We start from the raw sequence: 131,025 nt of genomic DNA on the forward strand, positions 1-131,025 counted from the left end.
CCCTCTGTTTTTTGGTGGGTTACAAGACGAATGATCATTTTTAAAATTGTGTAATTCTAATAAAAACAATGTAAGAATTTAGCAATTTTGCCAGATCTCTATCTGGTGTGAATTAGCATAGTTTTGCTGATTTCAATAGTGCAGTCACAGACTTCAATAAAACTAAGCTGATTCGCTTTAATAAGGGATATTGCCCATGGTGTGTACTTTCAAAGTATAGGGAGAATTTAATAGCATGGGCCCAAAGCTCCAAACTGAGAAACTACATAGTCCCGGCAAAGCAGAGGGAATAAGAGAGAGAGAGAGAAGGCATTACAAATATTATTTATTATTTTTGTATTCAAATAGTACTTAGAAGCTCTGAGGAAGATTGGGACCACATTGTGCAAGGCACTGTACATATGCATAGTAAGAGCCAATTCTTGCCCAAAGAGCTCACTATCTAAACAGACAAAAGTGGGGGAAAGGGAGGTATTATTATTTCCATTTTATAGAGGGAGCACTGAATGAAAGAGAAATTACAGTACATCTGCACTGCAATCAAGCATGATTTGCCCACGGTCACATGGGAAGTCTGTAGCCAAGCACAGAACTGAACCCACATCAGAGTCCCAGTCTAATATCGCATCCTCAGCTTCTTTTTAGTCTGAAATCACTGCAGTGAAGAAAGGAAAGCTGTGCTTCCCCTAGACCAGCAACCTTTGGTAGTTACAGGAATCTTGCAATTTTTTACCTTATCTTGAAAACAGAGTTACTATAAAAATCAACAGATTTTTAAAATATAGAATGTAAATGTCAAGAGAGACTGGAGTGGTCTTATGGCTCTGAATATCTGACAATGTGACAGAAAAGAAGACAAATCAGACAATGAAAAGCAAAATGGTTCATACCAATCATATGAACCCATTTATATTAAATAGGATTTACATGCGTGGTAGAAGAGACTAAAGCTAGGCCAAGGTATACTGTTTAATCTCGAATATAATGCACACTTTTTTTCTAAGTTTTTGGGTCAAAGTCAGGGTGCGCATTATATATAGGAGTTATTGTTTAAAGTTTTATTTTGGCAGTTCCGTGTCAGAAGACGACAAACCTCCGCTATGCTGGCGCCACGCTAAGACGGCAGTAAACATGAAATCAACATCAACTGAAATGGCAGAGATTCCTAGAATGCTTTAAAATATTTAAAAACAATAAATAATATGAAATGTACGTCTTACTTCTTGTATGAAATACTTTATAGTCAATTAATTGCTGACATTTATGAAAATAAGTCATAAACATTACTAAAATTAACCGAATTTAAAGGTAATAGAGCGTCAAAATGCCACGTATTCTATAGTCGTACGTGCAATCAACCGGCAATACAAAAAGGCAGGAAATACAACGTGCCGGCATACCATAGACTTATAATTGAATAGACTATATTTAATGATGCCTTCGTATCTATGATGACAGGTATCATAAAATACATGTACAATAGGCAAAGTCGGAGTAAGCATTATATATAGGAGTATAGATTTTTTCATTATGATAAAATTCAAAAGTCAAAGTGCACATTATACATCGGTGCGCATTATATTCGAGATTTTATGATAGAATCTTTGTGGACAAGTCCTGGCTAATGAGATCATGATGTCATAAAAGTTGTGAAGATCTTTAGAAAGAAAAGATGCCAATTTCACAATTCAGTTCACAGTTCAATTTTGTGTAAAAAAAGTCTCACTTAATTCGTTACTGTTTCTGTAATGTTAAGTGTTACATTCATTACATTATTATACTGCAGTAACTTGACTACAATAATATACATAGCACGGCTAGTGTTTAAATTCATCATATTGGAGGAGTTCCAGTACAGTTTGACATATCAATGGGTCATGCAATAGCTATGATATGTGGATCACAGAACTGAAAAGATTGGGAGCCTTAGTCTATCAGGTTTGTAATCAAAGTGTTAATTAGGATACATTTCATCCCCCACCCTTCTTCAAATCCTTCACAAACCATTAGATTTTCTCCCACCCTTTTGCCATATAACTATTTGTTCCCAGATACCTTGAAACTTACCTAACACTCCTTGAACTTGGTTTTCAGTAAGGCAAAACAATCTAAGTAGATGGATGTTTATTAGAAGTAAGCAGCGTGCTCTTCTAATTAAGTCTATGACTGGACCAAGAATTCTGCCTTAATTCGGGACTGCTGCTAATATAACAGCTGTGATGCCACCCAGATTTTTCCTAGTTATAGCTAAATACAAACACTGAATAAAGTTGAAGGTAGAAAGGACAAATGTTACAGCTTATGGACTTCCATAATTAAGGGTAGAATCAACCTCATTTCTTTTGAAGCTGTTTAAAAAGAAGACTGTGTTCGTTGTTCTACATTTACATCATTATATACTGTGATTGTTTTAAAGCATTAATAACAAAATATTAAACAATGGATTGTTCATCTTTGTCTGAAGACAGCTGACAACCAATAGTATATTACATTTAGACATGTCTGCCATCTTCTTGGGGACTGTCATTCGTGTCCCCAGTGACACTGCCATAGGATGGAGGGAAAGATGTCGAGGACACAGTTTCAAACGTGTCTAGAGTCCTCCCATAATTTTCATGCATCATGAATGCAATAAGTCCTTCCTTCTGTGAAACATCTTCAAGGCTATCACCATCACTAGTTCTATGATGGTATAAGAGAGAGGCCTGCTTCATGGACCGTTGAATCAAATAACTTCTATAAGCCCTCTGGATAATAATGGCAGAAACTTCCTCTTGTTTGTGTCTGAGAGTGGTTGTGATTGGTTCATGAAAAAACTTGGATAGATTGGCAGCCAAAAACTTTTCTTCTGTTTGTTCTTTCAGTTTGTCCATCTCCCCAGATTCTCCTAATACTCGTTTGGTAAAAGCAAATAAAATATCAAAACAGTGAATCCTGTCTCCACTGGCCAAAGGAAGGTCCATAGCAATGAGCTCAATTTTATTTGGTTTTGCTATGCGTAAAGGCTCTGCCAGAGCATCTGCAAAGTCTGAAAGTGCAGAATACTTAATAAACTGAGTTGCCTCTGGATCAAATTTCTCCCAGACTTTATAAAACATATCAAAGTCATCCTCACCTACAGGATCTGTACTTTCTTCCGTGGCAACATTGAAGTTCTCTAAAATAACAGCTATATACATGTTTACAACAATAAGAAAAGATATAATGACATAACTTACAAAGAATATAATACCCTCAGTAGGCTTGCCACATTCCCCCACAGTACCATGTATGTTTGGATCACAGTGTGGTGGTCCAGTGTTTAAAATAGGATTGAGAAAACCATCCCAGCCAGCCGAAGTTGTGATTTGAAAGAGACAGAGCATGCTGTTAGCAAAAGTTTGGAAGTTGAACATGTCATCAATCCCACTCTCCCACTTAATATAAGCAAACCTAGCCATGCCAAAAATGGCATAAATAAACATGATCAGAAAAAGTAAGAGGCCAATGTTGAACAAAGCAGGAAGAGACATCAATAAAGCAAAAAGAAGTGTTCTAATTCCTTTGGCAGCTCGGACAAGTCTTAGTATTCGTCCAATCTGAGCCAAGCGAATGACTCTGAAGAGTGTAGGTGAGAAGTAATTTTCAAATGCATTAACAATGTCAGAAAGCACAGTACCTAAAAAAAGGAATAATCAGTTAGAATTTCTAATTTTTCTGAATTATTAACTGAAAGAATTATATTTTTCATAAAACTGATGTATGCCTGACATTAATGTGTTGATGATCTAGCACTGGCAGCTTTGATGGGAAAATTTACACATTTAAAAAAAAATTAATTACTTATCTCTAAAAGTTTAAAAAAAAAAAACTTTACTGAAATGTATGTTGTGCCCACAAGAGCTGTACAGTTGCTTCACATGGAAAACATGTAAGTGTAACAAGCACGTGATGTTATATGGGAAATTTTGCACAGTCGCTGAGGGTATGTCTACACTGTCACCCTAGTTTGAACTAGAGTGGCTAACGTAGGCATTTGAACTTGCAAATGAAGCCTGGGATTTAAATATCCCGGGCTTCATTTGCATGTTCCTAGGCGGGTGCCATTTTTAAATGCCCGTAGTTCGAACTACCTGCTCGCGGCTACACGTGGCACGGAGTAGGTAGTTCGAATTAAAGCTCCTAATTCAAACTACCGTTATTTCCCCTGCAAGGAGGTTTAATGGTAGTTCGAATTAGGAGCTTTAAATCCTGGGCTTAATTTGCAAGTTCGAATGCCTTCATTAGCCACCCTAGTTCGAACTAGGGTGGCAGTGTAGACATACCCTATGTGTGTTGCTCAAAAAAGCAACAAAAATGATTAAAGGTCTAGAAAACATGAGCTCTGAGGGAACACTTATGGAACTGGGCTTGTTTAGTTTGGAAAAGAGAAGACTGAGAGGGGACATGATAGCGGTTTTCTGGTATCTAAAGAGGTGTCACAGGAAGGAGGGGGGAGAATTGTTCTTGGCTTCTGATGATAAGACAAGAAACAATGGGCTTGAACTGCAGCAAAGGAGGCTTAGGTTGGACATTAGGAAAAAGTTCCTAACTGTCAGAGTGCTTAAACACTGGAATAAATTGCTAGGGAGATTGTGGCATATCCATCACTGGAGATATTTAAGAGCAGGTTAGATAGACATCTATCAAGAATGGTCTAGACCGTGCTTGGTCCTGCCGTGAGGGCAGGGGACTGGACTTGATGATTTCTTGAGGTCCCTTCCAGTTCTAGTGTTCTATGATTCTATGGGGAGAAGGGGCAGGGAGGAAATGACATCAAGGAGTCATGGAAACATATGAAAAAAATATAGAGGGCTATTACTGAGCTTGTTTGTACATTTTTACCTACCAACAATGGACATGATGACCACACTTAAATCAAATATGTTCCAGCCATTGGTAAAGTAGTAGCGTCTTAGGGCCAACAATTTCACAATGCACTCTGTAGTAAAGATGGCAACAAAGAACATGTTGATTTTGTTAAGAATGTTAGTCTTCCGAGTACTTTGATCATCAGTTTCCACCATCATAGTGATCATGTTAAGGCAGATGAGAACCATGATGATAACATCAAAGACTTGGCTTGTTACAATGTCAAAAAAAAAACCTTGATAGTTGTTCTGTAGGAGAAAAAGGGAGTATTTATTAGTTATGAAAATGTGGCCCTGTTTTGGCAAGTGTATATATTTACTTTCAGTTTTTATATATTTCAATGTTATTTAATTCCATTCTAGACAGATATATTAGAGCAAGGAAGAGTGTAAAAAATAATAATATAGCGCCTTCCCATTCTGAAAGATAATCACTTCCAGGGTAAATATGTAATTGTATATCTGTGAATGACTTCATGCATATTTATTCTTTATAATTCTTCAGTGGCAATTTCATGGTCTAGAAATAAATCTATGAACATTCTCTAAACATCACTGGAAACAAATGCATTGCATATAATGCATATATTACATATAATTAATACATTTTGGCTGATTATGTTAATTTTGCTATATTTTTTCACTGTTTAGAAATATTTTAGTTGGAAGAACTTTAGTGGCCTCACCAATGGCCTTGGTATAGGTTTTTGAGGTTTCTTGGATCCCAGCTTTTTCATTGCATTATAATATTTTCTCTGTTCTTCTGTCATAAAGATGTCTTGTCTACCTAAGTATATGGAGATAATGATATTATTATGGACGAGAAAGAGTCAAAAATATTGGAAGCCAACATTTCTTTTTCTGCCTTTTTAGCTTTTACCTACTTGTCCTAATTAGGCCCATATGCATTTTAAAAAGTTCTATGGGGGCACTCCTTTGGCTCAGAAAGCAGAAAAATTACTAGGTTACTAAAAATTCAGGCACACGAGGAAATGATTAAGTCACTCCCTGTCCTTTGATCTCCAACTTTTGGTGCTCTCTACCAGCCTTGGCCCACTGCCCAATCACAGAACTGCTCCTCAGAGCCTGTCCTAGAGTGGTCAGCTCCAGGGAGGGAAGTAACATTCCAGGGATGGTACAGCTGACTTCACATCTTCTCGAATAAGTGCTGCCCCTGGAACCAAGGGTTATATGAATGGAAAACATGGGAAAGGAATGGCAATGCACTTCATTTGTAGTGCTGCTTCAATTACATTCAATACAGATGCTGTTCCATGTAATAAACATGAATACATATAAACAAAGTTTTAGATCTTCAGTGTACTCTGAAGACATCATGCAAGGGATATATTAGGGGTCTTGAAACAAAGCCAATATACTTATCTTTTTCTTTTGTTGGTTAAAATTGTCAATAATGACACCGACAAAGAGATTCAGTGTGAAGAAAGATCCAAAGATGATGAAAAACACAAAATAGAGATAAATGTATGGATTGCGTTCCCTCTGTGGCTGCTGTTCTTTCTGCAAAAATGATAACAAAGACAAAAAACGACTGAAAATAATATGGCTCTGATCCTAGAATTAGGTCCCTATAAGTTCATTGATATCCTCCCCCCTCCCAGGCAGTTTATTGCTGGGTATCAAATTTACCACATCACTACAAATGCTGAAAAAAGTTGTTTAGTTAAAAACTGTCCATAGTGCACAGCAATAAATCTTGCTTTTAGTGAGTATACATGAGGAGGGGAGAGAAAATCTACAGTATGACTTTTGGACAAAATTAAATCAAAGGACACCATAGCAGATGCGGATGACAATTTATCTGAAAACAATGTTTCTCTTAGCATTTGATTATCCTTCTTGGTAACTTGAAAATATCTTCTAAAAATAAATATGCCAGATTTCCTGTGGTCAGATTTCCAATGGAGTAAGTGGGCAGAGAATTTGGCCCAATATAGTTTACTGGTATTATTGCAACTGTCTGTTGTTTTGTTTTCTTTGAAATTGTGAAGGTCTACCTTGTCCATGTATGGAAGTGATCACTGTAAATCTGGGGTGGGCAAAAGCCTCTCAGCGGGCCAAATCGGGCCTCCCTAGGGTTTTGGTCCAGCCCGTGAGGCAGTTCCAGGCCCCGCCCGCTAATGGACGTGCCCAACCTGTGACATGCCTGCCATGAGGGAAGGGGGCTAGCCCTGGACCATGTGGCTGCAGCAGCGGCTCCTCCAGGGTCTGCCCCAAGCTGTGTGGCCATGGCAGTGGCACCTCTGGAGCTGGCCCTGGGCTATGGTGCCTCCAGGGCAACCTGTGGCCACGGTGGCGGCACCTCTGGGGCCAGCTCCGGACTGCAGCAGCAGTGTCTCCTGCCTCTAGGGCTGGCCCGGGGCCACGTGGCCATGGTAGCAGCATGTCCAGCTTCTGAGGCTGGCCCAGAGCCGTGTAGCTGCTGCTGCAGCTTATGCAGACTCTAGGGCTGGCCCAGGGCTGCATGGCCATGGCAGCAGTGCCTCCAGCCCTGAGCTGCATAACTGTGGCAGCAGTGCCTCCAGCCTCTGGTGCTGACCCACAGCCACATGTCTGTGGCAGAGGTGCCTCCGGCCCTGGACTGTGCAGCCACAGTGGCTGCAAGGCCTCCCACCGAGGCAGCTAGGACAGCATGGCTGCAGCTGTTGCTGTAAGGTGGCACGAAACCAGGTAAGGTTCCCCATCATACCCAGACACCCTCCCACCTCAATTCCCTCACTTCCCTTCCTCCTAGATCTGGGACCCCCAACTTGCTCCAACATCCTCCCTTGTTCTTGCACTCTCTCTCCTGGCCACTCACTGCACCCCCCCTTGTTCCTGCTCCCTCCACCTGGCCGGACACCCTATTCCCAACCTGCTTCTGCACACCAGTTCCCTCCCAGATCCTGCACCCTATTGCTATCCTTGCTAGCAGCCCTGTCTCACACACTGTACCTCTCATTTTTGTCCCTACCCCGGAGCCTAAGGAAGTCCATAAAATCCACTAAATCCAGAATCCCAGAAAAGTAAATCTGGTCTATGGGAAGCCCCTGAACCCTGCCATAAATAAAGAAAACACTGAAACCTTTTGTGCTGAACTAATATTTTACTTTATTTAAAATGAAGTTTGATAAACTAACAAGAGAAAGTTAAAATGCTTAATCTGTTTCATAATTTAAATTAAACTGTTCTTACTAGCTGCAGCTGGTTCAGAAAACAAGGTCACCCTAGCCAGCAGGGTAGTTCTCAACCCCGTCCCCTCCGCCTGAGGCCTCTTCCCTTCCGCACAAGGCCCCGCCACTTCTAGATCAGCCAGTGGCCACTTCCAAAATTTATATAGTGCCCCCCCATCCAAAATGATTGCCCACCCCTACTGTAAATTATATTGATGTTGCTTATACTTATGCTAAGGAAGTTGTAGGACATTCCACAAACACTGCTGACAAAGAAAAAAAATGACTGAAGGAAGAATTATTTTAAGGAGAGCAAAAGGAGTTACAATTCTGTCTTCATGCAGGAACACATAAGAAAATATTTCTCTTTTTTAATCATCTGTTTAAAATATTATCCATCATGACTAAATATATGCCCAGTTCATTGAAGTCCACTGAAGTTGACCAGAGTCTTTAATGACTTCCATGAGATTTGAATCAAACCTTAGTGGAATGATTTTCAAAGACATAAAGTAGCCAAGAGCTTTGATCAAGGTCAGTGGGAACTGTTGATTGTTCAACATTAGAAAATTATATCACTTATTTAGGAGCGTAACTTTAAGCTTTTTCTTTTGAGAAGCTTGGTCTAAATGTTTCTTCCATTTTAACCCCTTGATTAAAGTGATATTCCATTACTTTTGGACAAAAGCAACTAAGTTTTGAATAAGCCTGAGAAAATAATTTTCTAACGTGGTTATGTCTGAGCTCATTCCTTTCCTCAGAAGACATGCTGGCAGGAGTTAAAGTAATTTTTTTCTTTGTATGGGGGGGTGGGGGAGGGAGAAATACTAGCGAAGAGGGGTGACCTGACTTCCCCATGTAACTCATCCCTTTCCTTAGCCCAGGGTCCCCATGCTCTTCCCCTGTCCCTCATCTCCCCATTCTAGACAGGGGGCTAAGAGTGGTATGGCAGTCAGAAGAGCTGTCAGCAGTTCTGCTGCTTTTCCCACTCTTCCTCTGCCACCATGGAAAGGAACAGAAGCCCCAGGCCTACTCTCTATCTTTCCACAGAGCTGTTTCCTCTACTCCATCTGAACAGCAGCAGCCCTGCTGAAGGACGTGGCTGAGGGATGCTGGGGGGATCTACTCCTTACCCTGCTGGGAGAGGCAGGGAAGAAAGGAACAGAACACCTCCAGCAGATGCTATAGTGCTCCCAGTCTCCTCACCCCACCCCTGTTCTCCTGAGGAGATGTTGCTGTACACATGGAAATGGAAGACAGGCAGCTCTGTGGAGGGGCTGGGGGCACTACAGTGTCTTCCCAATATGTTGTACCAGCTCTCAATAGCTAGCATGGCATACTGGATCTTGCCAGCCTCTTTCTTGCCAATATGGTATACTGGGCTGTCCTGGCTTACTTTCACCTCTGCATGCTGGTTATCTTGTTCAATGTAAGTCCTAGGGATGAGGGACTGTATCTTACTCTGCATTTGTTAAGCACCTAATGCACTGGAGCCTTGATCCTGGTTGGATGCTGGGTGGAATAATAATAATAATAACAACAACAATAATAATACACCACTTATTTTGAATGGATGGTCATCCATTTTAATTCAGTGAGTAGATAGCACCTACAAAACAATGAACAGATTTGACCTATACATTGTATTGATTAACACTAATAAATCTGTAAATTACAAAACACAAGTAAAAATTGGAGAGATTGTTATAAGGGCTAACATTTTAATATTCATGACCTACCCCTTTTGAATCTACGGCTGCATACATAATGTCTGTCCAACCTTTAAATGTTGCCTAGAATAACAAAAAAAATATTAAAATCATATTTAGCTTTTAGGGAGAGATTTTTTAAATTTGTTTACAATATGCTTGTGCTTCTTGGATGGTGCAAAGGAATGGCTGACTGCCCACAAGTGCTCAGCACAGAACTCCCTTGCTGTGTAGGGGCTCTCCCTGCTGACATGTTTGTGATAGAGCTGGGCCCCTCTCACCTCTACCACTGTAGGAAACATGCCAGGGGCCAGAAGGATGCGTGTTGCAACAACAGTCCACTACACCAGTATTCTTCATGCAAGGCAAGGACTTTATGTTGTTTGTGGTTCATTTACTATCTGCAGTGGGAGTCGATTGCCAGAATCAGGGAATTGGAACCAGCCTACTGGTGCTCGTTCCCCAACTTCCTATTTCTGCATTGAGCTTTACTCAGTGCAGGAGAGAATTTTGCCTTTAGTTTAATGAAATTATAACACATGTACCGTCTTCACAGGATAAAGCTGCAAATCAGAGGAGCAGATTTTCAAATGGTCACCTAATCAATTTGTAGAGTACCATTAGACATTATATATGTGTACATTGGAATAAGTGACTGTGCATGGGTGAACTATGTTGCCACTCTGAACTAAGGATGTGAACGAGTAGCCGAGTAGTTGACTACTCAACAAGCAGCAGCTTATCGGATAGCCCTATCAACTACTTGATCAATCTCTCTATTCCCTCTGCTGCTCTGCACTATTAAAGGGACAGGGGAGCTGGTGGTGGGTAGACCTGCGGGACCAGCTCCCCTGTCCCTTTAATAATGCAGAGCAGCAGCAGCAGATTGTGCTGAGACCTGGCACGAGCCACTGAAACTGCCCTTCCTTATTGACTAATCAAGTAGTTGATGGAAATTGCATCGACTACTCGATTAGCCAATTAACTGCTACTTAACATGTCTACTCTGAACATGGTATGGGAATGGGACAGCAGACTCTGCAAAGATACAGCTTCCCGCTCCTTGCAGATGTGGATAAACAACAGGAAAAACTTTGACTTCACTCCACCTCACTGCATGCCAGAAAGGCAAAATAGAGCTTACCACCTGAAGAAGAGCCAGATAACCAGAGCCAACATTATCAAAGTTGACGTTAGGATTTATCCAGTATAATTGTTGTGTGTCATTTTTGTTTTCGCAGTCCTTTTTATCCTTAATAGTTTTAGTGAATCCAGGGTTTTCTTTGGTAACGCATTTTCCAAATTTCCCTGCAAACAGGCTCACTCCCATGATACTAAAAATGAGCCAAAAAATGAGGCAGACGAGCAGAACGTTCATAATGGAAGGAATGGCACCTATTAGGGCATTTACAACCACCTTAGGAAAAAATGTTTAAAAATGCAGTTACTATAGGTATTCGCATGAATAAGGCCTTAAACCACTTTTTGCAACATTAAATTGTTTTGAAAAACTAAGCAATACTTTTTCAGCAAAAAGTTACACACATGAGTAATGTTACTCCCATAAATGCTTACAGTGAAGCGACAACTATTTTGATTATATTAAGAACATAAGAACAACCATACTGGGTAGACCCATGGTCCATCCAGCCCAGTATCTTGCCTGCCAACAGTGAACAATACTAGATGCCCCAGGGGGAGGGGACACAACAAGTAATCCTCATGGGATCCCTCCCCTGTCACCCACCTCCAGAGAAACAGAGGCGAGGAACACCATTTCTACCCATCCTGGCTAATAGCCATTGATGAACCTAACCTCCATGAATTGATCAAGCTCTTTTTTGAACCCTGTTAAAGTCCTAGCTTCACCACATCCTCTGGCAAGGAGTTCCAGAGGCTGACTGTGTGCTGAGTGAAGAAAAACTTCCTTCCGTTTGTTTTAAACCTGCTGCCTATTAACTTCATTTAGTGACCCCTAGTTTTTATATTGTGTGAATAAATAAATAACTTTTCCTTATTCACTTTTTCCACACCAATTATGATTTTATAGACCTATCATATCCCACCTTAGATTCTTACATTTATAGTGTTTGTGAGATCAGGCCCTTCGATTGTCAGTTATTTTGGACAAGGAACCTGTTCTGTGTTTTCTGTGAAACAGGGAGCACTGTTAAATAACAATAAAGTATCTGAAAGTCATGGTTGAATATTCCTTTTTGGTGCGTAAGGTTTTTGTTTGTTGGTTGGTTGGTTAGTTGGTTGGTTGGTTTGTTTTTTTAGACAAGATTCTAAGTAGACAGTATTCCATCATGAGGATTAGTATAAAGGTCTGTTTTTATGCATGTCAACGTGACATTTATTCAAGTTGTGTGGAAAATTACTTATTAGAAGATCAATAATGAATCTCAGGTTGATATGTAAAGAATGCTGCAGATAATGCGGAGTCTTTTCACAATTCAAGAGTAACCTGGAAAGTGCAGGAATAGCATGTAAATGGAGTGGGAAAATCCAGAGCTGAGTATAAGTTTAGCAGAACACTTGACCTATATTCAAATGAATACATTTCAGATTCATAACAAATCCCAAACCCAGGCAAGTTTTTCTTATTTTTGTTTCTTACAAGTTTCACTCCATTTTCAAAATAGGAGAGAAGGAAAGAAAAGACTGGTTACTTACCTGTAACTGTTGTTCTTCGAGATGTGTTGCTCATGTCTATTCGAAGTAGGTGTGCGCACCGCGTCTTCCAGAGCATTTTCCCTAGCGGTACCCGTAGCGCCGGCAGGGCGCCCCCTGGAATGGCGCCGCCATGGCGGGGCATAAGTACCCTTGCCGGCGCTGCCCCACCTCAGTTCCTTCTTGCCGGACACTCCGACAAAGGGGAGGTAGGGTGGGAGTTGAATGGACATGAGCAACACATCTCGAAGAACAACAGTTACAGGTAAGTAACCGTTCTTTTCTTCTTTGAGTGGTTGCTCATGTCCATTCGAAGTAGGTGACTACCAAGCTAACCCCACGGAGGAGGGGTCGGAGCAGTCATACCACCAGAGTCATGAAGGAAGGTGAACAATAAATGGATTTATTTGAACAATCCAACACTGATAAGGCACATATTAAGAACAAAGACAACCGGATATATATATTTACATATTTACATCACAGATTCGAGGACTGCAGAGCCCACCCTTGCATCCTCCCTGGCCTGCTGAGGTAGCGCATAGTGTGTTGCAAACGTGTGAAGGGAAGACCAAGTGGATGCCCTGCAAATTTCTGTGATTGGTACCTGGGCACCAAAGGCCACCGAGGACGCCTGCGCCCTGGTAGAGTGTGCCTTCACCCTGGGTGGGGTTTTACCAGCCAGTCGATAACATTCTATGATGCATTGCACCACCCATCTTGATAGCCTTTGTGTCGAAATAGGCGACCCTTTCACTCTGTCCCCAAATGCAATAAACAATTGTTGTGATTTACAGAACGGCTTGGTCCTATCAATGTAGAATGCCAGCGCCCGCTTGGCGTCCAGGGAGTGCAGCACCCGCTCCTTAGAGGAGGTGTGAGGTTTGGGGGAAAAAAACGGGAGAGAAATCTCCTGGGACAGGTGGAATGGTGATACCACCTTCGGGAGGAAGGCTGGATGAGGCTGTAGCCTTACACTGTTATGAGAAAAAACAAGGTAGGGCGGGTCTACAGTTAGCGCCCTTAGTTCCGACACCCTTCGAGCCGATGTAATGGCCACGATGAAAGCAACCTTCAATGAAAGGTGCAGCAGGGAACACGTGGCCAGCAGTTCAAAGGGAGGTAGCATAAGCCTGTGGAGGACCACGTTAAGGTCCCAGGCGGGAAGCGAGGCCCTCACCGAGGGGTACAGCTTTTCCAGGCCAGTAAGAAACCTTTTAACCACCGGGTTGGAAAAAAGGGAGACTCCTGCCATACCAATGTGGAAGGCGGAGAGAGATGCCACATGGACTTTGATAGAATAAAAAGATAGGCCACTAGACCGAAGCTGGAAAAGGTAGTCAAGAATAGTTGGAATAGGAGCCGAGGATGGGTGTACTCCTCTCCGGGAACCCTACTGCGTACCACAGTTTCCTGGGTCCACCATAGGAGGGAGTCCAGAATTTCTGTGGGCACCGTAATTATCGAGTCCCAAAGACCCCTGGATTGGCTGAAGGCCCTCGCCAACCACGCCTGCAGGGGTCTCATCCTCAATCTGGCAAGGCGGACTGTGTACGTACACGCCGCCATATGGCCCAGGAGCCTGGAGCAGACCCGAGGAGTCGTGATAGGGGACCAAGTTAACCCCGAGATCAGCTCCACTATGGAGAGGAACCTGCTCTTGGGCAGGAACACCCTTGCCACCCTCGAATCGAGGAGGGCTCCCACGATTTCTATCTGTTGGGAGGGAGTCCGGGATGACTTCTCGACATTTATCATGAGTCCTAACCTTAGGAAAAGGGCTCTTGTGAGTGCCATGTGAGCTTCTACCTGTCCGTACGAGCGACTCGGATCAGCCAATTGTCGAGGTACGAGAACACGTGCACCCCTTGTTTGCAGAGATATGCGGCAACCACCGCCATGCATTTCGTGAATACCCTCGGTGCCGTACATAAAACAAAAGGGAGCACCATAAACTGAAAATGGTATTGGCCCACCATAAACCTGAGGAACCTCCCGTGGCTGGGTCTGATCGCCACGTGGAAGTATGTGTCCTTGAGGTCGAGAGTCACATACCAGTCTCTTAATTGTAGCACTGGGATGACCGATGCCAAGGTCACCATTCTGAACCTGTGTTTTATGACCCTTCGGCTTGGGGACAACAAAATAACGGGAGTAAAAACCCCTTCCTTGCAGATGCAGAGGAATCTCCTCTATTGCTCCTTTTTCAAGGAGCACAGACACCTCCTGACACAGGATGTCTTCGTGAGGGGTGTCCCTTACTAAGGCCGGTTAGGGGGGTATTGAGGGCGGTGGGCCTAGGAAAGGGATAGAATAGCCTCCATTTACTATGTTCAGAACCCAGGCATCCGATGTTATTAGGGCCCATGCATGGGCAAAAAGGGATAGCCTGGCCCCAAACGAGGGGACAGGGTGGGAGATTGGTACGGGACTCTCGAACAGGGTATCAAAATTGGGGCTTCCCCTGATGGGAAGGACCGTGAGGACCTCCCCACTGGGTATCAGTCCTGGGGCGATGACGTCGACCCCTACCCCCCCCAGGGGGCGCGGCTGCCCCGGAACCTCCACCAGAGGCCTGGGAGCGGCGCCTCCAGTAATCCCCACGGGGGACCTGGGGCTGTGCCCTCCCCTGCTGCCGATAAGGCAGCTGCCGCCGCTGCGGAGCCGGTGTGTGGATGCCCAAGGACTTCAAGGTGGACCTTGTGTCCTTTAGGGTATGGAGCCTAGAGTCGGTGTGCTCCGAGAACAGAGCTTTGCCCTCAAAAGGCAAGTCCTGTATCGTATGCTGCACATCCGGGGGAATTCCCGAGACGTGGAGCCATGCCCCCTGACGCATAACGACACCAGTCGCCATCGTGCGGGCTGCTGAATCCACAGTGTCCAGAGCCACCTGGAGAGCGGTTCGCGCGATGACTTTACCCTCCAAGGCAATAGCCGCGAACTCCTGACGATCCTACACAGGGAGTCTGTCTCGGAACTTTTTGGCGGCCTGGTAGGTGTTAAAGGCATACCTACTTAGCATCGCCTGATGGTTCGCGATGCGGAGTTGTAGCGCCCCTGTGGCGTACACCTTACGGCCCAACAGGTCCAGCCGCTTAGGCTCCCTCGCCTTTGGAGAAGGACCAGGCTGAGGGAGTCTTTCCTTTTGGGCCGCGGCCTGCACGAACAAGGAACCGGGGATGGGTAATCATGCCCCGAGTGCGGGACGTAATAACGCCTCTCGACCCCTTTTAAGGTAGGGGTCAAGGTTGCCGGCGTTTGCCACAGGGCATTAGTAATCTTTGACACCGTTTTGTTAAGCGGTAAGGCCAATCGCGTAGGCGCATCTTCCGTGAGGATGTCCACCATTGGATCCGTGTCCTCGATGACAGGTTCCACCGGAACGGCCAGGTTGGAAGCCATGCGGCGGAGGAGATCCTGGTGCGTGCGGGCATCCATTGACGGCAAACTCGATGCAGGGTCTGCTAGTGCCTCGTCCGGAGACGACGACGATGAGGACTCCTGAACTGGCACAGGAACGGTTGTCGCCAACTGCGGTGCCATCTGGGCAACTTGCGCTCCCAATGGGTCCACCTCCGGAGCAGGAGATTGCGGTGCCGCTGGATCAGGTTGCGGCGCCCGAAGAGGGGAGGGGGGGGCCCGGGACAGGCATGCCGATGGTTGGGAGCGGTGCCCTGAAGTCCCCAACTCCAGAGAAGGAGGCAGCTGACCTTGCCACTGATGGTAGGCCCAGGGGGTCCAGAAAGGCCACTGCGGGTGCGGAGGCCACGTTTGTTGAGTGTGGTCCCTCCTATGTCTGGACCTGGACCTGCGGGCCGAGGATGCTCCCGAAGAGCCCGATCGGACGGAGACAGCATCCGAGTCCGAGGAATAATCGGACTCCGGCCAGGGTGGAGCCGAGGAAGAATGCGGTGCAAACCTTGCCATGGACTCGGGCTTACCAGCATGAGTACGTCGGGGCCGCACTATCTGTGGGACCGGGGGAACCATGCCCGGTGCCGGGAGGCTTGCTGATGGTTGCAGCACCGGGGGACCCAGACCCAGTGCCGAGGATTCTATGGCACCCAGTTGCAGCACCAGGGTGCTCAGGCTCGGTCCGATTGCGACGTCGCCAGTTGTAGCACAGGGGTGTCCAGGCCTGGTGCCGGTTGAGTCGCCAGCAGCTGCGGCACCGGGTTGCCCAGGCCCGGTGCCGGTTGAGTCGCTAGCAGCTGCGGCACCGGGGTGCCTAGGCCCGGTACCGGTTGAGTCACCAGCAGCTGCGGTACCGAGGTGCTCAGTCTCGGTGCCAGTTGAGATGCCGCCGATGGCTGTGGTACCGGGGTGCTCAAGCCCAGTGCCAGTTGAGTTGTGGCCGGCGTTTGCGGCACCCAGGCCCAGTGGCTGGTGAGACCACTGCGTCGATGCCGGTGCAGATGAAGGCACGGAGACGGACGCCGGCTCCTGGGTGACCTCCATGGAGGAGAGAGATGTCTGAGTGGATGCCACATGGCTACTTATATACGGCACCGGTACCGCCAGGCGGGGAGCTGGCAAGGAGCTCATCTGCAACGAAGTTCGCGCATGGCTGGAAACTCCCTGAGAATGACGGTTCGGCGTCGAGAAGGGTGCCAACCTGGGCCATGCTGAGGCGAAGCCGTAGCCAGCCGAGCCTCCGACGATGGTGACCTCGACCCTTCCGAGTCATCCAAGGATGGAGGGGAGGTTGTGAGGCTAATAAGATCCTGCGCCGCCTCGAACATATTCAGCGTGGACGGGCGGTGTGGAGGCAGGTGACCAGGACTATCGAGGCCTCCCCGGCGCTGACAGTGCGGCGGGGACAATACTCGCACCGGTGAGCCCTCAGCGCGGTGCCCAGCCGAAGTTGCCTTCTTCGAAGGGGACCTTCCCCGGGATTTCTTCACTCTCTTAGGGTATGTCTACAGTACAGCGCTAATTCGAACTAACTTAGTTCGAATTAGTTAATTTGAACTAAGCTAATTCGAACTAACGGATCCAGACTAAAAAACTAGTTCGAATTAGCGTTTTGCTAATTCGAACTAGCATGTCCACATTAAGTGGACCCTGAACCGGGGTTAAGGATGGCCGGAAGCAGTGCTGGCAGGGCATCAGATGAGGACTTAGCGCGTGGAGCTGCTGCCTCAGGCTAGCCGAGGGCTGTGCTTAAAGGGACCCGACCCCCACCCCGGACAGACAGTTCTCAGGGGTGCCCCACTTGCAAAGCAGTCCTGGCTTGGAGTGCCCTGAGTGCCCACACTGGGCACATCATAGCACTCGGCCATCAGCCCGGCTGCTCTTGCCGCAGGCTGCCATCTGGGGAGAGGGGGAAATTGGGGGGCTGCAGGAGAGCTTCCACACCCAGAAGCCCGCAGAGCCAGCCCAGTCCTCCCCATCGGGGGCTCGTACCCCATTCCTCCCTCACCTCCTTCCACTTACCCTTCTCTAGCCCCTCTTCCTGATGTACAAAATAAAGAAAACGTGTGTTCAAAAATAGAATCTCTCTTTATTGAACAAAACTTGGGGAGACTGGGAAAAGGAGGTGGGACAGGGGAAGAGAGAGGGTGGGAGAGGGGAGGGCAACTAAAATGATCAGAGGTTTGGAACAGGTCCCATATGAAGAGAGGCTAAAGAGATTGGGACTTTTCAGTTTAGAAAAGAGGAGACTGAGGGGGGATAGGATAGAGGTCTATAAAAGCATGAGTGGGGTGGAGAGGGTGCATCAAGAAAAGTTCTTCATTAGTTCCCATAATAGAAGGACTATAGGACACCAAAGGAAAGGAATGGGTAGCAGGCTTCAAAAAGTTCTTCTTCACAAAGCAAAGAGTCAACCTGTGGAACTCCTTGCTGCAGGAGGCTGTGAAGGCTACAACTAGAACAGAGTTTAAAGAGAAGTGAGATAAAGTGATGGAGGTTGGGTCCATGGAGTGCTATTAGCCAGGGGGTAGGAGTGGTGTCCCTACCCAAAGTTTGTGGAAGGCTGGAGAGGGATGGCACGAGACAAATGGCTTGGTCACTGTCTTCGGTCCATCCCCTCCAGGGCCCCTAAGGTTGGCCGCTGTTGGCAGACAGGCTACTGGGCTAGATGGACTTTTGGTCTGACCCAGTACAGCCATTGTAAGATCAGGGCTCAGGGTCGGGGGTCTCAGTGGACCACCTTGATTTTCATGCACACCTGCTCCTGGGTGGCCAGGCTGGCAGCTCTCCTGCCCTAGCGGGCCACTTTCCTGTGCCTAGTGCGGAGGTCGTGGACGAGGTCCACAATGTCTGCACTAAACCAGGCGGGTGCCCGCCTCTTGCGGTCCCGGGCAAGTTCCCGGGAGCTGCCAGCCTGGTCCCGGGAAGAGGGGGAGGGCTGGGGGGCATCGGGTGGCTGGCTCGAGCCGTGCCAGGTGTAGGGTCTGCTAGCTGGGTGCTGGCAGGCTTGCACCTAGCACGGGCACCGTAGCCAGGCATGTTTAAGGGTTCCGGGGCCGGGAGGGGGGCAATAGAGTTTCCCTGGTGTTGGCCAGAGTGGCCACCAGTGAAAGCTGGGGAGGGCTAGCCTCCCACTAGTTCGAATTAAGGGGCTACACACCCCTTAATTCGAACTAGTAAGTTAGAACTAGGCTTAGTCCTCGTACAATGAGGTTTACCTAGTTCGAACTAAGCGCTCCGCTAGTTCGAATTAAGTTCGAACTAGCAGAGCGCTAGTGTAGCGCCTATCAAAGTTAATTCGAACTAATGTCCGTTAGTTCGAATTAACTTTGTAGTGTAGACATACCCTTAGTCAGAGGAGAGTGAGACCGGTGCCGAGACCTCGACGTCTCGTGGAACGAGGTGTACAGCTAGTTCGGATTAGGAAGCCTAATCCGAACTAGCTAGTCCGTGCCGCGTGTAGCCGCATAGCACGGAGTCCGAACTAGCCAGCATTTAAAAATGGCGCCGGCTGGCTTCATGCAAATGAAGCCCGGGAAATTGAAATCTTGGGCTTCATTTGCAATGACTACATTACCCCCCCTAGTTCAAATTAGGGGGGTAGTGTAGACATACCCTTACAGGCAATAGCGAGATGAGCCTCACCCAAGCACTTAAGACAACTGTCGTGTGGGTCACCCCTGGGCATAAACTTCCCGCAGTCAGCGCACGTCTTGAAGCCTTGCGGCCCTGGCATTCCTTACCCCCAAGGGGGAAGGAACAAAACAAAGAACCTAACTATCTAACTGCAAGAACTATTTACAAACCAATGTGAGAACGGGAACCATTAACTAGCTAATAGACTAAGAGAGATAGAGACGCTCCAATGACCGTCACTGCGGTAAGAAGGAACTAAGGTGGGGCAGCGCCGGCAGGGGTACTTATGCCCCGCCATGGCGGCGCCACTCCAGGGGGCGTCCTGCCGGCGCTAGGGGTACTGCTAAGGAAAACGCTCCAGAAGATGCGGTGCACACGGTGCACACACCTACTTCGAATGGACATGAGCAACCACTCGAAGAAGAAACATAAAATATTATGCTAGTCAAGTTTATACTTTTTGGGCTTGACATGGCCAGAAAAGCCTTCAAGGTCTATATAGTTTGTACAGAAACTAAGGACATCCCCAGAAAAAAACTTTAAGATAATTTTAAGGTTATAAATAAATGTATTTATTGAGAACAACATTTTTAGAGTGCTGGGATTATACAAATGAGGAACAAATCTCTAGATAAGATTGTACAAACTGTCTTAACTCTGCTCCAATATCCTCATGTTGCCTTTATTGATACACCAAAACCCCTCATCTCTATGTGTCCTGTTTAATATAATATCCAGTCTGGATTAAAAATCATCATGAACCACCGATTGCAAATGGCCTATACACAAATGTATATCATTTCAGTTCAATTCCCTCATATAAATAAGAAATATAGACAGCTGATATGGCTGACAATCCCTCATATCACCTTTTTTCTGTGGCCCACAGACAACAAAGATATCACATCAGACTTGTAAATATACAGCTAGTACAACTTGCCATAGGCAGAGATATAGAATGCTACTCGTACAACATCATTTCCTTGTCCCAGGAAAGGCTCTCCAATTGATGCTGTGGGGCCAGAGAACTGGGAGGAGGAGCAGCAGCTGTGCCTACAGGCACAGGACCCTCACATGGACAGGCGTCACTGTCACTGGTTCTACCAGAATGTGGAAGTTGCCCCATTTCTTCTATAGGAAGAGCAGCGGCAAATTCTTTATGTAAGATTCTCCCACATATAGGTGATGATTTGAGGACAGAACGAAGAAAAGCAGTAGATATGTTAGTTACACAACTGCCTTCAGCTGTACGTGTGCAACTGCTGTGGAATTCTATAGGGGTTGCTCAATTTTAACTGTGGACAGATTTGAAACACTTATGCAGGATTCAGTCTGCCTGCCATGGAAAATAAGCTGTGATGAGGATGAGAGGGAATGTCTTCTCATGGATTGATAACTGGTTAAAATGGTCAACTTTCAGAATGGAGTGAGGTAAATAACGGTCCCCCCTCAAGGGTCTGTCTAGACTACATCCCTCTGCCGACTGAAGGATGTAGTCTAGACGTAGCCCAAGAGTCTGTATTAGGACCTGTCCTGTTCAACATATTCATAAATGATCTGGAAAAAAATGGATGAACAGTGAGGTGACAAAATGTGCAGATGATACAAAATTACTCAAGCTGGTTAAGTCCAACTACAAAAAAAAAACCTCATAAAACTGGGTGACTAGGCAACAGAAAGGCAGATGAAACTCAATGTTAAATGCAATGTAATGCAAATTGTGAAACCATAATCCCAAATATGCATATCAAATTATACAGTCTCAATTATCTGTTACCAGGTTACCAAATGAAATTAACAGGCAGCAGGCTTAAAACAAATGAAAGGAAATATTAGCAGTCAACCTGGGGAACTCTTTGCCAGAGGATTTTGTGAAAACCAGAACTATAACAGGGTTCATGGATGATAGGTCCATCAATGGCTATTAGCTAGGATGGGCAGGAATGGTGTCCCTAGCCTCTCTTTGCCAGAAACTGGTAATGAGCAACAGGGAATGGATCACTTGATGATTACCTGTTCTTTTCATTCCCTCTGGGGTACCTTGCATTGGTCATTGTCCAAAGACAGGAGAGTGAGCTAGATTGAGTTTAATTCTGACCCACTATGACCATTCTTATTTAGGAAATACAAAAATAGCAAAACCAGGTGCTAATGGCTAGATCCTGGTCCAATTAAAGTCAATGAGATTTTTGCCATTGGTTCAAAGGCATCTTGATTTATCCTTTTGTGTTCTTGCTAAGATCACCAAGCAAAACCAAAGAGATAAGCAAACTCCTAGAGAATTATTCATTTGTCAAAAAAATGCAAAAGTGATCAAGAAAATGTTCAGACAAACAATGAACACATGTCACATGGTTATAAGGTAAACCTGGCATTCCAGATTAAAACTGAAGTATATCAAGATTTTTTAGGGGTAAATTTACTTATTAGTTTTCTAGATTTATAAGTATAAGGTTAATTTTTTTCATTTTTAAAAAATCCTCAAATGCTTTGTGATTGTTTCTCTGTCTGAATTCAAATGGAAGAAAAGTGAGGGAATCCAGTGAAAATTGGCCAAAAAGGGATGATTTTTGAAGTCTTATTTTTGTGTGTATTTTTCATTTTTCATCAAACCACCAGGAAAATACAAACATATAAACTTTGAACATGATTTAACTTTGTTTTGCCATTTCAGTGAGATTCTTTACAAAATAATTCTTTACAAAAGTTTTAGAAACACCTCTTAAAATTGAATTCAAATCATAGACTCATAGACTATTAGGGTTGGACATTATCTAGTCCAGTGTTTCTTAAACTATGTTCCACTGAACATTGGTGTTCTGTGAACAACTCACAGGTATACTACGACCTCTTCTTTGTTTTTACTTTTTTGTTTTTGTCTTTTTTTGCCTGTCAACAAGGTTTTTTTTAAGAACATTTTCATAGGTTTTCCACATACAAAAATATTGTTTGGTGTTCCGTGGCCTCAAAAAGTTTAAGAAACACTGATGTAGTCCAACCCATTTCTCAAAGCAGGACCAACCGCAACTAAATGTAACTGTAACTACTGTGCAGAACCGTAATGAAAGCAAAACCATATGAAAAAGGATCCTTTTACATACTTGATGTTCACACAGAGGGGTTTCAATGGTTGCTTTATTTATTCTTACCCTCATCCCTTCAAACTGTGACAATGCCCTTAATGGTCTCAAGGCTCTCAAGGTTTTAAGGGATTTCATGAGACTTATTTCGGCGTATCCAAGAGAGTTAGCTATGAGGCTTGTTAAGGAGATCTGAATGGAGACACACAAAAAATATTAGCATAATCCTACCTTCTGGTGTTCTTTTTTTCCATTTTTAAAAATCATGCTTACAAAATCCTATCCATGAAAAGTGTGAAATGTCACAGTACAAGCAGAAATACATTTTAAAAGGGATACTAACAGGTATAAAGTAGCAAGTGTAAATCTGGCCCCAATTGAAATTAATAATAACACACACAGTGATTGCAGGGATGCCAAGATTTCACACCCATTCTATTTTAACAAAACAAACGTATCTGACCTGTGTTACTAATGCTACCTTACATTATTAAAGCTATTGAAATTTTTAGACCAAAATTTTTAACAAAATGACTACTTTTATTAACCAAATTTCAAAATCTTGGGTGGGTGGTCACTATTTTTAAAAAATCAGTTCCCCATCAAATGAAGGTGCCTCAATTTTGGACTGTATTTAGTAATCCAGTTCGCAGAACTGATCAAATGCAATACTTACACCTACAATTAGGAAGTCAAGCCAACACCAGGCACTGGTGAAATACTTCTTGAAGCCATAAGCCAGCCATTTCAGAAGCATCTCCAGGACAAAGATGTAAGTGAACATTTTATCAAGAAATTCCAACATAATTTTAATGTTTTTTCTTTTTTCAAGATAAATATCTTCAAATGCCTGAAATAATAATGCTTAGATATAAACCCGCTCAACAGAATTTCAGTGAAACACTGCAATGTTGTATTGAGATTAGAGACCTGCAGACCCTTAATTATGAAACCCCAAATCACATGAAACCTGGACCCTCATCCTGCAAACAGTTACATGGGAGTTTAACTTTACACATAAGTAGGTACTTTGAAGGTAATCATCATGAAATGGACCTTATACAATATGGAGAGGCTACAAAATATTACCGTACATGAAGAAAAATGTGAATCCTTGCTCCACTCTATATTTGAACTTCTTTTTAATGTATTTTGTGTCACAACAATATTTTTGGCAGAAAAGTGGGTGACAACAGTGAAACAGAGAAAGAGAAGATACAAAATCAGTGAAAATGAACAGTGAAAAGGCCAAATCTGATACATCTTTTGCTTTTCCACATGTGATATCACATCTATGAATCTTCCAAGTATCAAAGGTGAAAGGACATTGTGTGTAGTCATTTTTTTAATGACGAAGAAATCATACATATTTGCTTATTTCAACAAGCAAAGAGCAGCAGGTTCTTGAACAAAACTGTGCATACATTTCTGCTCTAGCTAGATTCCTGGAGAGTTGATATGTTTCTTCAAATAGAGAAGACCCTTTCCCCTACCTGAGAAATCAGGAATTTAGGTCTTGTCTACACTGTCACTTTTAAGTTGATGTAACTTATTTCACTCATGGTTTTGAAAAGCCATCCACCTGCGCAATGAAGTTGCCTTAAAGCAGCATCTTCCACCATTCAGTGAGGTGTAATTATGTCAACAGAAAAGCACTCTTCTGTGGACGCCACAAATCTTCACCAGACATGCTACATCAGTGCAGCTGCATTGACACAACTGTACCGACAAAGAGCGGTAGTGAAAGGAAGCCCTTAGGAGAATTTAGAGAGAGAGCAGCAACAGATGTGATGTCCCTCAGAACCTGTTTGTTACATGTGGAAGTTTGTGAGTTGCATCACCTGTCTCTATGAGGACCCTAAGATAAATGTAAATAGGTGCCCTGGTTTCAAGCATAGACTCATTAAAAAAAAAAGACCTGAACAACTACCACAAAGTATTATATAGGTTTCCTGGATGCAATGTATGAAACAAACAGCAAAATTAAGAGGCAAGCTTTGTTATATTTGGATTTAGCAGAAAAGGGATGAATAGGGGGAAGCTGACATATGTCACTGTCTTCTGCAGTGGCTTCATTTTCTGATAGCAAAATAGAAAATAAAATAAAAGTGAGACTCTGCAGCTGAGTGCAGAGAGACCAAACTATTTAAAGGCGCAGAACATCTCATATCTCCACCCTATACAGAATGGGAAGCAACTGTCTAGGAAGGAGTACGGCAGAAAGGGATCTAGGGGTTATAGTGGACCACAAGCTGAATATGAGTCAGCAATGTGATGCTGTTGCAAACAAAGCAAACATGATTCTGGGATGAATTAACAGGTGTGTTGTGAGCAAGACACGAGAAGTCATTCTTCTGCCCTACTCGGTGCTGGTTAGGGCTCAGTTGGAGTATTGTGTCCAGTTCTGGGCACTGCATTTCAAGAAAGATGTGGAGAAATTGGAGAGGGTCCAGAGAAGAGGAACAAGAATGATTAAAGGTCTAGAGAACATGACCTATGAAGGAAGGATGAAAGAATTGGGTTTGTTAGATTAGAAAAGAGAAGACTGAGAGGGGACATGATAGCAGTTTTCAGATATCTAAAAGGATGTCATAAGGAGAAGGGAGAAAACTTGTTCATCTTGGCCTCTGAGGATAGAACAAGAAGCAATGGGCTTAAACTGCAGCAAGGGAGGTTTAGGTTGGACATTAGGAAAAAGTTCCTAACTGTCAGAGTAGTCAAAACACTGGAATAAATTGCCCAGGAAGGTTGTGGAATCTCCATCTCTGGAGATATTTAAGAGCAGTTTAGATAAATGTCTATCAGGGATGGTCTAGTCAGTAGTCGGTCCTGCCAGGAGGGCAGGGGACTAGACTCGATGACCCCTCGAGGTCCCTTCCAGTCCTAATATTCTATGATTCTATATTAAAATACTTTCCAGGCACATGCACATTGTCATTTACATGGATAACAAAACCCTTTATAGCTTAAGTAAAATTGTGGATGCATTACTGCAGACTCTTAAATTGCTAGGAATTATTCTACTCCAGAATAGCAATTCTAGCAAAACAATGTATCAGTTCAGAAACAAGCATTGTTTTTTGCACTTCTTTGGAACAACACAGCACTTCATCTTCCACTCTGGCTACATCTATACTGCAGGCTTCTTGCACAAGTAGCTCCGCAAAAACTCCGCAAGAGCGCGTCCACACTGCAAAAACACATTGGAAAAGCAATGTGCTTTTGCTCAAGAGAGCATTCAGACTGCATGGACACTCTCTCGCAAGAAAGCTCTGATTGCCAATAACAGAATGACCACCAGGGCACCTGTGCTTCTTTCGATGGGCTGTTTTTGCGCAAAAAACCTGTTTCCCATCCACACACACCTTTTTGTACAAGAGCTCTTGCACAAAAAGGCTTATTCCTCATAGAAAGAGGAATATCTACACCGCAAAACCCCCTCTGTTCTGTTGATTCACTGTAAATTTTCTTGCGCAAAAACGCGCTTGAGTGGACGCTCCATGAGTTTTGCGCAAAAACTCTGCTGTGTAGACATAGTCTTAATGTCTTCATCTATCCCTAGCCACCAGACAGAATTCCAGGCTATAACCTTCATCCATACAGTGTCAGAATGATTATGCTACAGAGCTTCTGACATGAGACTGAATTGATTTTGGAAAGATAACTCATATTTCCTAGAACAAGGATTTTGTCCAAGTAGCACTTAATTCCATTCAAGATCACATCTATGGCTTCCTGGAACAGGGCAGATGCCAATGTGACACCAAAAGGCAATCTGCAGCAAAATAAACTCCCCCCGCCCATGTTGATTGTGAAATATTTTGAGATGGCAGATCAACCTACATTTAGCATTTATCAGGTGGGTGAATGGTTACTTTGTAGCACTGGAGGTTGAACTGCACAACAGGTAACTTAAGTGTGTCCGTGAACTGGTTTGCCCTGTAACCCTTTTCAGCACGTGTAGTTTGTGCACAATGGCCACACAGAAATGCCTCATGTTTTCATGGTTGTCTCTCTCATGGTTGTTCTCATGGTTGTGTCTCTCACCCACACAGGAGACATACTTCCCGGTTCACACTAAATTCCAGAGAATTTTCTCTGTCATTTAAATGACAATAGCCATCTCCAGGGCCTTCTTGAATGCAGCACTCATACATTAAGTAAGAATGTCTGGATCTACGCATTTTGTAATCCAGAGGAAAAATGGCTGCCAAGGTATCATTTAATGTTTGTCCAAACTGACTGTGCTCTGAATACTGTCCTTGGAGCAGCAACAAACCATGTCACTGACTCTCCTCTGCCGTGATGCCTTGCATGCTACCATTCTGCTGTTATCGACGGGGCAGGAGAGAAAATTTCCTGCATTGCTTCAGTAACTATAGTATATATGGATATAATACAGTGATGGGGAACCTGCAGACCATTGGCCACATGTGGCCTCTCTGGGTTTACTGTGTGACCCATGACGCATTCTGTTCACCATTGCCCATGTGCACTGTTACCAGATTCTGCAGGTTTCCATCTGTGTAATTTTCTTCCTACCCAATATCACTAAAGTGATATGCACATAAAGCAAGGGCACAGAAGGAGAGGTGTATTCTGATTGCACATAACATTGACAGTAAGAGCCATGCACTCCTTCTGCATCCAAAGTGCTGCTACAGTTCAATTCGCACACACCACAAATTCTATGTGTGCAAGGGCAGTTAGAAAAACTAACCCATCCCAGGAAATCTTCTTGATTACAATAATCTTGTGGTCCTCTGAGAAGGAGGGCCACTCATTCAACCCACTCACTTGCCTGGGTTTCCCATCTCTGATACAGTAGAGCATGCCACAGTCTGTATGCCTGTGGACCAATCCCTGTCAGCATGGCAAAAACTCATTATTCATCTGAAATGGAATTGCAGGTCACAAATTGCCCAAAATATTTGAGGTACACAACTCATGAGTCACAATTTTCTTCAAATTCACTATCACTGCCCGGAAGAGTTACCATTTCATAGAATCATAGAGATGGAAGAGACCTCAGGAGGTCTCAAGTCCAGCCCCCTGCCCAAGGCAGGACCAATCCCAACTAAATCAACCCAGCCAGGGCTTTGTCAAGCCGAGACTTAAACACCTCTAGGGATGGAGATTCCACCACCTCCCTAGTGAACCCATTCCAGTGCTTCACCATCCTCCTAGGGAAATAGTTTTTCCTAATATCCAACCTAGATCTCTCCCACTATAACTTGAGACCATTGCTCCTTGTTCTGCCATCCGTCACTACTGAGAAAAGCCTCTCTCCATCCTCTTTGGAACCTCTCTTCAGGAAGTTGAAGGCTTCTATCAAATCCCCCCTCACTCTTCTCTTCTGCAGACTAAACAAACCCAAATCCTTCAGTCTCTCCTCATAGGTCATGCGCTCCAGCCTCCTAATCATTTTGGTCGCCCTCCGCTGGACCTTCTCCAATGCGTCCACATCCTTTCTATAGTGGGGGGGGGGGAGGCAGAACTGAACACAATATTCTAGATGTGGCCTCACCAAAGCTGAATAAAGGGGAATAATCAATTTTCTGGATCTGCTGGAAATATTCCTCCTAATTCACTCCAATATGCCATTAGCCTTCTTGGCTACAAGGGCACACTGTTGATTCATATCCAGCTTCTCATCCACTGTAATCACCAGGTCCTTTTCTGCAGCACTGCTACTTAGACATTCAGTCCCCAACCTGTAACAATGCTTGGGATTCTTCTGTCTCAAGTGCAGGATTCTACACTTGTCCTTGTTGAACCTCATCAGATTTCTTTTGGCCCAATCCTCTAATCTGTCCAGGTCATTCTGGACCCTATACCTTCCCTGCAGAGTATCTACATCTCCCCCTAGCTTAGTGTCATCTGCAAACTTGCTGAGGTTGCAATCCATTCCCTCATCCAGGTCATTAATAAAGATGCTGAACAAAACCAGTCCAAGAACAGATCCTTGGGGCACTTCACTAGAAGCCGACCGCCAACCTGACATCGAGCCGTTGATCACTACCTATTGGGCCCGACAGTCTAGCCAGCTTTCTATCCATCTTACAGTCCATTTATCCAATTCATATTCTGTTAGCTTGCTGGCAAGAATATTGTGGGTGTAGGAAGGTGATATGGAAGAAAATGCTAAAAAAAGGGATAATTAACAACTTTAAATGTTTATTTAATATGAAATCAGAAAGAAAATTAATACTCCACTGTAGCCCAGAAAGGCACTATCCAGTGAATCACAGCTAGAAGACCAAATAGCTCCAGTTAGATATGCAGGTTTCTCTCTTTGCCAACTCCCCAAAATAAAGAATACAATTCATATAGCATTTATAGTAGTATTAATGTCAACCCAGGCAACCCGCGCAGCCCTTCCCAAGAGTGGCTGGGAAGCCACCATGCAGTCCTGACCTCAGCTCCTCTGCATCAGACTTGCTTTGTCTCTCTTTTGCATTGCCAGACATATAGCTCCTCAGCAGATATTAATCACATTAGTTCCACTGATTTCAGCTTCTACCAGTGGGAATCTGACTCTTAATTCTAGCTCTGGCCACTAACCAAAGTATTAAACCACCTTATGCATAAGGCCTCTCTCTCTCACTAACTATATTGACTTAGAGGAAGTTCACAACCGTCTATTGTGGTATGACATATAGCTGCTGTTGAAATGATTACGATACAAACACTAAACCAGATTCAGTATATTAGGGTATGTCTACACTAGCCCCCTAGTTCAAACTAAGGAGGCTAATGTAGGCATTCGAAGTTGCAAATCAAGCCCAGGATTTAACAGATTGACAGACATTATTTTCAGGATTGCAATACTTTTTTTTTAGGACAAGCAATTGTTAGAACTGAGATGTATGCTTTATTGTTGACATTTGATTTCAGAAAAATATTTAATCATGTACTTAAAATTAAAGCTGATGTTTCCAGCCCTATGCAGCCAAACACCCAAGTACATGATTAGCATTAAACACATGATTAAATTGCATTGACTTCAAAGGAATTTAAGAATACAATTAAGTGTATCTCTGAATCAGGGTCTTAATTTTAACATTTAAATTCTTAGTTTAAATGTGTACTTTTCAAAAGAACTCTTTCTTATTTTCTTTACACTGTAATTAAACTCAAAGGTGTACTACTCATTCAGGTTAAACAATGCCCCATTCTTTTTGTAACAAATACAACTGTAAAAGAGAGCAAGATAGGAAAAGGAGGATCTAATTCACAATTCTGCACTTAAGACCTCCAGTAAAGTTACATTAATTATCTACTGATTTTCCTAATGATCTAGGAAAATAAACAAGAAGTTTAACTGAACCCTTTGAATATTTAATCTATGAAACTGATATGTATATTATAAAAACAAATTAATCCTAGCTCTATGCTACAGATTCATGCTAACTTTGCATGTAACTGACTGAATACATTTGTTTAATGTCATAGACATTTGTAATGGGCTAAAAACCTCACACTGAGTATGACAGAAGAGGGAGGAGATCCTTACCTATTTACAAGCAATCATTAGCACATGCCCTGGCTCCAATGCTAGCACACGCAACCCACAGCAGGGACAGCCTCTCTGCAGTCAGAGTACACCAGGGCAGCAGCCTGCCAGCCGGGCCATATGGCTGCCACTGGAGCTAGAACCGGGGCTGTGGTGAAGCTGCCCCAGCTGCCCGCCAAAGTTGTAGAGTGCTGCCCCATTAGCCAACCTATGAAGTGTCCACCAAGCAGGAACGTGAGTGGTGAGTGCTACTGCGCGGCTCTTCAAAGGAGGTGGGCAGGCTTAGAATCTTCTGTGGGTGGCTGCACAGGCACACACCTTAAAGGGAACTATGCTGGACACCCATGAAATGGATGCTCCTTGTCACCAATGTTATGTTTGGACTCAGCAGACAGGAAGATAGACATAGGGACTGCTGATTTAAATATCACCATTTATGAAATTTACAAGTCTGGACTAACTGCTCGTGTCTACATGCAGCAGGGACCCGGTAGTTCAAAATAAAGCCCTAGTTCGAACTACCTGTTATTCCTCCTGGAATGCGGTTTAACAGGTTGTTCGATTTCCACTATTGTTCTGGATGCAAAACAGAAACTAACACAAAAGTGAGGCTCTGCAATTGAGTACAGAGTGACCAAACCTAAGACTGCAGGGCACCACAAGTCTAAGGAAGTGTATGTCAAGAGGGAGACAAAGTTAATTATATCTTCTGGCTGTCAATGTATAAGTTATACAAACTTATGCTGCCTTTAGACTCTTTAGATTCACGTTAATTTACCAACTTGTAAATTTTACGCGGATATACTCCACTTCTATCCCAAGGAATTTTATTTTTAATAGCTTTTAGGGGAGTATTTTTTCATATGGATACAAACATTTAGTTCAGAAGTAGTTTCAGCTTCATGTTCCAAGAGAATGAGCACCTGGAAAGATTATAATGATGAACATATAAAACCAATAGTCTATGTGTGTTAAATAGCTATCAGACAAAGCTTCAGAAAAATCCAATAAACAACCAGAATGGAAATCATCACTAGTTGTTAGAGTTGATCATTCTGTCTTTTGACTTACAGTGTTTTCCAGTTAAAAATAAGTTAGTCCTTTACCAGGACAGTCTTCTTCCCCTCCCCCACACCAGCTTTGAAAATACACCCTCTTTCCTGTGCTAAAAGTTTATTTAAAATTCAGACAGATATCAGATTAAGTTAAATTTACCAGGGATCCACTGCTTAGCAGAATCATGAAAATGATAAAGCTTTCAAACCAGTTGTGTTCAACAATTTTGTAGCATGTTTTCCTCAGGTTCCACCATGTTTTGCCTGGAAATTTTGTGGCATTCACTAAACAGCAAGGGAAACGTCGAACACAGCCTGAAAGAGGGATACATGATTATTAACTGTACATGAACATACAGGGGTACTATGGAAATGTCTGGGTTCAGGGGAAGCACCTTGATCACCTTAAACCTGCCTCTCTGCGGTTTCTCTCTCTGTGGGTCCATTTTCATTTTCCCTTGAAAATAAACTACAACAATATTTTTAATCAATGAGGAAGATCTCGCACACTTTAGTGAGCTACTTTCCAGACCAACAAATATTGTTGAGAGTATTGGCAACACCCTCAGGGCATGTCTATGCTACATGGCAGATTGATGCTGCTGTGGTTGATCTTCCAGGATTCAATTCTGCTGGTGTAGCGTAGACCTGCTACATCAAACTCAAAGGGTGCCCCCATCAGCACTGGTGCTCCTACTCCTCGCAAGGAGTAAGGGAAGCCAACAGGAGCCTTTCCTCCTATCAAACTCCTGCTGTGTGGAAGGGGATTTAAGATATGTTGACTCCAGCTATGTAAATTACATAGCTGGAGTTGCATATCTTAATTTGACCTTCCCATTTAATGTATACCAGGCCTCACAGAGATGATGATAAGATTCACATAACATAGACAACATAACAGAATGAATCTCATGGCTTTGGTAGATGTTTATCAGCTTTTTCAACAGCAGTTAGCACAGAAAGGTGGAAGGATAAAGTAACAGGAAGGAGTCATCGCATCATAGAAATTAGTGATAAAAAAGAGTTGTAGGGTCATCTAGTCTACCCCCTTAACAGTGAAATACTGTTCCCTACATTCTAACTTCTAGTCATTTAATCATTCTAGATCCAAATGTACAAAGCAACTGAATTTCCACCATGCACCTTGAAAGAAGATATGGAGGTTACTTAACTGTAACTGGAAGTTTTTTGTGATGTGTGATCCCTATCTTCATTCCACATATGGGTACAGGTGAGCACAATGTATCAGAGACAGTGAAATCTTCTGAGCCGAGTCTATTGGTCCATTTTTGCATTCTGGAGATCCTTGTGCTCAGTACTCAAAATATAAGGGGAGGTGCAGACTGACCACTTCTCCAGCTTTTTCTCTTCTACAAATCCAGTCACAATCCAAACCAGAGTGGAATGATAGCAGGTAGTGGAATACATATAGGAATCACACATCTCAATGAACCTCCAGTTACAGGTAAGTAGCTTCAATTTCTTCTTTGTGTCCTGGTTTCTACATGTATTCCATATATAGGCGAGGAATAAGCAGTAGTCAAGAAGGAAGGAAGAGGGCATAGATTTTTTAATATTGCTGTTCCAAAGACTAAGTCAGCAGAAGAGACTGGGACTAAAGCTTAATGTTTGTGAAGGTGTGGATGCAACTCCAGGTTGCTCTCTTATAAAATGTTCAGCATAGACACATGTCAAAGACAAGCTTCTGAAGTAATTCATGCTCCAGCGGAATGGGCCCTCATCCCATTCAAGGCAGGGAGCCATGCTACCTGATAGCAAGGAGAAAACAGCCAGAAATCCATGTGAGAGAATCTCTGAGCAAATGTTGCTTGACCCAGTGTTCATTCCACTCTAGCAACAAACAATCTAAGTGGTCTTCCTAAATGGTTTAATTTTTTGCTGATAAAATGCAAAGCTCATCTGACCGATCACATTCAGGGAAGCATGTGCTGCTTTACATACTGAAAGGTTTTGGAAAGAAAACAATGAAGTAAATTGATTAATTCATGAGAAACGTGGAAATTAATTTAGGAATAAATTTCAGGTAGAGATGAAGAGATCCCTGCTCTTTTTTTAAAGTATTATAAGGAGTGTGGGCTATGAGTGACCCCTACTTACCTTCTGAGTGACATGAAAACAACAAGGAGGTGACCTTCATAGACAGGTAGGCCTACTAAGTAAAGTAACCATGGTCTACTAACTAAAGTACAAGTTTAAGGCCCCATTACAGTGTTGGTGGGATAGCCCTAATGAGACATTCGGGAACCTAGTTATTATCAGTTGAGTAAAAACAGAGTAGATCTATCCCCAATGGTGGAAGGTACTGGGTGGATCTGCAGCAAGCTAACAGAAAGGCCTGACGTCTTGAGAGTGAGGAGGTAGTCGAGAATTGTAGGAATACCTGCAATTTATGGGGACAACTAGTTTTGTTGCACTCAGCTAGAGAATGCCACCATTTAATTAGAAATTTTTTTTTTGTTAAAGTTTGTCTCCTGTGATTGAAAATCATTTTAACAGCCTTGGGTAATGAAAGTTCATCCAAATACAAGTCTATGAGGTGAGGAGAATCCTGGTTGGAATGTCTGATTCCATTGTTCTGAGTTAGCAGATCCAGGAAGGATCAGATGCTAATGGGAGGGGTGGTTGACATTCATGGTGGGGCAAGTCTGGAAACCAGAATTGCATGGGTCAGTTGGGTGCACTGAGAACAACACATGCTTTGTTGTGGCAAAATTTCTGCAAAACCAGGGTAGTCATAAAATGGGTGGAAAAACGTACCGCGGGGGTCTACCTCATGCTAGTAGAAGTACACTAGCCCTGAAATCCTGACCTATATATGCTGAATTTCTTGTTCTATTTTAAGGTAAAAAGGCCCCAAGATGGTGTTCCCCAAGGAGTGAAGATTTTGTTGAGCACAGAATTGTATACCACTTACTCATAGTTGGTGAATAAGTACCCACTAAAATTATCTGCCAGCAAGTTCTGTGCACCTGGGAATGGTTCTAGATATATCATGAATGTAGCACTTCTTTTCCTCTGTTTATGTAGAAGACAGTCATAATGTCCAACATTATCTGGACACAGAGAGGCGGTATAGGTGGGAGGAATGCATTGCAGCCTGTCTGGTTGCTCTTGGTTCCAGGAAATTGATATACATACTGGCTGCTCAAGGTGTCTATGTACCTTGTGTTGTATGGAAACACACGTAGGCTCTCCAGCCTATGAGGTATACATCTATTATTGTAATCATGTTGGGTGTGGGAGAGAGGTATGACAAAGGAAGCTATGACATTGGCTGACACTGCTATTTTGGAATTCATGCTATATCTGTCTGGTAAATAGAGACCAAAACCAGGCTTGTAGAAAACAGAGGTGAAACTACTGTTATGTAAGTACAAGGAACATGCATCCTAGCAGAGAATGACAGATCTTGCCTGTAGTTCCAGGTCTGTGAGTGACTTGTCTCATCGGGCTTTTCATAACCTGGAAACTGTCTTGGAAATTGAGGTTGAGTTTAGGATCATACCTATAAAGTCTAAGAAATGTGTTAGAGTCAGGATGGATCTCTCTATATCTAGGCAGATTCTCAAAAATGCCAGAAGATGGAACAAGTATAAGATTGCCACCTGAAATTCCCAACTGGATCTGCCTGTTAGGAGCTAGTCATCTAGATAAGAGAAAATGGTGGAGCAGTGTCATCTCATCTCTACTGTCACCACTGAAAAGACAACCGGGGGTTCTGTTGCCAGCCCAAATGAGAGAACTCTGACAGTGTTTCTTTCCTACCTTACATTTGCAGAAACTCCTATAGTATGGGTGAAAGTTCACATGAAAGTAGAGCATCTTTCATGTCAAAAACTGAAAGTCCTGTATCTTTTTTCCAGGGAGGGAATTATGAATGCCAGTGTAAGCAAAACAACTTTAAATTTGAAAATAAATTAATGTATAGTTGACAAAAGTAGAGAATGTCTATCCATCTTCCCCTTTTCTTGAGAAATGAGAAATATTTGGAGTAGGTTCATTTACCACAATATTGAGGTAGCACTCACTATAGCCCCTTGTGGAAAGAAAGTCCATCTCCCGATGGAGGATTTCCTTGTGAGAGTGGTCTCTGAAGAGGGCTTGGGAAAGAAACTAGATGTAGCCAAAGAACATGATATCTAGAACCCATTTTTCCATTGTTATGTCCCTCCAGTTGTGGGTGAAGTATGCTAGACCACCACAAAAGGTTAAGAAAGCAGCATGGGGTGGTGTCTGTGAGGTTTGTAACTCTTCAATGTCCCAACATAAGTAACCCTTTGTTGGAGCATGAGATTGGGTGACTGTTATCAAAGTGGATGAGGCTACAGATTTTGTTCCTTGGATCTTCTGGCACTTGCAATGCAGTCTGTATGGAGAAGGTGGTAGAAAGATAGTGGGAGAGGAATTGGCTTGTACAAATGTTTACGTTATTTCCTCTTACAGGCTGGAATAGAATGCAATTGCAGTGGAAGATTGTCCTAGAGTCCTTTTACGAGTGTAAAGCCTCACCTGTGTCCTCAATAAAAAGATCAGATTTGAAGAGAAGATCTGTATTTTGAACCTCCCTTGAGAGTCCCAAACAATGAAGCCATAAGTCACACCACATAACTTTTACAGTTGCTATAGCTTTAGCCGTGGTATTAGCAATGACTACTGTGTCTTTGCTACCAGTTTACCTTCTTCATCAATGAGGGTTTGAAATTGGACCCTGCCTCACTGAGGGAGTTTGTCCTTAAGCTTCAGGAATTTGGAATACTTTGTGAAATATACTTTGCTAACAGGGCCTATAGTGAGCAGTTCTATACTGGTGTCTGGATGCTGAGAATACCTTCTTCCTTAGAAGGTCAACACATTAAACTTCCTTATCTGCAGGGATAGTCTTGAGATGTTGCTGTCTGAATGCTAACCTCATCAGGTAAGATTGATTATATGCTTGTTGGTATTGCTGTGATTCCAGCTCAGTGTCCTCCTCTTCTGCATACTCTGGTGGAGCTATTTGCAGTTGTCTAAGAGAACAGTCACTGAAACTCTTGCATGGGTCAAGATAACTCCTCATATGAAGCTCTTTGTCCCTCTCGGGCGTGGGGAGGGAAGGAACAGCAAGTGCTACAGTTGGTGGCGATATGAGTTTCCGCCAGGCAGAAAAGGCTATGCCCATGGTCTCCAACGAGAAGAAGCAGGGCAGGAAACATGATTTTTAAACCCTAGCTCTCTAGACATGGCTCTTCTCCTAAGGGGAGACAACAGGGAAGGTTCTTTAGGTGGAGGAAAAGTATGTGAGGACTGAGGAATGGCCAGTCAGGCCTACGGGCTGGAATCAGGAGCCAGAGCCTGGGAATGGAACTAGAGAAGGTGAGAAATCAAGGCAAAGGTCAAAGCCAGAGATAGTTACAGTTATCAGTGTTTTACCCCAGATGACATACTTGTAGGACAGATGTCAGTTTACATACTCTAGCTGTTGGAAGAACATTTGCCTTTTACTTGAAAAAACAAAATCTTTTAGACCCTTTCCTAGACTTTTTAATCACATTGCAGCTAGAATTAGGGGAACTTAATCTCCACCCTAAGACTCCCAAAGAGATTCTTAGATCTTTTAAGCTTATTGGTAAAGTTTTAATCTTCAGCGCCTTTCAGTTGTTATGGCTCATTCCACTAAGTACCAATCAGCTTCTTGTTGAAAAATATTCCTATTGTGGATGCATGCCAAATTACCACTTGGCTGTGTCTACACTGGCATGAATTTCTGGAACTGCTTAAAACGGAATACTATTCCGTTTTCAGTTTTTCCGGAAAAGGAGCATCTACATTGGCAGGCTGCTTTTCCGGAAAAGCCCTTTTTCCGGAAAAGCATCTGTGGCCAATGTAGACGTGCTTTTCCGGAAAAGACTACTGGGCTGTCTACACTGGCCCTTTTCCGGAACAGTGTTCCGGAATAAGGACTTATGCCCAAGCGGGAGCAGAATAGTTTTTCCGGAATAGCGGCTGATTTTGTATAGTAAAGCGTCGTTGCTTTTCCGGAAATTCAAGGGCCAGTGTAGACAGCTCGCAGCTTATTCCGGAAAAGCGGCTGATTTTCCGGAATAAGTGGCCCAGTGTAGACACAGCCCTTGGGTATCTGTTCGTGCCATTTCTAAGCACTATGTACTAGCGCACACTACTAGGGCAGATGTTGCTTTCAGGAGTGTTGTTCTGAACCAGATTGACTTCCAGAGTACCCACCACCACAGAAGGGATAGTACATGGGAGTCACACAGACCAAATCTCCCTTAAGGAAATTTACTCAAAGGAGGAGGAGAAATTATTTACTTTGTACAGTAGCTGGATATTTTGTCTTCAAGATGTTTTGTCCCTGTGGGTGCTTCACTGCCTGACCTCCTTTGGCAATGTTAGCATGGTTGGATTTTGCAGTAAGAAAGTAACTGGAATTGCATTTGATCCAGAACTGCTTTGTGTACCCTTAGCATAGGGTGCAAGATAGTTACGGTGCATGTGTGGACTGAACAGACTGTTACCAAAAATCTCTTGATATGAGACACATGCACATCTATAGTAGAACACCCAGAGGGAAAAAACATCTTGAAAAACTCCAGATACTGTACACAATAAATAACCTATCCTTATTTCCCACCCAACTACTTCAGACTCCCCATCTCTTCAATTCTGCAATTTTGAACAAAAATCCAGAATGATAGTATCTCCTTCAACTAAAATAATGGTGTTTTCTAACAATAGATTCGTACCATCAAAACAAATAAAGTTGACAGTACTGCTAAATTAGACTGCTTAAAGGAGATGACTTATGTGCCACAGACAGAAAATAGGAGGCACCAAGGCACACTAATGCCTAAGACCCCTGCAGTGGCAGGGAAATGAGTGAGATATGTTAATGCTGGCAAATTACCAACACCCCACACTACATAGGAAGGTGAAACACCCTCGCCCCCAAAATCACTCCCAATGTGATCTGGAGGCAAATTCCTTCCCAGTTCTACATATGACAATCAATTAGACCCTGGCCAAGTCAGCAAGAACCCACCAAGCAAACAAATACCTGAGAGAAAGAATGCTCAGTACAGCCTCAAAATCTTGATCTTCCCTTTCCACTGTCCCATCTTCAGCCATGGCCATCCCTGATGCTTCAAAGGGAGGAGATCAACTAACATACCAAGGAGAAATTCTTTCCTAACCCCTGCAGGTAGAGAGGTTTGTCCATGTTCTCACTAAGCAGTTTTGTCTCATCACATTTTGGCTAGAAGCTGGGAGTGAGCAACTGAGAATGGATCATTTCACGATAACCGTTCATTTCATCTGGGGCACCTGGTATTGGCTACTGTCGGAAGACAGGATCCTGGGCTATGTGGACCTTTGGTGTGTCCCAGTATGGTCACTCTTGTGTTACATGAGATATCCTACACAGTATTCTGGACCTCTTTTAGGATTCCAGAATATTGTCCTAAAATGGGACATCATCACTGTCACATCCAATTAAGCTTAAACTGATACTTTGATAATAAACTAGATAGATTCATGGAGGTTAGGTCCATCAATGGCTATCAGCCAGGGCGGGTAGGACTGGTGTCCCCAGCCTTTGACTGTCAGAGGCTGGAAATGGATGACAGGAGAGGATCCCGTGGTGATTCCCTATTCTGTTCACTCCCTCTGGGGCATCTGGCATTGGCTATATAGCAATTTAAAGTGGGTTTCCATGTTCACCATCCTAGAGAAATTCAACCGAATACCAACAAGTTCTCTCTGCCTATTTCACATATGTTTTCACTGTTATTGAGATCTGTGGATGAAAAGTACTATCCAAGTACTAGGAATTAAGTATTATTGATTATTATTATCATTAAAGTATTTTTATCATTAAATACTCAGCAAATAGAGTGGCTTGGTGTTGAGAATCTGAGTGTTTCAGCATTAGCTAGGAGAAGAGGCTACTGTGAGCTGTTCTCTCTTCTTAGTCATAGGGAAATCAGCAGATTCTTACCTTTTGGAAAACAGTTATCAGGTTCCTTTAAGTATTCAGCAAGCTCAGGGATCTGTTTCAGAAGCTCCTCAGGATTTGTCAGATCCGCTGTGCTGCCTTCAGAACAGCTGATGTAATCCAGTTGCTGCACAAGAAAGACAATACATCAATTTTCCCTTAATGAAATCATAATGCTTTAAAATAAACTGAATAAGTTCATTGGTAAGCAGTTATAATTAAGGGAGATATTAAAAAAATAAAACTGTATTTGGGTACTGTGCTTATTAATAATATGGCAGTCCTGGAATGGGTCTCCCCTCCAGCTTTACAGTGTACGGTATATGATCCCTGAAATATTTGCACATCAATTCAAACAGAAGGCTACAATATATTTAAAGGAACCAAATTAATCATTCTAGTAAATCTCACAAATGATAATGATTTCCATTTTTTAAAATTTAGGTACATGTGATTTTCAAACATAGATAGGCTTTAAAACATTCTACTAACTGGGGCTAAAAACAATTAAAACAGAGCACAACACATGAAAAAATAGAGAAAGCAAAATGTGGAAATATAATTTCATCAAAGGACTACTTTTGTAGAGTTCTAAAATTTCTGTTGAGAATGAAACTATGAAATGCCCATGGCAGTTTACTTGAAATGGCACATATAATTATACAATGTATTCTTCATTGGCATAGACTTCCCTCCTATTCCAACATATTTAGGATGCCACACTGCTCGGGATGTATGAATAATGCATAACTAATAATTTAATCAATTATATTTTCTGTTTCCAAATTGCATATATTCATTATTCAAAATCACTTTCTAAAACATTTCTGAGAATAATAATTCAACTGTAGTTTATTTGTGAGCAATTCATTTAAAATATTCTGTGTTTGAAATTTGTACTGTCTTGGTTTGTCTCACAGGCCAGATGGTATGTTTCCTTTTTCTGACTGGGGGAGCAAATTTCAAAGCTGAATATTCATGTTTATTTAACGGTCTTTCAACTCATACATAAAGAGCACACTGGACACACCAGAATTTTCTGGGACAATCTTTTTGCACCTCTTTTCTCAGCAATTCAGATTTCAAGAAAAATAAAAGCAGACAATGGTAATTTTACAATACTTTTCAATAAAATTATTTCACAGTGTTTCAGTAACTCAGGATTACAGGTTGAAACTAAAAAATCTGGTACTGGCAACATCTGTGATCCGGCAGGGCCATGGATATTGCTGGGCCAGAGAGCCTGGCTAGATGTAGGGTATGTCTACACTACAGTGTTATTTTGAAATAGCTTATTTTGAAATAACATGTCTACACACAAAATGCATTTCAAAATAGCATTTTACTATTTTGAAATAGCCTGTCCACACTGAGTGGACTCTGAATTGCATTTAAGGCTGGCCGGAATCAGTTCCGGCAGGGCACCAGGTCAGGACGTACTGTGTGGGGCTGCTGTCTGAGGCTATCTGAGGTCTGTGCTTAAAGGGAACTCCTGGACAGACAGTTCTCAGGTTTCCCTGCTTGCTTATCTACCTCGATGAGGCACAGCAAAGCATTTTGTCTCTGCATGCTCTGGTTGCCTTCACTCAGGATACCACAGGACTCTGCAACGTGGAGCCAGAGCTGCCCCTGAGCACTCTGATGCTTCTTGTGGACACGTTGCTGCGAGCCGGGCTGCACTTTCTGCAGGCTATCATCTGGGAGGTCCATCGGGGGGCTGTCAGTATCCAGGAGGCCCTGTGGGAGAGCTTCCACCCTGAGGAGCACTAAGAGCCTCCCTGGTCTGCCCCACTGGGGGCTTGTGCCTCGTTCTTCCCTCATGTCCTTCCACTTACCCCTCCTGATGTAAAATAAAATACACGTATTTTCATGAACACAAACTCTCTTTATTTAACAAAACTGAGGGGAGGGAATAAAACTCTGGTGAGACTGGGGAAAGGAGGCAGGAGAGGGGAGAAGAGAGAGCAGGAGAGGGGAGGGGGAAACCTGGGAGGAGGGAGCTGGAAGGGGGAAGCAAGGGGAAGAAAGGGGAGGGGAAACTCAAGGCTCAGGGGTGGGGGTATTGCTGGACCAACTTGATTTTCATGTGAACCTGCTCCTGGGTTCGCATGTGGCCTTTGGTGGCCAGGCTGGCAGCTATCCTGCCATAGATGGCTGTTTTCCTCCATATAGTACAGAGATCATGGATGTTGGGAGCATCCCCCCCAAACCTGAATAAGGTCCATGATCTCCACCTGGGACCAGGAAGGCGCCTGTCTTCTCCAGGCCCTGGCAGGCTCCTGGAAGCTGGCAGACTGCTCCTGGGGAGTGGCTGCCAGTGGTTTGCTGGCTTATGTTTTGGGGCCACTGGGTCGGGGCAGTGGTCTGGCAGGCTTGAAGCTGGCACAGGCACTGTGGCCAGAGTCTACCCCTTTAAGGGCTCCAGGGGAGAGGGGGAGGGAGTGGAGTGTTCTTGGTTGAGACTAGAGTGGCCATCAGGGCTACCTGCGAAGACTACACAGCACTTATTTCGAAATAGCTATTTCGAATTTGGCATTATTCCTCATGGAATGAGGTTTATCAAATTTGAAATAAGCACTCCACTATTTCAAATTTATGTTGAAATAGCAGTTTGGCTGTGTAGATTCTAGGAAATTTATTTTGAAATAAGGGCTGTTATTTCGAAATAACTTTGCTGTGCAGACATACCCATAGGGAGTGGCCAGGGTTGGAAGCACAGCCCCAACTGGTGGCAGCAGGGCCAGCGGCTGGAAGCAGAGCCCAGGACAGCAGAAAAGAGCATGGCCCCAGCCAGGGCTTCCAGCCGCGGAGTCAGCATGTCTGGGAGCTCAGTCCTGTCCAGGGATGGCAGCAGCGGGGCTGGCACGGCTGAAAGCACAGTCCCAGTTGTGGCCAGGAACACAGCCCAGGCTGGGGCTGGTGGCAGGGGCTGGGAGTGCCAAGGTCAGAAATGGAGCCCCGTGGCCTGGGCTGGCCCCTGGGGACAGGTCTGATGGCTGGGAGGGGAGCCTTGACTTCCCCATTCCAGTGGGACCACAGATGTTCCTAGGGCACAGGACCAGGAAGCTCCAACTTGCATTAACGTTTTTTATCAGTATTAGAAACACAGTATGGTGCTATTATCATTCACTGAAATCCACTTATTCTCCCCTTCACTAATAAAACAGAATAGTGAAGCTAAATACACCTAATCCAGTGAATTTTATCAGGAATGATATGATGCAATTGTGAACACTTGTTTAGCTAAGATGGACTCCCATAGCATTAGCAAATTATGAAGTTCTTGGTCATTAACACAAAACAGAGTAATAAATACAAATTTTAAAGTACAAAATTGTTTCTTGATTAACAATCTTGATAAGATTCCAAACAAATTAATGAGATACATAAGAACTCAGCCAATTTTGGTGATTCCATGTTAGATACAAACACACTTACCTCTTTTGGAAGTAGAGATGATGACTCAACCTTCCATTGTTTTCCTATGTTAAACTCAGTTAAGTCCTCAGAGAAAATCTCAGATCCTTTACACCAAGCTCCTGGTTTTTTACATTGTTCTCCCCTCAGTCTAAGGTGGTTTTCCTGCTGAAGATAATTTCAGTTGTGTTTATTGGATTTTGTCTTTTTGTTTTGGTGGCAGAAACATGGCACATAATTTAAAAGCAGAACTCTCCAAATGGAATACAAAGAACCTTGACCTGCTCATTTTCAAATATTATTTTTACAGAAACAAAGGGAGGAAAGTTTCCATTGGTGACCTAAAATAAATTAAGGAACCCACAGTGGAGTGAAGCCTGATCCAAAGCCTACTGATATCAATGAGAATATTTACATCTGGATTTAATGAGGATCTTGCATGTTCTCAAAATAAAAAAGGAGTCATATAAAAAATGGAAACTAGGACAAATAACAAAGGATGAATATAGGCAAGCAACACGGGAATGCAGGGGCAAGATTAGAAAGGCAAAGGCACAAAATGAGATCAAACTAGCTACAGGCATAAAGGGAAATAAGAAGACCTTTTATAAATACATTAAAAGGAAGAGGAAGACCAAGGACAGGGTAGGCCCACTGCTCAGTGAGGAGGGAGAAGCAGTAACAGGAAACATGGAAAAGGCAGAGATGCTCAATGACTTCTTTGTTTTGGTCTTCACTGAGAAGTCTGGAGGTGTGCCTAAAATAGTGAATACAAGCAGAGAGAGGGTGGCTGTGTCTACATTGCCCCCTATTCCGTAATAGGGATGCAAATGTAGCACTTTGGAATAGGCAGATCCGTGGGGGATTTAAATATCCCCCGCGGGATTTGCATTTTCATGGCTGCCGCTTTTTTCCGGCTTGTAGATAAGCCGGAGAAAAGGGCCAGTCTGGACGCGATCCTCCGGAAAATAAGCTCTTTTCCGGAGGATCTCTTATTCCTACTTTCAGAGCTTATTTTCAGGAGGATCGCGTCCAGACTGGCGCCTTTCTCCGGCTTATCTACAAGCCGGAAAAAAGCGGCAGCCATGAAAATGCAAATCCCGCGGGGGATATTTAAATCCCCCACGGATCTGCCTATTCCAAAGTGCTACATTTGCATCCCTATTACGGAATAGGGGCCAATGTAGACGTAGCCGGTAAGTTTAGAAGATAGGATACACAAAGAACAAGTTAAAAATCACCTAGGAAAGTTAGATGTCAGCAAGTCACCAGGTCCTGATGAAATGCATCCCAGGATACTCAAGGAGCTGATAGAGGAAGTATCTGAGCCTTTAGCTATGATCTTTGAAAAATCATGGAAGACAGGGGAGATTCCAGAAGACTGGAAAAGGGCAAATATTGTGCCCATCTATAAAAAAGGGAATAAGAACAACCCAGGAAACTACAGACCGGTCAGTTTAACGTCTGTCCCAGGGAAGATAATGGAGCAGGTAATTAAGGAATCATATGCAAACACTTGGAAGGTAATAAAGTGATAGGGAATAGCCAGCATGCGTTTGTGAAGAACAAGTCATGCCAAACTAATCTGATAGCTTTCTTTGATAGGATAACGAGCCTTGTGGATAAGGGAGAAGTGGTGGATGTCATATACCTAGACTTTAGTAAGGCAATTGATACCGTCTCACATGATAGGGATAACAAGTGGAGTTCCGCAAGGGTCTGTTTTGGGACCCGTACTGTTCAATATCTTCATCAATGATGTAGATATTGGGATAGAGAGTACGCTTATTAAGTTTGCAGATGATACCAAACTGGGTGGGGTTGCAACTTCTTTGGAGGATAGGGACATAATTCAAAATGACCTTAGCAAGTTAGAGAAATGGTCAGAGGTAAACAGGATGAAGTTTAATAAAGAGAAATGCAAAGTGCTCCACTTAGGAAGGAACAATCAGTTCCATACATACAAGATGGGAAGCGACTGTCTAGGAAGGAGTATGGCGGAAAGGGATCTAGGGGTCATAGTGGACCACAAGTTGAATATGAGTCAACAGTGTGATGCTGTTGCAAAAAAAGCAAATATGATTCTAGGTTGTATCAACAGGTGTGTTGTAAGCAAAACTTGTGAAGTCATTCTTCCGGTCTACTCTGCACTAGTTAGGCCTCAGCTGGAGTACTGTGTCCAATTCTGGGCACCGCATTTCAAGAAAGATGTGGAGAAATTGGAAAGGGTACAGAGAAGAGTGACAAGAATGATTAAAGGTCTAGAGAACATGACCTATCAAGCCAGGCTTCATGAACTGGGCTTGTTTAGTTTGGAAAAAAGAAGATTAAGGGGGGACATGATAGCGGTTTTCAAATATCTAAAAGGGTGCCACAAGGAGGAAGGAGAAAATTTGTTCCTCTTGGTTTCTGAGGACAGGACAAAAAGTAATGGGCTTAAAGTGCAGCAAGGGAGGTTTAGATTGGACATTAGGAAAAAATTCCTAACTGTCAGGGTGGTCAAATATTGGAATAAATTGCCAAGGGAGGTGGTGGAATCTCCCTCTCTGGAGATATTTAAGAACAGATTAGATAGACATCTGTCAGGGATGGTGTAGACGGAGCTTGGTCCTGCCTTGAGGACGGGGGGCTGGACTCGATGACCTCTCGAGGTCCCTTCCAGTCCTATGATTCTATGATTCTATAACTATCTAGCAGCCTTTAGGTGAAGAAGAACATTTTAGAGTCTAGTCAGTCATAACTTCATAGTTTAAAAGGAAATGCAAAAATTCAGGCAAATGTAAAAAAATGTGATTCTATGAACTATAATATAATAAAATTAAAATCTGATAGAGCCATGTCATTCTTAATACTTCCATCTAGTTCTAAGGATTATTTTCTGGGACATGCTGATAGGATAAAAAAGGTGAGGCCTTGTTAAAAATTCACTGTTTAAGCCCTTAACATTATGTACTTTTTCCATCAAATACATTTCCTCTTTCAGGTTAATGTTGTTGAACATGGATTCACAGATTTCCAAATCGGCGGGGCCACTATGAGTAGCTAGTATAATTCCTACCCAATTCAGATCTTAGAATTTCACCTAGTAATTCCTGTATTCAGCAAAATAACACATCTGCCTCGATAGAAATACTTCGTGATACAAAAAAAATTACCAAACCTCTTGGTAAGTTCTTCCACTGGATAATTACCCTGACTTTTAAAAAAAATGCACCTTTAGTTATTGCACCTTTAGTTTTCTTTTGCATTTCTCTAAATTCAACTTCCTGCAGATAGATCATACTATGCCTTTGCCAGCTCCATTAAAGAGCCTGTAGTTTCAAAAACCAATGAGTATTCCTGTGACACCTTGAAGACTAACATTTATTTAGGCATAAGCTTTCGTGGGCAAAGACCCACTTTATCTTTTTGCCCATGAAAGCTTATGCCCAAATAAATCTCATTGTTTTTGCAGATACAAACAAACATGGCCACTCCTCTGGTACTTGTAGTCTCAACAATATTCTCCCTGCATAGGCTTCTTACCTGTTTATTGTAATCCATTTCTGTGAATATGCTCGACTTATTATCATTTTCTTCATAGTCCTCAATATCAGACTCTGGCTCAGCAATAGGGACGCAGACAAACACATTTGGATTGGTAATAAAATCTTCAAGGATGCTAACTGAGCACTTGTCCCCCTTTTTCTTAGTCACATCGTTACTGTAATTTTCTTTACACTTCTTTCTTTCTTTCCCACTCTCCACATTTGTGTTCTTAGTGGCTAATTTCATTTTCAGTTTGGTAGCTTTATTTGGATTCCTGAGCTTTCCACAACAGTAATCCCATGTTGCATGTTTCAGCAAGTAAAGTCCTTTGTGGATCCGACCAATTGCAATCTCAAGGTTGTTCATCTCTCTATCCTCTTCCGGTGCTTGAAGATTGTCAGCACTGAAGGAGTTTAGCAGCAGTGCAATGAACAGGTTGAGAACCTGAAAACAATTGAAGGGAAAAGAAAATAATGGCAGTATAATTTTGAAATTTAAATAGGAGACTTTAAAATTAGAGTAAATTTCTAAACAATTTGTTCTTAATGCACCAACCTTAACAGGACAAAATGAAAATATTATTGTTTAACAAATTATTTTTCATGCAGAATATTTAGATATCATAAGGGTATGTTTTCATGATCCTCCAAAAAATAAAAACCAAAAAACAAGTTTTGTGGCATGAAACAATGACCTTATCTCCAATACAGGACTGTAAATGAAAATCACACAATTTTACTGAAACATATTTTAAAATGATAACACCAGTAATGGTAAATTAATAATCAATTGTGGAAATGACTACGGTTGAGTGGAGTTTTGCTCCTCAAACAAGAATTTAATCTTTTTGTTACTTCTGAAGAATATTCTACATCCTCCCTATAATTACAGCCTTTATTGTTTGAGCATTGAATGAATTGTCTGACCATTTACAACCAAACCCATGAAATCTAAGGGTATATCTACACTTGCCCTCTAGTTCAGACTAGGGAGGCAAATGAACCATACCGAAGTTGCTCATGAAGCGCGGGATTTAAATATCCTGCGCTTGATTAGCATATTTGCAGCAGGTCACCATTTTAAAATGCCGGTTGCCCGATTTAACTTGCCGCGTGTAGACGTGGTAGTCCGATCCAAAACCCTTCCCTCGAATTAACTGTTACTCCCCCGGGTACTTCATTAGCAACTTCGGTATGGTTCATTTGCTTCCCTAGTCTGAACTAGGGGGCAAGTGTAGACATATCCTAAATCTAATACATCTTTAAAAATCAATTTAATTTGCAACCACGTGGATTAAAATGCATCAGTGATTTTTATGGTATTAACTTTGCAATTCCATAGCTTGATATGTTTAGATTTCCTTTACACTAATCTTTCACTCTGAACATTCTCAGTTTATGTTTGTTTTGAGGATGATTCACCATTTTTAAAATGTTAATTACCTTTAAATTACTGTAATGCTCTCTTTAGTTTAGAACATTTTTGTCTAGGAATAAATTCTAATAGCATCAGCTGTGATGGATCAGTTGAGAAGTTACGTCATCTGAAGATTATGTGGAAGCTAGAAGGATGTTTGTGAGTAGGAGGTTTGAAGGGCCTGAGAAGACTATGAATTTGGAGACAATTCATGAAATGCATGGTGGGACCCATCATGTGCTGCTGTTTATGAAGCCTAGCACTTGAAGAAACTTTTTTGCCTTATACTCAGTTTCTTCTGAACACTTCCAAGTGGTATTAAAGGAAAAAAAGTTGATGTATCAAAGCATTCCATCACTTCCTTGAGGGGCAGACAATTACAAAGGTATTGATATACATAACTATGGGGACATTGTTCATTTAGCTGGTCAGAAATGATATAAGAAAGCTGGAGATAATTTGTACAATAGAGCTATCAACCTCTGTATTAGGCGCAGACCACAGATCCAGCACAGCAAAGGATTTTGAGGGACTGATTTAGTCTCTCAATGGTTTTTTTTTGGATATGCGCTGAGTCCACAATCTACACTAAATAAATCTAACCCCTTCCTTGGTTTTTAATCCCCTGGCAGCTGGTTATCAAGTCCCCTGCTGGACATTCTTTAGCTGAAAAAAAACATTGAAAATGTATAATTGTAATTTACAGTCATCCCCAGGTGGTTACCATACATACCCTCACCCTGCTGCCACAAAAGATTTCCAAGAGCTTTAAATTCCATCCAGGGATCACTGAGAACTCTGTGGGAAACAGATGCACTACTCCGGTATTTCTCAAACTGTGCTCCGCGGAGCCCCAGGGCTTTGTGAGACATCTCCAGGGGCTCCGTAAGGTTGACAAACTGGAAACATCGATAGGTACAACACATACAATCAGTGGACCGCTGGGGCTCCATATAAATTTTTATGCATGTAATGGGCTCCGGAGCCCAAAAAGTTTGAGAACCCCTGCACTACTCTATGTTTCCTTTACCCATCCTGATAATAGAATCATAGAGTCATTGAAGATTACGTTTGGAAGAAATCTCAAAAGCCATCTAGTCCAACCATCTATTCAAAGCAGGACCAACCCCAGTTAAATCATTTAAACCAGTGCTTTGTCAAATAAGACCTTAAAACATCTAAAGATGGAGATGCCACCACCTCCCTAGACAACCCGTTCCATGGCTTCACCACCCTCCTAGTAAAATAGTTTTTCCTAATATCCAGCCTAGACCACCCCCACTGCAATTTGAGACAATTGCTCGTCTTTCTGTCATCTATCACCACTGAGAATAATACAGCTCCATCCTCTTTGGAACCCTCCTTTCAGGCAGTTGAAGGCTGCTATCAAATCCCCCCTCACTGTTTCCTTCTGCAGATTAAATAAGACAAGGTCCCTCAGCTCCTCCTCACAAATCTTGTGCCCCAGCCTTCTAATTATTTTTGCTGACTTCTGCTGGTCACTCTCCAATTTGTCCACATCCTTTCTGTAGTGGGGAGAACCACTGAGTTCTGGAAACTTCAGTTGTGTGAAGAAAGCCTCATCTACCTCAACCCTCTGATCTATAGCATATACCCATCACAACATCACCCTTGTTCTCAACTCTAATCTTAATCTAAAGTCTCTCAACAGGCTTTTCTCTAGTTTTGCACTGCAATTCTGAGCAATCTCAGGCTACGTCTAAACTACACCCCTCTGTCAGCAGAGGGATGTAAATTAGACATATTGAAAGTGCAAATGAACAAGGGATTAAAATATTTTGTGCTTCATTTGCATAATGGCAGCCGCCCCTTTTTTTCGTACTGGGGCTTTTTGAAAGAAAACCAGCAGTTTAGATGGTACTCCTCGATCTTTTGAAATGGGGCATTTCTGTCAAAAATGCCCCATCTAAGCTGCCGTTTTTTTGAAAAGCCCCATTTTGAAAAAAAACGGTGGCCGTCATTATGCAAATGAAGTGCGAGATATTTAAATCCCCGCTTCATTTGCACTTTTGATATGTCTAATTTACATTCTTCTTCCAACAGAGGGATGTAGTTCAGATGTAGTCACACTGCTCTCTTACATACAATGCAACTCCTGTACCTTTTCTCCTTCACCAGTCCTTCTTGAACAGCTTTACCCATCCATGACATGTGAGTTACCCTACCAACTCTCTGCTATTCCAATCATACCACAGTTCCCTGATCACGCCAGGACTTTCAATTCTTCCTGTTTGTTTCCTAGGCTCCTTGCATTTATGTATAGACATCTAAGATAACTAGACAGTCCTTCCCTGCCCACATGTAGAGCTGTGCAGGTTAACCAAGAGCCTTGAATCTCCAAGCAGACTTCTACCACAGAGCAGACTTCTACCATTTCTCCTTTCTCTTTTCTCAATCCCAGCTTCCTGTATGTTTCTGGCTTTATTGCACTAAAAAACAATCATTGCCAGCTCCAATTTACTATTTGAAAACAGTATCAAATGAGAATCTTTGGTCATGGATCTCCTCACACTTCCTCCAATGGAGTGACTCATGATGCTGGCATAAGCAAGAGAAGAATCAGGTCCTGTACCCTCTTATAAATCTTTTTGGCATATTTAATTTTGCACTTTGCTTGCAAATGAAGGAGTATTGGTGGGATAATGCCATGTAAACATGTTAGGCTGATGTTTTCCCATCAACTCTAAATTTGCTACGTTTATAATGCTTATTTGGAGGATCATTTGAAAGAGCCATAATATTTTGGTGTCGAGTATCATAGGGGTAACCGTGTTAGTCTAGATCTGCAAAAGCGACAAGAAGTCCTGTAGCACGAAAGTGGGTCTTTGCCCATGAAAGCTTATGCTCCAATACATCTGTCAGTCTATAAGGTGCTACAGGACTCCTTGTCAATAATATTTTGGGGCTCTTAAGTTACTGATAAATGCTTTCATCCTTACTTTTAGATTAAAATTTTTACTATTTCCACAAATTACAATGTTCACTTCTTAATATTTGTTTAAAAACAAAGATTCCACTGGTTCACAGAAAGCCCACAATAATTCAAAACCCTATTGGATATGAAAACTTCATCTGAGAGTTAGTTTTCTCTCAGAAACCTTATTTACAGTAGGGTTAATTGACTTCAGTGTATTTTATTTCTGATTTAGCTTCGGATAAGAAAAAGATCAGATGTCTTGCATCTAAAGAGAACTGAACTAGGAGCCTGCACTGAGCTATCCATTCAGTGGCTTCAGGTGTGAGTGCAGGGACTGCCTGCAAAGAGCTCAGAAGAGAAACAAGTTCTTTAACAAAAAACAGATTGTGATACAAACACTTAAGGCTTCATGCTCAGAAGGAGTCAGAAACTTCTATTTAGGACTCTAATTCCAATTGAAATGGATGGAAACTATAAATACATAGAAGTTAAGAGACTAACTTCTATTTTTATTTATCAAAAACTTCAAACTTCCACTGATTTCAACAGATGTTAGGATCTGAAATAGACATTTGGAGCTTAAATATTTTTGAGTATTCAGACCTTAATGATTATTTCCCCAGAGTCTTGAGATTAAAAGGAAAATTATTGATAACTTTTTTCTGATAGAAAATTGCTCCACTTTGGAATGAATATTGGCCTGTAAAAAGGTTTGGTGACGCAATATTGAAAGCATCTTACTTTAAATATGAGCGTGAGTTCTGAAGGTTAAAGGCAAATGGGATTTACTGGACACAGCACAGTTGGGGTGGCCACATTGCCACCATCTCTAGCAGACTTACCATACATAGAAAGACAAGTCAATATATTGTGCAGTTTTGTAGTCCTATTGGTCCCCGGATAATAGTGAGACAGGGTGGGTGAGGTATTATTTTTTACTGGACCAACTTCTGTTAGTGAGTGAGACAAACTTTTGAATTTACACAGAGCTCTCCTTCTGGTCTGCTGAATCCAGACCAGAAGATCTCTGCAGAAACTTGAAAGCTTCTCTCTCTCATAAATTTAAGTTGGTTCAATAAAACTTATTACCTCAACTACCTTTTCTCTATAAGTCAGTATATTTTATACTGTACATGTAATAAAAAGATAAACATATCTGGAAACTCACCACGAGGTTTCCTATCACCATGGCCAGCAAGAAGACAACAAGGCATAATGGTTGCCCAGCTACTGCCATACAATCCCACATGGTCTCAATCCATTCTCCACACAAGATTCGGAATACAATAAGGAACGAGTGGAAAAAATCCATCATATGCCAACGTGGCTTGCAGTCCTCACTCATTTTATGGCAATGCTCTTTGTAGCTTTTCCCAAAAAGTTGCATTCCGACCACAGCGAAAATAAAGACTATGATGGCCAGAACCAAGGTGAGGTTACCCATGGCACCCACTGAGTTACCAATGATTTTAATAAGTGTATTCAAAGTTGTCCAGGACTTTGCCAGTTTGAAGACCCTTAGCTGTGTGTAATCATAAAACATAGCATTAGACAACAGACAATTAGATATTCCTCATTATCTTTTTTATGCAGACATTTCAGATTACTCAAACACTACGAAATGCAGAATATTTTATTTCTTTGTTCCCTTCTCTTCATCCATGTGTCTTTTAGCACAGTGACACAACAATCCTGCACAATTCTATAACATAAATTTACTGTATCACTAGCAATTTATTACTACCTCTCATTGGAGTTTCTTTCTTTCTGTATTTTCATATCTTCTAGAATTAGAACTTAAGTTCCTGCTTATCATAATCACTACTTTATTTTCATTTTCAATAACAAATATTTACATGCAAATGTGTTGAATTTTAGAGGTGCTGAGCATACAGAATTCCCATTGACTTAAATAGGAGTTATAGCTGTTCAGCACCTCTGTAAATCAAGCCAACAATCTATCATAAGTTTTTATAGCATCTGTCACCACAGTATCAAACACACCAAGTCAGCAAGCCACATGAATCATACTTAATTTTAAGCATGTAGCTTCAGTGCTTAAAATTGTAGGATTTTGCTTGACCAGGGTCTATGTGCTGATGCAGAAAGATAATTACTTATCTGTAATTCTTTGTTCTTTGTATTTATAGACATTATGACATTCTACGACTCTTGAGATCTCTGCCTCTGGTAAATGTCAGGTTCCAAAGCCCATAATCTTTTAAATAGTCAGTTCCTTCTTTGCCATTTTGAAAATAAAATGGTAAAAATGATAAAATCTTATAATTCTGAGTTGGTGAATGACGATCTATTATAACCATATTACAATGCATTTAGAGAATAAAAATAGGTAAGTAATGTTCTTCAAAGATAAATGTTATAGTAGATCTCCAATCCTGAAGAATAAAATTCTTATAGGATCTCTTTGAGAAATCCTAATTAATGAAAAAGAAAACGTTACCACAAAGAGGAAGAAGCAACAAGTATGATTGACAAGGTGGCAATAGTAGTGGTTGAGCAAAGGGGGAAATAAATACATGGAAATATGTGTGCCTCTATCACAGGGCTACTCAACACGCGGCCCGTGGGCCACATGCGGCTCCTGGCCCATTTGTTTGTGGGCCACAATGCAGTTTGGGTTTACACGGGGCTCAACACGCAGCCTGCAGGTGGGATCCTCTGAACATGACCTCCACTGAGAACACACTCCACAATGGTGAGTCTTCTGTTGATATGCATTTTAGTTGTTGAATACCTGAACTGTCATTGCTCATTAAAAGTGCTGTCAGATGGGTGGAAATGGGGCCTACATGTTGTGTAGTTTGCTTTAATTTCTGTATTCATGCCCATCAGTGTGAAAGAAGCTATTTGCATATATATTTGCATGTATATGCAAACACACTTAAGTTGCGGCCCTCGGCATGTGCTCTGAGTATCATTGTGGCCCCCAGGGCTTCCAAAGTTGAGTAGCCCTGCTCCATCATATACTTTTCTGTGCATTGGGAGAAAATGAGATACCTTCAAACAAATTACAAATACCAGCTAAAATCCCAATTCAGAAAAGCACTTACATGAACACTTAAATCTGTTCCTATTTGAGAAAGCACTTAAGTATGTGTTGTAAATTAAACACATCCTTAAGTACTTTCTGGAACAGAGATGCAGTTCCTAAATTGGTGTTTAGGAAACATCCCAAAAACACTTTAGTGAGAATGTATGTTATATCCCCACTTGTCCATCTAACCACCACACAAGCACCAATCCTCCAAACAGTTATGCACAAAAATAACTCTGAGTCTCTGTTTTAAATTTTTCCGTTAAAAGTATTTGCACAAGAGAGCATCTATACTGGCATGTGCCTTTGCGCAAAAGATTTGCTTTTGCGCAAAAGCATCCGTGCCAGTGTAGACGCTCTCTTGCGCAAGAAAGCTCCGATGGCCATTTTAGCCATCAGGCTTTCTTGCGCAAGAAATTAACGTTCCTGTCTACACTGGCCCTCTTGCGCAAGTATTCTTGCGCAAGAGGGCTTATGCCTGAGTGAGAGCATCAAAGTATTTGCGCAAGAAGCACTAATTTTGTACATTACGAAGTCAGTGTTCTTGTGAAAATTCTCACAGCCAGTGTAGACAGGCAGCAAGTTTTTGCGCAAAAGCAGCCACTTTTGCGAAAAATCTTGCCAGTCTAGCGCACCCTGACAGTTTGTAGAATAGGTAAAGCACCTTTATTCTTTCATGTCAGCACTATAAAACAATGAGCTTAGCCTGAGACTGTTTATCAGAGAGGGTACGTCTAAACTACATGGCTCCATCGACGGAGCCATGTAGATTTGTTTTTTTGGCAAAGGCAAATGAAGCCGCGATTTAAATGATCGCGGCTTCATTTAAGTTTACATGGCTGCTGCGCTGAGCCGACAAACAGCTGATCAGCTGTTTGTTGGCTCAGCACGCTAGTCTGGATGCTCCCCTGCCGACATCAAAGCCCTTTGTCGGCAGCCCCGGTAAACCTCATCCCACGAGGAATAACGGGGCTGCTGACAAAGGGCTTTGATGTTGGCAGGGGAGCGTCCAGACTAGCGCGCTGAGCCGACAAACAGCTGATCAGCTGTTTGTTGGCTCAGCGCGGCAGCCATGTAAATTTAAATGAAGCCATGATCATTTAAATCGCGGCTTCAGTTGCCTTTGCCTATCTGTCTAATCTACATGGCTCTATCGATGGAGCCATGTAGTCTAGACACAGCCAGAGGTTCACATCTTTTTCTCTCTCTCTTTCTCTCTTTTCCCTCTCTCAGGGCACATCTACACAGAAGGTCATAAGTCAAATTAAGCTACACAACTTCAGCTACGTCAATTGTGTAGCTGAAGTCACAATAGCTTAATTCGGCTTTTGGCGCTGTTTACACAACAGGAAATAGAAAGAAGAACTCTCTTCTTTCAACTTCCCTTACTTCTCGTAAAATGAAGGTTACAAGAGTAGGAGTAAGAAATCCTTCAGTTTGACATTATTTCAAAATAATGGCTTACTTTGTAGACATGCTCTTTCTTATTTTGGAATAACTGATGTTATTCCGAAATAATGCTGCTGTGTAGACATTACGTCAGGGTCAGATGTCTAACTTTTCAAAAGTAAACTAGAGTCCATCACATGATTTACTTTTCTTGTCAGCCACTCCTTGAATTTTGATAATATTTTCACCTCAGGAGCTGCTTTCCGTGATAATATCTGATTGGCAGAAGAACAACTTGCAAAGGTATATTGGAGGAGAATGAACTAGTTGACAACACCAAATATTGTTGCTGGAGATTATATTGTTGCAATAGTCAATATGAAGAATAACAACATTCCATTCCTAACCAAACTGAGGTAATGAAAGGGAACTATTCATCCTGAAGATTTCATAAACCTGAAATACTATTTCAGGGGTTTATATGATTTACAAAACAGGTTAGTGTTTGCACACCATTTTCACTTTAAATTAAAAATCACACTTTTCCAAAGGTTGTTTGATTGTTTTTTTTAAAAGTGTTTCTAACAAAAAAGAAGACTATGATGTAGTGTATCATCCACCTCCTAAAATCTAGGATAGCACATGTCTTTTTATTAATGTTTTCTCCTCCATTTCTTTTCAGTGCCTCTGAATTTGTTTTTCATTCTTTTCATTCTCTGCTCCAACATTCACTACATTTTGACACTGGATTCCTTTTGCTCCTTTCATTCCATGTTTTCAAACCATCCCAGAGTGAAATACAAATGTTATATTAGTTTCTCAAGCTTTCAAATGGGTTTGAAATTAGACAAAACGAGTTTCCAGTTCCTAATATGTGGGTGCAGAAATGAATTTTCCTTACAGTGAATGGAGGAACTGAAATACTCGCTATTGTATTCATGCAAAAAGTTTTATGAGACTGAATATATATGAGTCATTACCAGTTTGAAGGTACGTAAAACTAACAGGTTTCCTCGTCCTTTTCTTCCTTTACTTTTGGTGCGTAAACTCAGGTCAATTAAGCTAACCGTGACAATTAAGCTGTCATAAATATTCCAGCGCTGCTGAAAATAGTAGTAGGGATCTAGAGCAATGATTTTCAAGATCATTTCTGCAGTAAAAATTCCAGTGAAGATCTGTTACAATAGAAACAGTAAGTCATATCAGCCTAAAAGTTCCTGGGGCACAATTCTCTAGAAAATTCCTCCCACAAATATAGTAGCATAGATAAGAGGTACATCAATAAAAGCTGAATAGCAAACTCTACTTTTACCATGTATTTATATAATGTATTTTCAATAAATATTCTGGACTTATCTGCTCTTATTCTAAAGAATGTTTAGAACAATTGTGAAACAACAGTAACATTTGGGAATCCCATATCCTGAAAATTAATAGACAGAAAGAATAAATGAATGAATCTTTCTTTCTTATAACCATTCTTTGTATCCTGGGTAGAAATACACATACGTTTATTCTTGATAGAAACTGTTAGAATTCACTTACCATGTTGCTTATTTTAATCATGGATTTTAAATTTTGTGTCATGTTATAGTGCTCTAGTGCCATGAAGACAGTATTTACCACGATGCACAGAGTGATAGTGAGGTCAGTAAACGGATCCATTATTAAAATTGCCACTTTTTTCTTGATTCTCAACCACAGTGGACAAGAGTCCCAAATAAGATATTTTAGGGCAAAGTTCTTCAAGCAGGTAGGGCATTTCTGTTGCGATTCTTCAAGTTACAAATGATAAAGAAAACAAAGCAATAACCAGGTAATTAGTGCTGTTGTATGTGACAAGAGAAGAACCACAACTAATGAAAGCAGAGAAAAGTGAAACTTAAACCAAATTCCTTTTTTTTAGACTTTTTCCATTCATATCACTATGTAAGTCACTCACTCAATCTTACATTCATTTTAAAGACAAACCCCAGATCAATGAATCAGTATTTAAACTCATTTACTTTAGATAAGTCCTGATTCGAAACCCACTGAACTTCAATGGGCTTTTACTCAGAACCTTATTCATTTTAGACATACCTTGCAATTGTCTAGAACACTGGCAAATACGACTGAGGTAACAGCTTTCATTCTGATTCAGCAAGAAATATATACAGGCAAGTCCCCGGGTTACGCGGATCCCACTTATGTCGGATCCGCACTTATGAACAGGGCTTTTCTCGCCCTGGAGGACGCGGGCGGCAGGACCGCCCAGACGCGCCACGGTCCCGCCGCCCGCGTCCTCCGGGGCGAGAAAAGCTGCTCTGCGTCTCCCTGGTCTGCTGGGGGGGGGGGGTGCATCTGGGCAGTCCCCCCTCCCGGGTCCTCCGCGGCTTTGCTCCGAGGAGCGGCGCTACTGGAGCAACCCAGCAGCACCCCAGCTGCTCTGCCCCAGGCGTTCCCAAGTCAGCCGCTGCTGAAACTGACCAGCGGTTGACTACAGGAAGCCCGAGGCAGAGTTGCTCTGCCCCGGGCTTCCTGGAATCAGCTGCTGATCAGTTTCAGCAGCGGCTGACTTGGGGACGCCTGGGGTTCTTAAGTTGAATCTGTATGTAAGTCGGAACTGGCGTCCAGATTCAGCCGCTGTTGAAACTGATCAGCGGCTGATTCCAGGAAGCCCGGGCAACTCTGCCTCGGGCTTCCTGTAGTCAGCCGCTGGTCAGTTTCAGCAGCGGCTGAATCTGGCCGCCAGTTCCGACTTACATACAGATTCAACGTAAGAACAAACCTACAGTCCCTATCTTGTACGTAACCCGGGGACTGCCTGTACACTACAACTACTTTTGTGCTCTCTCCCCCAACTTGCATTTTGTGTGCAATATCACTAATAACCATGCCAAATGAAATAAACAGCTCAGTGATTGTGTCTAAATGAAACAGTACTATAATTGCATATTGGTTAGGTCTAATTCACATGCACATGCAATCATTCCTGTATTTTGGAAAAGTTTCAGGTTCATTTAAATGACCACAGGTAAAACTCAATACAAACACATAGGCAACATTTATTAAGCTCCAAACTGCCATTAGATTTGGACAGAGCTATTAAAACTGGAAGTAAGGTTAACTGCTAGCTAAGAGGATCTCATTGAGAGATGAAAAAAGAACAGTGTGGTTTTTCCATATGGTGCAGCTGGAGAAGAATCTTGAGGATTATTGGTATAGGACAGTAAACCTAAAGGAGGAAGATACAGGGCCATGGGATTATCTACCAGAGTGTTGGGGCCATACTCTCCTTGGGAGTAGAACTAATGGGATTTTGGCTCATTCATGGTGCCAAAAAGGTATATCCCAGTTCTGGCAGATACATGGAAGACAGAGTCTTTGAGCTCTCATTTGTGCTCCTGTCAGAAGTATTTGCTCAGGGGGTCTGCACTTGCATTCTGGAGGCCTGCTAGATAGACTGCTGATATTTCTATCCGATGGTAGAAATGCACCAGCTCCACAGCCATTACAGCCCTTCACATAAGGATTGGGATCTTGTTCTGCCCAGTGTCAGTGCCCTGTTGTCCAGTATTACTTGGATTGAGTTTGTATGGAGTGAACTAAACATTGCCCAACATCTTGCCCTGCTTTAGTGCAGGATATTGATATAGAGTGCCAGTTTCTGTGCCAACCATTTCCTCTGTGCTGTCCTCTTCTGTAGATGAGCCCCTATGCTTTCAGAGACGCGTCTGTTGTGAGGATCTTTGAGAGTGCTGGATGCAAGAATGGGGATCCAATGCAGACTCTCCTTGAATCCTTCTACCATATATGAGAATCCAACATCTTCCAAGGCACCATGACACATTTGGACACTGTGTCTTTTGGGGGGCATACACTGTTCTTACCCATGTCTGGAGGCACCTAAGGTACATACTGTCATGGGGAGTCACATCGGTAGAGGCCAATATATGTCTCAAGACTTGTGGACAGGTCGTCCCTGTTGTTCTGCACTGTAAAGTTGATAGGATGGAGAATCCGTCTTCTAGTAGGTAAACTCAAGCTTGTGAAATCTAGAATAGCTATTAGGAAGTTTATTCTCTGTACTGGGTTTAGCATGGACTTTTGTGGTTGATGTGGAGGCCCAGAAATTGAAATAGTATTAATCCTCTAAATATTGCTAACCGGACCTTTTGCCAACCAGCCTTTGCAAAGCCAGTGTCCAAATATGGGAACACTGATAGTTCCCACTGATGGAGGTGAGCGACTAACACTGAGAGAATCTTTACGCACACGCTTGAAGACTTGAGGAGTCTGAAGGGGAGAACACACTATTGAGAGTGGTGTGCCCCATCATTAATCTTAGGCAGTGGTTGTGGAAGGGGTGGATGGCTACATGGAAATAGGCATCCTGAAGACTGAGGACAACGAATCAGTCTCTTGTATCTAAGGATGGAATTATGGTAGCTCTCTCAATCTGGCAGCTTTCCCCTGGGCCACTTCCCCAAACAATCCTCCCAGTCCCTTTCCTTTGGTACCTGGCCTGCTCATCAGTTCTCAGCTCACACCCACACAGCACTTCCTCCTTCCATTCCTTCACTCTTTTCCTTTCCCCTTCCTTACCGTTTCAAGCAGCTCCATGTGCCTTAATTGGCTGCAGGTACCTAATTAGCCTGAGGCTTTCAGCAAGTTTTAATTGACCCCAGATGACTGATTGATTATGCTGCACTAAATAGGGCCAAGCCTATTCAGGGAAGAGAAAGCTATTCACCCAAGCCCCAGGATGTCTTCCCTCTATTAGTGTGGGGCAGCCAGCTGGTCTGGGTCTGTCACACTGCTTATAAATTGGTTTACAATTTGTTTCAGTATTTTTCCAGATATCCAAGTGAGGCTGACAGGACCATAATTCCCTGGCTCCTCTTTGTTATCCTGTCTAAAGATAGATCCCCTCTAGAAAGGCAGGTGTAAGATGATAATACATATTCACAGGGAGCCAAATTAAAGATGTGCAGGCAATAATAATTCTGGCATTAGCTAACTGAAGCATTTGCAATAGACCCTATTAGCTCCCCCCACCCCTTTTAAAGATTTTGATCTTTCACATCAACATATGCTTAGGTCTGAATTAAAAAATAATGAGAAATGACTTACCATCCAGCACACAGGTAATGGTATTAACTGTCTCAGTTGCCCTTTTTCTTTGATGTGGCTCATTATAAGAATCCACTAACAGATAATGGGGCAAATGTTTCTTGCTCATTTCATCATATACAGGGGTCTGTTTAAAGAAGTGAGCAACATCAGAAACAGAAAACAATACAAAGTGAAATAAGAATTACACAGGGAAACTAAAATGAATGCTGACATACCACTGTAACCATCTATGCTGTTCCACTTGACATTCTGTGTTTGTTTACAATGGGAAATTTCTGACAAAACTGGGTTTACCTAGAAAATGCCAATTTATCAAACCTGAAATATATTGATGAAACTTGTATGGCTCAATGAACCACAGAGAAGCTTTTAACGGACCCCTGCCAGGTTCCTGCCAGCTTGTCCAGTGGACTACCGGGACTCCAGGGTTTTGGTGTCCATAGTTCTGAACAGCTGCAATATGTGCACTGTCCCAGGGCCAAAGGTGCTAGACTTCCACATTCTGCAGCTCTTGGAAAGCCTCACCTTCTCAACTGCCCTGGAAGGACCTCAGGGCTTCTAGAGTCCTGTACCAACTAGCCAACAGGCTGTACAAATCCAAAAACTTAGTGTGCTATCATCCCTGAGAGTCAGACAGTCTAGAAGTCTAGAAGCCTTGATGTCCCTGGCTGGATCAGTTCACATGAACTAAGGACAGTGTTCCCTCTAATTTTTTCCATCCATGTGCAGAATACATTTTGCTATATGCACCAAGGCATGTGCAGATGTGCACCACCATTACAAACACATGCTGCCAGCTGCTTCCAGTCATGGGTGCTCTGCTAATCAGCTGGGCAGCATTTGAATCTCTCCTGGGCAGCCACCCAATTACTCAGCTTAAAGGGAACACTGACTGTGGAACCCTGGCAACTGCAGACTGAAATTTACATGTATCATGCCAGGACATATCTGTCATTTTGAAAATACCAAGTGTCAGTATTTCCGAAGCAAGAATTTGACAATTTCCAATGTATGGGAAATTTTGAAAAATAAGTTTGGTTCACATCAAACCAAATTTTGAAATATTTATTTTCACATTGTCTAAAATTTTGGCCAGCTCTAGTTTGGAGTTGGATGTTGCTGGCGCAGAGCCTTTGCAGCTGGGAGCAGGGGCCAGCTGGGAGTAGGGGCCAGCTGGGAGTCTGGCAGCTGGGAGGCCCAAGCTGTGCTGGAAGAAGAGGGGACAGAAGTGGCTGGAAAGTCCAAGGCTGGAAAGCCCCTGGAGCAGGACTGACAGCTGGGATGTCCCAGACAGGTTAGTGATAGGAAGCGCCAGCAGCAGTCAGGAAGCTACAGTGGCCAGGGCTGGGAAGCTGCAGCCCCAGTGGCAGGGAGACCAATGGCTGGGAGCCCTGATGTACCAGGAGGAGAGGCCAGTGGCCAGGACTGGCAGCCAGGAGTGGTTTCAGGGCCCAGAGGGGATTCTGGGAGCAGGGCCAGCAGCCAGTGGAGGACCATTGACCTTCCTGGTCCAGCAAACTCTCTGGTTCAGAACCACTCGAGTCTCAAGGGTGCTGGACCAAGGGAGGTCCAACCTGTACCTCAATCAGTCACATAAGGTCTGTAAGTCCAATATTAAAAGTTATTCAGAGATTCCTCAGAAAGGTGGAGTAATTATGCTGACAGGAGAGCCCTCTCCCATCAACACATAGCATCTTCACCAGACGCAGCTTAGCTGCACTGGTGCAAAAGTCTGTTATGGAATGTTAATTAAGTTCCAGTTCCAATGTAGTTTTTAAAATTTTCCAATATTACACGGGATGTTAACATATTTTAATCTACACATATTCCAAATGCTCATGAAAATATTTTTGTTATAGCAAAATGCTTCAATGCATGTTGACACCTCACTCTTATATCTTGGCATTCATTTATATGGAACTTTCTCAAAAGTTTTCCTTTTGCATTGAAATGTTGTCTCCTCTCTCAGCTGAAAGGAGATTTTGTTTTAAAAACCAAAGAAACAGATGCTAGCTTGTATCTATTAATACAATATTCTATTTCTTAATGGGTTTTGTTTGTGCTTTTTAACAATTTCTGTTCTAAAACTGACACTATAAGGATTGCAGATTTAGATAAATAATTACCAAGTTTTGTTGACTGCCGCTGGACTGTGAACTGGGACCTTTTTGTTCTTCTCTATAATCTTCTATCCCTAAGGACTTATTTTTATGTCTCCTATTGCTTCTGTCTTTAACTTCTTTGGAGGATAAAGGTGACATTTCAAAGGAGCAAAGTGACATGGTATCATTTCGTTTAGCAGCCAATGCCTAAAAGTAAGCACACAAAAAACATAGCCGTTACTCTAGATACAGAATTAGGATATCAGGGTATTTCTACACTACACCCTAGTTCGAACTAGGGTGGTTAATGTAGTCATTCGAAGTTGCAAATGAAGCCCGGGATTTAAATATCATCTTCATTTGCATCTTGCTGGGCGCCGGCATTTTTAAATCCCCGTTAGTGCGGACTCCATGCCCGCGGCTACACGCGACATGGAGTAGGTAGTTCGAATTAGGCTTTCTAATTTGAACTACCGTTACTCCTCGTGGATCTAGAAAGCCTAATTCGAACTACCTACTCCGTGCTGCATGTAGCCGCGGGCACGGAGTCTGCACTAATGGGAATTTAAAAATGGCGGCACACAGCAAGATGCAAATGAAGCCCGGGATATTTAAATCCCGGGCTTCATTTGCAACTTCGAATGACTACATTAACCAGCCTAGTTCGAGCTAGGGTGGTAGTGTAGACATACCCTCAGTAAGGGCACATCTACACTACAGCATTATTTTGAAATAGCGCACATTATTTTGAAACAACAAGGTAAGTATCCACACAGCAAACCCATTATTTTAAAATTATTTTGAAATAACAGGCTTCTTATTCCAGAACAATAAACCCTCATTTCATGAGGAATGATGCCTGTTTCAAAATAGGGTGTGTCTGGATGCACAACTGCTGCTATTTCGAAATAGCTCCTCACCAGAGCCATTCAAATTAAAATACCCTTGTTGTGTAAACACATCCTAATGGAAAGTACTGCTGTGCTCTAGAATTCTTGTTAAGAATGATCATTTCATATTGATTGTTAAAATACTAACTTCATGCTTCTAATGCAAGCTGATCATTGAAGATATTAGGATTTCCCACTCCATATAGAACATTGAACAATTGGTTACATGCAGTGTTTCTGTGATAATATATGTTCCTTCTGTCAGAGACAAAATATAAAACTTTGGATCATTCATATCACTTAACTCCTATCTTTCTATGTGTATATTACAGACTGTGCAGAATCAGTTTAAAATTCAAATAGTAGCACATCTATCCATTTCCCAAAATGGAGACTTAAACACTGAGAATCACAGTTGCTTTGTGGGCTATCTTCAGGACTACAGTCACACAGTAGTATGTGGTCATTGCTCCCATCTGTGTTTTTAGTGGTATTTCAGATATTCAATTCCCCATCCCTCCGCTCTCTAGGAACTTGATCCATTGAAGTCAATTGGAGTCTTTTAATTGACTCCACTTGGCTTTAGATCAAACTCTAAAGGAGTCAAAGAAAAGAGTTGTTGTATGTTTCAATACCTAGTCTACCCACACAAATAGGCCAAAAGACAAAGGCTAAGTCTAGACTGGCATGATTTTCTGCAAATGCTTTTAACGGAAAAGTTTTCCATTAAAAGCATTTGCGGAAAAGAGCGTCTAGATTGTCACGGACGCTTTTCCGCAAAAGCACTTTTTGCGGAAAAGCGTCTGTGCCAATCTAGACGCGCTTTTGCGCAAAAAAGCCCCGATCGCCATTTTCGTGATCGGGGCTTTTTTGTGCAAAACAAATCTGAGCTGTCTACACTGGCCCTTTTGCGCAAAAGCTTTGCGCAAAAGGACTTTTGCCCAAACGGGAGCAGCACAGTATTTCCGCAAAAAGCACTGATTTCAGACAGTAGGAAGTCAGTGTTCTTGCGGAAATTCAAGCAGCCAGTGTAGACAGCTGGCAAGTTTTTCCGCAAAAGCAGGTGCTTTTGCGGGAAAACTTGCCAGTTTAGACACAGCCTAAGAGTAAAACAAATATTCATGTGTCCCTATTGAAACTTTAGGCTGATGGAATGTTAGCCCTGTCAGCTTTTATAATATTATTTTGCTTACAGTACCATGAACTAATATTGCATTTCTCTGTTCACTACTCACACTTAGTATTTACCAACAAATGAGGAACCATTTATATTTGCTCTAGAAAACAGTGTGATAACTCTGAATAAGATAATAGCCAGTACCTGATCTCATCAGTGACCATAGGGTCATTGTATATACACACTCAAAGATAATGGAAGACTGATAAATTACACTACAGATATTACATATTGCAAGTGGAAAGTGCCGAACATTAACAAGGGAATAGTTCATGGACCTCTTTCTCTTTTTTCAGCAGTTCCATGGCTTCCCGAAACTTCTTTTCCTTTGCCTCAGTTTCAGCAATAGTAGCTTTGTTCTGCTCTTCATATGCCATGGTCACTACAGCCAGGATCAAGTTGACCAGATAAAATGAGCCCACAAAGATGACCAGCATAAAAAAGAGAATGTAGATCTTCCCAGAAGCTCTGAGTGTCTGTAAGCATAAAGAACGCACTAAAGTAAGGAGTCTGAAATGACACTTCTCATTTAATTAGATTAGTTAATGCTTATAAAGTACATTGGAGATGTAAAGCACTATATGAAAGTAGTAAATATTATTTTAAGGTGTATTTAAAAATACTTAAAAAAACCCCTTTAAATCCACACAGCCTATGTGCTTCCTTTCCCACTTCCTATACCCCCTTAATGAGCTTCAATGACCTTCCTGATGGTGGACAGTACTCAGCTCAGCTCAGCTCAACAGAAAGGGAGCTGCACTTCTGCGGGGGAGGCTCTGTTGTGCTACTGGATCAGTGCACAGTGACATTTCAAACCCCTTCGGTTACACTGCATACCCTAGAACATTCGGGTTAGTTTAAAGGAATGAGGAAGCATTATGTTGCCCCCTCACAGAAAGTCTGGCAAACACCATGGAACAAAGAGCCTATGCCCTTGCCAAACAGCCATCAAATAGGAAGAGTGTGTCAGTCAGACTAAGAGGTGAAAAGTTCTGTGTTATGTTATCACTTCCAGTTCCTTGTGGTCCCCCTTTTAGGGGATATGTACCCTGTTTAGAATCTTTCCTTCAGTCTAATAAAATCTTCTGCTTTGCAATTATTGACCCATCACACACAAGCTATTAAGTGTTTGCCATGATGTTCAATTTCATTGTCAATATTCTTAATTAAAACAATCAGAAACTTAGATAGTGAATTAGCTGCAGTACTCCCAGCTAATGGGATGTGCACAAGATAATCCACTTATTCTGTGACTTGCACCCATCAGTACATTTTAAACCTCCTTATCTCTTTTTTCTTTACACATTATCCAGCTACATTACTGTTTTATTTAATATTTGAATTAAGTAAATATGATACCTGTTGATACAGACGCTCCCAATAATCTTGTGTCATCAGGCGGAACAAAGAAAGAAAGGCCCAGCCAAACGTATCAAAACTGGTGTAGCCATTATCTGGATTTTCCCCAACTTTGAGACACACATATTTATCTGGACAGGAGCTAAAGATGTTTAATAAAAAGCGATGAACGCTTTAAATGTTCAACTTTAAAGGCAAATAGTTTCAGTTTTTGTGAAAACTCAAATTATACCTTCAGTTATATTACAACTCAAACATAGGAACTCACTTCTTCCATGAGATCTGCAAACACTAACTCATGCTAAGTAAAAGTCTTCCACACCTCTACAATATTTTGGTGGGAAAGACGGACATACGGTAGAAGGGTTGAGAGAGCAATACAAAAACACATGCCCTATGATATATGTTAATATTATCTATATACAAAATAATATTTCACATTGTAAATTAACACTTCCTTTGCTTCTTTCAGTGTACTTTCTCTTAAGCCTCAGTTCTGCAGTTACACGTATCCATAGTTTGATTGAAATCATTTGGAGAACTGGTAGTAGAGTAACTGTTTAGAGGACCTATCTCTGCCTTTTACACTGTGAACTGAGGTTATCTCTGGACTCTGACCTACTGTCCCTCAGGAAAGAGGCTGTCTGAATATGCATAAGGCATAGTGGCGTCAATGTAGCACATTATAAAAGCTGTTTCCTAGTCTGCATACCTTGGGAGATGTCAGGATGACAATCATGATGAGAATGACTAAAATCAGGTGCTTTTGCAAAGGATGGTATGAATTTATGGATGCTCAGATCTCATTTTGTATTATCTCTCTCTATCTTGCTCAGCAGAGTGTTTGTGATTTTGCTAACTGTTAATGAAACGATTGCTAATTCTAAAGGTTTTTTTAAGTGGAAGGGTTGCAACTGTACATGTCAGAGTGTCCAGTTTAACAGTAATTCTAACAATACTCTGTCTGATTATAAGAACAGTGGTGGGCAATATTCAGCCTCTCTGGGTAATCTGCAGGTGGGCTGTGAGACTTTCTGTAGGCATGTCCCCACCATCAGCTCCGAGTGGCTGCAGTTTGCTATTCCTGGCAAATGGGAGCAGCTGGAAACAGCGCGGGCCAAAGGCACATGCTGGCCACTGCTTCCCACGGCTTTCATTGGCTGAGAATTGTGAACCAAGGCCACTTGGAGCTGTGGTGGCCATGCCTACGAGCAGCTTACATCAGCAAAATGTCTTGTGGCCCACTTGCAGATTACTCTGACTCTACTTCCTTCTCCACCTCATTCTTTTTAAATTTAATTCACTAAGTGGAAGCATATTAAATACATTTCTGAGAATAAAGTTAAAGTAATTGAAAGAAAACATGCCAAAAGGCCTAGGAAGAATTTCCTAGTAAGGAAATCATGGGTTCAAACTCTATCCTCTGTCATTCATTAAACTCTCTTATTATTTGTTATATTTTAATTATTCTTGATCCCGTTATTATTGTCTTTACGTATGTGAGATTTGCCTTTCATGTTAGTCACTGATGGGCTGAGATAAACCAAAAAATAACTGAAACAAATTTAAAAGGTCAGGACAAAGAAAGGTTAACTGCACTTACCCAGCATCTGAGCTGTTGCCACACAATAAGAAATCTGTAGTGTCATTCTTCTTGAAATAATTTTCTACAAGAAAAATGAAGGCATAATACACTCAGACTAATTTTAACATGTACGTCCTGGATCAACAATGAGCAACAAGTGGCCCATGGGCTGGACACAGTTTGCCAGGGTTAACCCTGGTGGGATGCCAGACACTTTATTTACCTGTGGAGGTAAGTTTGAGGTACTAATTGGAGCAGAAACTTTTCTTCTTCTACTACTCAAAAAGACAGAAGGGTTTTTAGTTCCTGCTATAATAGTCTCTCATGAGAGAGGTCCCTAAAAGGCACGAGAAGGAGCTGAGAGGCACCTGCAGAATGGGATTGTATGACAATCTTCAGACTCCAGCATTGTGTTAGAGAATCCTACCACTTTGGGAAGGGTGTAAACGGTTCCCAAATGGAAGGGGAAAGGAGTCTACAGCTATCAATATGGTTGTGGTGCAAATCTTGACCAACCTGACAAAACAGTTGCTTGTTTGTAGATTCAGGGTAGAACAGAAAGGTGACTGATGCAGACACTCTTCTCTTTGGAAACACTTCCTCTTTTTATGGAGTTTTTCTCTTGTGACAGAAAATGCATGTAATGTTCTCTGTTTAGAATAGCTACAAAGTCTCCTTTGTTTTCTTTTGGTTGCAGACAGAGAAGCTGACAGATCTGCCAGGCCCCAATTCAAGGCATAGAGGGGCTGGCTCCACACTTCTGTAAGGGACGGGGCTGAGGGGAGCAAGACCTCAGCACTGCAGGAGCATGCCTTACCGCACTCCCTCTTCCCCACACCAACCCATCAGCAATGACTGATGGGAGTCCCAGCCCCTTTTGAATCACCAGGCCTCAGGACAGTTGCCCCTTTTACCCCACCCCATCAGTGGGTGTAGTTGCAGATGAATAAACTACGAGAATGCAAAGTGTGGTTTAGGGACATTTCAATTTTTGGAGCGTATGGTTGGTTTTAACATTGAAAAGGTCTGAACTGCAAATGGAAGATATTCTGTTATGCTACCATAGGTCATGAAGCCGACTTAGCAATTTCCACAGATGCCTGTACAGACATTCTAGCAATTGGCTATCCTTCCAAAAATAAAAATTTAAATACCTCCCTAATTTATTTTTGCAGTTTATCAACAAAATCCATATATTTATTTTAGTTTAGAAGAGCATAATATGCTAATGATTTCTGACACTTCGAAATTTTGAATTTTAAACTGGCAGATGAGTAACACTAATGACCAATTAAATCTAACTAGTTTATAAGGTGCCACAGGACTCCTCACCGCAATTAAATCTAGTCATTTTGCTTCTTTTTCATAAGCATTCATTCTTGGTTGGCCTTCTCTGTTTCTCATTTTCTGCCACGCCACCCAAAAGACAAGCACTGGATTTGTGTACAGGTATTCTGCTCTCAACAGGCGGCCTGTGATACCTTTTGTCACTTTTCTTTGAGGTGAAAGTGATCAATATAAGGGTTTGCCAAATCTTTCTGACATGGTCCAATGAAGTCTCTTTAATGGAAGTGCCACAAACTTCAACATTATGGTATGAAGAATGTGCAGCAATTTCTGTGGAAACTCCTGTATCTCTTCTAATGGAATTTGGAAGGTCTCAGCTATCAGCTTTAGCAGTTCTTGGAAGTTCATGTAGTTATCCAGATGAGGTAAAATACAGGGGATCACTACCTCATTTGAAAATAAGGACAAAATAGTCAGAGATGCCTATAAATCTTCAGTCTGAGGTTGTAACTGCTCAGGAAGCTCCTCTGTTGGTTGACGATCCAGTGATGTCATCTGAGGCATCACAGAGACCAGCCCTGGCATGAGTTTGTCTCACCAAGTGGACCCCAAACCTATCAGGGTCATGCTTCCTTTGCCCTGACTATGTCACCCCGGGTATGTCTACACTACAAAGTTAGTTCGAACTAACGGACGTTAGTTCGAACTAACTTTAATAGGTGCTACACTAGCGCTCCGCTAGTTCGAATTTGAATCGAACTAGTGGAGCGCTTAGTTCGAACTAGGTAAACCTCATTTTACGAGGACTAACGCCTAGTTCGAACTAGCTAGTTCGAACTAAGGGCTGTGTAGCCCTTTAGTTCGAACTAGTGGGAGGCTAGCCCTCCCCAGGTTTCCCTGGTGGCCACTCTGGCCAACACCAGGGAAACTCTATGCCCCCCTCCCGGCCCCGGACCCCTTAAAGGGGCACGGGCTGGCTACGGTGCCCGTGCCAGGTGCAAGCCTGCCAGCACCCAGCTAGCAGACCCTGCACCTGGCACGGCACAGAGCCACCCACCCGATGCCCCCCAGCCCACCCCCTCTTGCCGGGACCAGGCTGGCGGCTCCCGGGAGCTTGCCCTGGACCGCAAGAGGCGGGCACCTTCCTGGGCTAGTGCGGACATCGTGGACCTCGTCCACGATCTCCGCACTAGGCACAGGAAAGTGGCAGTCTAGGGCAGGAGAGCTGCCAGCCTGGCCACCCAGGACCAGGTGTGCATGAAAATCAAGGGGGTCCACTGAGACCCCCGACACTGAGCCCTGAGCTTACAATGGCCGTACTGGGTCAGACCAAAGGTCCATCTAGCCCAGTAGCCTGTCTGCCAACAGCGGCCAACCCTAGGGACCCTGGAGGGGATGGACCGAAGACAATGACCAAGCCATTTGTCTCGTGCCATCCCTCTCCAGCCTTCCACAAACTTTGGGCAGGGATACCACTCCTACCCTCTGGCTAATAGGACTCCATGGACCCAACCTCCATCACTTTATCTCACTTCCCTTTCAACTCTGTTCTAGTTGTAGCCTTCACAGCCTCCTGCAGCAAGGAGTTCCACAGGTTAACTATTTGCTTTGTCAAGAACAACAACTTTCTCTTACTAGTTTCAAGCCTGCTACCCATTCCTTTCCTTTGGTGTCCTCTAGTCCTTCTTTATGGGAACTCAGGAAGAACTTTTCTGAATGCACCCTCTCCACCCAACCCCTGCTTTTAGAGACCTCTATCCTGTCCCCCCTCCGTCTCCTCTTTTCTAAGCTGAACAGTCCCAGTCTCTGTAGCCTCTCTTCATCTGGGACCTGTTCCCAACCCCTGATCATGTTAGTTGCCCTCCCCTCTCCCAGCCTTTCTCTTCCCCTCTCCCACCTCCTTTTCCCAGTGTCCCCCAGTTTTTTTCAATAAAGACAGAGTCAATGTTGGAAGAAACGTTATCTTTATTTTGTACATCAATAAGAAGGGGGGCTAGGGAAGGGCAAGTGGAAGGAGGTGAGGGAGGAATGGGGTACGAGCCCCCGATGGGGAGGACTGGGCTGGCTCTGCGGGCTTCTGGGGGTGGAAGCTCTCCTGCAGCCCCCCAATTACTCCCTCTCCCCAGATGGCAGCCTGCGGCAAGTGCAGCCGGGCTGATGGCCGAGTGGTGTGATGTGCCCAGTGTGGGCACTCAGGGCACTCCATGCCAGAACTTCTTTGCAAGCGGGGCACCCCTTAGAACTGTGTGTCCGGGGTGGGGGTCGGGACCCTTTAAGCGCAGCCCTCGGCTAGCCTGAGACAGCATCTCCATGCTCTAAGTCCTCCTTTTATGCCCTGCCGGCACTGCTTCCGGCCATCATTAAGCCCTGTTCAGAGTCCACTCAATGTGGACTTACTAGTTCGAACTAGCAAAACGCTAGTTCGAACTAGTTTTTAGTTCTAGATGCGCTAGTTCGAACTAGCTTAGTTCGAATTAACTAATTCGAACTAAGTTAGTTCGAACTAGCGCTGTAGTGTAGACGTACCCCCCCTTAGTAGCCAGGACTAGGAGCAGGAGAGCTGCTCTATGGGGGAGGATATGGACAGGGTAAAGGGGCTGAGGCTGTGGCTGTAGCAGAAAGTAGGTTTGGGTCCAGGGTCAGGAACAGAGCTCTGGCTGGGGACCAAGGCTGGGGGGGGGGGGGCACAGCTGGGAACAAAGCACCCAGCCAGGGTTGACACTGGTGGGTGTAGCCACTAGTATGAGTGGAGCCCCAGTTAGGGTTGGAGCCAGGAGCCAGTGCCAAGAAAGAGCTGGGGTGGGGTGTAGCTGGATGGTGCTCCTTTCTTGCCCCCCATGAGGGCCGGCCAGGGTTCCACTGCACCCCCCTCTACACTCCTCCCCCCAAATGTTCCTCCATGCCCTTCTAACACAGTGCACTTTGAGAACCTCTAATCTAACCTGTTCTTTAAAAAATTCCAAAGATGGGGATTCCACAAACTTCCCAAGAAGTCTATTCCACTGCTTAACTATCCTTATATTTAGAATGTTTTTTGTAATATCTAACCTGAACCTCCATTGTTGAAAACTAAGCAGATTAATTCTTTGTCCTATGTTCTGTGGACATGGAAAACAATTGATTACCATCCTCAATGTGAAGTCCTTTGCATATTTGAAGACTTATCACATCCTCTCCTCAGCTTTCTCTTCTCTAGATCAAACATGCCCAGTTCTTTCAGTCTTTCCTTATAGATCGTATTTTCTATCTCCTCTGCACTCTCCAATTGGCTTACATCTCTTTTAAAGTGTGGTATCCAAAAATGGACACAACACTCCAATAGAGACCTTATCACTGTCAAAAACAGCAGGACAATTCCCTTATATGGTTTACATACAATACACCTTTTAATACATCCAGAATGACAGTTGACATTTGGAATATCTTCACACTGCTGTCTTATATTCAGTGTGATCTCCTCAACCCCCCGCTTACCCAGATATTTCCCATTTTGTATTTGTTCATTTTTCTTCCTAAGTATCATACTTTTCACTTAATCTGCATCTTACAGATTTCGTGCAATTCTCCAATTTGCTATTTTCATTTTGAATTCTAATTCTGTCAACTAAACTGCAAGCAACTTCTCCCAGGTTGGTGTCATCTGCAAATTTTATAAGCAAACTCTCGATTTCAATATCCAAACTGTTAATGAAAATATTGAATAGTACTGGACCTAGGATAGACTTTGGCTACTTTGCCCGGCTCTTGGCCCAAAAATTGTGCTATCCCCCCAAATGACAATTTATTTTAATATAACACAAAATGACCCAAGTGTAACATACATCAAAAGGGAAGAACTGTAGGGAGGCCAAGGAGCTGAAAAAGAAGTATAACAGCTCAAGAAGTCTCTGATTAACTCCCACTCATAAGCCAGGAAATTAAAGGGCTATGTGCTGTAGATCCTGGTTTCAGGAAGTTCCAGCCTTGTGCCAATCAGGATGTAGAGTGTCAGTGACCTAACTTAGCACTGGCTACCAAAGGCAGGCCAAGACCCCACAGAGTAGTGAATGCTGGCAGATGTGAAATGTGTTAGTTCTTTAATTAGTTTACACAACCCCAAGGCTTTCCTTTCCTGGATGCCATTTTTCTGCTCCAATAAAGACCCCCTTTGTTGTATTGTTATTTCTGGGTGTATCGTTTCATTTCTTTAGTTTCTGTAGAAGTGCTTTCTTTTGTCATTATGTAGTGGATTTTATACTCCTTGCCCATGTATAGCATTAGTCAGTTTTCCAAAAGACAACACCCTTTGTGCCCTGGGCACAATGAAGAGTCACCTTCAGTGGAGGTAACAGGCATCACAGTAAAGAGCCCGGGACCAACCCAGGCAAAAGAGGGGAGAAATCACTTTGAGTAGCAAGTGTCCTGGGGGATGTGAGAGTCACATCTCACAAGAGGGGCTACACTATGAACCACAAATGTGTATCCTACAGTGAAATATGAATGATGTGCAACATAGCAAAGTTAATGTGTATAAAAACTAAAAGAAAAAAAAGAGGGATAAGTAGTTTGAAATCATAAAGTTATTTCTTCCATTGATGCACCTATTTTTTTCTTTCCTCTAACAATCCTGTGTTGTGTTTTCAGATATCTGTTCTACTCATCCATCTTTTCAGCAGTAATTATACTCAAGATACACATATGGAAAAAAGAGATATACAGCTTATTTATAAGGAAAACACACATTTTAGCTGAACATTTAGTTTAGCTATGTCTACACTGCACGATTATTTTGGAATAAGCTATTCTGGAAGAAATACTCCAAAATAGCTTATTTTGAAATAGCGCATCGACACTACAGGAAAGCCTGGAAATTGGTCCAAGCAGGTTCCTCTAATATGGATGAGCTACCTCAATTTAGAAGCCCAGGAAGTACTGGGGGAGGAGCTATTTCGAAATAGCAGCAGTGGAACGTCCACACTACTGCTATTCCAAAATAGCTATTTTGAAAGAAGCATTATTCCTCATGGAATGAGGTTTACAAACACTGCAATAAGCCACCCATTATTTTGAAATTATTTTGAAATAACGGACTAGCTGTATAGATGCTCACATAGTTATTTCAGAATAACAGACGTTATTCCGAAATAACGCTGCTGTGTAGACGTACTCTTCATGGTCCACATCAAAACATAGATATCTACAGACTTCTTAAATGGACAGAAAACTGTATGTGTATAACTGCTTAGTTTACTGTACAAGACCAATCTTCTGGAAATTATGTCAGAAAGTGAGCTAATGCACATTTCATCCTGGGAAGCACAGAAGACTATTAGTGAAAACTTTGTAAACAGCTTCCAGTAATGGTTTAGCTGGGGAAAAAAAAGGAATTGTGGGACCAATAGCTGAAATCATCCCTGGACCTTTGCAAACCTTTCTGGCATTTTAAAGGGTAACATTTTTTCTGTGGTAGAAGTTCATCTGTATTTTCAACATAATTTGCAGTTCAGGTATGAATATCTATATTGACTATCACCAATAAATAAACTATCTTAAAAAGAAAAAAGAAGACAACTTACCTGAATCATGAATAAACTCATCAAAGGAGCCCCATTTCTTTTCATCCAAATAAATAGTTCCATTCGTGGAATTAAAATTCCTGACACATTTATGTTTCAAATTGCCCTTAAACAGCTGGAGGCCTATGAGAGCAAACACACTCAAGCAGAAAACAGTCAGGATCATCACATCAGCAAGTTTCTTAATGGACTGGAGGAGTGCACCGACAATGACTTTCAGTCCTAGGGAAGATAACATTTGGGAATATAAGAACTAAAAAGTTGAAATACATGTATCATTCTTTCTGAAAGTCAAAACAACCTATTGTAGCCACACGTTCATAGTTATTTGACCAGTGTAGCATGTATCTGTTCAGTTCAAACATCATCCAAATGAAACAAAAATTATCAAAATAAGAAAAGAAATTTTCCCCTAACAATTGTCCCTAATCCTTTTGCAGGGAGCATGAAGTACATGAAGGAATAAGGCTCCTTTTGTCCTTACTGCATGAACTGCACCCTCATCCGCGCAGCAATAATCTGACTTCTATAATCTAGAAAAGGGAATAAATATCCTGCTAATTAAATGTGCAATGATGCTACTTTGGGAGGACCTGTAACCACTGCAGACACATAGGGTATGTCTACACTACAGTGCTATTTCGAATTAACTTATTTCAAATTAATTAATTCAAAATAAGCTAATTTGAAATAACGCATCTAGACACAAAAACTAATTCGAAATAGCTTTTTACTATTTCGAAATAATGCGTCCACGCTGATTGGATGCTGGGTCGCATTTAAGGGCAGCTGAAACCGGTTCCAGCAGGGCATCAGATCAGTAGTTGTTTCGTGTGGCTGCTGTCTGAGGCTATCTGAGGCTCATGCTTAAAGGGACCCCCTCGGATTGCCAGTTCTCAGCTTTCCTGCTTGCTTGCCTACCTCGCTGAGGGACAGCAAAGCGTTTTCCTCTTCACCTGCTTCGTTCGCTCTTATGTGGGACACCGCAGCACTCGGCACCATGGAGCCAGAGCCGCCCCTGGGCACTCTGGTGCTCATGTTGAACATCTTGCTGCAAGCCTGGCAGCAATTGCTGGAGGCTGCCTGGCACTTTCTGCTGCAGGCCAGCCCCTTGACCTTCCCCCTGCCCGTCCTGGGGGCCCTGGAGGAGCGGCGCCCGGATTCCAGTGTGCCACACCACATCTGGCGTCTGGATACCAGAAGCAACTGGTGGGACCACATCGTCCTGGAGCACTGGGGAGACCAACAGTGGACCCAGAACTTCAGGATGAAGAAGGGCACCTTCCTGGAGCTCTGCAAGTGGCTAGCCCCTGCTCTGCGGCAATGGGACACATGCATGAGGCCCACCATTCCCCTCCACAAGCGGGTGGCCATCGCCCTCTGGAAGAACTCCACGCTGGATAGCTACTGATCTGTGGTGAACCAGTTCGTCGTGGGGAGATCCACCGTCGAAGCGGTGCCAATGCTGGTACGGCACTCACCGGCCACTGGGCCAGGAGGGGGGGCTGCAAGGAGGACATGGGCTGCCTCAGAGAAAACGGGGGGGGGGAGGTGGTGTAAGTGCCCTCCCAGGGAGGTTCGGTCTGTCCCGGCCATGCTACAGATAGCCCACGGTGGCCAGGATTGCAGTGGGAGTTGCTCCTGGGAGTGAGGCGCAGGGCAGTGGCGGGGAACAAACACTCCCAGCCACCTGGGCACCCCAGTGACCCTCGGTTTTGTGTGTCTTCTCTGCAGGTGGTGAAGGCCATCAATAGGGTACTGCTCTGCAAGAGTCGTCCGCCTCAGTGACCTGGACATGGTCATCCAGGGGTTTGGCACCCTGGGCTTCACCAACTGCAGGGGGCAATCGACGGAACGCACATCCCCATCCATGCCCCAGAACACCAGGCCTCCCTCTTCATCAACAGGAAGGAATACTTCTCTGTGGTCCTGCAGGCTGTGTCTGACCACTGGGGCCAGTTCACGGACATCAATGTGGGCTGGTCCGGCAAGGCACATGACACGCGGGTGTACTGCAACTCTTCCGTGTGCCAGAGGCTGCACGCTGGGACTTTCTTCCCTGACTGCCATATCAGGGTCGGGGACGTGGACATGCCAGTGTGCCTGGTGGGGGATGCAGCCTACCCCCTATAGCCCTGGCTGATGAAGCCGTACACGGGACACCTCAGCCCCTCCCGGCAGGCCTTCAATGCCAGGTTCATCAGTGCCCGCATCGTGGTCGAGAGGGCCTTTGGCCAACTGAAAGCACGATTTAGGAGCCTCCTCACCCGCCTCGACCTCGCCCAGCACAATATTCCGCACATGGTGGCAGCGTGCTGTGTGCTCCACAATTTATGCAAGAGGAAGGGGGAAGCTTTCCTGTCAGCCTGGATGCCAGAGGCTGCCCGTCTGGCTGGCCAGTACGCACAGCCCCGCATGGCTGCCAGCCGGGAGGCCCTTCAGGGGGCTGTCCACATCCGGGAAGCCCTGCGAGAGAGCGTCCAGGCAGACGAGGACTGAAGTCCCCCTGGCATTCCCCACTGGGGCCTTGTGCCTTACATTTCACCCCCACCTCCTTCCCCTTTTCCCTCCCAACCCCCCTTCCTGATATACAATAAAAATACCTGTGTTGCCACAAAAAAAATCTCTTTATTTAACAGAACTGGGGTGGAGAGAGGGGGGACTAAGAGTGAAAGAGGGGAGGGGGGAACCTGGGAGGAGGGAGCTGGAAGGGGGAGGTGAGGGGAGGAAGAGGGAGGGGAAGCTCAGGGTTGGGGGTCTTGCCAGCCCTCCTGTCTTGCAGAACTGCGGGTGCGGGGGCCTCGGCATTCCCGGGGGGGAGTGAGTATGGAGGGTGGGGCAGGAGGGACGGGGGGTGTGTGTGGAAGAAGCAGGAGGGGAGCAGGGGTGGGAGGAGGAGTGATATCTGGGGTTGCCGCAGGGGGTGGAGCAGCAGGAGGCAGCAATTGGTCTGCCAGGGCCTGCAGGTGCTCGCGGAGGGCACGGCCCTGCTCCAGCAAGTTCTCCTGCAGCAGCTGCAGGTCTTCTTGCACCCACTGCTCCTGGCTGTGGACCTGCCATCCCTGCAACCACAGGTGCTGCCTCTGGAACTCCTCCAGGTTGTGGGTGCGCTTGCTGGCCCGGGTGCGGGTGGATGGTCCAGGCGGGGTGGTGCATCCTGCACTCGCAGGTGCTGCGGCTGCGGTGAAACAAGAGAAGTGGTCAGTTCTCCCTGGGGACACAGTGGGTGAAACCCAGCCCTCCTCTGCAAAGTGAGGACGGCAGGTCTCTGCACCTGCTATCCCCGGGAGTGTGAGCTGGCCTAGGACTGCACCCCAGCCCCTGTGCTGCCTATAGTGTGTGGGGGGTGGGAAGGGAGATGTGCCCTGCCTCTGTGTAGAGGGGGCATCTGGAGGGAGGGCAGTGTGCAGTGTCTCTCCCTGGGATCAGGAGCCTGTCATGTGCCTTGACGGGTAGACACGTGTGGGGAACAGGCCAGGATCCCTGCATGGCACCCAGCTGGGGCCACATGTCCTGGATGGCATGGCAGATGCACAGGTTGCCACCTGCTCCGTGGTTGTCAAGGCCGACATGCACAGTCCCTGGGCTCCCCCTTCTCCCCCTGCCCTGCATAAGGGGACCATGATGTCACTCACATGTGGAGGCCTCCCCGGCCTTGGATGAGGCTGCTGACGGGCTCTCCGGTTTGGCTTGGGGATCCTGGGTGCAGGGCACGCTCCCTGCAGGCTCCTGGCTGCCATCATCCTCCTGTTCCTCCTCTTCCCCTGTGTCAGGGGCAGGGCCCTCTGCCCTGGGGTCAATGACAACCAGGAGGGCACGAACTGTCTGACGCCCCACCGGATGTGGCCCAGGGCCTCAAAGTGCGGGCAGTCCTCCAGGTCAGTCCCTGGTTGGGAGGCCCTGGCATAGGCCTGCCGCAGTTCTTTAATTTTCCTGCGCACCTGCTCCTGGCTGTGCATATGGCCTCTGGTGGCCAAGCTGGCAGCCATGTGGCTGTAGACAGCCACATTCCTGGCCTAGTGCGGAGATTGTGGTCATTGGAGGCCTCCCCTCAAACCTCAATGAGGTCCACGATCTCTGCAATAGACCACCAATAACGGCTGTTATTTTGAATTAACTTTGTAGTGTAGACATACCCATAGAAAAATAACACAAAAGAGACCAGAAAGAGACCAATGGACCAAATACATCGACCCTTTTTAATTTGTATACGGTTGTTAACCAGCTAACACCTTATCAATTTGCCTAATTAAGAATGAGTAAAAACTGAATAGGGCATGACCCAACAATGATAAATATTAATGATACATTATTAATGAATTCTAATACATATTAATCATAATCATAAATTATGTCTGATGAGTTATTATGGACATTGAACAGTCAAAGCAATAATAAATAATGACAATAAGAACAGCCTTCTGTATAAGAGATCTTGTATAAGGTAAACAACAGGCTCACAGAGATGAACAATCAAAATAAATAAAATGGCAGATTGTTTCCAATGCTTAAATTATTCTGACTAGGTGAAGAATCTGGAGACACCACATACAAAAACAACTGAATTTGTAGATGTAACACTGAAAGTCACTCAATTTTTTTTTAAAGGCAAAAACACCTGCAAACCAATGAAATGGTTGGAGGAGAAAATCACTTGTAGTTAGCAGAAAACATTCAAAAACCTGGGCTTCTTACCTGGGAGTATTGAAATTGTTTTTAAAGCTCTCAGAACTCTGAATGTACGAAGGACCGAAACATTGCCTAGATCACTAAACTCCCCTACATATCTGTAAAATCAAGACATGACAAAATATCCTATTGAATTGCATGAACAGTCAAAATATTTTATACAACTTTTCTTAATTGCTAGCCCTTCTGAGCATATAATATCTTGAGCCTTAACAAATCTAATGTCAAGGGCTCATCCTGAGTATTATTTATCAAGGATCCAGTTCCTGATTATTTCAAATAGCATATACTTACAAGTTAGTGCTTGGTTATGAATGGTGCCAACATCCTATAATACAATGAACTTATAATGAAACCAAAAACCCACATCAATTATTAAAATTATTATTAAAAATATTTTGGCCAGAGGAAGGAGAGAACATTTTTTTAATCAAATTCCCAAGTAATATTTCAAAGTATACTTCCTCCCCAGGCCACAATACATCTATCATTTCCCTTTCTATCACAGTCTCTCCCTGAAAAAAAATATCAATTCTCCCCACTATAAGTAAATTAAGTAATTCTAACCTATAGCAGTCTCTTCTATTTCCAGAGTGCAGATCAAACAGACTGATTCACAAAATGGCTCTGACACCTTCTAGTTCTCTCACACAAACACATAGGCTGTGTTTACACTGGCCACTTATTCCGGAAAATCAGCCGCTTTTCCGGAATAAGCTGCGAGCTGTCTACACTAGCCCTTGAATTTCCGGAAAAGCAATGACGCTCTACTGTAGAAAATCAGCCGCTATTCCGGAAAAACTATTCTGCTCCCGCTCGGGCATAAGTCCTTATTCCGGAACACTGTTCCGGAAAAGGGCCAGTGTAGACAGCCCAGTAGTCTTTTCCGGAAAAAAGCCCTGATCGCGAAAATGGCGATCGGGGCTCTTTTCCGGAAAAGCGCGTCTACATTGGCCACAAACGCTTTTCCGGAAAAAGGGCTTTTCCGGAAAAGCAGCCTGCCAATGTAGACGCTCCTTTTACGGAAAAATTGAAAATGGAATAGTATTCCGTTGTAAGCAGTTCCGGAAATTCATGCCAGTGTAGACACAGCCATGGAGTCTGTCTACACTGCGGGACTTAACTCAAAATAAGCTACACAAATTGAGCTACGTCAATTGCGTATCTTCTTTCGAAATAGCTTATTTTGAAATAGGGAGCATCCACACAGCACTTATTTTGAAATAGAGCACTCTTCATGCAACTTCCCTTATTTCTCACACAATGAGGCTACGTCTAGACTGGCCCCTAATTCCGGAAAAGTCATGCAAAGCAGGTAAGTCAGAATAGGGAAATCCGCGGGGGATTTAAATATCCCCCGTGGGATTTAAATAAACATGACCGCCGCTTTTTTTCCGGCTTGGGGAAAAGCCGGAAAAAAGCGTCTAGACTGGCGCGATCCTCCGGAATAAAGCCCTTTTCCGGAGGATCTCTTATTCCTACTTTCAAGGGGAACCGGCCACCGGGAAGCAGGGTTGGGGGCAGCAGGGCTATCCTGCGGAGATGGGTGGGGGGAGCAGGCAGCCAGCGGAAGCAGGGTTGGGGGCAGCGGGGTTGTTCCGCGGAGATCGGGGCTGGCAGGTGGGCAGCTGGCGGAAGCAGGGTTGGGGGCAGCAGGAATGTCCGGCGGAGATCAGGGAGGGCGGGCGGCAGAACCAGGGCCGGACGGGGGGCAAGGGGGTTGGCTGGGGGAGATCGGGAGGAGGAAGATTGGAAAACCACCCTCCAGAAGCAGGGCTGGACGGGGGCAGCAGGCTGGCCAGGGGATGGGGTGGGGGGTAGGGGGCTGGACGGGGGAGATCGGGAGGAGGAGAACGAGAAAACTAGCTGCCAGAAGCAGGGCTGGACAGGGGCAGTGGGGCTGGTCGGGGGGGGTCATCGGGGGAGCGGGGCTGACCAGGGGAGATCGGTGGGGGGTGGGGGGGAACCGGCCATCAGAAGCAGGGCTGGACTGGGGAGATTGGGAGGAGAAGGGGGGGGGAGCAGGATTCCATTTTGCCCCCCTCCCCCATACTCTCCCTCGAGTAGTTGCTGGTAGACTCACGCAGCATGAGCACATCTACCAGCCAGGCAATTCGCAGCTAAGGACTGATACACCTAATAATAATAAAACTTACCTAATTAGAAAACACCAGACATTTTATATGTCTGGTATTTTCTCAATTTGTTTCCCGGACAAAACCCTCAAATACCGGACTATCCAGTATGAAACTGGACACCTGGCAACCTTACCCCTCCTTGCACCCTCCCTTCTAGCCAGATACTCTACCCCCAATCTGCTCCTGCTCCCACCTCCTGGAGTGCCCATGCAGCACCAGGTCCCCAAGCCCTGGCCCAGGCTGGGCGGAGGATGCAGCTGGGTGAAACACTGAAAATTTATTCATTTTTAATGCTTTTTTGTATATGCATTTATATTTTTGGGCTGCAAAAAAACAGTACTGAAAAAAATGGTTTCCAACTAAAGTAAAAAGTTTGGGAAACCCTGAAATAGCCAGCTTTCTTTCCATCTTACAGTCCATTTATCCAATCCATATTCCCTTAACTTGCTGGCAAGAATATTGTGGGTGACTGTATCAAAAGCTTTGCTAACGCTAGCACTGGGGGCTTTGGGAGGACCAGAAACAACTTATTTGAATATTCATCTTTTGCTTAATGAATATGCAAATATGCAAATGAATGTTACCAGTCCTCCAAAAGCTTGTGAATGGATTTACTGGTCCCCGTGTCAAAAAGTTTGGGAACCCCTGCCATATACCATTCAAAGAAGGGACTGCAGGAGCCCTAAATACAATTATCACTCCTTACGATGTTGTGTCTTAAGGTCACAATATAACACTTCAGTGAGAAGTTCTAGGGAAAATAAACACAAGCAAAAATAAATTAGCTGCATGATAGCTCTTTAAAATGTATATGTTCTTACTTACGCCATAATAATCACACTGAAATCCAACCAATTCCATGGATCTCGAAGGAAAGTGAATTCATTCAGACACAATCCGCTTGCCAATATTTTTATCAATAATTCAAAAGTGTAAATGCCAGTGAAAATGTACCTGGAGAGTAAAGTATCCAAGAAATGTGAGACCATTAGCCATTAATGGAGGAGGTTATATGGCGCGTCCAGTTTACTCACTTTGTGCTATCTCTTTGACCCAAGAACTTGATCCAGTGCCCCCAAATTAAAGAAATGGAATCCCTCCCCCCACACACATTGAGTTCAGTGGGCATTGGATTAGGACTTAACTCCTATAGTTAACTTGAGCTATTAGCTGCCAACAATCTTCATGTGGCTAGAAGCATTGGTGCCTGCAGTATACTTGCTTACCTCTGACAAATTTTTGTTTGCTAAAATTTTGAAGTGTCTCAGGTTGGACATCTTAAATCACCATCAATTTGAATTTTTTGACAATATTCCACGTTGTCAACCGTTCTAGTTTCCAAAATGGCTGTTTAATGCATTGTATGTTCACTTTGTGCATCTCGTAGAATTTTCTTTAAAGAATGTTGAAAAAAGCTAACTGCTGACAACAAGCCATTCACACTGCCTCTTGCGGCAGCAGAACTTTTGTCTTTTAGGGGAAAGGCCTGTGAATGACAAAATGTTGTCATTCAAGTTGCAGTATAGAAAAAGCCTTCAGCAACCATGGCATTGATTGGAGACTTGCCTCAGTAAAAATGTGTAAAAATTAAGAGATGATTTTAGGATTCCAATAAATTAAATGTGGACAAAAGATAATGAAAAGAATTTAGCACTTTTTTGGCACTAAATGGTGGATTCTGCTTTTTTACCCCACTGAAAATCCAGAGTGACTCCAAAGAGTTACTCTGGATTTACAACACCTTAGAAACTAACAAAACATTTAGATGGTATGATGAGCTTTTGTGGGCACAACCCACTGCCTCAGCTGAATGCAGAAATTGATTGTGCCCGTGAAAGTTCATGATACCATCTAAATGTTTTGTTAGTCTGTAAGGTGCTGCAAGACTATTCATTGTTTTATAAATTTTTCCAGTTATTGACTAACTCATCTACCCTTCTGAAGCTTCTGGATTTACAGTCTAGGAAATGAAAACAGAAGCTGGCTTTTTATCCACAAAGCAGTAATTCTGAAGAATTAGAAAATAAGGGAACAATTCCTATATAAATACTTACTCAACATATTTTTTCCATAAAGAAGATGCAAATAACTTAGAATTCTTAGGAGTCTCAGAAATAGCCATGAAAACACAATTGGCTAAAATAGTGCACATAATGAAAACTGTGAACAATGTAGGAGGAGTTAAGGTAAAAACATTACAGTTTAATCAGAACAATGTGCTAATACAAAAAGTGTTTAAGCCACTGCTGATATATCTTTTGTTTTCTAGGACATAATTAACAGTTCCATTTGTATGTTATCATGTTGATGTTAGACCACAGTCCACTCAAGCAGTAGGCATTATGTTTAAAACTTAATAAGAGACCATCTTTACCCCCAAATAGCTCAGTCTAAACAAATAAGAAATCAATCAGGATTGATTTTTATCCTCCGCTTTTATATAGGAAGACAAAGAGCCAGATCCACAATGATATTAAGACTTCAATAGAAATTAGGAACCTAAATAAGTTTGCATTTCTGGGCTCAAATGACATGCTCGTATAATTGACAGATGTGAAATGAACCCAGATGTGATTGTCCCAGTTCAATGCTTGAGCCAGAAAATCATTGTTCCTCACCCAAGAATAGTTTGTTCAAGAAGATGCATGGAAAGTATTATTGCTTGGTACTACCCTCTGTCATGAATGGAAGCTGCAAAGGAGAGCCTAAATTTACCTGGAGAGCAAGGAAAGGGGTAAGCTAACTTTAAGTTACTCTGCATAAGAAGAAGGAAGCTTTGGGCATTGACCCAATGCAGCTAAAAAATTTCAAACTGAGGGCAGCAGTCTCCTTTGTTAAAGAAAGAAAGAGACTGGGATCTTCTCCAGCTACAGAGGGAAGAAATGAGCTCTCCCCAAATAGATTCCCTGGGTTCATCAGAATGTCCAAGTAGCAAAAAGTCTAGGTAGTCCATGAGATTTATTGTTTTCATTTTTGGGGTTTGGAAATTATGTCTGAGCTGGTTAATTTTTCTTTTTTTCTCTCCTGTAACGAAGAAGTAATCCCAGGGAGAATCCCTGAGCTTTGGCTTCAGTTCAGGGCTTTTAACGCCAAGTCATTTACTATGCATGCAACCATAGTCTTGTTTTAATCATAAAAATGGAGTTCAAGTACTGGTTGATCTTTCATGTCCTTAAACTTACATGCCTGGCTTCAGACACATTACCAGAGAGCACACAGTTTCATTGTTCTTTCTGAGGGTAGTCTTGCTTGGTTTTTTTCAACTCCTTGGGGGGTTGCCCTCAAGGAAAAAATTCCAAGTAATTTCTTCCCTGGAAAAGAGGATTTGTACACTTGGTGGTGGCAGTACCAATGGATTTCAGGGGAAACTGAAATCAGGAAAACTTTTTTGTCTCCGGAAACTGCAGAGACAGGATCAGACAGTGTTTTTATTTTGCTAACCTACACTTGAAGTGCCAGGTTGGGGAATTCAGCCGCAATGCTCTCCTTCTACCATTTTTCACCCTTTGTACATCTTGTTACACTCATTTATGGAGTCCTGTCTTAAATTATATTAGAAACTCCTCAGGCAGGAACTGTAACTTTGTGTTTGTACTACATCTAGCTGGGGCCCTTGGGCACTACTGCAGTACAAGTAATGGTAATAACAATGAATTCTTCATGAGGCAAGTATCATAATATGCCCTTTTTACAGATGAAGAAATAAAAAAGGTTAAGTATTTTGTCCAAGTTAACAGGGAAAAAGCAAGGAACAAAATGCAGAGGACTGCTTCTGATAGCACTGACATTGTTTTTAATACTGGAGTAACTATGGGCTTGATCCTGATGGTGGTGCAAGGGGTTTGCTCTACTATGCACATGGATCTGCAACAGCATTGAGTACAACTCAGTGATCCTGCTGGTATGGATCCCCACTTGCAATTGGTACAGAGAGGTAAGTACATACAGTTACCACAAAACAGATGTGATCCATGCACACTCGATTGTGGAGAATGTGCAGAGGACAGATGGTACCCATTAGCTGCACCATGGACCTGAACACAGGCAGCCCTGTTGGCGAAGGGACGTGCCTGAACTTGGCTAGCCTACCAATGCGAGTCCCACCCCACCTCCTGGAGAACTTACCATCAAATGAATTACCTTCCGTGCATTGTTCAAGAGCCATGCATACTATCTCTTCACAGAGGCCATGAAATCTAAAGTCCTCCCATGAAATCTGGACTTTTGTATGCTTTTAACCTAGACTGAGCAAATTTCATGGAGGAGACCAGCCTTTTTAAAGTGGTGGTCCTGACCCAAAAGGGAGTTGCAGGGGGATCACAAGGTTATTTTAGGAAAATTGTGGCCAGCAGTCACCACTTTCTAGCTGTCCAATTCTGAAGGCAATGCTGCTGCTAGCAGATGAATGGAAGTAAGGGTAAGAGTACTGCAACCCCGCTACAATGATCTTGAGACTCCCCACCATTCTTTTTAGGGTCAGGACTCCTACAACTACAAACACCATCAAATTTCAATTTAAAGATCTGAAATCATAAAATACACCATTTTTAAAATCCTATGACCTTGACCGTTAGGAATTTTTTTCCTAATGTTCAACCTCCATCCTTCTTGTAACAACCTTTTAGGTATTTGAAAGCTGATGTCCCCTCTCAGTCTTCTCTTTTACAGATTAAACAAACCCAGTTCATTCAATCTTTCCTTGTAGGTCATGTTTTCTAGACCTTTAATCATTCTTGTTGCTTTTCTCTGGACTTTTTCTAGTTTGTCCACTACCTTTCTGAAATGAAATATCCAGAACCGGATGAATTATTCCAACTGAGGCCTAATCAGTGCCGAGTAGACCAGAAGAATTAAGAATTGCTTACAACATTTCTGTTTATATATCCCAGAATGATATTTGTAAAAAAGTCAAGAAGTACTGAAACTTGTATCTTATGCTTTCCCAGATGGTATCTAATTAAGGAAATAATCTGTAAACACTTGGAAGGTGGCAAGGTGTTAGGGAACAGCCAGCATGGATTTGTAAAGAACAAATCATGTCATACCAATCTGATAGCTTTCTCTGATAGGATGAGTCTTGTGGATAAGGGAGAAGTGGTGGATGTGGTATACCTAGACTTTAGTAAGGCATTTGATACGGTCTCGCATGATATTCTTATCAATAAACTAGTCAAATACAACTTAGATGGGGCTACTATAAGGTGGGTGCATAACTGGCTGGATAACCGTACTCAGAGAGTAGTTATTAACGTTCCACAATCCTGCTGGAAAGGTATAACAAGTGGGGTGTCTAGGAAGGAGTACGGCAGAAAGGGATCTAGGGGTCATAGTGGACCACAAGCTGAATATGAGTCAGCAGTGTGATGCTGTTGCAAAAAAAGCAAACATGATTCTGGGATGCTGTGACGGGGCAGCCCCGCCCTGCACTTTAAGGGAGCCTATGGGCCGGGCCCAGCTGGCTGAGAGGATCCAGCTGGCGGAGACTGCCCCACCCTCACGGCTGTGCAGGGCTGGCAGCCGAAGGGGAAGGATGGACCAAACCAGCTCCTAACCTGGAAGGGCCCCAGCTGTCAGGACCGATGCGACCGCCGCAACAATCATTTCTAAAATAATTCATAATTATCTATGCAGTTATCTGGAACAGGTATGCAGTTGCTTATAGAAACAGGTTAGATCTAGGATATGTTCTAAATATGACACACATAGTACAATACCCATATTAGACCCATTATAAAAAAAAACTAAACTGAGTTAAACCAACTGAAAGGATATGAATGTACCAAAATTGTAATCACTGCTCTTCTGATGGGATGAAAAGGGCTAAGTATACACAAGGCACGTGTGGCAGTAAATCGGAAGATCGTTTTCCTTTTGTTCAGTACCATAAATGTCTTTAAGGAAAAAAGAGGCAATTTTAATTAGTCAAACTGTTCCAGAAAATGAACTGTGGACATTAAGGGTTTCTACTGTTGGCCAGAGCTGTGCAAATACTTATATATAAAAGTTTGATTCCTAACTTAATTTTTGTTTGTTTGTTTGTTTAAATTAAAAGATTCCTAATAATTGTTGTTGGTTGTTTTCTTGCTTTGCTATATATTTGTACTGCACATTTTTAAAGTTTCAGTAAAAAATATTGTGTACTCTAGAGGTAAATTTAGGCAATTTATTACTGAATTGGAAGTTCTCACTATGAAACTTCTTCCTTTAGCCCTGATCCCACAAAATGTGCATTTAAGTCATTTTGTCATGTTAGCATTCTCATTAAAGTAAATGGGGTTATTCATGTGAGTGAAGTGTGTATGTATAGTAAAAGACGTATTGGTCCGGGACCAGTCCAGGAAAGTGGGAGCCATGCAGCCCATCTGCCAGCTTTTCACTGGGGCCAGCTTGGGGCAGGCTGCCCACTGCCTTCTCTCCAAGGGTGGCCAGGGTGAGTGAAGGCCTCACTGGCTGCTCTCCAGGGCTGGCCATAGCAGTGGCGGCCACACAGAAAGGTGGACAGCTGCTGTAGGATGATTTAAAGGGCTGGCTTAGAGAGTGGGGGCCACACAGCATGGTGGGTGGCTGCTCCATGGGTCAGGGGTGCTTGCTGCAATCTTGTGGTAATTTGTGAGAATGACTGCCCCTGCTATCACACCACTCCCTTTCTGTTTGATGTGAAACAACAGAATTTCACACACATCCCATTACCCTGGCACAACCAAACCCTGCCCTTGCTTTCAGTTAGGATAAGAGGAAGCTGCATAGCAAATCTGGTAGCACTAGCTCTTACCGTTTAGGAGTTCTTTAACAGATAGACTCCCAAACAGACAGACAGACACATAGACAGATGCACTAACTCTCTAAATTATATAACATTTGAGTGCATTTCCAGGAACTGGGCCTTTAATCAAGGTCTTTATTTGCGTAACGACTGACTCAGCACTCACTCACTAACATTGACAGGAGGGTTGATCATGAATTTTTCAACAAAACAATTTTTCATTGAAATATATAGATTTGTCAAATCTGAAATTTTTCCTATGAACTTTAATCAGGAAAATGTCTCAGATCCAGGGAGGATTTTTCTCCTCTTGCTCTCTAATTTTGATTATAATATCCTAACAGTGGGTCTACATTCAATCTGTCTCCCTTATTCATTCTCTCCTGTTAGAGCTGTTCCACTAAATATAAATAATTAAACAGTATTTAGGCCAGAGGGGGGTGACTTCATTGCCCATTGGTCTTGGCACCCATCTAGAATGCCAGAGTTATGAACACAAGTCTCTATGCCACTGATATTTTATTATTTAAACAAGGAGAATTAGAACAAACCGTCCTGGTACAGCAAATAGCCTGGGATGTGAGAGAGCTGGGTTCATATTTAAAATCTAAAATATATTCTAGAAATAATTTTGATCTTAGAAGAACAGATGGTTCTGAAAAAAGCATATGCTTACACGCAGTATTTCCTTATTAAAATATGTAACATTTGAAAATAGACTATATTAAATAGTTATGGTTCCTAGCATATAGAGAGAAGCTGTACATAATGTAGTTGTTTTGATTCAGCCTACATATAGTGGAAGACACTTTAGATAAAAAACAATAATTCTGTTTTTAGTTACCATGCAGCACTAGATTTTTATAGACTGCATCCTGTGTTATATGCAGTGCTGGTGACATTCATCCATGTCTAAAGGGCTAACATATACCTCCTAAGTCCTACCTAAGCCCTACTTGTAGGGCTTAAGCAGTATGTAAATCGTGTATGTCCCTCACTCTGATTAATTTCATTTTCTATGATTAGTAGGGTTTAAAACGGGACTACTCAACTTTGGAAGCCCTGGGGGCCACAATGATACTCACAGCACATGCTGAGGGTCGCAACTTAAGTGTGGTTGCATATATATGCAAATATCTTCTTTCACACTGACGGGCATGAATATAAAAATTAAGGCACAACTACACAACATGCCAGCCTCATTTAAGTCAGTTTTGCTGATATTAATAAAATGCAGTATCTACTTGATTTCTACCCATCTGACAGCACTTTTAATGAGCAATGACAGTCAGGAATGTAACTACTAAATGCATATCAACTGAAGACCATTATATCGAATCCTTTTCTGTTTTAGCTCCTACCCACTGGCCGCAAACAAATGGGCCACATGTTAAGTAGCCCTGGTTTAAAACTAAGGTTTTATTACACAATCACTTAGTATTCAAAGTATGATGTCTTTTTTATAATAATCTAATTGAATACAACTGTCTTACAGCAATTATTCCAAGGAAGCAAATGTCAAATTTAGATCCGACACCTAAACCAGAAAAACCTCTCTACTGATAAATGATCAGGGAGGGATGAAATTTGACCCCTTGGCATAAACTGACTCTGACCTTGTGATCATTGTAATAAGGATCAAGATCCTCCAATGGTTTCCCAACAAGCTCCTGAGGAGGATTTCCATAGAGAGTAGGCAGCTTCTGAAAAACTTGCAGGTCAAGTTGTGGTCGAAGTTTCTCTTTAGGTTGGTGGTCTTTGCATTTCTTGTTGGCGGCAATTCTTTTTTCAATGGCAGCCAAAGATTCACGTGTGAACTGGCGGAAATTGTTAGGACACGGTAGTGAAAAGTCATCCATCTTTTCATCCTTTTCCTTCTGTAGTAGATTCTACTCCTGACAGTGGAAACAACAAAAAAGAAATAGCAAGATAAGTCACTTACCAAAAAGGTAAGCTTTTAAAGACAAACAACTACATTAAGATTTCCAGTTATCTTATATTTCTGCCTTTGTAGTAATCAATCTCAGAGGAAAAAAAGGAGGCAAGGGAGGAATTGCGCTATATTCTTAAATGAGAAATGTTTTGTGTTTAGGTTACATGTAACTGGTAGATCTAGAAAAGCGATGAGGAACCCTGTGGCACCTTATAGACACAGGGTGTGTCTAGACTACTGAGTTTTGTCGACAAAAGTGGACTTTTGTCGACAAAACTATACCTGCGTCTACACTACCACTGAGTTCTGTCGACATAACGTCGACAGAACTCAGCAGTTTTGTCGACACTGGTAAACCTCATTTTACGAGGCATAACACCTTCTGTCGACAGAGTTCTGTCGACAGAAGGTGTTATTGCCTGTAGGGTTGCGTCTAGACTACAGAGTTTTGTCAACGAAGCAGCTTGCTTTGTCGACACAACTGAATGTGTCTAGACGCTCTATGTCAACAGAAGTTTTGTCGACAGTATCTGTCGACAAAACTTCCTTCGACAAAACCCTGTAGTCTAGACGTACCCTAACAGATTTATTGGAGCATAAGCTTTGGTGGGCAAAGACAAAGTGGGTCTTTGCCCACGAAAGCTTATGCTCCAAGCAATCTGTTAGTCTAAAAGGGTGCCGCAGGACTCCTTGTTGCTTTTGCAGATTCAGACTAACACGGCTACCCCTCTGATACTTGGTAGATCTAGGTATTTTTTTTATAGATGAAGTGGAATTGTGGGTGTGACCAGCACTTCTTAATAGAATAATTTTCCAGATATCTAGGATGGTCGACCATACCTATGAGGACCTCCTCAGATTTTTTTCTTCCATTCAATTCTCAACATATCCAAGAGGCCTTGAATCTCAGCCACAGTCCTTCCAGACAAAAAGAACTAAACATTATTTTTCTTTAAAACTGTCCATTACATTCTCTAGACTCTTTACTGGCAAGCTCTGCAAAGAGTTCTCTGCCAAGATCAAAGGCATACCTTCCATGGAACTTGTAAATCTTACAATCTTGAGAAGTAACTGAAGAGGAAAAGAGAGGAAGACTCTCATATCTGGCTTAAAAGTACATAGATACTTCTAAAATGCACCTACAATTATCCAGTGTTCTTAAAATGGAAACAGTAACCAAAGTGAACAGCATTATTTGCTGTTCTCACTTTCTCATTAATATTTAAAGGTTTAGAGAGCATGACCTATGAAGGAAGAACTGGGCTTGTTTAGTTTGGAAAAGAGAAGATTGAGAGGGGACATGATAGTGGTTTTCAGGTATCTAAAAGGGTGTCACAAGCAGGAGGGAGAAAAATTGTTCTTCCTGGCCTCTTAGGATAGAACAAGAAGCAACGGGCTTAAACTGCAGCAAGGAAGGTTTAGATTGGACATTAGGAAAAAGTTAGACTGGACTCAACGGCCTCTCTAGGTCCCTTCCAGTCCTAGTATTCTATACCTATACATCATAAGTAGACAAGATATGTCTCCCGGGCTGCCAAGCCACCAGATCTGGCCTATGAACCCCCTTGCTGGGATCCTCAGGCATGCAGCAGCTGCTGTTTTAAGCACAGGGCTGCTCCATGTGCCTCTGCTCTGGAGGAAGGGAGAGGTTTTGTGTGATCTCCCTCTCCCAGCCCAATCCTCAGCTCCTATTGGCTGGAAACAACAAGCCATTAGGAGCTGAGAGATTGGCCTGGGGGATGGGGCTGAGAGCCACACTGAGGGAGAGCCTGCAGTTTTAAGTGATCTAGGGCTACAGCAGGCAGGAAGCCCCATCTGCCTTTGAGGTGCTGCAGGACTGCTGGCTGCTGGCCAAGAGATGCTTAAATAAGAGCCTCCCAGCCAGAGCCTGTCTCCAGCACCCCTGCCTCTCCCACATCCCAACTCCCTTCCCAGGTCACCATCAAAACCTTCTGGACCCTCCTGCCCCAGGTCACAACTCCCTCCCAGACTCTTCTACACCCCTCCCCCAGGCCAGAATCCTCTCCTGCGCCCATATCCCCTCCCTGACTCTATACCCCAATCTCCTGACCCAGGTCACAATCCCCTCCTTCAGCCAAACTCCCTCTCATACTTCACACTATCTCCTGCATTCCATCCCTTACCCCATGCACCCTTCTGTACCTGATCTCCATCCTAGACCCCCTTCACAGAGAAGTGTGGACCTTGACCACTTTCCAAACTCTTGGAATTGCTCCCCACCAAAAATTATTGCCCACTCCTGCTATATATGTTGCATCATTTACCTATCAACATGTTAAACATGCAACAATACAGTATAAAAAAAAATCATTTTCTTCCAGGTGCTATAAGTATGATGGCGACCTATTACAACATCTGCTAAAGGTTAAGAGAGCATTTGAAACAATATAGCATCTCAGATATCACTGTGTGCTAACTAGAGCAAGAGCAATTATCCAAAAATAACCAAGCCCCCAAAAATCCCTCCCCCAGATTAAATAACTTACCTTTTTTACAAAATTCAAATTTCCTATATAAGAAAATGAAAGTTAATAACTGTGAATACTGGAAAGTAATATGTTTATTTTCCAGCAACAATGACCAGGTAGGAATATGATGTTACAAACTAAAGAGCACACTCTAATACAATATGTACTAAACTTCTAACAACATTTTCATTGTTGTTAAATAATGACTAAATTGTTTCATGCCATTTTCTAGTTATTACCCACCACCACCAAAAGTAAGACCCTCCACTGAAGGGACAGCCAACCAGTCCCCCCACATTTATGGTATGAATAACTGTTTGGATTTATAAGAACAATTTGCACCTCTATAAGTGCAAATAATGGGCACTTATAGAGGGTGCGAATTGTTCTTATTAGCCTCTTGTAACTTGAACAATCTAATTCACTATTTTTTTCTATTTTTTTCTTCCCCCCTCCAACCTTCCCTTATTTATTCTTGGATCTGGACTTATAGAATCATAGAATCATAGAATAATAGGACTGGAAGGGACCTCGAGAGGTCATCGAGTCCAGCCCCCCGCCCTCAAGGCAGGACCAAGCTCCGTCTACACCATCCCTGACAGATGTCTATCTAACCTGTTCTTAAATATCTCCAGAGAGGGAGATTCCACCACCTCCCTTGGCAATTTATTCCAATATTTGACCACCCTGACAGTTAGGAATTTTTTCCTAATGTCCAATCTAAACCTCCCCTGCTGCACTTTAAGCCCATTACTCCTTGTCCTGTCCTCAGTAACCAAGAGGAACAAATTTTCTCCTTCCTCCTTGTGACACCCTTTTAGATATTTGAAAACCGCTATCATGTCCCCCCTTAATCTTCTTTTTTCCAAACTAAACAAGCCCAGTTCATGAAGCCTGGCTTCATAGGTCATGTTCTCTAAACCTTTAATCATTCTTGTCTCTCTTCTCTGTACCCTTTCCAATTTCTCCACATCTTTCTTGAAATGTGGCACCCAGAACTGGACACAGTACTCCAGCTGAGGCCTAACAAGTGCAGAGTAGAGCGGCAGAATGACTTCACGAGTTTTGCTTACAACACACCTGTTGATACAACCTAGAATCATATTTGCTTTTTTTGCAACAGCATCACACTGTTGACTCATATTCAACTTGTGGTCCACTATGACCCCTAGATCCCTTTCCGCCATGCTCCTTCCTAGACAGTCGCTTCCCATCTTGTATGTATGGAACTGATTGTTCCTTCCTAAGTGGAGCACTTTGCATTTCTCTTTATTAAACTTCATCCTGTTTACCTCTGACCATTTCTCTAACTTGCTAAGGTCATTTTGAATTATGTCCCTATCCTCCAAAGAAGTTGCAACCCCACCCAGTTTGGTATCATCTGCAAACTTAATAAGCGTACTCTCTATTCCAATATCTACATCATTGATGAAGATATTGAACAGTACGGGTCCCAAAACAGACCCTTGTGGAACTCCACTTGTTATCCCTTTCCAGCAGGATTTAGCACCGTTAACAACAACTCTCTGACTACGGTTATCCAGCCAATTATGCACCCACCTTATCGTGGCCCTATCTAAGTTATATTTACCTAGTTTATCAATAAGAATATCATGCGAGACCGTATCAAATGCCTTACTAAAGTCTAGGTATATGACATCCACCGCTTCTCCCTTATCCACATGGCTTGTTATCCTATCGTCATCTGAAGAAGTTAGCTGTACCCATGAAAGCTCATGATACCATTTACATGTTTTGTTAGTCTTTAAGGTGCTGCTAGACTATCTGTTGTTTTTTAAAGTTTTTTAAAAAACTAACAAACTTAAAAAACAACAAATAGTCTGGTAGCACTTTATAGACTAACAAAAGATGTAAATCAGTGGTCCCAATGCGGTGCCCGCGGGCGCCATGGCATCCACGGAGCCATTTATGTGCACCCACGGAGCATTTATGTGCACCCACGGAGCAATCTGGGCTGGCCCCGCCCCCGGGTGTGCGGCAGGTGCCAGCCCCGGGCGCATGGGTGGCTCCTGCCCTGGGGTGATGGCACATGCCTGTGCTGGCCCTGGCCCTGAGTGCGCGGCACATGCCGGTGCCGGCTCTGGGCACATGGTGCATGCTTGGCTCCGCACCCCAGGCACGTGGGCTGTGAGCGGCCCCACCCCCGGACGCACGGCACGTGAGCGGCCCCACCCCCAGGCGCCCAGCAGCCCCAAAACGTTGGGGACCACTGATGTAGATGGTATCATGAGCTTTCATGGGCACAGCCCTGAAGCTTAAGAACTAACAGTTAGAGCCCAACTGCCAAACACCAACTGCCATGGAACTTGTTGATTTCAGTGTTCTATCTCCATCTTCTGTGGTAAAGTGGCATACAAACCAAAAATTTAAAAGCAACTTAATATGCCTGCACAGAATACCGAGTGCTGGAGGGAAAAGGGGTGAGGGGGCCGCTCAAAAGGGAAAAGGGGGTATTTTCAACTTCTCTTTATGTCCTTGCAACATCCCTTTTGGCTTTCCAAGACTTAATAAACAAAAAGAAAACAAATATTACCAGAGATAAAGGTAGTCCAGGAAACACAGTAAAATTAGTTAAAACATATGTAACACAAAATAGTATGTTACCTTCCTTTTTCAATATCGGTCATGTAAAAGTAAAGGCATTTTGATGTCTTTTTCTTATAAAAGCTAAAATTGAAAGCTCTTTAACTTACTGTGCTTCAGAGTCAGGAACCAATAGCACACAATGCACATATTCATATGGCTTTGTACTTAATTAGGTTTTGCAAGCAAAGAGTCTAGAAGCTAGATAAAAGTAATGCAATCTTTTATCCACAGAGGGTAATATTTTCTAAAGTGCCTAAGTAATGGAAGAGCCAAATTTCCATTTTCAAAAGTGAAGTAGGAAGAAAATTCTTGCAAAAGCATTCTGTCTCACAGCAATATGGGAATAATTACTGAAAGATATTAATCGTAAGACAACAATAAAACCTAACCCCAATGCTCTTACCCCAATGAGCAGTAGTAATAGTTCATTGTTGGCAGTATTGTTATACAGCTCTGTGATTGACATGGATGCAGATTGCTTGAGCTCTGAAACTCAAATATAAATAACAAGGCCATCATCCTATTATTATAGATGGATACTTCAGCAAAAGTAGGTCTGGTACTTCATGATTCATCTCCATTTCTGCATAGAAATACTAACACTTCATACATACATGGCTGATTTAAGTGTATAAAATTGGAAAATCCTATTGCCAGAGACTAGGGTTTTTTGGGGGTTTGGTTTTCTGTTTTTGTTTGTATGCTTTTTTTGGTTTGTTTTTGCTGAAACTCATTCAACATATTCAAGATTGAGTTATTTCTCAATAGCACAAGGCTTGACAAATTCTGTCCTGATTGTGGTATTGGTACTATTGCTATGTCTGATCAGGCTCCAGTATGTGTGCCTTTTTGGCTCCCAGGTGTTACCTAGGGGCAAGGGCAACTAAGAAAATAGAAATTAAAAAGTGACCCCTTATATCAGGGGGGGGACCTGTTTCAGAGGATGCAGGCCCCTTTTGCTGCATATATGATCGGTTGGAGTAACCCCTTAGTGCGCCTTCCCAGTGTGATGTATAAACAAAGAAGGACAGTCTAAAATAAGATAACAAATGTATTGAGGAATTAAATAACAATAACTGGGAAAATGGGTATTTCATATAAGAACTAAAACAATAACACAAATTATAGTAAGCATCTTTACTCAACTGTGATTAAATAACAGTATGTAGCAGTGTAGGGATTTCATCAAGGAGGCATGAAGCCTGGACCCAAATTGTTCCCGTTGGTCAGGAGGGAGAGAAGAGAAGACAGGAGAGAACCCCAAGAAAGTAAACCCTGTTCCATTAAGAGGTGCTGGTGTTATCAAGCTGGATGGTGCTGTGCTGGCAAGGCCTAGGACCTGCTACCCTCGAGCTAATTGAAAGCTCACAGGGAGGAGCTCCAGGGAGATTCCTGCAAAGAACTTTTGTGATGGTGGTGGATCACTGATCATTGATGGTAACTCTTCTCCCTTCCTCGCCACAGCTGTGGTGGTCTGATGCTGACAGGAACACAGATGGAAAAAGCCCCCCCTCCGCAGATGCGCAGGGCCTTAAAATGTTTCTGTGGCGTGCCACCCCGAGGTGATGGGGTATTCTGAAAACCAGTTCTGGCTGGTAATTGCCAGCACAGTTCCAAGTCTCCAGCTGCTGCCAAGCATTCTGATCACAATGGAGTCCTTGGGTCAAAAGTTCACTGCCTCCATTTTGCATAGTTCTAACTGAACTGTTTTAGTCCCAATATATCCCCTCCTTGATGGTAATGAGGACTCGAGTCGGAGAATACCATCATATCAAATATAAGAATCGAACTCCACAAGTTTAAAAGATAGAGAACCTTGTTGAGCTTTCTTAACCATACATATATAAACACTTAAACCAATTACATACACGATCATGATTATTTGGAATATTAATAAGATAATCACAGGATTGAACAATATTGATGCAACAGATTCCCCTAATCTGGTTTTAAAAATATTCTTCCACCCATGCAAAGGAGTGGCATAATTCTCAATCTTTTTAGAAATTCTTTTGATTGAATTGATCGCATGCTGAACCATAATTAAGATCCTTTGTCCCTTTGTCTTTAGATCGCTGATGTAACGGACCAGATCATCGCGATGTTCTTCCTAACCTCTCAGGATAGGACAAGAAGTAACTGAATTAAAATCAGCAGTGAAGGTTCAGATTGGACATTAGGAAAAATGTCCTAGCTGTCAGTATGGTTAAACACTAGAATAAATTGCCTAGGGAAGCTGTGGAATCTCCATGATTTTTAAGAGCAGGTTAGATGAACACCCTTTAGGAATGGTCTGGATAATACTTAGTCCTGCCATGAGTTCAGTGGACTAGACTAGATGACCTCTCGATAGTCCTTTCCAGTCCGATGATTATGTCTACACTACCACATGTGGCAGCAAAACTATGTTGTTCTGGGGAGGGAACATTCCACCCCACTGAGCAACATAAATTATACCAGCATAAGTGCAAGTGTACATAGTGCTATGTCAGTGGGAGAGCTTCTCACAATAACATGTCTTATGTTGCTCGTGAGGGTGGGCTTTTTTATGCTGATGGGAGAGCTCTGCCCTGTCAGCATAGAGCATTTTCACTACATGTCCTGCAGTGCTGAACATGTTGACACCTGGGACCATCTTTTTCATATAATAGCATAATTTGGACTTGGTATCCAATTTATGGCTGGAGTTAAGTTTTTATATTCTAACCTGATTTCTATGGTATTTACAATTGTTTTTATTTCTGATGCATTTCCAGTACAAATGGGGTTGGAGGTAGAGCCATCCCTTTTCTCCTCTTCTGTTTAAATTAGCTCTAGAACCTTGGTCATTCCCAGTCAAGCAAATCAACACATTCCATGGTCTCAGGCTGGGTCAAACAGAGCACACAGTTATGCTCTATATCAATGGCAGCCAAGATTACCCTCTGAGCTGCATATAATAATCTTCAGAAGTTCAAGAGCCAGGATACATCTGACAAACTCATGGCTTCGGCCCTGCAGGAGGCATTCTATTGGGGCACAGGATTTGAATCCTGCTTAAGCCCTGAGCTCCAGCATGTACGCTTTGCAGTGCTGAAACCCTAAAACACCCACCTCTCACCGCTGGGAAGAAACCTCTACCCCACCACCAGACAGAGGGCTCCCCTCAGGTCCCCGCCCCACAAGTCTGGTAGGTGGAGAAGGGAGGAGCATGGGGACTCCAAGAGTCACACTTTTAACTGAAAGCCACTGTTTGGCCACCCCTATTTTATGCAGCCTATTCTCCTATATTTGTAACTAAACCCAATGGTACCATTGCTAACGTCTAAACAATATTAATAAAGTTTGGAGAGTTCTCCAGATTTAAAACAAACTGGGGTAAATCAGAAATCCTAGACATTAACAAATATACCCACAGAGGTCTTTTCAAATTAGGATTTTCAATGGCAATCCACCTACATGAAATATTTAGGAATACTGATTCCCAATAATATTCAAGGCATCCCTAAAATAAATACAGAAGAGAGCATTTGCTCACCAGGGGCAGTAACTAGATTTCTTCATGAAGTATGTCCTATGGGTGCTCCATGTCAGGGCTGCTCAACCCCCATGAGCCTACAAAAGGAGGTTTCTGGTAGTAGTCCACATTCAGCCCACGAATACCCCAAACACAACCTCATGCCTCACCCTGAAGCCATATCAGGCTGCTTGGGTGAACTGTGCTCAGTTTATTTTCAACTTCCTTGGCCTGAGATAGAGCATAAGTATGCCTTACTACGATTACTACTACTTTTTATTTGATTTAGTTGTTTCAAGAGGGTTTCTTTTCAATCTAATCCCTTCCCTATTTAAGGAGGGACCTTCCCCTTTCAAGATTACCATTGATCTGGGATGTACCAGTTTTTCCAGGCTTCATGTGGTATGTCTCTTGCTGAGAAACTATCCTGATCATGATGGCATTGTAGCCAATGCTTGGGGGATTCTCATAGCCAACAAAAGTGCTTTCTCTGCTTTTAAAGCCAGGGCAAGGAAGAATCAACAGAAAAAAAATCTGAGACTCTTAATGCTAGAATGTTTTCTCCATCTGGGATTCCCACCAACACCCCAGACGTCAGCCGTTCAGAGAACAGAACGCTCCATCAACTTCAGCACAGTTGCCTGGGTCTATCTGAGATAAAACGACAGAGGTTCATAGAAGCAGGACACATTCTTTCTGAGACTCTAGCGCAAAGAAAACTTAGCCATTCAAAGTAAGATTACAATGGTGTTTGGGGGAGCAACTAGGAAGTCTAGACTTCCTTTGAACTAATTACAGTTCCCCCTGTCTATGAGTGGATTTCATTTTCCCAAATTGAAAAATTATCATATCTCCCTTAAGACAAGCATCTTTGGGGCTGTTAGCCAAGACTGCAAAGACCGCAAAATGAGTTCAGATTGAATGAAAATTGGCATATCTTCTTCCCTTTTTGGGAATTGTAGGATCAAATTATTATAGATTTGATAACTACAGAACTCTGACAATAACTACTGGGAGACAAACGTGGTCAACCTCGGGCAGATTTTGAGGGACTGGATGGAGAAATTATAACTGTGTGGCAATTTATTGACAATGATAAACTTAAACCATTTGTAGATCTTCAGCAACAATTTGGCTTCCCTGTCTCTGGAGCCTGGAAATATCTCCTATTAAATATTTATAGAAGTATTTGACATCGGAGCACTGCGAGCTATAGAACTTTTGTCATTTTGGAGGAAACTTCCTGGATTTACTTAGCAAATAGTATCCTTTTATGATTTTCTGGCCCAAAAATCTCTGTCAAAAAAATTGATAATTTGAGAGTTGTTCAGATCAAAGATTTGGAGACACAACTATTTCTGATGCAGAATCCAGAATCCTAACACACAAGAACCAAACAGAGAGAAACAAAGCAGGCTGTTCTGAAAGGCAGAGGCAGCCTAACTGACCCACCTTGTTCTAGGCTGTTTTTTTTGCAGACTAACTACTGAAAGCCCAGCCCGTGTGTTTCCTTGCAGAATCCCTTGGGGTATGTCTAGACTGCAGGGGTTTTCCAGGATACCAGAGGTACAAGAGGGTATCCCGGAAAAACTCCACCATGTCCAGGGAATGCATCGCTCATCCACTTTTTTTTTTTGTGGAACAGCAAACATGTTCTTTCGGGGAGCCCTGTATACCTCGTTCTACAAGGAATAAGGGCTCCTCCGAAAGAGGAGGCTTTTCCGCCATTTGGTCTCATCTAGACAGAGCCAAATGACAGAAAAACAATAGGAAAAAGCTATGCAAATTGCAAAGCGCAATTTGCATAGCTTTTTCCGAAAAAAGGCTATAGTGTAGACCTAGCCGTAGCCTTCAAACTTAAAATGACAGCTTGCCATTTTAACATAGTTTTGAATACACCACAGTAAGATTTCCCTATATATTCTGGTAGTATTGACTGATCACTCTGATAAGAAACAAATCCCTGAAGATTTGGTGTTCTAAAATAGCCTTTCTGGGTATTGGCAATATGGTATTTCACCATTTCAGTTTCTTTGAAAGTTGGCTGAATTTCATTCTAGAACTGTAATCTTTAACATCAGGCTAGAAGGGTGCGATTGCAGAGTCAGACACAAAACCAATAAAACAGAGAACATCAAAAGTTCAAGGAAGTAGAATTTGGTGGTCAAGAGAGCTTTTTTCCAATGTAGGGGGACGAAATGTGGGCAGGTGTCCCCAGCTTACAAAAAATAACATGTGCTTAAGTGCTTTCCTGAATCAGGGCCAATATATCTAACATTCTTTGCAATTTTGTATTATGTATGTGACTTTGAAATCAGTGCAGCCTGTAATGTTGTGAAATTAAAATAAAACTTGCTCTGATGTATTGATGTCCAAACCCATATTTGTTATTTGTTGTTTCAGGATAATTCAGACGCTCTGGTATTGTTAATGAGAGTTGTTGAATGATGTATGAAATGACACCATTTCTGTGCAATGCACAGAGGGAAAACAATAATTGCTTTGCTATTTGCCAAATGTTACACAAAAGCTCATCAGCACAAATGCTTCCATAAAAGTCTACCAGTCTCAAAGGCTCAAGATTTCTTTAAAAATAATTTAAAATGCCTCCTCACTATTAATGTTGTTGTTTTGTTGAAGACTTTATTAACATGTTAGAGGGGGGAGAGAAAACACCCTTCAAAATGGAAAAAAAAATCTTTACATTTAAATGAATATTGTTATATTATTCTCCCTTGAGGACTATCAGCTAGTGCAAAAGTTAATATATAGGTAGGGGACAGGCAGGCATCTGGCTGTCCTAAAATTGGAGGTAGGGTTCAAAAAGGACTCTGGAATCTCTGCTGATCATGCCTTGGTCAGAGCTGGGAATACAATCCAGTGTTTTCTGGTCCAGGAGTACAGGCCCGCTCCCGGGGTGCACAGTGCATGCACGGGCCTGCCCCGGTGCGCACGGCGCATGTGCTGCCTGGCCGCTGGCATGCAGCCCGGGGCCCGCGGTTATGGGGAGAAGGGCGCTGCTGGCTGGCGCTGTGGGAGCCAGGTGCGCGGTGCCTGATGGCAGCTATAAGGGATGCCGCACGTCCCTTACAGCTGCCATCAGGCACCCCCCATCAGTTGGCGCCCCAGGCAGCTGCTTGGCTCACCCACCTCTTAGTCCGGCCCTGATTATACCCCAAGAAAACATTTATATTACCTAAAAGTGCACTCTGCTTTTGTATTTGTACATGATCATGCCTAGATTTAGCAATTTGATCACCAAAGGACTAAGCTGTTAATCCAAAGTCATAAAGGGTGTATTTTCCCCTGATGTTATGGAAGGAACAGTAGTTCACAAACTTTCTTGTTTTTTTAACAGGGACATGAAAAAAAAATTAGGGAGATTTAATTTTCATTTGTTGAAAGAAGGAGTTTTTTTTGTCAGAGACAGTTTCTGAACACCCAGGCTGAGATCAAGACTGACTCAAAATAATAAAACAACAAATAATCTAGTAGCACCTTAAAGACTAACAAAGCATGTAGGTGGGTCATCTGAAGAAATGAGTTTTGCCCACAAAAGCTCATGATACCATCTACATGTTTTGTTAGTCTTTAAAGTGCTACTAGACTATTTGTTGTTTTTTAAGTTTTTCCTGTTTCAGACTAACTCAACTACCCCTCTGAAGCTTCAAAATAATAAGTGAACAACCACAGCTACGAATGAGGAGCTGTGATTTTAGCTTTTTGATATTTTTCCTGTGAATTATGACTTATCAGATGACTCCTATACTGAAACTATTACACTGAAGATGTTTTCCTTGAAATTTGTTTTCTCTGTTAAGGGATGTTACTATTGATGTGCAAGGAAACTACAATATGTTAGAAAATATTTTCCCTTTTTCCTGCACTGACTATGAGCCCAATTCTGTCTTCAGTTAATCAATGGCAGTACACCCATTTCGAGATCAGAAATGTGATTTCTGAGACCCATTAGGTTGATTATGGGGGAGGACAGTATGATTAATTAGTTTAACCATCATTTATTGACCAATTTTATCATTCGTGAGTTACATTTCTTAATTCTTGGGAGATTTCTTTGAGCATTTAAGGACATTTCTATAACATGTACATATGTTGTATTGTAAATAACTGGGAAAAGTCTTGCTTGAAGACTTGAAGTGAAAATATTGGTCCCATTGAATTCCATTGTCATTTCACTATTGACTTCAGTAAGGGCAGGATTTCACACTTGTTTCTTCTTACACAATTTTATTTTTCCCCAGCCCATGGAGAATCCAAACTGCAAAGGTAGCAGCTCTAAGGTGTACCAGCAACTTAGGTCTAGGGTGGCCAGTCATCCTCTTTTATAGAGGACAGCCCTGTTTTTTGCTACTCTATTCTCTGTTGATATGAAACAGGACACATTTATGTCCTCTATTTTTCTCTTGAGACAAGAGGGGAAAGTAAGCCGGTAAACCATGGTGCAGTGTTCCGAAAGGAAGACGACACTGTTTCAGCTGCTCACAGCTGGACTCTCGGGTCTCTCCTGCAGACTGACTTGCTAAGCAACAGCCAGCCAGCCAGGTGAAAAACACTGGCTGAGGGTATGCACCCCCTTCCTCGGACGGGGCTGCCCCAGCCTCTAGCTCCCCATGCCATTCGGGAGTAGGAGGGAACTGCAGCCATGTGTACCAGGTCTTCATCCTCTTCCCCTGACTATAAGGGAGTGATGGAAAAGTGTTCAAATTTGTACCTCCTCTTGCTCCTAGCTGTTCAGAGGAGGGCAGAGGAGGAATGCAGGCAGCTGTGAATTTTCCACTAGCTCCCTGAGGGTACGGCTACACTGTGTGTGGGTGGGGGGGAGGGGTTCTGAAGAAGGTATGCAAATTGTGCTTGCATTTGCATATCTTCAGGGTTTTTTTTCTGGAAGAGGATTTTCTGATATTTGGGCTGTCTACACAGGGCCAAATGCCAAACCCCCCTCCCTCCCCCCCACCGTCTTTTGGAAGGCCTCTTATTCCTTGTAAAATGGAAAAAATTGGAAGAAGATATGCAAATAAAAGCATAATTTGCATACTTCCAAAAAAACCCCCCACAGTGTAGCCATACCCTCAGAGTCAGAGGGAAAAGAGCAGTAGTGACTTGGTATGTGCAGCTGCAGTCCACAACCCCCACCCCTGACTCCTGAACCCCCCACATTCCTTTGCCCTGGGCTCCTCATCCCCCAACTCCTGCACTCCCCCCCCCCACACACATCCCAGCACCTTGCTCTGAGCTCCGGGACCCCCCAAGCCTGACTCCTGCACCCCATACAACTCCCCACCCTGAACTCCTTCTCACTCGCAAGCTCCTGCCCTGACTCACCACCCCACATTCCCACTCCCTTCCCTGAGCCCCCCATATACACACATACTAACCCTCTGTCTTGACCCCCCCCCCTCCACACACACACCCTCCACCCCACACTTAAATTTCTTACAGATACTGTCGCATTGCACACACACACACCCATCCCTGCCCTAAGCCCTCCTGGGAGGTGGGGAGAGGGCATGTAATACAGCAGTTTTATAATACAACCTATACAAAATTATTTTCACCCCTGCTTGAGACACCCAACCTTTCAACCCACAATTGAACTTTAGATTGTTGGTCTTCATTGGTTAATACATTTGTCATTTAATTAATCCTGTGTTTGTAAAGATCCTATTTGTCATGATTCCTAATGACGTCCTTACATTAGGCTGTTGCTTGCCTCCGTTAAACAACTGTCTTCAAAATCAGTTTGACAGCACCTTTAATTTAAAATGCCCAAACGAAAGACATCCTTCAACTCAGTCCCTAGATGTGGAGCTAGAAACTGGGGTACAATCTGTGGAGGGAGAGGTTGAATGCTGAGAGAAAGTCCTGTTGGTTTGGGGAGAGTTGAGGGGAGTGCTGCGGGGCATCCTGTCTCTGTTGGGCAGGCACACAAGCTGACCCAGTATGTGTCTGGAGGGAATGTCTGGATGATGGGGTGAGAGACGGTGCCAAGTTGTTTGCATGATGGGGAGCATTCTCTGGCTGGGGGAGCAGTCTGGGGTGTGGCTGGGGTACCTGGGTGAGGAGCTGGATGCATGGAAGTGCAGTCCCTACCTGTGGTGGAGTTTTGTATTGGGCAGAATTCCCCATTTTTGCAGGCAAGCTCAGCAGTCGAGTTCTCTTAGGGTACGTCTACACTAGCCCCCTAGTTTGAACTAGGGAGGCTAACTAGGGTGACCGAAATTGCAAATGAAGCGCGGGATTTAAATATCCCACACTCAGGGGCGGCCCGTCAATATAGGTGAACTAGGCGGTCACCTAGGGTGCCAAGCTAAATGGGGTGCCAAATGGTGGTGCAATATCATTGAGGGGTTTGGAGGTGGGGGCGCCGATTGCATGGTTCGCCTAGGGTGCCAGTTCCTGGCAGCTAGTCTAGAGTCGCCCCTGCCTGCGCTTCATTAGCATGTTCCCGGCCGGTCGCCATTTTGGAAACTGACTAGCCTGGAATAACTGCCCGCGTCTACACGTGGCAGAGAAGCGCGATTCCGAGGTAAACCCCTTAGTTCGAATTAACAGTTAAACCTCATGGTTTCCCGCACTTCATTTGCAATTTCAGTCACCCTCATTAGCCTCCCTAGTTCAAACTAGGGGGCTAGTGTAGACGTACCCTTAGAGCTCAGCCCAACAGCATGGACATGAGGGTAGGAATGTATCACGCCATGCCATCCAGACAGTAAAATTAATTTTAACAGATATTTTTTACTTATTTTGCTAATTTAAAGTGCTCTTGATAGACATTTGCTGCTGTTGAAAGGAAGATATTATATTGATTTGAATACTATTGCTGTCATATAACAAATACCAACCCCCCCCCCTTTTTTTTGCACAGGTGGTGTATATATATACTCTTTTTGTTATGTGGGCTACATCCACACATAATATATATATATATATTATGTGTGGATGTAGCCCACATAACAAAAAGAGAGATAACCATGTGTTCCAACAATGGTAAATATGTGAAGAACCATTGATCTAGGCCATCTGACTAGGATCTTCCAGGATAGAGGTATGTCAGCATTAGAGCTGGTAGAGAAGTTCAAAGCTACAAATTAGGCACTTTGTTGTTGTACTCCATGAAACTCTAATAGTTTTAAATGAACAGATAAAGCTGACGGTATGATATTAATGCAGTTAACATATATTTTAAAGCAAACCAATACAATTTTTATATTTTAAGACATATTTTAGTTCTCCATCAAAAAAGAAATGCTAATGCAAAACACACAGAATAATTTAAAGATATAAAGTAAGATGGAAAATAAAGAAACGAAGAGCTGGAAAAACCATGCTGTCTTTAACTCCCGCTTTTTTACTTACCTATTTGTAGCAGTTTGCAAGAAGCTTTCCTCTAATCTTAGTTACTCTAAAGTGTAACCCAGTGTAATTATGTTAAGTAATGGAGTTATTCTGGACTAGCTGGAGTTACCCGCGTTGCTTGGGAAAGTTTATATAACTGAGGTGAGGAGCCTGAGGGGAGGGAGGGAGAAGGGAGCCGCGCGCCTGCCGCTGGCACCCGAGCCTGCCCTCCACTTCCTTGTCCCTCAGCTGGCCTTAGTGAGAGACTGTCCCTGCTGTTTCTTTGGGAAACCGCTTCTCCCCACACTGCCAAGCTCCATGCAGCCCCAGGGAGAGGCATTGGTCTCTCATCTCTTCCCTCCCACAGTACCTTAAAACCTTCTCCTAGATGCAAAGTTTGTTTGCGGTAGCTCTTATAGTGTCCAAGTTATTAGTGCACAAACATACAAACATTCTCCTATATATATTAGATTTGCACTGCTGTGGCTGAAGTCACTCTCTAGTATATGTGTCAAAGATCTTATAATTCTTAGCCCTGACCCTACTCTAACCTGTGCCAAGAGAACTTTTTTCCTCAATGCCAACAGAAATTGAATTATTACGTCTAAAACGAGCCATACATTCTTTAGAATAAACTCGAGAAAAAATAAACTAGCAATAAAACACAATAAGGAAACTTTAAGCCCACAAGGTTTAATACCATTGTTTTAAATTATCTCTGCATTAAATTTGATTGGTCAATTATAAAACACTTATAGAAGGATCAAAAACTGAAAACTTTGAACTTAAACTTGAAAAATATTCACAACTTAGAAAAAGTTCACAGCTGATATCAAATTCTATCCTGTATTATTTAGCAATTTGGCTGTCTACTTTTTGAATTCATTTTGTTAAAGAAGCTGAAAGTCATATTAGCAGAATTCATCTATGAAGGTCTTAGGCAATCTAGACAGGGAAAGCTCAAGCCACGTTGCGATATCTCCACCTGCTTTACTTATCCTAGGCAAAAGGCCAAGACTAAAAACAAACACTTTATCTCTCTCATCCCAGAAAATCTCTGTTAAAAGATCACACCATTTAAATATTATTCAGGATTCAGCAGTACAAAACACTTAATATGCCAATGAAATGTGCACAAGCTCCAACAACAGTCTCCTCTGAAAGTCTCCAAGTTGGCACATCTACAGGTATACTTGTTACTAGGCTTGACAAAATGCATCATGTGCTTCTATTCTACTTCATACCATCTTTCCAGAGATTCATCCATTGTTCCTGTGGGGAAATGAACATATACATATCTCCATATATGGATAAAATCTCCATTAGCTCCCCCAGACACAAACCTTCCAACCTCTCATCCCTCCTACTCAACCAAAGGGACTTGTATCTGTCAGTTAGATAAGTTTCAAGAGTTTATCTTCACTTTTCTGGTCAAATCCCACCACCTATCCAATTTATTCTTTGACACTTTTCCTTTGACTTCACTACTGTGTAATTTATTTCACCAACGATGCTGTCTTTATTGGTTATCAAGGTCATTTTGATAAAACCACAATTATTAATCATCTTCCAAGACTCCCAAGTGTTTTTGGTTTGACAGACAAAACAGAGACCGAATTAAGATTCTGATAAAAAAAAATCCACCCTAAAGTAGGGACATGGAATTGGGAAGGGCCTCCAGGGCCATCAGATCAATTCTCTGCTATTGCGTGCAACCCCATCATATAACTTGGATCACAAACTTCATCTTAAAATGGGTTAGGTTGTTTGCTTTACTTCCATTGGGATGCTGTTTCAGAGTTCCACTCCTTAGACGGTTAAAAACCTTCTCATTCCCAGCCTAATATAGATTCATGGCCTGTTTGTACTCATTTGTTCTTATGCTAACATAGTCCTTTAGCTGAAATAGCTTTTCTTCCTCTTGGGCTTGCCCCCCACTATAAAGAGCAATCATCTCCCCCCTCAGTTTTTCCCCCTGGGCTAAACAAGCCAAGCGCTTTTAGTCTCCTCTCCAAAGTTAGGCTCCGCGTTCTTCTAATCACCCTTACAGCCCTTCTCTGGCCATGTCTAGCCTACAGAGAAGATTGACACTACAGCGGTTGATCTTCTGGTGTTTGATTTAGTGGGTCTAGCAGTGCTGAGGGTGCTCCCTCCCCTTGATGCTGGAACTCCTACTCCTCATGAGGAGTAAGGGAAGTCGACAGGAGCATTTTTCCTATTAACCTCCTGCTGTTAGGACGGTGCCAAAGCTTGGCTTACCGTACATCAAGGCCAGCTACATTTTTTATGTGGCTGGAATTGCGTACCTTAAGCTGGCTTTCAACTGAAGTATAGACCTGGTCTCTGTATCTGTTTCCATTTGAATTCATATGTCTTGAACATGGGATGAGCCTTGTACATAATATTCTAGATGAGGTGTTACCTGTGCTTTGTACAATGTAATTAATCATTCTCTTACTCCATTGGAAATACCTCACCTGACACATCCTCTGACTGCATTTTTATTTTCATGGGCATATAACATTGGTGGTTCACCCATTCTGCAACTGACTAATAGAACCGAGCAGTATTTTTTTGTGTTACAGCACACCCTGGGATGGCACCTATTTTCCTATCTTACTTGAATTGAATGGGATTCCCCTCTTGTGTACCAGCATTTATTTCCTGGTTCCTGGGGCAGCTTGGCTCCTGGTTCCTGGGGCAGCCCGCCCGAGTCATTTTGGCCCCTTGTGCAGGGTTCCCCCTCCTTTTTTGGGGGGGGGGCTCAAAAACTTTTTGGTTGGGTTTTTTTCCTCAACAACTTTGAGCCTGGAGTACCGGCGCCTTTTTTCTTACAAAAAAAGCACTGCAACCGAGTAGAGTTGCTAGATGTCTGGTTTTGACTAGAACATCCAAGTTGAAAAGGAATTCTGGTGGTTCCAGCACCACTAACCAGGCCATTAAGAGTTTGGTGGGTGAAGCTCACAGGCTCCCTAGCTGACTCTGTGCAGCTCCAGAAAACAGTGACATGTCCCTCTGGCTTTGAGGTGCAAGGATAGCCAGGGGGTTCCATGTACTGCCCCCACTCCATGTGCCAGTTCTGCAACTGCCATGGGCCAGGAAACACAGCCAATGGGAGCTGCAGAGTGGGGGCAGGTGTACTCATTTTGCAGAGCTGCTTGGCCATATACATCTAGGAGCCAAGGGACATCTCGCCACCTCCAGGGAGCCCCTCAAAGTAAGCATCACCCAGAGCCCACACCATAGTCTGCACCTCAATCCCCTTTCCCAACCTCAAGCGCCTTCCTACACCCAAACTCCCCTTCTCTCCTGGAGCCTGCTGCCAGCCACATCCCTGACCTAATTCAGAATTCCCTCCCGCCTCCTAAACCACTCATTTCCAGCCCCACCTTGGAATCTGCACTCCAGTCTACAGTCTATGCTCACACCCTCATCCTAACCCCCCTCCTATACCCCAACTCCCTGCCCCAACCTAGTACCAAATGAACAAATGAGTGAAGGTGGGAGAGAGTGAGTGACAGAGGGAATGAGAGGGGGACAGTGCCTCAGGTTAGGGGAGGGTCAAGTATGTTTGGTTTTGTGTGTTGACAACCCTACAACCAAGTCTTTCTCCTCCTCTAGCATTTCCAACTGAAAAGTACCCAGCTTATAACAGAAATTCTTATTAGACCCTAACTGCATGACTTTGTACTTTATATTGTAACATTTCATCCCACTTTTATTATTCTAGGCCTCAAGATCACCAAGTTCTTCCTATATAATACTCAAATCCTCCTGTGTATTGATAATGCCTTCCATCTTTGTCTCATTTGCAACGTCTTGCAGCCCTTTTCAACTTTTGGTCCCACAATCATTAATGAAAATATTAAATAAGATGGGTGTCAAGACAAATCCTTGAGGAACTCCACTAGTAACTTGATCCTTGAGGAACTCCACTAGCACTCTCCTTTCAGTCTAATGCGTCTCCTTTTAGCACAACCTGTTGGCATTTCCATTTACCAATTCTTGTACTAATCTGCATCTTTTCCAGTTTAATAATTTTTCATACTTTACTGAAGTCCAGGTAGATCATATTGACTGATTTCCCTTGATTAAAATATCAGTTGTCATGTCAAAGTTAGATATCTAGTAAGTCTGACATGATCCATTCATACTGTTCCTACCTACTTTGGTAGATTTATTAATTCTGGTTACTAGATTGGCTATTTCATGTGCCAAATTTTCCACTATTCTGAGATGGAGATCAGTTCTCTCTGACTGGAGCTCATTAAGCTATTTAAGTTTTGCTTCCACCTCAGATGTGAAAATTTAAGTTTCTATACAGTGATTCCTATTCACCATCCTTCCTTGGCCTCTCCCCCCCCATTTTTCTACATTATCACCCCTACTGAAAAGTGAGGCAAGATATTCATTTATGTTTTGGCTCATACTTCCATTATTCTTCCTCCACATATTCACTGCAGAGTGGCCCCACTTCTGTTCTTGTTCTTTTTTTATTCATCTGGCTAAATAACGTAAAGATCTATTCTATTCCACTTTTAGAATATAAAAGTTATTCAGTCAGTTTGACATTTTCAGATATGAAAATGAGGTATCAAACTTTAATTTATTGAAATAATTGCAGATTATGTGAGGTCCTTTTATTCTGAAGTAAAAATATACAAAAGGAATTTTTGTTTTATACCATTCATACATCTAGCATCTCAACATAAGAGCACATACAAATTTACTGATCCATCTATTACATTTTTATATGTTATCTTTGTCCATAATTTGGTCACACTATCTGAAATTACAGGTATAAAATTCACCAAAATTGGAGTGAAAGAAACTCTTTTTCTCTTCTAAATGGAGAAGTAAGTATTCACATTTTCTTTAATTCCTGTTAACTATTAATGCCTCATATAAATCACTCACCTTAAGAAAAGGTTTTTTCTTATCTTCCTGAGTGCCTCTTAAGCATGTAAAAGTTCCCAGCATTTATCTTGCTGTTGTCTGGAAGAACAAGAGCGTATTAAGCATAGGCTTACATTCTTTTCCACATCTTCTAAACAAAGGTTATATTCTCGGAGAAAAAAGTTTCAGTCCAGTTATCTCCAGAGGATTAGAAAATTCTCTCATGGTACCAACTTCGCTATTTCCGTCTTAAGCAATTCTTCTTCACCCTGGCTAAGCTTTTACTCCGGAGAGGGTGTTATTTGCATGTGGGCTGTGTATATGTGGAGAAAGAAGAGAGGGAGGCGTGTATGTTTGTTTAGATGTGAAATTAACTAATGTGATTTTATATGATCTCATGGGAAAAGCTGTAGCCTGAGCAAGCAAAGAGCTGGGGAGGCTCCTACTAGAGTATTCCTTTAAAATATTATTATATCCTTGCAAAAAAGAGTGTGTTGTTGATAAAAAAAATTAGAATGTTTGCACTGAATTTGAATAAAGTGGGTAGGAAACACAGACGCAAAATCACTTTTCCAAACTCTTCTCTGCATCTAATGGGCTCTGCTTGTCTGTACTGCAAACACTTTGACTGTAAATAAGTCCAGATATGAATATTTTATTCCATCTCCTACTTTTTCATTAATCCACATGAAACAGAATGCCAAGTCTGAAGAGCATATTGAAAGAACAATATTAAAGTTAGAGAAAAATATGGTAATTGACAAAAAAAGTTTCACCTTTAGAGAACTGAAAGATTGCAGCCCACTTTCAATTACATATTTTTCATTTTCAGTTACTAGTCTAGGATACAAGGCACTAGACTGAGACGCAGGTGAGCCAAGCTCCATTCCTATCTCTGTGGCCTCACTATGTAACCATAGACAGGTCACCTCTCATCCTGTGCCTCGGTTATCCCCATTCTTAAACTTTTTTTTTAAACAACTTAGAGAGTTAAATATAAAAATGGTCTATCAGGGATGGTCTAAACTGTACTGGGTCCTGCCATGAGAGCAGGGGGCTGGATTTGATTATCTCTTGAGGTCCCTTCCAGTTCTATAGTTCTATGATTCTATATCAGAGCTATACAATATTATTTTTACAAGCCCCCAAATCACTGAATTTGTCATTTTAAGAAAAAAGATTTGTGGCAAATGAATTCAGATTAATCAGATGGGATAAATAAAGAGTGTGCAGCAGTGGACAGGAGTTTCTATTACTCATGTCATCTCATCAGTTCTCCTGTGGCTGGCTGCAGATGCTAAATAAGACTGGTGAGCAAACTGTCCCTGGTGGAGATTTACAAGTAATGGGTTTGATGGTAGAGGTTTCCTATCACTACACTTTGGAAACATCCCTCCAGGAAGGATTCAAACTATTTTAGTGCCTTCCATGGGAATCCACCACTTCTCTCTAGCAGCACAATACTTTTCTGTAACCAAGAATGTGGAGTGCTATGTCCAGGAATGGTAAATTTCACTTGGCAGTTTCCTTTATTAAAAAAAAAAGTTATTGCTATTGTTTTTATACAAGCATATAACAAGCTACAACATAGTTCACACAGACAAAGTGTAACTAGGATATAAAATAAATAATACAGTTCAGAATTCATTCTTTGCAAAACCTGGGCATGATGGGACGTACAAACTCACACTGGGCAACCTGGGATTAAGGGATTCTTTTGGATTCAGCCAGTCCCACTCTGCCGTATGTGCAGTGAATGTTCCATCTGCTGGATCAATTTAAAGACAGGGAGTTAGCTCATTTGAGTGGCAGAGCTGGAGGTGAGCAGACCTACAGTTCATAGCTCGTGCAACGCGGTGCAGAAGGAAGCCTAAGACTCTTTGGACACAACTGCCCAAAGAGACCCTCCCTGAGGGAAGGGAGGATTCACCCCAGAAACAACCAGACAGGGAAGTATCCTATGGACATTAGTAACCCTCTCTTACTTATGGTTTGGATTTTCCCACAAGGGGAAAGCCTTGGACTGGAAGGGGGGATAAAATGAAGAGGCCCAGGGAGGAGAGTCTTAAGCAGCCCTGGTTGTGACTATTAATAGCTCAAAGGACCCTGGGTCAGAGCCCTGTAGAGTGGGAAAGTCCTGGCTCCCCTCCTCACAACCCTATGTGCAGTCAAGAGTTGTGGCCATGTGTTGTGGTTGGAAAACTGGAAGACCATTGTATTTCGAGGAGTTAGTGAATCTTCCCAGTTCTCATGTCTGCAAACTAGAAAACAGGCTTTGGCCTGCTATTAGAAGGGAAAATCCCCAGCATCTAGCTTGTTAGAGAGATAGGCTGTGCCTAGTGTGTTTGTGTGTGGGGTGGGGGGGAAACTCATCACATAGTTGAGATAAGCTCTATGGTAACCAGAGCCTGTCTGTGGGAAACTCCGCACAGGCAGTTGTTTTGGTTTCTGCTTTAGCACAGAGTTAGCTACTACTTCTAGGATGTTGTGTATAGACTATATATTGCTTAATGTTGCCAACACCCTTTGGACTTCCCAAAGGATCTGGAACTGTACAGAGATGCCTCTCGGATATGGCCCAGGAGTCCAGCCTTTGCTGAGCAGGAGTCCCCAGGAAGCCAAAGGGATGCTGTAAGCCTTCTCTTGCCTTCCTTCTGTAATATCTAATAAACCTTGCATTTATTCGCATTCAGCAATTTGTGTCTTCTTGATTACCCCCCGAACCTGAGAGCAGAGTCTGGCTGGCCCAGCCTCTGAAGTAAAACACCATTACCCCAAGGATCCACTCCCCACCAAATACCAAATGAGAACCATTACACTGGGGCAGGAGGGACCCAAACTCGTAATTTCATTTTTGCTATTTTCTCCTATGTATAAGAAAATAAGAATTGCCATAATGGATCAGAACAATTGTCCCTCTAACCCTATATTCCAACAGTGGCCAGTTGCAGATGCTTCAGAGAGAATTAACATACCAGGGCAGTGACCAGATGATCTGTTATCTGTTGTCCAGTCCCACGATTCGGCAAACAAAGGGCTCAGGACACCCCAAGCATAGGGCTGCATTCCCAACCATCTCAATAGCCATTGACAGATCTATCATACATGACTTTATGTAATTCTTTTTGAACCCACTTATACGATTGGCCTTCACAACATCACCTGGCAACCAGTTCCACACATTGTCAGTGCACTGTGTGAAGAAGTACTTCCTTATGTTTGTTTTAAACCTGTGACCTATTAATTTCATTGGGACCTCTGCTTCCTAGATGATGTGAAGGAGTAAATAGCATTTCCTAATTCACTTATCCATACCATAATTTTTTAGATCCCTCTTGTCATGTCTTTTCTTAGCTGAACAGTCCCAGACTTTTTAATCTTTCATCATGCAGAAACTGTTTCATGTCACTAATAATTTTGTTGCCTTTCTCTGTATTTTTTTTCAAATTAAAGTATATCTGTTTTGAGGTGACATGACCAGAATTACATACAGTATTCTAGATGTAGGCTTACCATGGACTAAGATAGGGGCATTATCATATTCTGTTTTATCATCTATTCCTTTCCTAATGGTTTTTAAAATTTAGCATTTTTTACTTCCACTGCACAGTGAGTACGTCTTCAGAGAATTGTCCATAATGAGTCCAAATTCTCTTTCTCAAGTGGTAACAGTTAATTGAGACCCCCATCATTATTTTGTATAGCTAGGATTATGATTTTCTCTCTTTGTGGAGGGAAACGAGGAGCTCTTTTTGGTGTTCATCACAAATCTATGAGTTTCTAATAGATCCAAAGTCTAGGCTCTGGCAATGTGTGTCACTGCTCGGGTGCAAGATCTGAACAAGATGCTCCCTAGATAGGATACAGGTGAATGCCTTCAGAACTAAGACTGGGTATTATTAGCACTAACATCTTGGTAAGGACTCTGGGTACGTCTACACTAGCCCCCTGCAATGAGATTTACCAGCTAATTTGATTTAGGGGATTTAAATCAGAATCCCGTTTCACTGCCGCGTGTAGATGTGGGCAGTTACTTTGGGCTAGTCAATTTCTAAAATGGCAACTGGCCAGGAACATGCAAATCAAGTGCAAGATATTTAAATCCCGGGCTTGATTTGCAATTTTGGTCGCCTTCATTAGCCTCTCTAGATTGATCTAGGGGGCTACTGTAGACGTACCCTCTGGATGACATCAAAAGACCACCAGGGAGCATTTGTTACAGACAGTGGGTGATGCCATATGCAAAATCCCAGCAGTCCGTGACAGCATGGGTGTATGGAAATCTGGAGATTTGCATGTGATAGAACCAGAAAACCAAGGAAGTACCCTTTAGATATAGATGCTACCACTGAAACTAGAGTCTTTCTCTACAATGATTTTCTTCATCCATTTACTGACCCACTTGAGATCCAGGACGACTCTAACCTTCCCCTCTCCCACTATCCCACTCCCTGCATATGCTTCTGAATAATGGCAAAAATGGAATATACTCTGAAGAATCTGTCATCTGAGGGAGCCCTTTCTATTAGTCCTATATCCAGGAGCTGTGAGATCTTGTTTAACACCAGCTCACATTCAATGGGATTGTTAAAATGGGGGTTTGGATAAAGAAGTGATGTGGTGAGATCCGTAGGTCCTTATCTGTGAGTCATTCCCTCTCTCACCCACTTGTCTGTAGTGCTTCATTTGTCATGAAAGTACCACCAGGGCGCAAGCAATTTTTAACATTTGTAGCTGTGGCAGTAAACTCAGAGGTTCCTGGGCTATGAACTGCCAAGCCTAGAGATGCTACACAGCTCTTTTTTTCCCCCACAAAAACCTCTTGCGAAAAAGGGATCAGAAAAGGAAATGCAAATGAGAGCACGACCTATGCAAATGAGCACTTTATTTGCATTTCCTCTTGCGGAAGAGGCTTGTAGTATAGACACAGCCTTTGAATGTGAGTGGTATATGCACAAAGACTCTAAGGCTATGTCTACACTACAAGATTTGCCAGAAGAGGCAATGCAAATGAAGTGCGGATTAGCATTTTCTCATACTTCATTTGCATATTCTCTTCCGTTCCATTTTAGTGCAAACATAAGCAGTGTGGACGTTTCCTTTTTCCGCTAAAGCCCCCTTTTGTGCAAGAGCCTTATGCCTCAAAAAAGGGGGTATAACAACCTTGTGCAAAAGGGTTTTTTTGTGCAAAAAAGGAAACATCCACACTGCTTGTTTTTGCACAAAAACCCCTTGAGCAAAAAAGGCTTGAATAGTTTATGCAAATGAAGCACAAGACAATGCTAATCCGTGCTTCATTTGCATTGCCTTTTTCAGCAAATCTTGTAGTGTAGACGTAACCTAAGTGTGTGACCGTTTTTCCGACAAAACCTGGGTTACATCCACACTGCAATCACTTTCTTCTGAAAGTAAATCGAAAGAACAGAGGGTTTTTTGCCGGTGTTGGTAATCCTCTTTCTACGAGGAACAAGCCTTTTTCCGAAAGAGCTCTTTCGGAAAAAGGCAGTGTGGATGGGGAAGAAGGGTTTTTTTTTTTTTTGGAAGAAGAGGCCTCCAGGAAATCCAGGTGCCCTGGTAGACACTCCATCCAAAGGAATCAGGACTCTATAGTTCCTGTCTCTTAGCCCCTCTTAAAGCTGCACGTACCCTGGACAAGCCTTGTGGCAGGTCAGCCTGAGATCAGCACCTCACCATGCAGCTATCCCTGCCACAAGCCTTGACACCCATGGCAGAGCCTCAAGCCCCCCGCAACTCCTTGCTGGGATCAGCCCCAGGGGTCCCAGGACCCACCCAGGGGGACAAAGAGGTGTGCACCCTCCTGGTCTGGAGTGGAGATCCTGTCCCTCCTCAAGATTGTGGGGTGAGGAGAAAACATTGCAGGATCTCCACGGAAAGCACCAAAATGCTGACATATTTGAGTGCATGGCTGAGTCCCTGGCAGGGTGCAGACACCTTGGAACAGGTCCAGAATAAGGTAAGAGAGTTCCATCAGGGATATGTCCAGGCCAGAAAACGCAGCTCATGCTCAGAGGCAGGACCCCACACCTGCCCCTACTACCAGGAGTGGCACCAAATGGGTGGAATGTCTTCCTCACCCATTGTCATGGACTCCGGCCTCGAGATCCCCATCGTTGCCTGGCCGGAAGTCACAGCAGAGGAGGAGCAGGAAGACTAGGGCCAGCTGGAGTAGGAGAAGACCATCACTCTGACCCTGGAGCCGGTGCTTGTCAGCAAGGATTTCTCCCAGGCCTCATTGGATGCTGGGGAGAGATCTTCAGGTGAGTGCTTTCAGTTTGTCACACACACAGGGTGGGGGAGGCCGGTGCACAGGGGGCAAGTGTCACTCGGGCTGGACATCATGCTGCGGTCCATGCACGTGAAGCATTAGTGTGTGGCCCATAAATGCAGCAGGCAGCCCCTGAGCATGAGTGGGATCCTGCTGCCAGACTCAGGGGAGGCTACAGACGTCTTGCTGCAGAGGGGGAGCCCTCCCAGCACCTGCCACGGCTGGAAGGAGGCTAATCACAAGGGCGTAGGCATGACCCCAGACACCCCCAGGAGTGCCACACAGCACACGGGCATGCCTGCACATGCGAGGCACCAGCTACTCCCGGAGGCAGCACTGTGAGCCACAGGTGTGTGTACAGACCCCAGGGAGGGCCAGGCTGACCCCAGCTCCTCTGCTGCCCATGGGGAGATCCCACTGTGGCTGGACACTTCCCTTGCCTGCTTGTCCATGGGCCAGGGTGGTGGGAAGCAGGCAGCACGGTCCCCTGGGCTGCACTTGGCGTTGCTGCTGGGAACATCTCCCTCCTCTGACCCAAGGACTGTTAGTCACTGCTCGGAGGAGGGCATGGCGTCAGGGACAGTGTCCGCATGGAGGACTGATCTCTGTGTTCTCCACAGCTGGACATGAGGGGCGAGCCGCGCCACCGCAGCCAGCTGCCAGAACCCAGCAGCCCCGAAAGTGCGCCGGGCTGGCCTCATGCGCCAGCATGCAAGCATCCCCTGCACAACATGAGGCAGACTCTGGCACAGAAGATATGCAATGATGCTGAGTGACGGACCCCCACATGGGACCAGCTCATGCAGCAGTGTGGTAACGTGTGCTATCATATCATGCACACGTGCCTGCTGCTGCTCCTAGCTTTCACCCTTCTGCCCCCCCACGCTATGCCCACCCCTCTTCCCCCCCCCATGCAATGCCTCTGCTCCCTCAGCAAGTGACACCTATGCCCCCTCCCCCTAGCTCCCTGCCATCCCTGACCCCACTCCAGCCCCTCTCCCCCTGTGTTACCCGGACCCACCCAACCCCAATTCTGATTAGGTCCCCACATCCAAGGTGGCATGTCTACCTGCCCCCCCCCCCCTCCAAGTTTTGAGCCCCCTCCCCCCGCACACCTTTTTTGAATGTAATATAAATAAAGGCTTCATTTTGTTCAAAATCAAACAGGTGTTTTTATTGAGAGGTCAAGGAAGGGGCAAAGGGAGGGATTGTGGTGGGGGAAGGGATAGGGTGGCAAGCCAGAGGCCCTTGTTGGGGTGGCCCTGGGGACAGTTACTGGTGTGCTTGAGAGAACCTCTCCCTCAAGGCCTCCCAGATTCCCACCCCAACCTGATGAGCCTGGTGGATGGCAGCTGTCCATGGCTGCTAGAAGGCTTGACCCTTGCTGCCAGTGTCTGCCCTCCACCCCAGGAAGAAGGCCTTCTCCTTCCTCCCACCATTTTGTGGAGTTGACAACATGCTGCAACCACCTCAGGGATGTAGTGCTCCCCCACATCAAGGCAGGCCAGCAGGCACCTGAACCACACCCTCAGGCACCTAAGGGTGCACTCAACCTGGATTCAGGCCCGGCTGAGGTGGGCATTAAATTGGTCACTGCTGGGATCCTGGTGGCATGTGTATGGCTTCATTAGCCATGGCATCAGGGAGTAAGCCCTGTCCCCCATGATGCACAATGGCATCTGCACACCCCCAACTACAAAGTCACGGCAGGGAAATAATATGCCCACCTCCAGCTTCCTGTACAGGGTAGAGTTCCTGAAGACACAGGCATTGATGAAAATGTCTGTGAAGTGTCCACGATAGTCGACCAGGGTCTGCAGCCCCATTGAGAAGTAGCCCTTGTGATTGATATATTGGGCTACTCGATGCTCCAGAGTGTGGATCAGTATGTGGGCCTCATCAATAGCTTCACCGCAGTTCAGGAACCCCAGGGCAGCAAATCTGGCCATGATCATGTCCAGGTCTCTAAAGCAGATGACCGTCTGCAGCAGGATCGAGTTTATGGCCCTCACCACTTGCAGAAGGAGACAAACACACATAAAATGGAGAAAGAGAGGGAGTGCCTGGGCCCTTGGGAGGTGCCTGCCCCCCTCCTATCCCCACCGCCCTTCAAACACCCCAGGAGCCACCCCCTATGAGGCTGCCCCCCCCCCCCCAGCAGCAGGGCTGTATGAAGGTGGGGTGGCACAACACCTCAGACAGGGCTTTCCCACACCACCCCGACAGTCCCCAACTCCCTTTCCCAAAGGTCCCCCTTTAACAGGACTCCCCACCCTAATGCAGGGATTGCAACCCAAGAGTGCCTTACCTCCATGAGGAGGGCCCTGATGGTGGACTTCCCCATGCCAAACTGGCTGCCCGCCGACTGGTAGCTGTCGGTGGTGGTGAGGTTCCAGAGGGTAATTGCAATCCACTTCTCCAGGGGGGCGGTTGGCCGCAGGTAGGTGTTGCATCTCCAGAGGGTGTGGGGGAGCCAGGCACACAGCTCCAAAAGGTGGCTTTCCGCATGCAGAAGTTTTAGAGACATTGCTGTTCATCCCACTGCTCCACCAGCCGGTCCCACCAGTCCAAACTGATGTCAAGCCTCCAAAAGCACCTCTCCACAGCGGGGTGTTTTTGCCAGAGTGTAGCTCTCACACCCAAGGAGAGGGTCCCCAGAATGTGCTTGGGGTCCAGCTCAGTCAGGAGCAGGAAGGCAGCTGGCACAAAGTGCTGCAAAAACTGCAGCATGGCCGTGGGGAGCCATCGCATGCCCGAGGCAGCTCCCGCTCCATGGCACAAAGGAAAAAGCTGTGGCATCCACAAAAGCAGGGCAACCACAGCAGGCATTGTGAGAGCCTTGCTGTCCCTCGAAGAGGTAGTAAGCACACAGCAGCAGCAGCACAGCTGTCCGGGGGGGGGGGGCCCTTTAAGCACATGTCTCTGCAAGGCTATGGCACCAGCACTCAGAAGCAACTGGTGACCTGAAGTCCTGCCTGAACTGGTTCTGGGTGGCCTTTTATGTGAGAGCATCCAATGAGTCTGGACACTCTTCTGCAAAAGCACATCACTTTTTCAATGCACTTTTGCAGTGTGGACACACTCTTGCACAAGTAGTTTTTGCAGAAGATCTCTTCCACAAAAAGCTTCTTCCAAAAGAAGCCTGCAGTCTAGATGTGGACTGTGTGTGCTGGCTGCTGGGGAAGTTTCCCCAGAGATGCTGTGTGCCGTCTTTTTAAGGCACTTGCGGAAAGATCTCCTGTTCTGAATGCTGTCTCCTCTACCCTGTTCTATAGATGGAGGTACGGAAAGAGGGAGAGAGAGAGAGAAATAGGCTGCTGTGGAAGTCTTGGAGCTCATGCACTATCTTTTTAAGAAAGCCGCACACACCACCTGAAGGTTGGAGTCTTTAGACCTTAGCAGCTCCAGTCCCTAAGCTGGGCTGTCCCCTCTGGCAGAGAAGAAGTACAGAGACAGGGAATGTGAGGACACTCTGCAACACACACACACACACACACACACACACCCTGAAAAAGCACTGGGAGCAAAGGCACCTAACTTGGGATATGAATGTTTAGCTGGTTAACTGGTAATCCTCATCCTTAACAGGTTAGGCTTACTGGTTAAGGTTAACCAGTGGGGGCTGGAGCAGCTTCCTACATGCTATGCTGCTCACAGCAGGTGGGAAACTGTTCCAGCCCCATGGAGGGGGAGGGGGCACTGAGAACAGGGGCTGCTCCAGCTGGGCCCCACTGCCTGCCCTCCTGGAGCAGGCCCCTCCCTCTGTCTGTCCTCCCCTTTAATCAGTTTAACAGAGGTTACACCCCTAACTTGAGCATATGCTGATCTGCTAACCAACTGTGTGGCACATGACTCTCTCCTGGGTGGCCAACCAACCACACAGCTTAGAGGGAACACAGCTCACTACTGCCCTCCCCCAAAATGGATAATAAGTCAGCAAAAAAAGTCAGGGCAAAGTGAACTGCTACTCCAGTGCTGCCATGGATGCAGAAGATTTTACTGCAGGCCACAGAACATGGCACGGCTATCACAGATTTTTCCAATAACCTTGAACCCATGGATCACCATGCTTAAGTCCCCCCAACCACACTATCCCAGGGCAGACTCACCACCATCGTGCCTACAGCCAGCAGTCCTAGGAATTAGCTTGTTTGGCTGAACACCTCCCTGTAGGTGGTGTCCCCATGTTTCTCTTTCACCTCTTCAGGATGCTGCCCTCCAACAGCGCCCACTCCAGTCTCTCTATGCCCCCCTTCCAGGAGTGGTGGTGTTTACTCCACTGTGCACTCCAGGATCCTCTCCTCCCCAAAGGCCCCCCCAGTTCTTCTCCCAGGGAACACCCAGTTCCCCCATACCCACCTTGCCAGTGACCCACTGTCAGTCTTCATCTAGCCCCTGCCTCAGGTGCAAACTGTAGTCTGTGATGGCCACTCACCACCAGCAAAGGGGCATGCACCTGCTGCCCCTGCCTACCATGGCAGCCCCAGCAGCTTCAGGTCTTGCCTCAGGCCCCGCAGCCTGGGGGCTTGGTTGGCCAGAGGCTCCCCAGCCCTGCCTTCCTTCTCCAGCACTGCTGTATCTCCAAGAAGCTTCCTGCTTCCCTGACAATCAGGTCCCTACTGCTCTCTGTCTAGAGCAGCACTCAGTTCCCCCTCTCCCTCCAGGAGTCCTTCTTTATATGGCCCCCAGCTGAGCCCTCATTAGCAGAGCTGCCTCAGCGGGGGTTCACTCTCAGCCCTCACTGAGGTCTGGGGTTTTGCCCTTAAAGGGCCAATGCAGGGCAAACGCCCTGTCACATACACCAAGAAATTTGTTATCTACAGCCAGGCATTCAGATATCAGAGAATATTCTCTGAGGAGACAGTCTCATGATACCTGCTTTAACTCATTGAAAATCGCCTTTATCAAACAAGGGCATTCCATCACAGAATTAGATCACATCATGGAATGGGCTATCCAAATACACTGAGGCTACGTCTACACTGGCCCCTCTTCCGTAAGGGGCATGTAAATTTCAGCAGTCGTCGTAGGGAAATCCGCGGGGGATTTAAATATCCCCCGCGGCATTTAAATAAAAATGTCCGCCGCTTTTTTCCGGCTTTTAAAAAAGCCGGAAAAGAGCGTCTAGACTGGCCCCGATCCACCGGAAAAAGTGCCCTTTTCCGGAGGCTCTTATTCTTACTTTGAAGTAGGAATAAGACCCTCCGGAAAAGGGCGCTTTTTCCGGAGGATCGGGGCCAGTCTAGACGCTCTTTTCCGGCTTTTTTAAAAGCCGGAAAAAAGCGGCGGCCATGTTTATTTAAATGCCGCGGGGGATATTTAAATCCCCCGCGGATTTCCCTACGACGACTGCTGAAATTTACATGCCCCTTACGGAAGAGGGGCCAGTGTAGACGTAGCCTGAGATAATTTTCTTCAATACAGTGGAAGAAAGAGTCCTCTGACTGCACAACCTAAACTACCAACTGCCACACCTCTGTGAAACCCATATGAGTTACCGGTAGACAATTCATGGTGACCAAATCTTGAAATTCTTTCCCTAGCCCCCGCTTTTTTTCTGGCTTCAAACCACCTCCAACAACATCAAGCTCATCATCATAAGCAAGAACCCAAAAAGACATCCAACCCAAAGCAGCACCAGAGCCTGCCTTAACAAGATGCAAAATCTGCAGGCATATTGCCCCCACTGTGATCATTAATACCCCTCCTACAACATACCTTTCAAGATCAATTGGCCCTACACGTGCTGATCAGAACATGTGGTATAACTCATGCAGGGCACTACATGTCCCAACAACAACTATGAGGGTCAAATTAGACTATCATAATCTTTCAGATGATCTCACACAGAAAAATAATAATGCACAAAACCAACATATCACTCATTCACAGGGTTGCCAGGTGTCCGGTATTGACCTGGACAGTCCAGTATTTTCACCTCCTGTCCGGTAAAAAATTTCAGAAAATACCTGACGCCTAAAATGTCCAGTATTTTCTGATTTTTTTCCAAGCCCGGGGGCAAAAATACCGGACTGTCCGGAGCAATACCAGACACCTGGCAACCCTAAGTAACCGGGCCCAGCCTGCCCGCTTCCCAACCCCCCTTACCTGGTTCTGCAGGGGAGCTGTCTGGTCTGGAGCAGGGAGAGAAGGCAGAGAAGATGCCCACTGCCACCACCGCCTGCCTGGGAGTAGCATCGCAAACAGCTTCCTCTCAGAAAGTCATACCTAGGGCATATTGAGCATGTGTGGTGAAACTGAGCAGCCAGTTAAGAGTGGCAGAGCCCAGCCCCTGCTCTAAAAAGGGGTCATGCTTTTTTTTTTTATTATTTCTTTATTTTTTTTAACTTAATAAGTCTTGGAGTCCTTTTTTTTCCCTCAACAACTTTGGTCTCCCCCCCCATTTTATTTCAACAGAATTTTTTCCCCAGTGTTTTTCTTTGGGGAGTAGGGAGGTGTTTGGTATTTTTGGTTAATCACCCCTTAACTACTCTCTCTGTCCTTGTACTCAAAGGCAGTCTACACAATACCTTAAAATGACAAGCATGAGAACTTATATTCTTAACTCTGTTGGAGACTAAAAATAATGGATTCAGTAAAGACTCATTGGCGGGGCTGGTTCTTTGTCTCATAGAGACACAGCAGTCAGAACTCAAGCAATTAGACTTTATGCCAGAGGTGAGGTTATAACACTTAAGAGATGAGTTAGGTTTATATGGAAAGTTTAGTAAAAGGCAAGGTAAAGTTTCTCAAGTAACTGCCAGAATTTTTTTCAATACCATGTTCTTTCTCTTCCACTCTTATGTCCAGAATTTCCATTTATGACAGATTTCAGGCTTTCAGTGTAGAACTGTGTGGAAGCAGGCTCCTAACATAAGTGGAGGCAGGTCAAAGGGGAATACTGAGTGGGGGCAGGATAAGCATGTTTAGGTGGGAAAAGAAAAACTGTAACATGTTTGGCTCTCAGCCAAACATGATAGCTGCTGTATCCTTCCCAGCAACAAGTTTGGGCATGTCAAGTAGTGGTTGTTTACTGCGCTGTATAAAAGAGTTCACCTGGCTGCGTCCAGTAGAAATCCCCTTGTGATTTCTCCACAGCGCTGTGTAATAAAGTTCGGTTCATCAGGTCTCCGGCCTCCGTATTGACTTTTCTGCAACAATTGTATACTACTTCATCAAGAGACTTGTAGAATACTGCAGTAGATATACCCAAATTTAAAATAAAAAAGAAGAGCCACTTACTTGCAAACAATGGAATTTCTAATTTCTTAGAGGAAATATGGAATTTTGCAACTTCTGTGGACGTATCACAGCACAGTAATTGAAGTGAATTAGAAAGTATTTTAAACACAGTTTGATTCACATTTAAAACATCTGTTGAATCTTGTTGTGGGAGTTGCCTTCAATCCTATACAACTGACATGGAAATTCCAATCAAAATACATATTTTCCGAACATCGTGGGGTCCGGGTCTATCTGCACAAAAATCCAATGACTCCACACAACTGCCAGCCTCCTCTCTGAACTCTGCTTATTTGTTGGGGCAAAAAAGGGCTGCTGTACCATGGAGAAACTTTCATATATCAGTTTTGGCTTAATAAGCATTAACTTGCATGAAAATTCCACACCCATTTTAAAGGCTGGGGAAAGAGTATGTCTTCACTGAATCTGGGCATAAGCTTGCCAGGCCCAGGTCCACAGACTTGAGGAAGCAGGGCTCACACTAGTGCACTAAAAATGGCTAAGTACATGATGCTGCGTAGCTTCAAGGCCCAAGTTCCAGCCCAGCCCACATCATCAAACACCGTCTACAAACCTAATTTTAACACACAAGCATGGCCCCTTCACCATCAAAAAATCTGTGACCAGACTGGGAGGCTCACTCCCAAATCCAGCATAGCTATATCCTATGTAGTTTACAGTGACTTTAAATTAAATGGAGAACTGGAATAGATTTGATATTATATTGTGGTTTTCTTCTAAGAGAAAAATTCAAGCCATTTTGCAGTCCACATTATAGTGGAGTCTAATTGTATAAAGTAGTCAATTGGCATCTTTGACAAAATAAAGAGCTAGTATAAATGGTTCCCATTTCCTTCTATCAGAGAATGAAATAAAAAAAATCACACTGATGTAAAATCCAAACTCTTAAATGGATAGTTGGTATTACAGAATAACAGGAAATGACTTTTATTGTAAGTACATATTGAAAGCATTCTGTTATAAACGGTAATATTCAGCTAAATGATTTAATGCACATTTCAAACAGCAGGAACATTTGTTTATCATCTACCTAAGTAGAAAACTCAGCATAGTACCATTTTTCTCCTCTTGGTGGTCTAACTAAGCAGTACAGTAATTCCTCTTTTAACACTATAGATATGTTTCAGAAAATGATCGTGTTAAGTGAAAACGTGTTACGTGGGGTCAATTTTCCTATTGAAAATAATGGAAAAGGTGGGGGTTGCGTTTCAAGCGGTGGTGTCTGTTGGGACCGGGATATAAGGTTGGGGGAGAAAGGGGACTGGGTTACAGCAGGGAGGGGAGGTGTTTGGCTCTGGGGAAGGGAAGGGTAGGAGAGGGGAGGGGGATTGGATTGGGACTATGCCCCTGTGACGGGTCTTCTGGGACTCTCACTGTGTCTGGCAAGGGGGGGTCTCCAGGGAACGGAACGGCGAGCAGCGAACCCTCTGCCACTTTGCAGGAAGGCGGGGGAAGCCCAGCGCAGCTGCTGGCAACAGGCTGGCTGGGGAAACCCAGCCGCCGGTTTGCAAGTGGGGGCGGACGAGGGGGTGCAAGGTGTCCAGCAATATGGAGTCAGCGGGGAACAGCGCGGTGAGCAGTGAACCCTCCGCCACTTTGCAGGGAGGCGGGGGAATCCCTGCATAGCCGCCGGCAACAGGCCGGCTGGGGAAATCATGTTATTCTGGGGATGGTCATGTAATTTAAAAAACGTGCCCTAAAAAAAAATCGTGCTATTGCGAAAATGTGTTAAACAGGCACATGTTAAACGAGGAATTACTGTATTGAGTTACAGTAATGACTCAAAGTCAAATTAGAAAGCGAGCAACACTAGTACCAACTAAGTTAAGTAAATCTACTGGTTTGTCATGATGACACCAACCCTGGGCTATTTACTCTTTGAAAGATTTGTTTATTGACTTCATCATATAAAACCACACACATTTCTAAGAATTCATTTTAATAGCACCCTCAGAAAAATGTATAACCAAATCATTGGGCTATATTTAGTATTTGTCTTCTTTCTGTCTTTTTTTCTTCTTTTTATGAAGATGCAAAACCCAGAAGCCTGATTCCTTTCTCTCTTGGGTGGAATTATCACGAGTAACTTCTATTATCTCAGGGGGGTTTTCTGCCTCTATGATCTTCATGAGAAAAGAATAGGCTCACATTAGACAGCATTTAACTTTCATATAAAGTTGGGTAGATTTTGGTTACACTTCAGTGAGGAAAGGGTGAGAAGAGGAAACATTTGATCTTCACTTTCTATGACTGATTCACCACTGGGTTACTACATTTCTCCACCAATGTCATTTAAATGAAAATCAGCATAATCCTGAAGGAAGAGTGGAGAGTCAACATCTACACATTTAATTTGTATGATTTATTTATTCTCTGTTTCATACATGAGTAAAAATTACTCTTCTCCTTAACAAAATAATGGACTTGATTCAGTCTTCAGTTTCACTAGTTTTACAATACAGTAACTTCATTAAATGGACTCAGTCTTGATTCATGCGCGTATAAGTGAGAACAGAATGAAGCCCAATTTCAAAGACTTTAACTAGGAGTATGATGCCCAGTACAGAAAATACCCAATTCATATTTCACAATTAGGGAGATCACATCTTCTTGTTCTTGTAATGCTGTAGTTGTATTTACAGTTTTGTTAAAGCCTTCTAACTCAGGTGAGGAGGAGGAACAGAAAAATTAGGGAGATAAGACTTAAGAAGAGGGAGTAGATATTTTATATTTCTGAATGGAAGAGGGAATACCATTTATGTTAAATGAAAAGGACAAATTATTTTTCACTTGTATGTTATCCAGCCACAAAAGCAGGTTTCTTTCCTCTGTGGTATGTGTAATTTGTACTAGTATTTTATTGTCCTGAATTCTTTGATTTAGAACTACATGAAGACATATTCTATATCTCCTCTTTCCACTCCAGTGTAGCCGTGCTAAAATACAAAGGAGTTGGACAGCATTCAGTAAGTTCTTTACCTCTTAAATAGTCTGTTCTTTTACTCAGTGGCTACGTGTAGACTGGCATGATTTTCTGCAAATGCTTTTAACGAAAAACTTTTCCGTTAAAAGCATTTTTGGAACAGAGCGTCTAGATTGGCACAGACACTTTTCCGCAAAAGCACTTTAGATGCGCTTTTCCGCAAAAAAGCCCCGATCACCATTTTTGCGATCAGGGCTTTTTTGCAGAAAACAAAGCTGAGGTGTCTACACTGGCCCTTTTGCGCAAAAGTTTTGCGCAAAAGGACTTTTGCCTGAACAGGAGCAGCATAGTATTTCCACAAGAACACTGACAATCTTACATGAGATCGTCAGTGCTTTTGCAGAAATTCAAGCGGCCAGTGTAGACAGCTGGCAAGTTTTTCCGGAAAAGCGGCTGATTTTCCTGAAAAACTGGCCAGTCTAGACACAGCCAGTGTGTATACTGATCACACCAGACAGTTTTCCTGCAAGTAAAACCCTCCCTTTAAAATTCTTACCCGTGTAGCAATGTATGTAGTTTTAAAGCTAACTATATAATTAACTCAAAGAATGATTACTGCAGCTGCAGCCATTCATTCGAAGGTAAATGTATTTTGGGAACCACAGTAAGGGCATGCATGCACTAGGAAATTATTTCAAAAGAACTTATTTTGAAATAACTCCCCAAATAACTGTTTTGAAAGAGTGTGTCCACACTACAGGAAAGCACCAAAATTAGTCTGAGGCAGACTTCCTTAATGTGGCATGCTACCTCGACTTAGAGTCCCAGGAAGCACTGGGGAGTATTTATTTTGAATGACACTGGGAAGTAGTTATTTTCAGGGCTTGACAAGTGGCGGTGAGCCCTGCTCGCCAGCCGCACGGTTTGGCACGCTGCACATGTGCTGATTGCACTGCAGTGCCATGCCGGGCTAAAATCTACTCGCCATGGGCGAGTAGGTTGCCCTAATTGTCAAGCCCTGGTTATTTTGATACGGCAGCAGCAGAACCTCCACCCTACAACTATTTCAAAATAACTATTTCAAACTAAGCAATATTCATCATGCAAAGCAGGAATTATAATTTCGAAATATATATATATATATATATATATATATATATATATATATATCCTAGATCTTACTCCCATGCAAGGTCAAGAGGCTGCAGAGGGAATTAAAAAATTGAGAACACCATCCACATAAAATTATGCTCCAAAATTATTTATTTTCCAGAGGAAAATCTCACCACTGTATACATCTTATACAAGATGAATCATAGAGTAACTTCAATGACAATGTATGTGGGAACTGTGTGTGCCTCTTTTCCTCACTTAAAGTCCAAAAATGAAATGTACTAGATGAGAAAAAGACAATAAAAAGTGAAGCTCAGCTTTTCTATAAAAATAAAAGCAAGTGATGGGAAAGACCAATTAGATTACATAGTCATGAGGTCCTTTGCCTCCTCAATGCAGGATATTTTAAAATAATGGACTTAAGTCAAGACATACAGATTTTTCTTATATGTAAGAAACTAAATTTATTAGACAGCTACACACAAGTTTAAGATAATTAAGAAAAAAGTCTTCTATATCACCAAGTAATTAGGTTTAGTGTTATTAATTAAAGAATCAGTTAATTGCTTTTGCCAAATATAAGATAATGTTTCCTTTTATCAAATGATTAAGTTACTCTCCTTTAAAATTCATGTTTTAAATACAGGATAATAGGAATGCTCTTCATGGAATTACAGGAAATGACTAGTATAAGTACATACTGAATCCATTTGGTTACACAAAGGAATCTCCTGCTCTTTAATGGACTAATGCATGCTGAAATGGAATGGGGTAATTTGCTCAACACCTACTTAAGTCAACGACCCTGGGGTGCTCAATTCTTCCCTTTTCTGAAGTCTGACAAAGCAATGTATTGCAAACATGAAAGCATCTGAGACACTTTGATAGATACTGTCAAGATGAAGCCAGTGCATAATTGGACACCGTTAAAGAAGTGCCTTTAACTGCCTCTTGGAAAACATTTCTTAAAATCATTATCAACTCAAACTAAATGGAAGATGCTTCGGGGGTAGCCGAGTTAGTCTGTACAGGATAAACTTAAAAAACATCAAATGGTCTGGTAGCACTTTATAGACTAACAAAACATGTAGATGGTATGAGCTTTTGTGGGCACAGCCCACTTCTTCAGATGACCATCTACATGTTTTGTTAGTCTATAAAGTGCTACCAGACCATCTGATGTTTTTCAAGTTTATAGATGGAAAATTTCTAGGATTTATTTCAGCTTTCATTTTGCCCTCTTCTTTGATGATATCCAGAACTTTACTGTTTCTAACTGACCAAATCAGAATAATGTGACCTGGGGCATGTCTGCACAGCAACGTTATTTCGGAATAACGGACATTATTCCAAAATAAGGTATTGTGCATCTACACAGCAAGCCCGTTATTTCAAAATCAATTTGAAATAACAGGCTTCTTACTCTGACTTCAATAAACCTCACTGTATGAGGAGTAAGAGAAGTCGGAGGAAGAGTGCTCTAATTTGACGTAAGTGCTGTGTAGATGTTCCCAAATTTGAAATAAGCCACGGGCAGGGAGTTCAAACTACCGGGCGTTTAAAAATGGAGGCACCCAGGAACATGCAAATAGAGCCCAGGATATTTTAATCACGGGCTTCATTTGCAAGTTTGAATGACAACATTAGCCACCCTAGTTCGAACTAGGGTGGCTCGTGTAGACATACCCTCACATAATCAAGAACTTGAGAATTAACCACTGCATTCATGGGCTACTTAAAGACTTCAGAGGCCTGGAATAGTAACACTTCTATTCTCTTTAGCTCCAGGAAGTGGAGTAAGTGGAAAAGCTGCCTTCCCTGCAAATATCATGACATGGGGATTTGGCCTTATTCTATGGCCTCCAGAAACACAAGCTGGAAGTGAGGGACAGGTAGTTGCCACATGGAAACCTTCACAACTTTCTTCCTCCTGTCTCATGTTTATCAGCTAAATTTGTATTTGTGGATCATATAGTAATGTATTCAACTGAGAATATTATATGGTGTTCTGCTAAAGAGGAGCTAAAACTGAACAGTGGAAAAAGCCATGATAATAAAATCAGATATATTGTTTTTACCTTTACTGCAATATGATGCCAGTATTCAAATCTAATATCAAATTCACAAAAAACAGAATGGATGAAAATGAACAGCATTGGATACACTCAATGGTTTTAATTTGCAATTTTAGGTAAGATGTATTGAGAAAAAAACCCATCTCTCTTCTCCAACGTGAGTGTAGATTCCTGGCTGCAAATTGTACAAGCTTCACCAATAAAAAGAACAAAGAATATATTGAATGAATCCCAATTCAAATCTATATCTCTATATCACATCTGTACTGATGAGACTGGGATCATGAAAGACATTATTGCAATAATTGTTTCTTCTAGAGATAGCCTCATGAAATAAACAGCTGATTGCCACAGACTTGCTGAGAAGCTGTATTTTCTTGACAAGTTTCCTAAACATCTTTCTAGGACTTTCAAAGACCCTCTGTAGATTAATCAACCCCTTTTATTATGTTTGGGATTCTTCACTTACTTTTTCTGGAGTTGGAACAAAATAAAGATCACATCAATGGCACCACATCTTGGAAATTACTTGTGACAGAGAATCCAAGCATTTATAAAGCACTTATCATTAAGATATCCAAGTGTTTCTCACAAAGAAATCTGACAGTGGTGTAGAAGCTGATTGAGGATTCTTGCCAGTGCTTTACCTGAATAGAAAGTAGATCCCTTGGTAATTTTCACACACTAATCTGTCACTCTTTCTGTTATATAGAGGAAAGAGAATTACATCTTTGATATCACTTGGCATGGTCTCAGATTCCTAAATGGATGCAAACAACTATTGAAGACTTTGCATAAGTGCTATTTAGCCACAATTATTATTATTAAATAATGTATTATGTTCTTATTGTTATGCTTTAGGTGATTATGGTGTGTTGAAGTCAACTACCTGAATATTTAACTGAGATTGAATCTGCCCTCAGATGGAGGACATTTGGCCAAGGATGAGGTGGACCAGTGCTCATGACACAAGGACACACTGATCCCTCTTAAATATAAGGTCAGGATGACATGGTGATGGATAGAGAT

General features: G+C 43.2%; 2 protein-coding genes across 2 annotated transcripts; both read right to left on the reverse strand.

Moving 5' to 3' along the window:
* Positions 1–341: 341 nt before the first annotated feature.
* On the reverse strand, positions 342–51,839 carry LOC149525458 (sodium channel protein type 5 subunit alpha-like). Its single transcript, XM_089776018.1, has 13 exons — positions 51,621–51,839; positions 46,096–46,542; positions 42,592–42,738; positions 39,157–39,280; positions 31,306–31,460; positions 23,251–23,424; positions 22,644–22,766; positions 10,916–11,188; positions 9,802–9,855; positions 6,269–6,410; positions 5,576–5,676; positions 4,868–5,138; positions 342–3,658 (listed from the first exon to the last, which is right to left on the reverse strand). Exons 1-13 carry the CDS (start codon positions 51,837–51,839, stop codon positions 2,493–2,495), a joined length of 3,396 nt encoding a protein of 1,131 aa, XP_089632144.1. The 3' UTR covers positions 342–2,492.
* Positions 51,840–52,864: 1,025 nt separating this feature from the next.
* On the reverse strand, positions 52,865–89,448 carry LOC102447998 (sodium channel protein type 5 subunit alpha-like). Its single transcript, XM_089776019.1, has 14 exons — positions 89,176–89,448; positions 86,569–86,687; positions 82,851–82,967; positions 81,622–81,750; positions 78,665–78,756; positions 73,970–74,191; positions 67,146–67,209; positions 65,543–65,684; positions 64,462–64,659; positions 62,141–62,323; positions 60,012–60,138; positions 56,442–56,671; positions 55,930–56,071; positions 52,865–52,887 (listed from the first exon to the last, which is right to left on the reverse strand). The coding sequence occupies exons 1-14, from the start codon at positions 89,416–89,418 to the stop codon at positions 52,865–52,867; spliced, it is 2,031 nt and encodes a 676-aa protein (XP_089632145.1). The 5' UTR covers positions 89,419–89,448.
* Positions 89,449–131,025: the final 41,577 nt, after the last annotated feature.

Source organism: Pelodiscus sinensis, chromosome 2 (genome assembly GCF_052426305.1).
Source record: "Pelodiscus sinensis isolate ZL-2025 chromosome 2, ASM5242630v1, whole genome shotgun sequence".
NCBI classification, from domain to species: domain Eukaryota; kingdom Metazoa; phylum Chordata; order Testudines; family Trionychidae; genus Pelodiscus; species Pelodiscus sinensis.

What these genes read in the sequence shown, in the direction of transcription:
- LOC102447998 (XM_089776019.1), bottom strand. Translation starts at nt 89,418, where the DNA reads ATGGATGACTTTTCACTACCGTGTCCTAACAATTTCCGCCAGTTCACA. An exon ending in ATTACAATTTTGGTACATTC is followed by an intron (nt 82,968 to 86,568) that starts ATATCCTTTCAG and finishes AACTCCTCCTAC; the next exon opens with ATTGTTCACAGTTTTCATTA. An exon ending in TTATGGAAAAAATATGTTGA is followed by an intron (nt 81,751 to 82,850) that starts GTAAGTATTTAT and finishes TTTACTCTCCAG; the next exon opens with GTACATTTTCACTGGCATTT.
- LOC149525458 (XM_089776018.1), bottom strand. Translation starts at nt 51,839, where the DNA reads ATGCAACTTTTTGGGAAAAGCTACAAAGAGCATTGCCATAAAATGAGT. An exon ending in ATCTGGCTCTTCTTCAGGTG is followed by an intron (nt 9,856 to 10,915) that starts GTAAGCTCTATT and finishes TTGTTATTCTAG; the next exon opens with GCAACATTTAAAGGTTGGAC. An exon ending in GGTCATCATGTCCATTGTTG is followed by an intron (nt 3,659 to 4,867) that starts GTAGGTAAAAAT and finishes TCCTTTTTTTAG; the next exon opens with GTACTGTGCTTTCTGACATT.